The sequence below is a fragment of the Anabrus simplex genome, chromosome 1 (assembly GCF_040414725.1).
Source record: "Anabrus simplex isolate iqAnaSimp1 chromosome 1, ASM4041472v1, whole genome shotgun sequence".
In the NCBI taxonomy this organism is placed as follows: domain Eukaryota; kingdom Metazoa; phylum Arthropoda; class Insecta; order Orthoptera; family Tettigoniidae; genus Anabrus; species Anabrus simplex.
This window is the reverse complement of record NC_090265.1, coordinates 1731944572-1732088750: the sequence shown is the minus strand read 5'-3', so window position 1 is coordinate 1732088750 and position 144179 is coordinate 1731944572. Positions and strand designations below refer to the sequence as shown.

Below are 144179 nucleotides of genomic sequence, written 5' to 3'. Positions count from 1 at the left end.
AGGTTTTATAATTGTTATGGCCTTGCTACCATGACTCAGTCTGTGATTCTGAAATTGTGGAGTATTTTATGAACTGCTGTAAAAAAGTTGCAAGTTCTACTCGTATCAGAAGTGATATCGAAATGAGTACTGGTCACTATATTGATGGAAAGCCTCTAGTACGAATGGTATCAGGCACAGTATCCTGCACAGTAGTTTAGACGGCAAGCGAGCCATTAGATCTCTGATAATATGATGTAGACGTTAAAATATAGTCATAATAGCGTAATTCATATAAAATACGGTTACATATAAGGAGATAAGAGACCAGCATATATATTACTGGAGGAAAACTGGAGATAAATATTTATATAACATTAAGGTTGCCAACCTGCGGACTTTAGCAAGATCCGTTAGCATATACGTTCACTTGATATGAGAATATATTCGTATTTGACGGCTACATCTACTGCACATTAGAGCTGGGAAGTTACATTTGAAGCACTACGAATTTGGGTCTATTTAGAACTGCTTTCTTGCAAACTCACTGTTATATATTAGTACCTATTCCAAGTACCCGCGTGCCTTCCAAACTTATGCAAAAGCTATCTCCATACAGGCCATCACTTGGAGTAGCGGAAGTTAAAGGCTTCCATTATTCGTATCATACCACAAATTGGGATAAAGTTATTGGCTATACTCTAGAACACATTGATTTTCTTTCAGGAATTAACTTGCTTCTCATGTCTGGTGTAGGCTGAGTAAACTTCAGGGCTGTGCGCCTCACCAGACTTCCTGATGGAGAATCGAACTCATATGTTTCCAGATGAACAGCGCACGTCTTTTCTAACTGGTATAGGTAACCTGTATTTGAATTATTAAAGAGATAACCACTCTATTCTGTTTAATATCGAGTGGAGACCTTTACACTCACCCTTACAGGTCACACACGATGTGGGTTCACTGCTAGAAGGAATGTACATGTTTAAGAAAAATGTGAAATATCATAAAGAGAGTAATATTATTATTATTGTGCACCCCTGTGATGTGGTTGGTGTGATTAGCTGCCACCTCTGGAGATCCGGATCGATTCCCGGCTCTTTCACGTAATTTGAAACGTGGTACGAGGACTGGAAATGGGTCCACTCGGGAGGTCAGCTGAGTAGAGAGGGTTCTATTCTCACCTCAGCCATCTTCCAGGCAAATGACGGGATGGTACATACCCCAAGGCCACGGCCACTTCCTTCCCTTTTCCCTGCCTATCCCTTCCAATCTTCCCAACCCCCCCGTAAGGCTCCTCTTCAGCATAGAAGGTGAGGTCACCTGGGCGAGAAACAGGTTCTCCACCCTAAATGCATCCCCGACCCAAAGACTCACGCTCGAGGAAACTGCCCTTGAAGCGGTAGAGGTAAGAACCCTCGCTGAGTCCAAGGGAAAAACCAACCCTGGAGGGTAAATGGATTAAGAAAGTTTATTATTATTAATAATGTTATTTGTTTTACGTCCCACTAACTACTTTTTAAGGTCTTCGGAGACGCCGAGGTGCCGGAATTTAGTCCCGCAGGAGTTCTTTTACGTGTCAGTAAATCTACCGACACGAGGCTGTCGTAATTGAGCACCTTCAAATACCACCGGACTGAGCCAGGATCGAACCTGCCAAGTTGGGGTTAGAAGGCCAGCGCCTTAACCATCTGAGCCACTCACCCCGGCAGATTATTATTATTATTATTATTATTATTATTATTATTATTATTATTATTATTATTATTATTATTATTATTATTATTATTATTATTAATCGAGCTAGTTGGTCGTGCCGTTTTGAACGTGCAGATTTGAGCTTGCGTTCGGGAAATAGTGTGTTCCATCCCCACTGTCGGCAACCCTGAGGATGATTTTCCGTGGTTTCCCTTTTCCACGTTATATTTGACTTTGTTTTGTTATCAGGTTGTATACCGCCGTCGTAAGATTACTTTTTAGAGTGATAATTTTCTATAACTCTTATTAGAGTAAATGTCAGGTCAAGGTGCAGATGGACCAAGGCCACGGCCACTTCCTTCCGATTTCCCTGCCTATCCCTTCCAAACTTCGAAACCCCCCGTAAGGCTCCTCTTCAGCATGGATAACCATTTCGATGATGGCTGAAGTGGGAATCGAAACCCCTTCTACTCAGTGGACCTCCTGAAGCAGAGTGGACCCCGTTACAGTCCTCGTACAACTTTTCAAATTTGGAATCGAACCCGGGCCTCCGTGAGTGGCTGTTAATTACTCTAACCACTATATCACAGAGGAGAAGGTTAAGTTAAATCATATTTTATACTCTCAAAAGCGAAGTGTGAAAGTGTTATTTTTAAAATAATATTTTAAGATAAGAACTGAAATCATGTTGACCTCCGCACTAGTGGCTTATTCACTCTCTGGCTCTTAGATGTATTGGCTGTCTGATCGAAGCGGTAAAGGCGAGTTCGGTTCATACGGAAGGTAGTGGGTTCAATTCCCCGTCAGGAAATCGAAAAATTTAAGAAACGAGATTTCCACTTGCGGAGGTGCACTCAGCCTGCGGTAGAAATGAGTATCAGGTTAATTCATGGGGGCTAAGGCGGCCGGCCGTAGAGCTAACAACTCGTCACCACCAAACGCTGAGGTTACGGATAGTGGAAGCCTTTTTATTTCTTTTTTAGCGATAAAGTAGAACACTGTCTTTGGAAATATAGGGTGTTGCTTAAATAAGTGTATTGAAAAATATGTTATATACTCTGCGATTGTAAATAAGTGTATCATTGATATTTGATAGACGCAATCGAATGTCAAGTTGTGACTCTGCTAAAGGGTGGTGATACCACATGAGTTACATCCCACTAAGACTATTGAAATCAAAGTGTCGTAGGCCAAATGAAGATATATTGCGGATCTGGTGTAATTACTTTTATATATTTTCGGAAAAGTGAAAGATGTACTGCATCTTCAATATTTGCTCGATTTCATTTAACTTTTACAATCGTACTTCGGTGTTTTGTGACCATTTAGCCAGCCTCCATTTGTATTTTTCTTATGTTTGATATATGATATTTTACTACTATATGTAAATTTCTATTATTAATAGGGACATGACGTGATGGGATTAACTACTTATACAAATGAGACGAGCACAAATACCTAGTCCGCAAGTCGGAGAAATTAACCATAAACAGTTGAAAACATTGGCCCGGCCGGGAATCGAACCCATGGCTGTCTGAAAGGAAGGCCAGTATGCTGACCATTCAGCATGGAACCCGAATACTTCATTTACATTCAACGATGGTCAAATTTAACAGGTAAAGAAAAAATTTTCGAGTAAGCTGAAACATTAAATATTTGGCTCATTTTTCAAATTATTTTTCTGATTATGAACCGTACACACAGGAAACTTCTCTTCCAGGCGTTTTACAAATAAGCTAGTGTCGCACATTCTGTCCACAATGGAGTTTACCTAGCTTCTTCTCTCTTATGTTACAAGGACGAAGAATTCCATACTTCTGCGGTAGTTTCAATGTACCGTTAATTGAGTTTACTCGGGGCTTCGTCTTCAATTCCATCCCCCAAGCAGCCAATACTTTCCTTTCTTATCGAGGACACTATAGAGTTCATCCACTGGATTTCTACCTATAATTTACTGTACGCTGAATTCTAACTTCCTCTACAATTAAGTTATCGTAATTTTCTCATATCCAAACCGTGGGATTGAAATTTTAATGTTGATATTTTATTACCAAGTCGAATGGCAAGATACGCAATGATCCCTTTGTAAATCAGTATATAGTAAGCGGTTCAAATGGGCGTGGTTGTCTTTCCAGGCATGCTTAAAGGCTTCCGCTAAGGAAAGTGCAAATGAAGTTGATCGATAATAAAAGCACATCCTATTTGTCTTGTCAAAGTTGTTCGATAAAATATGGTTATTGAATCGAAACCATAAATACAGCAATGGGTAGTTCGTTTCCTGATCTGACATGACGTACTAGAGCACCTTCCCTGAGAAGATAGGATATACACTGACTGACAGAGCAAATGCAACACCAAGAAGGAGTGGTCAGAACTTTATGCCAATTGCAGGGTAGACTGACGTCACTGAGGTATGCTCATGATGTGAAATGCGCCGCTGTGCTGCGCACGTAGCGAACGATAAATGGGACACGGCGATGGCGAATGGCCCACTTCGTACCGTGATTTGTCAGCCGACAGTCATTGTAGAACGTGTTGTCGTGTGCCACAGGACACGTGTATAGCTAAGAATGCCAGGCCGCCGTCAACGGAGGCATTTCCAGCAGACAGACGACTTTACGAGGGGTATGGTGATCGGGCTGAGAAGGGCAGGTTGGTCGCTTCGTCAAATCGCAGCCGATACCCATAGGGATGTGTCCACGGTGCAGCGCCTGTGGCGAAGATGGTTGGCGCAGGGACATGTGGCACGTGCGAGGGGTCCAGGCGCAGCCCGAGTGACGTCAGCACGCGAGGATCGGCGCATCCGCCGCCAAGCGGTGGCAGCCCCGCAGCCACGTCAACCGCCATTCTTCAGCATGTGCAAGACACCCTGGCTGTTCCAATATCGACCAGAACAATTTCCCGTCGATTGGTTGAAGGAGGCCTGCACTCCCGGCCGCTCAGAAAACTACCATTGACTCAACAGCATAGACGTGCACGTCTGGCATGGTGCCGGGCTACAGCGACTTGGATGAGGGAATGGCGGAACGTCGTGTTCTCCGATGAGTCATGCTTCTGTTCTGTCAGTGATAGTCACCGCAGACGCGTGTGGCGTCGGCGTGGAGAAAGGTCAAATCCGGCAGTAACTGTGGAGCGCCCTACCGCTAGACAACGCGGCATCATGGTTTGGGGCGCTATTGCGTATGATTCCACGTCACCTCTAGTGCGTATTCAAGGCACGTTAAATGCCCACCGCTACGTGCAGCATGTGCTGCGGCCGGTGGCACTCCCGTACCTTCAGGGGCTGCCCAATGCTCTGTTTCAGCAGGATAATGTTCGCCCACACACTGCTCGCATCTCCCAACAGGCTCTACGAGGTGTACAGATGCTTCCGTGGCCAGCGTACTCTCCGGATCTCTCACCAATCGAACACGTGTGGGATCTCATTGGACGCCGTTTGCAAACTCTGCCCCAGCCTCGTACGGACGACCAACTGTGGCAAATGGTTGACAGAGAATGGAGAACCATCCCTCAGGACACCATCCGCACTCTTATTGACTCTGTACCTCGACGTGTTTCTGCGTGCATCGCCGCTCGCGGTGGTCCTACATCCTACTGAGTCGATGCCGTGCGCATTGTGTAACCTGCATATCGGTTTGAAATAAACATCAATTATTCGTCCGTGCCGTCTCTGTTTTTTCCCCAACTTTCATCCCTTTAGAACCACTCCTTCTTGGTGTTGCATTTGCTCTGTCAGTCAGTGTAGATGCCTAGGAAATACTGAGCGTTTTGGGTACACGCAACTCTAAGCTTGCAGCTTTGAAAGCTGTTTGTCGTGATTTCCCAATTTCAATTACGAAAAATACTGGGTCCGATCCTTAATAAAGGTCACAAATTCTACCATCCTTTCCACAACATTGTTCTTTCCCGAAATCGTCGAAAGATTTCAGGTTACTCACAAGCAGGACTGGATATCGTGTGAGCGATGATCTAGACATAATTCCAGTTTGACTGAAATTCTGGCCATTTTAGTCCAAGAAATCGATTTTTTTCAGTTTTTGATTTGAAGAATTCATCACTTCCTTCTATTTCAAAATTTGCAATTACTTTCACTCTACCAATATTTTTGAAGCTCTAACTAAGGTTTTTAAAAGAAAGTGGTCGTGCGTTTAGAGGGCACATCCACACCTTCACCATTCCTGTTTTCTCAAGTTTTCAGCACTATGTCACGTACAAAATACACCTTGTGTAACATTTTCTCTCATATTCTGGAGAGACATTCAGGCAGTTTGCTGGTATATTTATGAATTAAAAATTGTTATGGATTTTGATGTCCATGTGAATAATACTACCTTTTATGGCTCTGAAATTGCAATGAAATCCGCGTCTACAAAGTTTTAGAGTTTTAGATAAGTCAACTGTGGATCGAACACAGGATCTCCCGAACAGTTGATTACTACATACTCTACCGGGTGAGGAATTTGAAACTTTAAAACGAAGTCTGCCCCTCAAATGGATGAACTTACAAGAATATTCAACGAAATAGCTGAGGAAAATGTCAAAAAGGCGACAAAATGGATTTCCCGTTTTTGTTTTGCGTTGTTGCTTAAGGCAGACATTTGCAGAACATATATTTCCCCTCCTTTAGCAGATCCAAGAGTACTAAAATTATAAACATTCTCTGAACATCAAGATACGATATCACGAGGGTAATTAAAAAAATAAAGTCTCCTATTTTGTTATAAATACAATGAACCGATTATTTATATAATATTTCCATTATTTTGAAGGTTGAAGATTTATCTATTTTTCTACGAAATCACCATTTCGGTCGATGCATTTTTGTAGACGCTTAGCTGTGATAGTTTTTGTATTCCCATGTCATACCAGCTCGCCACCACGCCGTTGAGGAAGCGTCGAAACCTTCTTTCACCTCGTCAGGTTTTTAAAATTTTCGCAGCTTGGGCGAAGATGAATGCTGCCACTCGCCTGATTATAGTCTGGTCTTAGGTGTGAAGTGGAATGCCCAGTTTTAGTCGCCCGTGGCAATCGAGTCCAAAATTTAGTCCTCTTCGTCTGTATTACCTGAAGCAGGTTGCGAGAATGCATTACCGTAAAGGACGGTTGCACGATGAGTCAAGCCGTTTCGTGCGGGTAGGAATTAGACAGCTGATTTGCACCGCACAGGTCGGCCGTCCATTCTTCAAGATAAGATTGACATCGTGAGTGGTCTAGTTACCGTAGACATGGATAGACTGTCCGCGAATTATCCGTGGAGGTTGATCTCAGTCATCAAACGGTGTGGCAGATACTGACAAAAATTCCGTCCTCTTGAGTTTCACATCAACTCACCGAAGTACAGAAATGTCCCCGGTACGCACTGGCTGGCATGCACCTGGACATAAACCGCAAAGAAGGAAACGCATTTGTGCTAAGTATTGTCGCCATTGATGAGATGTGGACACGAGTCTACGAGCCGGAATTAAAGCGTTAGTCAATGCACTTCAGTGCCGTTTCTGTACGTCGGTGAGTTGTTGTGGAACGTTACGGGACGTAATTTTCTTCTACGGATAATTCCCAGACAGTTCATCAATGGTCTACGGAAACGAGACCACTCACGATGTCAAATTGATCTTGAGGAATGGACGACTGACCAGTGCGGTGCAAATCCACAGTTTCATTCCGATTGACACGAAATTCCTTGACCCATCGTGCAACCGTGCTATACGGTAACGAAGTGGCACCACAGGCTTCACGTAGTCCTCGGTAACATTCTGATGCATTTTTGCCACGCAACCTCGATTTTAAACAACAAACTCTGATCATCTTTTGAAAACATGCTTTAGAGTGGTAAAATCGACACTCTTTACTTCAACGCCACATAGCAATAACACTCCTAAATGGATGTCCGTCAGATGCACACTACACATCGACAACAGCGCCACCTGACCGGTCCCATACCCTATTTGCGCATATCGATCTCCAGCGAATGTCTGGACTACGTTGACCATACTTTATCTACAGGCCTCGTATGTATATATATATATATATATGTATGTATGTATGTATGTATGTATTGTACCCGATGCATTTACTGGACGTATTACAAAATGGCGCCTACGGAAGATAGAGGCCAGCCAAGGCAAAGAAATGTGTAGTAGGATATCGATACTTATATATGTCAGAAGGCCATGACTAACTTAAACCTACCACTATGAAGGCGGTGTACAATGGTGTAGAATCGATAGAATTGTTTTAAAAAATAAGAAGGGTCAATCGGATTATTATAAAAACTGACTTAAAAAATTGACCTCGTAAGGATAAGACTTCCTGAACATCGCTCTAAAAAATAAGCAAGATTTGCAGTATCTAAGGTGAATTTTAAGCTCAGAGGTCGGTAATATTGAATAAAACGAAGAGATAAACGTTGAAATACAGTAAAGAAGAAATAAAATCCAGAAATTTCGAAAAGGTCGTCAAAATACTTCGACGCAAAATCGTTCGGAAACAAGAAGTTGATTGAGTCGCGAGAGCTTGAAATTGAGCTATATTAAGTGGAAATAATAGCAACGATAGCCTAAATAAAGAGGCAATCATTATAAAAATATATATATACTTCGCAGAACCATGATGAATTCACATTTTCCAGTATCGATCTATATTGTCTACTGTGTTCCTGAACAGATAATGGCTTTCTAAATCGGCATAGGCCAACCTGGAGGGAGATGTCATCCTGGCAGTTAAAACCACCCGACCCGTGTGGAGGAGGTCACTCTACCCGAGATACCAGTGATGGAGAACCTGCCCAGTTCTCAATCCAAGGCCTGTGACCAGACCGAAGACCAACTAAGGCCCGAGATATTGAATGGCGAGCTAAGTAATAGTATTAAGTAGTATAATTTCTTATGTAGAGTATTACCAGTATATGCAATCGATCTGAATAGCCTAAACGTGAGATAATTAAGTGTGCAGTGAAAACAAGAAAGTGCAGTGTGAAATATTAAAGACGATGTCTCGTGACAGATTGGTAACGTATTAACTATATCATCTTATCCAAAGAAGTAAGAATACGATTTAAAAGTGCGACGTAGTGTAACATATGTTTTATAGAATCCCGGTTAGTAAGAAAGATCCATGAATGATGTAATACCAGTCAAACCCAGTTTACGTCACAGAGGGACGCATGTTTAAATTGGTTAAGTTAAATTACCATACTCTTTGCTGAGTTATTATAGTGAAAAAAATAGATACTGAATTTGGGGTTATATGTTAAATTGTATGACAAAATGCGTTTTGAGGAACGAATTCTGCGCTATTGGAGTGATACGTATCGTTGTGTTTAATTAATATTGGAGGTTAAACGCGATAATTATAGATGTTAAATGAATTAAATATGGGTTGAAACGAAGGTTAGTAATGAAATGAAGTACACTGACTGACAGAGCAAATGCAACACCAAGAAGGAGTGGTTCGAAAGGGATGAAAGTTGGGGAAAAAACAGAGACGGCACGGACGAATAATTGATGGTTATTTCAACCGATATGCAGGTTACACAATGCGCACGGCATCGACTCAGTAGGATGTAGGACCACCGCGAGCGGCGATGCACGCAGAAACACGTCGACGTACAGAGTCAATAAGAGTGCGGATGGTGTCCTGAGGGATGGTTCTCCATTCTCTGTCAACCATTTGCCACAGTTGGTCGTCCGTACGAGGCTGGGGCAGAGTTTGCAAACGGCGTCCAATGAGATCCCACACGTGTTCGATTGGTGAGAGATCCGGAGAGTACGCTGGCCACGGAAGCATCTGTACACTTCGTAGAGCCTGTTGGGAGATGCGAGCAGTGTGTGGGCGGGCATTATCCTGCTGAAACGGAGCATTGGGCAGCCCCTGAAGGTACGGGAGTGCCACCGGCCGCAGCACATGATGCACGTAGCGGTGGACATTTAACGTGCCTTGAATACGCACTAGAGGTGACGTGGAATCATACGCAATAGCGCCCCAAACCATGATGCCGCGTTGTCTAGCGGTAGGGCGCTCCACAGTTACTGCCGGATTTGACCTTTCTCCACGCCGACGCCACACGCGTCTGCGGTGACTATCACTGACAGAACAGAAACAGAAGCGTGACTCATCGGAGAACACGACGTTCCGCCATTCCCTCATCCAAGTCGCTCTAGCCCGGCACCATGCCAGGCGTGCACGTCTATGCTGTGGAGTCAATGGTAGTCTTCTGAGCGGACGCCGGGAGTGCAGGCCTCCTTCAACCAATCGACGGGAAATTGTTCTGGTCAATATTGGAACAGCCAGGGTGTCTTGCACATGCTGAAGAATGGCGGTTGACGTGGCGTGCGGGGCTGCCACCGCTTGGCGGCGGATGCGCCGATCCTCGCGTGCTGACGTCTCTCGGGCTGCGCCTGGACCCCTCGCACGTGCCACATGTCCCTGCGCCAACCATCTTCGCCACAGGCGCTGCACCGTTGACACATCCCTATGGGTATCGGCTGCGATTTGACGAAGCGACCAACCTGCCCTTCTCAGCCCGATCACCATACCCCTCGTAAAGTCGTCTGTCTGCTGGAAATGCCTCCGTTGACGGCGGCCTGGCATTCTTAGCTATACACGTGTCCTGTGGCACACGACAACACGTTCTACAATGACTGTCGGCTGACAAATCACGGTACGAAGTGGGCCATTCGCCAACGCCGTGTCTCATTTATCGTTCGCTACGTGCGCAGCACAGCGGCGCATTTCACATCATGAGCATACCTCAGTGACGTCAGTCTACCCTGCAATTGGCATAAAGTTCTGACCACTCCTTCTTGGTGTTGCATTTGCTCTGTCAGACAGTGTATATATGATACTTTAAATGTATTATTGCGCAGATAAACAGGAAGTAAAACGTATATATATATATATATATAAATATATATATATATATATATAATGTGCGATATAGGAGCACAAGTAAAGCGACTACGGAATATAAGTATGCCCCAGGGAGGAACTATAGCAAGGTATGGACAATAAAATTACGCATATTTTAATGAAGTGTGAAAATGGTTTGACTATTATAACAACCGGTGATGGGTATATGAATGCATGACTGTGTCGTATTCTGAATGAATGTTAATGGCGTGGAAGATCAAACTAGGATGTAACTAGTATGGTAACGTAGTGTTGAAATATCTTAATGTAGGCACTTGCACATCCATATATGAAAAATATGCTTATTGGCTACGTGCATATTGAACTGGAATACGTTACATAAGAAATTATATAGCTAGAGTAGGGAAATTATTTGAGATTTACGTAGGATATCATCGATGCTTTGTTAATCTGAAATATTATTAAAGCGAATATTTAGCTAGGAGCCATACTTGAGTGGCAATTGGACCGAGAAGCTTAGTGCGTCATTCAATATTTCATTTTCTTCACTGTACTCTGCACCAACGAACTCAGATAATTTTCAATGTAACTTAGGTCACTGATATTAGTATTCAGAACAATTTTATTCATATTCAGTTAATTTCCACGATAATTTGAACAATGTAATGATTGTATTTTTGATGAGGGTGTATAATTATCACTGTGAGTGATGGAATAATTTACTGATATACCGAATTTTTACCGTGATCAGAAAACTATGATATACTGTATACTTAAATGACCAGATGTAAATTTTAATAGGAAGATGAAACAAAGCAAACAATTCATTTCAGGAATACGCGACCCAGAATGTTAAGATATGAAAACTTAGTTTAGGAATAAGCCAGCGCTGACTTAGGATATTTGATTTAGGAATTAGAATATTTATTTAATAGGTTGACAATTGGAAGATCATGAACAATATTTGACATTAACCATTTCTTTCGCAAGTCGTGATAATTTAATAAATGTGTTTCTTGATTGTTTTTTATAGAATGGAATGAGTTTTCATTTGTAATGGTAGTCTGTAGTTATACTTAGTGAGTAAGGTTCTCGTTAAGCAGATGTGTTTGTCGAAAGGTTGACTGAAGTTTGCGTACGCAAATCCACTACTGAGCGTTGAATTACGTAATGTTGGACCGCATATGGTGTCATTATTATCTCTTTGAACGCATGTTAAACCAAAACATAGAAAAATTAACCATTTTTCTGGAGGCATGAATACCCTGAGATATGTAACTGACTAGTTGGAAAAAACACTGTGGTCACCCTGACCCGTAGGGTGCAGTATGTATGTATGTATCTATGTATGTACAGTATGTATGTATGTGTGCAGTTTTTTTGTGGCGGTACGCACCGGCACACACTACTGGCACCTAATGAATTTCTCGAAAGAAACAAATATAATAAACTCGATATTATTCGGATTATTCCTATCACATTTCCTGTGAAGTGTTGGCTTATGGTTTAAAGCAAGGCCTCTCAGGGTGCGTGCAGCGGTGCATTACGCAGCGCAAGGTGCAAAACACGACTTCGTTAATTTGACCAGAGTGCAGACCCCCCGCAATAGCGCTGACTCTCTCTTTCCCTACGCCTATCTCGCACGCTCCGCTTGTCTCCCCCTTCCTCACTTGCTCTGTAGCGCTCCCCATCTGAGTAGAGTTGAGCCGAGCTTAGCCGAGTCGCCTCGAGACAAAACGCTGGTGCGAACCGAGCCAAGACGGACCGATAAACGGTGCACGGAATCTCTGCGCTTTGGTTTGCATGCGTGAGATTTGGGGAGTTTGAGAGGCCCTGGTTTAAAATTAAGCTTGTTTATCGGCTTTCCTACGTTTCTATTCATATAACGCGTGCAAGTATATGATTGAAGTTTCTGAAATATGGTCTTCTAAAATTATCATTCTTGTTTTGTTATCCACTATGTGTCGTCAGATCGGAATTAAAGAAAGAAAAAGAGATAATATTCGCCTTGCTCTTTCTTATCCTTCCACATTTTTTGTCTGCTGGAATACAATATAGTAGGGGATTGGTTTTCTCACCCTTCAACAAACAAACTATTCTTGTCAAGGACAATCTAACGGTATTCGTATTGCACCAAATGCTGTTAATATAAAGTTGGTAAGAAATAACTAGTAAATCGCTAAATTTCATTATGAATCTCGAGTTAATGTATGTTTAAAATTAGCTGCTTTCGTTGTTTTTAAATAATCTGAAAGGCATAAAACACTTATTTTGTACTGTCGAGGCAACTGAGTTCATACTTATTGACTAGGAGCAAGGGGGCACATGCTTCAGAAGTGAAATGAATGAAATAAGTAATTATTTTGTACCGGTACATGGCACGACGAGGAGTAAGGTAGTTTGCCATTGTTTTCCTCACTGCCCCAGAAGGTGCTGTTGCAACACGATCGTCTCAATGATTAGCAACTTTCATAGCATCCGGACGCACTAGTCGTGCTCCAAGTATCATTAATCAACACCACCAATACTTCAGCAGATTTCGTACTATCAAAAACATGAATGAGAAGGTTAAACTTGTACTATTTCTTGTAACATTTTTTATCCGTGGAATTGCTTCTTGTACTCTTGTTGTTGTTCTTGCTGTTTTTGTGGTTGGGCAATTTTGTTTTTACCTTACTTTATTATCACACTACATTAAGTGTTCATCGCTACCGGGATATTTCCCAATTGCGATGTACTTGTTAATAAGAATAATAATAATAATAATAATAATAATAATAATAATAATAATAATAATAATAATTAGTTTAAAACTTTAACAAAAGTTATATTTCTTTAGAATTTCAAAAATCTACAAGTAACGACAGAACTGGTACAATTAGCAATCTTGAAACAAGACTAGGAAAATCCAAGATTAGTGATTTTTACAGATTCTGGGCTTCAAGCCCCTAGTGTTACAATTCTAGAGATACCGGATACAGTTTACAACTTCAATTCAAACAAGGAATAATAATAATAATTATTATTATTATTATTATTATTGTTATTATTATTATTTTATTTATACGTTTCTAATTTTATTATAATTATTATTATTGTTACGGGGATACCTGTGGAGCGGAAAGAGGTTAAAAAAGGTGCCGGGGTGAATGGGTCTATCTACAATATCAAAATTAGTTTAATACTTTAACAAAAGTTATATTTCTTTAGAATTTCAAAAATCAACAAGTAACGGCATAACTGGTCAAATTAGCAATCTTGAAACAAGACTAGGAAAATCCAAGATTAGTGATTTTTACAGATTCTGGGCTTCAAGCCCCTAGTGTTACAATTCTAGAGATACCGGATACAGTTTACAACTTCAATTCAAACAAGGAATCATTTACTCAAGGGCAGAAATCCCCTAATTCAAGATCACTTGCTCCCAAAATACAATATCTAGCCTTCCAGAGGCACTCATTACTCTTACAAAAGTTTGGCGAAAGAGCTAACAGGCCCTCAGCTCCTTACGGCCCACTTGAGGCAACATTACATCAAAATATATAATCTCTGGCCTCCCAAGGCACAACTTACAAATTGAAAACAATTTTACACAGGGGTATCTAGAACCCAACCTACAGGGCCTTTGCGAAAGAGAACAGGTTAAATAAACGGCCCGAACACAAACTGAATGAAGGCGTACACTGCGCTCCGAGATAATGAAAAAATTAAACTCCTACAGGGCTCTCGGCCTATGAAACAGGGGCTATTCCCAAACCACTTAGGTGGCTCGCATGGAAATGACTTTAACACATTACAGGAGAACACAGTTACAAAAACGTAGTCACCTCAAACCAAGATGAAGGGGAGCTCGAGAGGGTAACTCACTCTCTATCCCCGATTTACAGTTAAAGATTTTATGAAGTTTTTACATTAGCCAAAAGAAAAGTAAGATTTTAGAAAAGGATTGTTACATAATTAAAGATTCGGACCTCCCCCTCGAATAAACCTGCGGATGTAGGAAGAAAGGTAGATTTTACGAGGTCATTACTTTATAGATGTTCTGTTGACCGAAGAAAGAGGCAGCCCCGCCTCCTGCCTTAACATACACACAGAAGGACGATGATCAATTGACAAATCAACATCAAACGCCGCAGTTTATATACCCTCAGGGAAGGTTCGAGAGGATTCTGGGCTAATCCGTACACACCCTATCAATTTTCAATTTTCAGTAGTTACACTCAAAATGGCAAGATGTAGTGTTTACAGTGCACTATGTCTTCTGGTATGGGCTAGAGCAATTTTGTTACTTTCATTGATCTGTCTCAGCTTAATCCTTGGCTCTGACAAAATGAAAGTAACTGAGGTATGAGTGATGCTAGTAATGCCATTCCTTCTGCAGTCAGTCCCTGCTATGAATGGTGTGAAAATATTGCTCATAGGGTCGGTTGGTGCATGCATTTCAGTGGGCTTGGCAGACTGATATGTAATAGCAACTTCTGGCTCGGTGAGGAAAGTAACGGGAAACTACCTCACTCCTCATTTCCCTAGTACGCCTCTTCAGTGATGCCCAGGCCATCTATGACAGCTGATGGCGGAGCTGTTGAGGATCCAACCAGCCTTCAGGCTGAGGACTAAACATACATACACTCAAAATCGAACAAGAAGAAATTTTTGATTGGCTAGATTCAAAACTGGCGGAAAGAAAAGGAATTGTTGCCCACCCAAAAATAAATGAACATAGATTCAGTTAAGGAAAACCTAGGAATATGAAACTTCTTTAAGTTATAAGTTCTTCCACCTTGCAGCAGAGTGCATGATCAATTTTTTGGTAGTGACATCTGTGGAAAAATGTCCAAAGTTCTTGATATTTAGCAAACAAAACAAGGAGAAATTCAATCAGTTTAGAAAACTTCACAATAACACAATTTCTCAATATTTTAATAGTGACATCTTCTGATTAAATTTCCAACTTCATGTGATGTCAGTTTCACCTTTTGAGCGAGAGAGGAATTCATTAAGGTGCTTATTTTTAATGCGCGGTCTTGAGGTGTACCTCCCTGTACAATTATTATTATTATTATTATTATTATTATTATTATTATTATTATTATTATTATTATTATTATTATTATTATTATTATGAATCGAATATGCCTTCGGTGGAATCAACACTTTATTCTGACCTGTGCAAAGAGACAGATAAAGAAATAATTCACCCATCAAGAAACAGCCAGAGGCGTAATGAATATATACATTCATCACATAGTTTATTTCTCATACTTTTTTATTTAAATTTCTTGACAGGATTAGTAAGAATAAATTGAATAAGTAGGGCGATAATTGACAATTTTGTATCACTCCTCATCTGATCTAGAATTCCATTTGAATACCAGTAATATTAATAACTACCTATTGTATGCCTGTCGTCAACAGGTTAGCTGTTGTAATTGGAGCTGTTGTAATCCCATCCAGCAGAGATGAGTGACAGAGTCCGCTTCAATTAACAGCAATAGTCAGTTAGTTCCATGTTTCACTTCACAAATAAAAGAGAGGGTGAATACGATTAGGACGACCTACCACGCGACAAGACAAGAAACATATCAGCGGACGCCAAGATTAGACATTAAAGGACAACAGTGAGGCACGCGGTACTGTATGGAGCCGAGGCTATGACGCTAGGGGGGCAGGGGGAAGAAAAATTGGAGATAGAATAGAGAAAAATCCTGAAGAAGATACTGGGACCAAAAAGAGGATATAAATATGAAATTGCGTATGGCTTTTAGTGCCGGGAGTGTCCGTAGAAAATTTTGGCTCGCCAGGTGCAGGTCTTTTGATTTGACGCCGTAGGCGACCTGTGCGTCGTGAAGAGGATGCTTGTTTTTTATTGCTATGGGCTTTACGTCGCACCGACACAGATAGGTCTTTTGGCGTCGATGGGATAGGAAAGGCCTATGAGTTGGCAGGAAGCGGCCGTGGCCTTAATTAAGGTACTGAACCCTTGCGCTTACCATTCCATCGTTGGTCGGCCACAGCTGCTACAGCAGAGCAATATTGAACTGTTAAATCTTGGGTCGTTGCGAGAAGAAATTCGGTCACGATCTTAACCAAACGATGGGGTTCAGAAGAGAGCCTAACTACTTGAAATGAGGAGCAAATATGTGCTTACTAACTTTTATTAAATTCGAAATGGCACGACAACATTATTATTTTATATAAATCATGAAAATAAAAAAATTATAAATCATTCATTATTGACTGTCTCATACGCAGTCACATTGCATAGCGTTGATTTATTTCTCACAATATCGAAGAGTTGCCTCGGGGAAAGTAATAAATTAGTGGACAGCGAAACTGAAAAACTGAAAAAGGGAAAACCTGACAACCGCGCACCTATTACTCCAAACGAGAACTGAGAATTTATCCACACGATCCGTGGAAAATCTGACTTTCAACAAGTAGAACGCCCGATTTCCTCTCAATTAAGGTTATCCACCAGTCGAATACCCTTACGGATACGGAACACCCGCCGAATGAACCCTTAATTGAACCAAATTGACTATCAGTTGTTTTGGATAGGTTGCGAAATATTATGGGAAATCATGGTGTTCACTACGAGTTAACAGCAGCATTCCCAATTGAAATAAAATCCCACCATGTATTTGTCATTCATGACACCCTTAAGTGATAAAATCATCCCGATACTATACGTGCATCACCCAAACAGCTGTTCACAAGGAACCAACAACACCATGATCCGCGAGGATCTTACGTTGCGTCGTTCTGAAGGAACAAAACTGCGAAATGCCGGAAACACTTATTCATCACGCATTTAGAAGAAATGCCAAACACTGAAATTAATTAAAAAGTGGTAAATCACTTGAAAAGTCTTATTATCAAACCGATTTTCAGGTTAGAAATGGTTACGTTACGCTTAATAAAATTACCAGTCCACATTGAAAAATACAACTTAAGGAATTCTTTTATTCTTAAACAATGACTACCATTACAGATCCATCTACTTATTGTTTCTCCCAACACACTACCTACAAAGTTATCGCTAGATCGAATTCAACTACGTATAAAAATGAAAGAACGCCCAAGATTAAAAATAAAAATAATATTACTGGCTGACGAATCGAAACCACATTCGTAACTCGAGTCTCTCACTAATACATTGGGTGTCAATATGCACACTATCAAAGCGAAACGGACGTCAGAACAACAAAACAATTAAGTCCGTAAAATAAAATAAAATAAAATATCGAATTTATTTGAACTCAACACGAATTGAGAATTACAGTAAAATATTCAATCACCATTAGGTCGATATCCAAATGTTGGGCAACCCTCATTTGCCGATAACGGTCCCATATCTTAGGGAGCCCCTTCCAGCTGTTGGGAGCTGCGCACAAGATTGGCCTCATTATTACCGATCTAACCCTCTTCATATTTCGTATTTTACTGTAGATGCTACCATCACACAGGTCACTTCGCAAAACATCTAATCTGAGACTTGAGTATATACAGCTGACATCCCAGACCTATCGTCTGGCTTACTTAAAGTCTGTACAACCTAACACTAATCTCTATGTACACAATACCTTCCTAATTCAATCGTCGAGCGTGAACTAGGACGTCTCATCATCAGTATACTCCTAGGATAATATGTGACGTTCTAAATCTATTGTCGGGCGGAAACTGGGTCGTTTTATGCTTCCCCTAGCATATCAGGCGAACCAGCAATTTCAAACAAACCCTGACATTTCAGTTGTAAACCTGGTCAGACTAATAACACACAACGGAACAACGTCTCTTACTATTAAACGAACGCAAGTCGGAAAATGCAGTAAGTCTCTATCTCGTTACAAAACGTGAACTCGAAAATAACTATTGTGGTGAGCAATCCCCCACCTCAAACACGACCTCAGCATGCGCAATGTAGTTTTAGGGAATAATATTAATTCCCAATACACGTCTACCATTTAGTGGATGTTGTCAAAATAATAATCATCATCACCACATTGGAAACCCTCAAATCGCCTACCGTCATTTCCAAATATTTATATCCAAGACTATCCAGTGAAACGAAATTCAATAAATTTACACGGTCACACAACACCAACCGTGCATTCTAAATGCTCTTTTATCCTTGAGGTCACGTTATCCCAATATTCATGCTGACTTGACGTAACTGGTCGCTTGACTTTTACTACCAAGATTTTTAATTACTAGAATCGTTTTTCACTTGGGATCTTACTAGAAATCTACTGTGCATCTCACAGTAGTCGTCTCAATTTTCGGATTGTTAGCGGAATACACTACAGCCTGCCGCATAAAATCTCACATTCAATATACAGCCTGCCTCACAAATCCTTCCTCGGCAAACATAGCCTGTCTCATAACTAATTCTCCTCGCCTTATCCCGGCGGTATTACTTAAAATCCAGGCTCCCTTTCACCTTCAATATTCCTACCACTCTCATCTCCACGTATATAAATTCTTCGCTCTCAATCCATTTTTCTTATATTTCAGACCCTTTCCAAATTTCAAACCTCTTGTGAAAAACAATAACCATTATAAGATACACATCTTCATCTTACTGTTACTACAACTTTCGGACCTCGAGAATACAAGAACACACCGCGATTTTCCGTATCATCGACATACAAGATGACACAAAATTTTACTTCCCATGAATAAAACATAACCTTATCGGATTTCACTGGACATTTTCTAAATGCCTGCGATCCTTGCAAAACATACTGGTTAAATGCACTTTTAACATAGGAAAATTTTATCCCGCGGTAGAGATTATTATTATTATTATTATTATTATTAATATTAATATTAATATTAATATTAATATTAATATTATTATTAATTTCGACAAAAATTTCTGAATTCAAACGATATTTGAAATTAAGACATTCTCCACGACTACTTTACCATTATCACTTTCCTAATTTTACTCACTTCGGACAATATCTCGAAGAACAATAACACAAGATTCCAACGTCGCATTTTACAGTTTCTTGACGCGAATTTTACAAAACTAAAATTTTCACACGCTGACCAAAATTATATCACTTTTCGCCTGATAATTACAAATATCACCCGACACACGCCTTGAAAAATTGGTTGGGACAAACAACAATCAACCTACAACATAATACAAAATATAGACACAAATGCCGGGGCTGTACCTTAATTAAGGCCACGGCCGCTTCCTTCCACTTCCTAGGCCTTTCCTCTCCCATCGTCGCCATAAGACCTATCTGTGTCGGTGCGACGAAAACAAAATAGCAAAATAGCAAAATATAGACAGACCTGCATTGATGTCATCTTCAATATTCTGGCTACATTTTGCCAGCTGCCCTCGTGCTTAGCCGCACATGGATACAAGGAACATCATCTTCTTAAACATATCTATCTTACAAATACTGCCTTTTCACACGTTATTAAATGACAACACAAATCACGCACTTTCTTCGTTATGATTTTGTACAGCAAACCTCCTTCGTTCTGCAGTCGACTGCAACTGTCCCCCTTCGCCCCAGACTCGGCTTTCATTCACATTAATACAACAGGTGTTCCACAGATAACGAAATCAGAACTACTCTGACTAGCTTCCCAACTCCCTTAACACTTTCCAACACACACGAGGTGATACAATAAAATCAGCTATGTATTTAAACAGACGCCTATGCTTTCACAGTTTTGTCGGCGAAAGTTCAGAAAAATTTCTATCACCTTCCCTTTCTAACAGTAGATGTGAACCACAGCCACGAACATGTACTAAGTTATTTGTAGATCAATCTTATACACTTTTCTGCTGACGACGGGCGTAAGCTTCCGCTGCTTCAGAAACCAGACCAACACTGAGAAAAATGCAGAGGGGGGTTTCTTTTATAGTCTTATGAGGTGACGTTACTCACACCACTAAGCTTGATTATGCAATTTGCTAATTTCGAGTCCAATAGACCGATTTTCATGAAACTTGTTCCGGACAGACTTGCGATTTATTTAGATGTTAATCTCATAATTTTACCACACTTGCAACAGGTGAAATAAATTATTTCTGCCCGGGCGTTTCGCGGGTTTTCTTCATCCATTGACCTTGGAGCTAGTCCACTGATCTGACGCTGATTTGTACTTAGGCTTAACTGCATTTATATTTAACCTGGGGGTCCTGTCTTCACGTGGGGTTTAAGAATAATTTAGATTATTTATTTCTGTATTTACTGTGTTGAAAAAATCTCTCGTTACGAAGAATTCCGTGAATATAAAATATTGTTGAATATTCGTTGTCCACCGAAGTGTCACGGTATTTCACGAGCTTGCGGCTCGGTTTGCCACGGGTGAGTTCGTTCCCACGCGACAGCGAGGCTCTGGAAATGCAGCATGGCTGCTCTCAAACAAGTAAATTAGCTTGTTATTTGAAATAAATATTGAGAAAGATAAAAATTAATTTTCTCATCGTAGAATTATGGGTTCAGTACAGCCTGGTGTGAAAATGGGAAACTACGGAAAACCATCTTCAGGGCTGCCTACAGTGGGATTCGAATCCACTATCTCCCGGATGCGATAAGAGGATGAAATTATGTTAAAGACGACAAATACACCCAGTCCCCGTGCCAGCGAAATTAACCAATTATGGTAAAAATTCCCGGCCATTTTGCCATGGAGTTGGACAAAGAGGAGGTGAGAAGTAGGAACGAAGTTCAGAGGATGAATTATACTGCCGGGCTGCGTGGCTCAGACGATTGAGGCGCTAGCTTTCTGACCCCAACTTGGCTGGTCTGATCCTGGCTCAGTCCGGTGGTATTTGAAGGTGCTCAAATACGTCAGCCTCGTGTCGGTAGATTCACTGGCATGTAAACGACCTCCTGCGGGACTAGCTTTCGGCAGCTCGGCAACTCAGGAAACCGCAAAAGTAGTTAGTAGGACGTAAAGCAAATACTGTAATACCATTTATTGAATTGTACTGAAACTTGAGGGCGATCTCGAAAGAAATAAGAGTCACAGGCGACCAGCATGGAGAAAATGACCAGAAGAGTATGGGAGAGAACGGCACGCGAGGAGGGAAACGAGAACCAAGTGGAATCATGAACCCCGAAAGGACTGAACTGAGACGGGAATCAAGGTGGAAGTGACGCAGAACTGGAGAATTCAATGTACACCAATCAGTATGCCGGAGCTCAAGTACAGTGAAAGGTACGCCCTACAGCAACAGGATAGAGAAGCACCAATGGGGGAGGTAAGAGAAGAGCCAAACCGAACCAAACCAAACCCCATGGCACAACAGCCCCGAAGGGCCGTGGCCTACCAAGCGACCGCTCTTCAGCTGGAAGATCTGCAGATTACCAAGAGTCGTGAGGTCAGCACGACGAATCTTCTCGGCCATTATTATTGGTTTTCTAGACTGGGGCCGCTATCACCCCGTCAGATAGCTCCTCAATTGTAGGCTGAGTGAACCTCGAACCAACCCTCTGATACAGGTAAAAATCATTGACTCTGCCTGGAATCAAACCCGGTGCCCCAGGGTAAGAGGCAGGCACGCTACCCCTACACCCCGGGGGCCGGCGTTATGAGGAGAGCATCCTGATAATCTCAGACGAAGAACGGGAGAGAAGGAGGGAAAGGATGAACAATATCCCGGAGGAGAAGAAGGAAACACAAACCACGTCGAAGCTACCCATGGGCCTAAAGAGGCCGTACCGAAAAAAGAAGGACAATTTCCATCAGTATTGTCCGGCTACTTGGATGAATAATCACCTTAGTAGCCTTTAATTCAGAGGACCCTGGGTTCGATTTTTCCTGGGTGTATGTGTATAGTTAATTCCTCTAGCTTGGGGACTGGGTGTTTGTTGTTCTTTTTTCTTTCTTATTCTGTTTAACCTCCAGGGTTGGTTTTCCCTCGGACTCGGCAAGGAATTGCACCTCTACCGCCTCCAGGGCAAAGTCTGGAATGTGAGACTTTTTGTCGGGGATACACCGGGGGAGGAGGACCAGTACCTAATCCAAGAGACCTCATCTGCTATGCTGAACAGGAGCTTGTAGGTAGGATGTAAAGATCGAAAGGAATAGACAAGAAAGAGGGAAGGAAACGGCCATGGCCTTAAGTAGGGTACCAACCCACCATTTGTCTGGAGGGAAAGTGGGAAACCACGGAAAACCACTTCGAGGATGGCTCACGTGGGAATTGTACCCACCTCTACTCAGTTGACCTCCCGAGGCTGAGCGGACCCCGTTCAAGCCAGCGTAACACTATTAAAATTTTGTGGCAAGGACGGAAATCGAACGCGGGCCTCCGGGGGTGGCAGCTAATCACACTAACCACTACACCACAGAGGCGTACCTGAGTGTTTATGTTCGCTTTAATATGCACCTTTTAATGTACATAAATTAATCACCACGCTATGAAACACTACAAAAAGGCGTGTTTGTTAAAATTTTCCTCCACGTAGTGTTGGCATTGGGAAGGGCATCTGGTCGTAAAAATGGGACAAATTCACATCAGATGGTGACTCTCCTCTAACTATGAGGCAAATTGCAGGAAGAAGAAAGGTGAAGAAGAAGAAAAGGTGTACTTTTGTACGAAATATATGGACTACAATTAATTTCCAAGATAAATGGTCATGTAGCGATGTCGGAAGTCGATGTTATGTAATACTTGTTGCAGAGTGAGGAAGAGTGAACGTCTTGAAACTTAAAAGAGATAAGGTTCATTTATCAAGATCATCAGCTAGTTAGTGAATGTAAGCGGGTTTGTTATTTATTCTGGCCGTTAAGAATGCCAGGGACAATCCGAGTCATCGTAAGTCATCAAGCATCAGCTGTGTTGTGTTGCTCTAGTTACGCTGGGCGTGGTCCCTCTTGTGAAGGTAAAGATCGCTCGAGTTGCAATTAGCCACATTCTCCAACTCATTCAACAGTAACTACTGCATCACAGGTCTGTCTACTATTCATCTCACGTACCTAAGCAAGTCATTAATAATATTACGACCATCACAAGGCGACGGACTATCACAAAGAAAACGATACGAAAATATGAGTACGTATTATGAAACAGGTCGCAAGACGTTTCCAGAACGGTATGCTCGTGAATAGTCCAGCAGTGGAAAGTAACACGGTTAATATCCATGATATCACGGTAGCATGACGTGACCTAAGGGTATCGGGAGCACAGAATAGGGCAAAGTTGTTTCAGAATTTTAGAATTCTTCAACATTGTGATAATGATCCTCGCTTAAGTGTATGGTATTCATGTTATTTAAATACCTGAAATTCGATGTATAAAATAACCGTGTGAGCTGGCCATGTGGTAGGGCTATATAGCTGTAAGTCTGCATTAAGAAGATAGTGGTTTCCAATCCCACCATCCGTGGGCCTGTAGATGGCTTTCCCTGGTTTCTTTTGTTAACAACACGTAAATGCTGAGCTGTATGTTAATAAAGGCCACGGTCGCTTCCGTCTTAGTTCTAGCCCTTTTCTATCCCATCGTCGCGACGTTAAACCACGAGCAAAGAAAGAAAAGAAGAGAGAAAATATAGTATAGATGACAACACTATTAGTTTCCTATTTTTAGCGTTGCATTAATGCTATGAACCGCTGCGGCTTATGTGCCAGCACGCGAGCCTCTCACCGCTGGGTTCCGTGGATCAAATCCCGGTCACTCCAGGTGAGATTTGTGCTGGACAAAGTGGAGGCGGCGCAGGGTTTTCACGGGGTACACCGGTTTTCCCTGTCATCTTTCATTCCGGCAGCACTCCCCAATATCATTTCTTCTACTTAATCCGTTTAGCCCCCAGGGTTGGTTCCACCTCTCCCACCTCGAGGGCATTGTCCTGGAGCGTGAGACATTGGGTCGGGGGATGAAACTGGGCAGGAGGACCAGTACTTCGCTTAGGTGGCCTCACCTGCTATACTGAACAGTGGCTTTGTGCGGGGAATGTGAAGGTCGGAAGGGATAGACGAGGAAGATAGAAAGAAGCGGCCGTGGCCTTAAGTTAGGTCCCATCACGGCATTTGCCTGGAGGAGAAGTGAGAAACCACAGATAACCACTTCGAGGATAGCTGAGAAGGAATCGAACCTCCCTCTACTCAGTTGACCTCCCGAGGCTGAGTGGACCCTGTTTCATAACTTGTAACACTTTTAAAATTTCATGGCCGAAGCGGAAATCGAACTTGGGCCTCCGAGTGTGGCAGTTAATCACGCTAACACTACACTAAAGAGGCGGACCAATATCATTTCATGTAGGCCTAACATACATTATTCTAGTGTGATTCCTAGACATTCTGAGGAACCGGCAAGCTTAAGTAAATAAGAATCCTTATGTAGATGCTTTTTAATTTGTTTTTTGAATGCCTAACGTGGATAAATGCAACAACTTCCTAGACTAAGTCTTTGGTCATTTCGCATACTACTCTTTGTCTTAATGTTACTGGGCTACCACGAACCAACACGAATACCCGACATTCAAAAACGTAGAATACAAAACTACATGACTGACTGTGAGGCGCAGTAGATCTCATATGAGAACTTCCATATAGAGAATGCCGTTAGCGCGGGAACAAACTGATATTTCGTGTTCTCAATTAGTGTTTAAGGTTAGCAGTCAATCTGTACCTCTGACTGAACTCGAACCGATGACCTGTGACCTCGTCGGCCGAAAGTTCGGAGCCTTGCCGCTTGGAGTGGGTGGCGGCTTGGCTCGGCGGGAAGTCACAGTTCTCGGCATGTAATAACTGTAATGTATGGGTTGACCTTTGACCCTCAAGGAACCCTACTGACTCCCCGTAGGGTCGCGTGCTAGGCAGGTTCTAAGCGCTCCCAGCTACCCGCTGGACCTCCACGCTCCTTCGAGTCGCACTTCGAATGTTTTATCACATGTTTTATACTCGTATCTTATACAAAGTATAGTTAGATGGACAGACAGACAAATATATACAGATAAAAGGTTTATTTTACCTGACAGTGTTAAGGATACTAGTCATTGTCTTATACACCAAGCCAGTAAATACGTGAAAGTGCCAAAAACATTTTTTTCGAGTAAAAACCAATAAGTCCGCCTCTGTGGTGTAGTGGTTAGTGTGATTAGCTGCCACCCCCGGAGGCCCGGGTTCGATTCCCGGCTCTGCCACGAAATTTGAAAAGTGGTACGAGGGCTGGAACGGGGTCCACTCAGCCTCGGGAGGTCAACTGAGTAGAGGTGGGTTCGATTCCCACCTCAGCCATCCTGGAAGTGGTTTTCCGTGGTTTCCCACTTCTCCTCCAGGCAAATGCCGGGATGGTACCTAACTTAAGGCCACGGCCGCTTCCTTCCCTCTTCCTTGTCTATCCCTTCCAATCTTCCCATCCCTCACCAAGGCCCCTGTTCAGTATAGCAGGTGAGGCCGCCTGGGCGAGGTACTGATCATTCTCCCCAGTTGTATCCCCCGATCCGATGTCTGAAGCTCCAGGACACTGCCCTTGAGGCGGTAGAGGTGGGATCCCTCGCTAAGTCCGAGGGAAAAGCCAACCCTGGACAATAACAGATTAAGAAAGAAAGAAAAACCAATAAAATAGTTCCCGAGGTCAATGGCACTTTCACCCTTCTCTGCTGTGGGAGACTAGAAGACCTACGGCCTTAGAAGTGCTAGCATACAACAATATAATTACATAACAATATTTAGCTTAAGTCATTTCATTTATTTAATTAATTGGCTCACAAATTAGAAAATACATGAGCGATAGCACTATAACACAATGGGCAGCACAGAAGAATTGCACAACCACATTTTGTTTAAGTGTGGCCTTTATGAAGCTTCCCGCAGCCGCTTTTTATCTGAACTATCTGCTCTACAAGTGCCGTTCCCGACCAGCGCTGCATTGGTGTTGCACGGTGAAAACAATTCAGTTCTCAATGCTGTGATGAACTTTTTGAGAATCGCGGAAATAAGAATTTGACTTTGTGCTCTTCGCATTGTTGCCAGAGTTGTGTAGTGTTTTGTGTTGTGTTTTGTTTGTTCTCCCCCTCTTATTCCGGAAGAGAGATTAAGTGTCGTGTTCTCTACTTGAAGACTGTGACAATCTGATTTTCATTCTTGTATGTCCTTTCCACTGACAATTTATTATTTATATGTGTGCAGTGAGTGTTTCTTGTACATAGAGGATGACCAAATGTTGTGCCAACATAGGTCAATTAAATTAAAAAGAAAAAGAAGAATTGCAGCGCGAGACGCTGGCACATTCACCCTTCCCCACAAAACTCAGCTGGACACATTGGACTGTGATTCTACCTGTTCAACTTCCTAACAAGTAATCTAATGACCTCAAGCACATCCACAAGTTACCAACATATTATTAAAAAAAAGCTTCAGACTCTTTTCATGTAATTGCATCAGACTGTGTTCTTGAGTGCAAGACAAGAGTGTGTAGAATTGTCCAAAGAGTTTCTGCAGCCTTTGCGGAGTGACAACGATTACATTCTTTCCCCGCAGTAAAATAATGCCAAAAATCATTCAAAACATTTCCCCGGAGGGAACCTTAGATAGGACTCTTGTAAAAACATAATCGTAAATTATTACAAAAAAAAAAAAAAAAAAAAAGAAGCATGTTTCATATATAGTCACATTCACCCTCGTCCATCTTCGGTCCTCAAATGATAACTAACAATTGTTATTAATTTGACACTTGTGTTAAAATTCTTCTGTTTCAAGAACAAATTTTCAACCTTTTTTTTTTTTTTTGCTCTTTGCTTTACGTCGCACTGACACAGATAGGTCTTATGGCGACGATGGGATAGGAAAGGCCTAGCAGTTGGAAGGAAGCGGCCGTGGCCTTAATTATGGTACAGCCCCGGCATTTGTCTGGTGTGAAAATTGGAAACCACGGAAAACCATCTTCAAGGCTGCTGACAGTGGGACTCGAACCCACTATCTCCCGATTACTGGATACTGGCCGCACTTAAGCGACTGCAGCTATCGAGCTCGGTAAATTTTCAACATTTGTTTCGGAACAATTGTTAAAGACAAATTAACGCACATCCGTGAGATTTCTGAACGCATTTGACAGTGAGGGTCTTTTGTTTCTTTACGTAAAGCGCCCCCAGCCGTGTATTGATATTGTAATTAGTCGCGCATGTTTGACATTATTATAGGTTATGGTTAGCATTTATCGCTAAGACGTAAACTTGTGCAGTAAGTGGCAACAAAAACGTTATTATAATGAATACGAGACAAACATTATTATAACCGGGTGAGTTGGCCGTGTGGTTAGGGGGGTCGCAGCTATGAAGTTAGCAATGCCATTCCTTATGCAACCAGTCTCTGTTATAAATGGTGTGAAAATGTCGGTCAGAATGTCGGTTGGTGCGTGCATTTCATCGAGCTTGGCAGACTGATATGTAATATTGTAGCAACTTCTAGCTCGGTGGGGAAAGCAACGGGAAACTATCTAACTCGTTATTTCCCTTGTAACTCTCATCAGCGATGCCTAGGCCATCCATGACAGCTGATAGCAGAAAATTTGAAGATCCAGACAGCCTCGGGCTGACTACTTCTCGTGCCACTTTTCAGATTTCGTGGCAGATCCGGGAATCGAACCCGGGCCTCCGGGTGTGGCAGCTACCACTACACTACAGAGGCGGACAAGTAAAATACAGAAGAGTAATATATACGAGAGAGGAATCTCGCTGTTTGGTTCTCAAGGCAGGCAACATATATTTACATCGGAATAAAATCAATTAATATGACTTCTAAAATATCAAGTCGGTCATTCATCTAGATAGTCCTTCAGAATACGTCCTATTACTGAAACAAAAGGTATAACAGGGTACCCTATACAATATAACGTACCGGAAAGCCGGTGGAACAAAGGCCGAGTGGGATTGGCAAAGTAAGCGCTCAACGACGTCGCCTCCAGAGGAGTTAGCAGAGGTTTTAGATGAAGTTGAAGGAAGAGTTCGACCAAGGATGCCAAGGTCAGAAGTATGTAAGTAATATTACGTGAAACTACTGTACTTTATTATTCATAACTGTTCGCTAGCAGAGATTCTACGGACTTAGAAAGAGACTGCCTTTTTCATCTTATTTTTTTACGCCGCACTGACATAGTCAGGTCCTATGGCGCCGACAGTAAGCGGCCGTGGCCTTAAGTATGGTACATTCCAAATATTTACTAGGCAATCGGTGAAAAGCATGTTCAGGACTGCCGACAGTGGGGTTCGAGCCCACTATCTCGCGAATGCAAGCTCATAGCTACGTGATCAAAACCGTGTAGTGCCGGACTGAGTGGCTCAGACGTTTGAGGCGTTAGCATTCTGACTCCAACTTGTCAAGTTCGATCTTGGTTCAGTCCAGTGGTATTTGGAAGTGCTCAAATACGTTAGTCTGGTGTCGGTTGATTTACCGGCACTCAAAAGAGACAAAATTCCCGCACCTCGGTGTCTCTGAAAACTGAAAAGTAGTTACCGGGACGTAAAGCCAATAGCATTATTAAAACCGCGTTGTCAGCTCGCTCGATAAGAGTCTTTCAAAAGGGTATCTTCAGTCATTACCTGTGAATGAGTCTCCAAATAAATATCCTCAGTTTCCGAAGTTAGCACTAACGTTATGTACACTTCTTGGTTCAACACACCCTCGTGAATCTGCATTTACAAAATAATTAATTTCTTAATAATTTAGATAACGAATAATTAAACATGATTTCAGAAAAATTATTACCCCAAAAGAGTCACGTTTCATAATGAAGTATTGCTTAAATTTATAAAAAAAATATATTACTTATGTGAAATGTGTACATTGCAGATTTTTTTGCTAGTTACTTTACGTCGCACCGACACAGATAGGTCTTATGGCGACGATAGAACAGGAAAGGGCTAGGACTGTGAAGGAAGCGGCGGTGGCCTTAATTAAGGTACAGCCCCAGCATCTGCCTGGTGTGAAAATGGGAAACCACGAAAAAACATGTCCAGGGCTGCCGACAGTGGGGTTCGAACCTACTATCTCTCGAATACTGGATACTGGCCGCACGTAAACGACGGCAGCTATCGAGCTCGGTCATTGCAGTTTGTATATCTGTACTGTAACTTCTTAGTACATAAAATGCGTCTTCTTTAATCTGTGAGATTTACCCCCCAAAATGTAATTTAAACCGCCTCTGTGGTGTAGTGGTTAGCGTGATTAGTCGCCACCCCCGGAGGTCCGGGTTCGATTCCCGGCTCTGCCACGAAATTTGATAAGTGGTACGAGGGCTGGAACGGGACCCACTCAGCCTCGGGAGGTCAAGTGACTAGAGGTGGGTTCGATTCCCACCTCAGCCATCCTGGAAGTGGTTTTCCGTGATTTCCCACTTCTCCTCCAGGCGAATGCCGGGATGGTACCTAACTTCAGGCCACGGCCGCTTCCTTCCCTCTTCCTTGCCTATCCCATCCGATCTTCCCATCCCTCCACAAGGCCCCTGCTCAGCATAGCAGGTGAGGCCACCTGGGCGAGGTACTGGTCATTCTCCCCAGTTGTATCCCCCGATGAAGAGTCTGAAGCTCCAGAACACTGCCCTTGAGGCGGTAGAGGTGGGATCCCTCGCTGAGTCCGAGGGAAAAACCGAACCTGGAGGGTAACCAGATGATGATGATGATGATAATGATGATGTAATTTAAATCACATTTATATACTACGAAAACGTCCGGCTCCACGGCTAAATGGTTAGCGTGCTGGCCTCTGGTTACAGGGGTACCGGGTTCGATTCCCGGCAGGGTCGGGAATTTTAACCATCGTTGGTTAATTTCGGTGGCATGAGAGATGGGTGTCTGTGTCGTCTTCATCATCATTTCATCCTCATCATGAAGCGCAGGACGCCTTCGGGAGTCAAATCAAAATACCTGCACCTGGCGAGCCGAACATGTTCTCGGACACACCCGGCAATAAAAAATAACTCCATACGCCATTTTATTACGACGAAATGTTTCATCGTTATAACTACAGCGGAACTTTGATATCTCGAATCACCTCGGGAGGTAAATTTTATTTCGAGTTATCGAAATTTCGAGATTTAGAGAATGATTTGAGCACATAATTGAATAATAGTCCGTCTCTGTGGTGTAGTGGTTAGTGTGATTAGCTGCCACCCCCCGCAGGCCCGGGTTCCATTCCCGGATTTGCCACGAAATTTGAAAAGTGGTACGAGGGCTGGAACGGGCTCCACTCAGCCTCGGGAGGTCAACTGAGTAGAGGTGGGTTCGATTCCCACCTCAGACATCCTGGAAGTGGTTTTCCGTGGTTTCCCACTTCTCCTCCAGGCAAATGCCAGGATGGTACCTAACTTAAGGCCACAGCCGCTTTCTTCGCTCTTCCTTGTCTATCCCTTCCAATCTTCCCATCCCCCCGCAAGACCCCTGTTCAGCATAGCAGGTGTGGCCGCCTGGGCGAGGTACTGGTCTTCCTGCCCAGTTGTATCCCCGACCTAGAGTCTGAAGCTCCAGGACACTGTCCTTGAGGCGGTAGAGGTGGGATCCTTCGCTGAAAAGAAGAAGAAGAAAAGAAGAAGAATTGAATAATAATTGAATCATATATATCTACGGCCTTATATTGAATACATCAAACAGTATTAAACATATCGTCGCTGGAAAGGTAAAAGGTTGTATTCCACAAAGCTCTTCCTATCAATTATTCTCTTTAAGACTGGTCACGCCTCCCAGCCACATATGGATATGCAGTCCATCAGAACAATGTCCGTTGTGTTCGTTTTCCTATGTCGACGATTAAACGAAAATGAACCTTACATGCATTGTACACTAGGAGTGCGTAAATACGTAATGCAAACGTTAGTCTCTTCTGTTTGTTACTGTTAACCTTTCTTCCCTTCACGTTGAAACTTCTCGCAGCCGAGATTCTTAAATGGAGCTTGTCGTCCGCGACTTCGGGGGCTTGCTTTCGTACGTGACCGATAATTCATTCACACCCCAGAAACAGCGAGACTTCGACGATTTTGCAATCACTAGAATTTTTAGTTTCTCGGTCCCCATCATATTAACTCCCAGCATCACCGTAAACCTTTCTTTACTTCTTAACTGTTCCCCGCAAACCACAAATTCCGTATTGCACAGTTAATGTTGCACAAAATGCGAGGTACAGAGGATATGTTTACTTCGAGAAATCGAAAAATTCGTGAAACGAATTTCGAGTAATAGACAAATAATTACTTATGAAGAATAGGATAAATGGTCGGGAAATTTAAGTTACTTCGAGATACTGAAAATTTTAGTAAGTTAATGGAGGTTCGAGATATGGAGGTTCGACTGGATTTGTGGTGATGGTGTTAGAGCGTAGACTTAACCACGTATCTAGTAACGATCGTTCGAAATATTATTTTAGTGTGTCAAAATGCCTGACAGGTGGTGGTGGTGATTATTGTTTTAATAGGAAGTACAACTAGGCAATCATCCTCTATATAACACTAATCAGAGGGAAAAATGGAAGGGATCCGACACATCTAAGTGTTGACCAAGGAAAGTCGGATAGGAGAGATGAAGGTGAGGAGCCTGGCACAAGTAAAAGCAACGCCAGGACTCGGCTAAGGGTCCCCTGGTCGACAACCCCGCTCCAAAGTTCAGAGCCCCTGAGGCCCCTTTTAGTCGCCTCTTACGACAGGCGGGGGATACCGTGGGTGTTATTCTACCGCCCTCACCCATACGGGAAAAATGCCTGACAGCCATATATGTATTTATTCCAGTAATATATCAATATTGCAATAGTTTGCCTTCAGCTTGACACGGAATTGTTTCCTAACTCATTATTTTACATCACACCGACACTGGCAGGTCTTAAGGCGACGATGGGATGGGAAAGATCTAGGACTGGCAAGGATGCGACCGTGCCCTTAATTAAGGTACAGTCTTTCTTTGCTAGGTGTGAAAATAGGAAACCACGGATAACCATTTTCAGCGCTGCCAACAGTGCGGTTCGTACCCACTATCTCTCGAACGCAAGTTGACAGCTACATGACCTACACTCGCTCCGTTTTCTCAAACTAAGAATCGAAAGAATACTTTGAAGATATTGCTGGTAGTTTATGCACATGTAGTGAAGGACTCTGCATTTGAAATGGCTTATATATTATTACACGCCTCAAATTTCTTAATAGACAGAGGAATAATTATTCAAGAGTAGGCTAATATAAGTGTATAATGGTGACAATATTTTTTTAATGTGAAGGTACATAACCACTGTAATAATAATGTATTGTCGTAGCTGTATAATTTTATTGTACTAACAACGTTTTTCTTGTTTAGAATACTCAAAAGTAAATTGTGTAGTTCATGGTATTCTTCAGTTCGTGTCCAGATCCATGGCTAAATTTTTAGCGTGTTAGCCTTTGGTCACAGGGATCCCGGGTTTGATTCCCGGCAGGATCGAGAATTATAACCATACTTGGTTAATTCCGTTGGCACAGGGGCAGGGTGTGCGTTTTGTCTTCATCATCGCTTCATCCTCATCACGACGCACAGGTCGCCTACGGGCGTCATATCAGAAGACCTGCATCTGGCGAGACGAACTTATCCTCGGACACTCCCGCCACGAAAATCCATACACGATTTCTTTCAGTTTGTATTTTTATTTGTTTGTATTTAATAAAAGTGAAATTCTTGTCCGAAACCTTGACGTTGAGGCTTTCTGTTCAGCGGGTCCCGGGTTCTATTCCCAGCCCGTTCGAGGAATTTAATCGCGTCTGATTAAAGGCTCGGGGACAGGGTGTTTATGTTTGTCCCAACACTTTCCTCTTCATTTTCGGTCACCGCACCACACTACCAACCACCACAGAAACCAGAACTAGTGATTACATCCCTCCATATAGGGTTGGCGTCAGGAAGGGCATCCGGTCGTAAGACAGGGACGAATTCACATGTGCTACACAGTTCGCACCCGTAACCCCACACGTGTGGGAACACTGGTAGAAGAAGGAGATTCGTGAAATTCTTATTTGTATATTATGAACTTTGTAATTGGGCGAAAGTCTGTTATGATCATCTTCTTCTTTCTTGCGAAACGGCCAAACTTAGGACCACACCAATACTACTTCGCTTTCTTCTAATCATCCCTTCTTCGTTCCTCTTTCTCCACAGTGCCTTCATTCTTTCGGAATGTTGCGCTCTTCTCTCTTCAGTCCATCTTCCCCCTCTGCGCTCTTTCTTTTCTTCCACAAGAACTTTTATGTTGGAAAGTCTTTTCCTGAATTGGTCTCTATCACGACATTGTTCATCTGCAATTCCTAACCTCCTGAGTTATTTCTTCATCTGCTTGGCATATATCCCCTGGCTCTTCAAGTAGTATATTTTATTAAAAATTTGTTTATTTAACCTTGCTGGATCCATTCTGACCACGTGTCCATAGAATCGCAGCCGTCTTTTCCTTATTGTTGTTTCCAGGTCTTCTGTTCATCATCTTATGTTCATCATTCTTTCATTCAATAAATAAATAAATAAATAAATAAATAAATAAATAAATAAATAAATAAATAAATAAATAAATAAATAAATAAATAAATAAATAAGAGATATTAGTTTGAGATATTAGTTCAGAATAGATTCTGTTCGTCTGAAAAGTAAAAGTAACATAAAAGTGTACTTTGCCACAAAGTAGCCACTGCATGAGAGAAAGTATTTCACCAAATAAAGGATAGCAGTGAAAAGTTTAATACTCTCGTATATTTAGCGGTTCTTTATCTCAGCTTCATAAAGTTCTTTTTAAAGGGACCTTTGTGAAACCTAACTGGTGACCCCAGCTCAAGACTACAATGAAGAATTCTATTTTATCTCCGAGTGTTGTGCGAAATTCATCATCGATAAAGGGCACTTATAACCTTCATTACACGTTACTTGGGTCAATCTCAACAAACAATCTGACGGGGCGATATTTTATGCAGAAAGAAGAGCAAATCGTGAGTAACGTGACCTCGCGCCAAAGAATTCCAGGGCCATTTTATAAGTTACATCCTTATACATATTGAAGTAAAGAATAGCTACTCTTGTTTACCGAAGTTCGTTATGTTACAAACAGTAACGGTAAACGTGTACGTTAGTTAAAGCCTGAAGGACATTGAGAGCAATACAGTCCTTACCGCTCCTTTGTGAGATATTTTCTCATCATTGTCATGAACGTATGTGTCGAGTGAGTGAATTAACCTGTGTTACTGTGCGGTCTGCAGTAATGGAACTAACAATGCAGTTGATTTAAAGTTCAGGTACATTTTTGTGAGCTCGTTGAGATTAAGGAATATTCTACACCGCATGGTTATGTAAAAAGAAAATTTCGCACTATTGGAGCCTCTTGAGTATTACCGATTTTTTTTACCAATATATACACTGACTGACAGAGCAAATGCATCACCAAGGAGGAGTGGTTGAAAGGGATGAAAGTTGGGGAAAAAACAGAGTCGGCACGGGAGAATAATTGATGTTTATTTCAAACCGATATGCAGGTTACACAATGCGCACGGCATCGACTCAGTAGGATGTAGGACCACCGCGAGCGGCGATGCACGCAGAAACACGTCGAGGTACAGAGTCAATAAGAGTGCGGATGGTGTCATGAAGGATGGTTCTCCATTCTCTGTCAACCATTTGCCACAGTTGGTCGTCCCTACGAGGCTGGGGCAGAGTTTGCAAACGGCGTCCAATGAGATCCCACACGTGTTCGATTGGTGAGAGATCCGGAGAGTACGCTGGCCACGGAAGCATCTGTAAACCTCGTAGAGCCTGTTGGGAGATGCGAGCAGTGTGTGGGCGGGCATTATCCTGCTGAAACAGAGCATTGGGCAGCCCCTGAAGGTACGGGAGTGCCACCGGCCGCAGCACATGCTGCACGTAGCGGTGGGTAGTTATCGTGCCTTGAATACGCACTAGAGGTGACGTGGAATCATACGCAATAGCGCCCCAAACCATGATGCAGCGTTGTCTAGCGGTAGGGCGCTCCACAGTTACTGCCGGATTTGACCTTTCTCCACGCCGACGCCACACTCGTCTGCGGTGACTATCACTGACAGAACAGAAGCGTGACTCATCGGAGAACACGACGTTCCGCCATTCCCTCATCCAAGTCGCTCTAGCACGGCACCATGCCAGGCGTGCACGTCTATGCTGTGGAGTCAATGGTAGTCTTCTGAGCGGACGCCGGGAGTGCAGGCCTCCTTCAACCAATCGACGGGAAATTGTTCTGGTCGATATTGGAACAGCCAGGGTGTCTTGCACATGCTGAAGAATGGCGGTTGACGTGGCGTGCGGGGCTGCCACCGCTTGGCGGCGGATGCGCCGATCCTCGCGTGCTGACGTCACTCGGGCTGCGCCTGGACCCCTCGCACGTGCCACATGCCCCTGCGTCAACCATCTTCGCCACAGGCGCTGCACCGTGGACACATCCCTATGGGTATCGGCTGCGATTTGACGAAGCGACCAACCTGCCCTTCTCAGCCCGATCACCATACCCCTCGTAAAGTCGTCTGTCTGCTGGAAATGCCTCCGTTGACGGCGGCCTGGCATTCTTAGCTATACACGTGTCCTGTGGCACACGACAACACGTTCTACAATGACTGTCGGCTGAGAAATCACGGTACGAAGTGGGCCATTCGCCAACGCCGTGTCCCATTTATCGTTCGCTACGTGCGCAGCACAGCGGCGCATTTCACATCATGAGCATACCTCAGTGACGTCAGTCTACCCTGCAATTGGCATAAAGTTCTGACCACTCCTTCTTGGTGTTGCATTTGCTCTGTCAGTCAGTGTATAAATCACGTTTTAGGAGATCCTCTGTCTGTAATTTCCTTTGTTTTTCCATTTTTTCGCATATTTTTCTCATTTAGTTCAACTCAGTAGCGTATCAGTGACTTTTAGCTTTCCTATCGGTTTGTCCACCATCACGGCGAAACCGCTGGAGAGATCTCGACCAAACTTCATATTTTGAGTGTACACATTGAGGGTAAGTTTTAGATATGTGGTCTAAAATCACTGAATAGACCAGGGGTTTATAGGAAAACCAAATCTTTTCTTCTATTTTTTCGTATACTATTGATTTTCTGTAAAATCCGTTGACTATATGTGAAATGCCCCTTAATTTTCAACAACCGGTATCTCACCGTCAGATAGCTTCTCAATCCTAATCAATTAGGCTGAGTGGACCTCGAACCAGCACTCAGATTCAGGTAAAAATCCCTGAATTGGCCGTGAATCGAACCCGGGTTCTCCGGCTAAGAGGCAGGCACGCCACCCCTATACCACGGGGCCGGCTGTATTAAGATATATTAAGTTAAAAAGTGCGTCCAGTCACTATCTATTAATAAAACTGTATAAACCATCAGTCTGCAGTGATAAGAATCGAGGGCTATGAAAAAGGAGCAGTAATCCAGAAAGGACTTAGGCAGGGCTGCAGTTTTCTCCCTCTCCTTTTACATGTTTATACCGGTAAAGAACAGGCAGTAAAGGAAATTAAAGAGTTATTTGGAGATAGAAATCCAAGATTAGGAGATCTAAATACTGAGATTTGCCGGTAATATTGTTATTTCATCTCCTGAGTCTGCAGAAGATCTAGAGATATCCCTGAATGATATCGACACAGTCTTCAAGAAGGAGTACAAAATGAGAATATATGAATCCAAAACAAACGTAATGGAGTACAGTCGAACGAAGTCAAGTTATACAGAAAATACGAGATTAGGAAATGAAGTCTTAAGTGGAACTAGTTGAATATTGTTACTTGCGTGCAGAATCGCTAACAATGGCGGACGTAAGGAGAATATAAAATGCATGGAAGATAAATTTGCTCATTTCGAACATCGTTAAAGGAATTAGAAAGTTGTGTTTGAAGACTTTCGTCCGGAGCATGGTATGAAAGGGAACAGACGCTATTGAAATGTGGTTTTATAGATGAGAAGAGTAGATCGAATCACGAATGAAGGGGAATGAAGAGGAGGACGATTTGAAGAAATTTGACCAAAATAAGGGGTAGAATGGTAGGACATATCTTGAATTGTTTAGTTACTTTTTGAGAGAAGTGTAGGTGGTCTGAAGGTATGAATATGACAAAAAGATTAGAGTAGATGTGGGATGTAATAATTAGGTAGAAGTGAAAACGTTAGCACATGATAGGTTGGCATTGAAGCTACAACAAACTGGACTATGAAGTAATGACCCAAACAACAAGTACTTGGTACCATTAGAACATATTAATACGGCAAATATCATTGCGTGTTCGGACTGTAATATCGATGCCTACCGATCAAGTGGGTATGATGTTTGAGTCACGTAACTGTCAGCTTGTATTCCTGAGATGTAGGTTCGAACCCCATAATTGGCTGGCCTGAAGATGTTTCTCCGTTGCTTCCCATTTTCAAACCAGGCTGTATCTTATTTAAGGACATGGCCGCTTCCTTCCCGCTCTCAAGCCTTTCCTGTAAAATCGTCGCCATAAGAACTATCAGAGTCGGTGCGACGTAAACCCAGTTCCATTCCTTCCCACTCCTAGGCCTTTTCTATCCCATCGTCGCCGTAAGATCTATTTGTCTCGGTACTACATAACGCAAATTTAAAAAAATCGATGCCTTCCCTCTTCAAACATATATACACCGGGTCAGTTGGCCGTGCAGTTAGTGTCCGGCTGCATGGCTGAATGGTTAGCGTGCTTGCCTTTGGTTTAAGGAGCTCCGCGTTCGATTCCCGGCCGGGTCGGGGATTTTAACCTAAATTGGTTACTTCCTCAGGCTCGGGGACTGGGTGTGTGTTTCGTCCATGAGATGAAAATGAAACGAAAACAAGGAAAGAATGAGAAAAATAAGAAAATATTGGTAAAATAAGAATGTTTTAGAAGAATATTTTAAAAAGGTAGGAATGCGCAGCTGTGAGCTTGCATCCGGGAGACAGTGGGTTCGAACCCCACTGTCGGCAGCCTTGGAGATTCCTATTTTCACACCAGGCAAATGCTGGGGTTGTACCTTAATTAAGGCCACGGCCGCTACCTTCCCCCTCAAAGGCCTTTCCTATCCCATCGTCGCCACAAGAATTATCTGTGTCGGTTCCACGTAAAACAAATTGTAAAAATACATATATTACAAAAAGTTATACTCACTCTCCACATATATCCAAGCTCCGCTGGTTTCTAATCAAAGCGACCGTCGTTTGAGTCCCAGCCAGTGCGTATGGGATTATTATACCAAAATCCACCTTTCTTTGTTCCGGATTGTACGTAATATAGAATATCTCGTGGCTGTATTCACGACGGCAGTACTCACTTAAACTAGAAGTCTGACTTTCATATCTATATATGGTACACTAACCATAGTTTGTGAAATACTTCGACCTATAATGTAAGGCAGGAAAATTATATTCCCACACAATTGAAGTTAAGCAGTCCAGAGGAACATGGAGAAACTTTTAACATACTTTCTGAGGAATGCGCCATTTAAAAAGCTCTTCAATTATACAGCTGTCCGGGTTTTGGAATGTTGTTTATGAAATACGGTTTCATAAGTTATCCTCAGGTAGAAGAAGAACACTCTGCTGTGAATGTTCACTGTTTGAAGTTCATTAGCAGAGAGCAGGTAACTCAGTGGGCTGATCAGGTGCATGGACAGGAACATAAATAAATCGTAGAGAGAGAACACTCGATACGGCATACACTATTTTAGGATTCTCTGATTTATAACGTCCACAACCTGGCAGTAGAATGCAGACAGGACTGTATCGCCAACGGATAACAAATGTTGCGAATGGCAGAATGGAAAATGTCAGCGCCGACTTCGGGACTATAATTTCCATAGGTTGATTATTTAATTACTGTTAAGTATTGCCATTGCAACTACATCAGAAACAGAAGGATTCTGGTGCACAGTGTGACATTATAGATACCATTTAGAGTCTGACCGACATCAACTAAAATATAATCGAAGATATACTTGATAAATATGACAGGATAGTACGTGGCTTCTCATTTCTCTAGCACGAAATTTCAGCGGCAACCTATGACAATTGATCGTAGACCTTCTGAGGATCCAGTCAGCATCAGAGTTAAGGAAACAAACGAAAAAACAAACAAACAAACAAACAAACAAACAAACAAACAAACAAACAAACAATGAGTGAAACGTCTACATATGCTTTATAGTGCAGAAATTTGGTCGACCACAAAAGCCGAAGAGAGAAAGATGGAAGTGGCAGAAATCAGAATATTAAAATGGATGAGTAGTTTTACAAGAAGGGATAGAGTACGGAATGATTACATCAGAGGATAAGTGAAAGTGGGTCCCATAGGAAAGAAGGTTCAAGAAAGTAAGCTAAGATGGTATGGGTTATGCAGAGAAGAGGGGAGGACTACGTGAGAAAAGACTGAGATAAAGAAGAAGAAGATGAAGAAGAAGATGATATTTCTGCATGGGTCGTATCTACAGTAAGAAGGAAATATAATTTTTAATTTTCCATAATGTCTGTCTGTCTGTCTGTCTGTCTGTCTGTCTGTCTGTCTGTCTGTCTGTCTGTCTGTCTGTCTGTCTGTCTGTCTGTCTGTCTGTCTGTCTGTCTGTCTGTCTGTCTGTACCCGTATCACGAAACAATGGCTGAAAATATATTAATGTAAATCGATACCCATGTAAAGTTGGGAAATAAAGCGACACAGTCTAGGCTATAAAATAACTTTATTTACGCCGGATGAAATGGTAGTTCAGGGGAAGGCTTAACATAACCAACTGGATGGACTGTAAAGAGAGTTGACATGCAGATCGTTCCGGCAATATTTTAAAGGATTTGTAAATCTGTCAGTATGTTTTGAATATTAACTCGATACTTGGCTTCCCTTTATACCGGAAGGAAGAAAGCAATTCAAGATCAGCAGGAATACAAGACATTGTGAAACTGCAGCGGACCACAGAGAGCAAGTAAGCGAGTACGTCACGACAAGCCACTGACAGGAAGAGTAATGCCTACTCATACGCCTCAGAATATGGGGAACAATATGAAGGGTGGACAAACGTACATGCATACGGTATGTAATTGCCCCCTCAATGACGGGAACTACAACTAGTGCATGGCTTAAAGGAACATTTTTTAAACACTGGCTGGTGGAACGGAAAGACCAAGATTTGTATATCCCTGATAGTATAAACATGGTAGTGGATCAGTTTATGTATTAGAGGTCAAGACTCCACATCAGACAGCAGTGAGAGGGATGTGAGCACTTGAATATTCCAATCTCATTAGGCAATTATGCAGTTGAGTTTTATGGAGCTGAGGTAAAAACTAAAACAGATGGTACGCAAATGGATAGTTGTGAGCATTTTTCTGATTGGTGCAGATGGCTACTGATTAACTGAACGAAAATAATCTTGAATACAAGTTGTAGAGTAGGATATATCACGGAGGAGTCTACGCATTATATGTACTGAAAAAGTTAGGAATGAAATTATCAGGGGGAAAAAATATATGAAACAAAATGTGATAGACAAATTGAAGAAGAGATTACACATTACAAGGACATGAGCATGTTCAGGGATGATACTGGAAACTTGAACCACATTGGCGACCGATTGATCGTCACTTACGTATAGGAAGAGATGTCCGTTTCTTATGTGGAGAGAAAGCATAATGGAAGTGATTCGTCGAAAGAATTACCTGGACATTTCTTGAAGTATTGTTGATAAACGACGAACATGAAGTAAGGAAGTCTCGAAAAATAAAGGTGCCGAGCTCGATAGCTGCGGTCGCTTAAGTGCGGCCAGTTTCGAGTATTCGGGAGATAGTGGGTTCGAGCCCCACTCTCGGCAGCCCTGAAGATGGTTTTCCGTGGTTTTGCATTTTCCCACCAGGCAAATGCTGGGGTTGTACCTTAATTAAGGCCACGGCCGCTTCCTTCCTACTCCTAGCCCTTTCCTGTCCCATCGTCGCCGTATGACCTATCTGTGTCGGTGCGACGTAAAGCAAGTTGTAAGAAAAAAGGTGGGTGCTGTACATGCATCAAAGTTACGACCAAGGACGAGATTATAGAATCCAACTATTAAATTCCTGTCGAGAATGTCATCAAAGTCCAGGTAGACAGATAATAATTTATCTATTTACCTGCACGGAGAAATTCTGGGATATACGGCCTCAAGGACAAGACATTTTGAAAGATCGTAACTAGACTGCAACTGTAAATTCTGTTAATAATTATGGAGACATTTATGTAAGGAATGCAAAAAGAATTCAGTTCTATAAAAGAAAAATAAATGTGTATGATATGGTCCTAAAGTATGCCATGGTTCCCAACCCATCACAGGAATTTGCAGTTGGTAAGTACAATTATTTTAATATTTAAACATATGATATTGTCCGTCTCTGCGATGTAGTGGTTAGTGTGATTAGGTGCAACCCCCGGAGGCCTGGGTTCAATTCTCGGTTCCGCCACGAAATTTGAAAAGTGGTACATGGGCTCGGGAGGTCAACTGACTGGAGGGATATTCCACTCCCTCCTCAGCCATCCTAGAAGTTGTTTTTGTGGTTTTCCGACATCACATCCAGGAAAATGCTGGGATGGTGCCTAAGTTAAGCCCACGGTCGTTTCCTTCCCTCTAGCCCTCATGATATTCCGATTCTCTCCATCCACCTCCCACCAGGCCCCTGTTCAGCATAGCAGGTGAGTCCGCCAGGGCGAGGTGTTGGTCTTCCTCCTCATTTGTATTCCGGGACCCAAGGTCTCACGCTCCAGGACACTGCCCTTGAGGTGGTAGAGGTGGCATCACTCACTGAGTCCGAGGGAAAAAGCCACCTTGGAGGGTAAACGGATTAAGAAAGAAAGAATTATGGTATGTATCCTTAGAGATTAGCAACATATCCATCGAATGTTGTGCTATGGCTATGGCGAAGGTAAATTGTTTCCGTTGTTACACCATGGGACTCTCAACTAGCTACCGAGGGATGCGACCCGGGTACACTATCTGATTTACTGCTTCCACTCACAGGTGCCAGGGTCCCCACTTTCAGCTTTCCTATCCGACTTCCGCTGTTCATCTATTGCGTAATGCAATATATAACTTTTTTTTTTCTTTTCATTTTTACGCTACTCATAGTTGGGGTGAAAATCACATTCTTTTACTTATTGAAACAACAATCAACACAACTGCCACCTTTATGGTCATTCCCTTTCTTTAGTTAAAACTATCATATTTCTCTGGGCTGAGTGGCTCAGACGGCTGAGGCGCTGGCCTTCTGACCCCAACTGGGCAGATTCGATCCTGGCTCGGTATGGTTTTATTCTCAGGTGCTCAAATACGTCATATTCCTTTCGGTAGGTTTACTGGCACGTAAAAGGACTCCTGCAAAATTCAGACACCTAGGCGTCTCCGAAAAACCGACACAAGTAACTAACGGGACGTAAAAACAATAACATTATTATTATTATTATTATTATTATTATTATTATTATTATTATTATTATTATTATTATTATTATTATTATTATTATTATTGATTACTATCATACTTCGAAATGTGGTAACACTTATTTTTTGAATGAGTGATTTGAACTGCTTAGGAAGAATATGGTAAAAGGGCTGGACCGTCAAACAAACATCAGTATCTTCGAATAGGCCAGCGAGTGCCATAATTAATAATTCAGTCTAGCCATCACCGTCTTAGTCTCACTCTGTTTATTTTATTAACAATGACAGCGTCTATTACTCTCCTTGGTAATAGATCATCCTCCATTCATCTCCCACACATACACACACGGCTTCACCTATAGAATTCATTCCTAACTTAACCTAAATTTCCTCACTGCGAGTATTGTTGGGAGATCAAAAGAATGCACATGCCAGGTGAGGCACGGGGCGAAGGGATTTTCACCAATAGAGCCAGTGACGCAATGGTTACCATAGCAACTTCGCTACTACCCAAGCGAGTTTATAGTATCTTCTACTGGCACCTCTTCGCTCTAGTCAGTTGTAATCCAGCAAACTGCAAAGTGTGAGTCAATGTTTTCGTGCAGCAGATAAGAACAGATAAGAGCCGATCTGTCTGAGCAGAACAGGAAGTTCGTGCTTGCAGGCCACATTCCTCATTCTTGCATTCTTTTCATCTCTACACAGTACCCTCCTGCTCAGTGGCGTAGGTGAAACAGGATAAGCGGTATACGCGTATATTACCTCATAAGAGGCACTTGCACTCGTTATTATAACTACATACATTTATTACTTTTACGAAAGTAAACATAATAAAATAAAATAAAATAAATACATTTGACAAACGTCCATTTGAATGTGTATTATTATTATTATTATTATTATTATTATTATTATTATTATTATTATTATTATTATTATTATTATTATTATTATTTTTTATCTGCTTCATCTTCATCTGCTCACTATGCTTCCTTTTCATCTCCTCAGACCATTTTAAGCCTATTTTCCTTGCCTCGAGACCATGGAATCCTTTTTACACTTTCTGTCCAAAAACCTCTCCCTCTGTTTCTTCTTCTTCTTTTTCCCTTATGTTGTTTCTTTCCAAATCTTTCCTGACTTCATGTATCCAGGTTATTGTTAACTTCTTGTTCCAAAGATATTTGAAGATCTGTTTGGTTAACCTGTTGTCATCCATTCTGTATAATTGTCCAAAAAATATTAATGACCTCTTCCACATTGCATCTGTTAAGTTTTCTATGTTTCGGTATATAATCAGTACTTCTTGATTTCCGAGTTCTTTAGTTCTTAGCGGGTCGAGTATTTTCTGCGTAATTTTTCTTTTTATTCTAATTCGTCTTTTAATTAAGTGCTAGAGATTCACTCGCGTATAAGCATTCCAGTTTGACTACTGTGTTGTTGTGTTGTTTTTAGAGGTTTACAGATAAACACTTTCTGTTACAGATATTCCTAGTTATACCGTACGATCTTTCAATCTTGTGTATCCTTTCTTCTACAGCGGATATTTCCAAACCATTTTCTTGAATATTTTCTCCCAAATATTTGAATTTCCTTACCTTCCTTATTCGACCAATTACTAGAAATTCTGGAGATTTTTAAATATTTTGATATTTTTATATTTTCCATAAATTTGTTTTATCCTACAGAAATTCTTAACCCGTTCTGCTGGCTATTACTATTATTATATTATTATTATTATTATTATTGCTTAGTTAAAACTAACTAAGGGGCACATCTGAATTTATCAAACATTTTTTTCCCTCTTCTGTTCCCAACATCTCTTCATCTTCTCGCTGTGTTCCTTTCTACGCTTTTAGTCCATCCTGTACTTAGTCAGTTGGGCTTTACAGAAAATTTGCGTCTGTGAATTAAGGTTATCAATTTTATTCTATCTTGAATGATTTCTTCATCAATGCCAAGTTCATTCTGCTCTTTACTGATTTCCTTTTGTCAACTTTTGTGATTTTTCGGTGATAAGGATTAGTTCACTTTTTGTGAGCCTGTTGTTATCCATTCTATATAAGTGTCCAAAAAATTGTAAATACAGTTTCCTCATTGTATCTGGGGGGTTTTATGTAACTTGACGGACTTCATGTGATTTCATTTTCATCCAAATTCCATTTCCGTATCTTTGGTCCTAAGAATTTCCCGAGGATTGTTCTTTGTTGTTCTCCGATCATCTTTATTCGAACAATTGTAATAGTTTCAGATGCATGAAGTGCTTCTGTGTTACAATGTCGTAATTTTGTATTTTTTGATATAGTTCTTTTAATGTATCCGTTGCAAGCAATTTTGTATGGTCTTTGGAGTTTTGTAATTTTTATAGCTTGCTAAATTACGATAAAAATAGTATTATCATTGTAACTATTCATATCCCAAATTTTATCTACGCCACTGCTCCTGCTATTGCTTCCACCTGTTTGTACCTACAATTTTCCTGCCTGCCACTTCCAGCTTAAGAATAAGGTATCCAGTTTTCATCCCGTTTTACAAATGCGACCTAAACTTCACTTCTGGTTTGCAGAATACCGTTGATTGCTACTGACAGTTCACTGCACGGAATTGTTGGAGGGATACTGGAGAGGAAAGGTGAAAAAAAAGAAGTAAGTTCAAATGGTGCTACATTCAGTTTAGTGTATCGGTACTGCCACAAAAGACTCACTCGCTGTAAGACTCTCTAAGATTTTGTCATGGAGGTATTATTGGCAACGACTTTAATAAAAATATTGGAAATATATCGATTTATGTATCTTTCATCCCATTTATCCTCAATTTACTTTCCCCTTTCGTTCTGTAACGTCTTATAGAGACTCCTATTGAGAGCGTCAACCCAGCTGAAGAGTCAGTGATTAATGTCAAATATGAAATCCTGACCCCAAATAACTCCATTTTGATTTTTCATTTAACTCTATGACATGACATAACGAATTCTTAAGTGATGGATAATTAACGAATTCTGATTTAAAATGTCAATATGTGTCTACAACATAATGTTGCACTGATCACAAGCAGCCTTATTAGCTTTGAAATGTGACCAATTTTGTTACGGAGAATCCAAATAATATTCTCAGAAGTGAAACTGGCTCTGTGTCATTCTTCTTCTTGGCGTGAAAAATCTATGAAAGAATTCTTTCTATGGGAGATATAATACATTTCTTTGAATTAATCGCACAGCAATATTCATTTTCAGGTATTAAAACGTATCTTCTAATAGGAATACATTCGCTCTCCTTACATTTGTTATTTACATTGCTATTCTCCCCCTCTAAAACGATTGTTATTTCCATGCCGAAGAAAAGAGCTTCCGCTACACATACCACAAAATGAGGTCATGGAATCTGTTGTACTGCCTTCTCACAGGGGTAGACCAGCTGTTTCTCCAGAAATGAGGTTCTCCTTACAGCTTTTGTTGTTCAGCACGTGTTTCCTCATCCGAAAGAGGAACTGAATAAATAACTCTCTTCCTGATGCATTGGAATCCACGATAGGTTCCGACGTATTTATGAATAGTTTATTATCATATATCCATCAAAATACGACAGAAGTAGGTCAACGAAATTATTAAGTCATCCTAGACTTATATCGTATCAGACATAAATGATGTCACAAGAGATAATATGCAGTAATTCTAAGAAGAGGAAATGGCATATGATGATAAGGCAAAGAAAGATAATACCGAGCACATTTAAGGAAGTTGATGAAAAATAGTCCGCCTCTGTGATGTAGTGTTTGGTGTAATTATCTGCCACCCCCGGAGGCTCGGGTTCGATTCACGGCTCTGCCACGAAATTTGAAACGTGGTACGAAGACTTGAACGGGGTCCACTCAGCCTCGCGAGGTCAACTGAGTAGATGCGGTTCCATTCCCACCTCACCCATCCTCGAAGTGTTTTCCCACTTCTCCTCCAGGCAAATACCGGGATGGTACCTAACTTAAGGCCACGACCTGTTCCTTCCCTCTTCCCTTCCAATCTTCCCATCCTCCCACAAAGCCCCTGTTCAGCATTGTAGGTGAGGCTTGGGCGAGGTATTAGTCCTCCTACCCATTTGTATACCCCAACCCAAATTACCACGCTCCAGGACACTGCCCTAGAGGTGGTAGAAATGTGGTCCCTCGCTGAGCCCGAGGGAGAAACCAACCCTGGACGATAAACTTGTTAAGAAAGAAGAAAGAAAGAAACAATGCATAGTTACAATTTTATGATAATTAAATTGAAATAATGTTGTATAAAGAAACACAAAAGGAGTGAATTGCACTGTTTTAATACAGAAGGTTATGAAAAGCCATGTCTCCCCCCAACGATCGTGCCAATTGGAAAGCCAGCTCATCTAGGTATAGCCCGACAACGTAATTTCCTTGCAGCAGAATTTTCGCAGAGCTAGCTTATCCTACTGCTCCTGACAGGCTTGCCAGAGACCACTGATAGTGCGTGGACGTCTCTGTCCTAAGGACCCGTGCATTTGGATTCCGAAATGTGGCGAGGCAACAGCTTGTGAACTACGCGCCTATGCCGCTTTTCTAATTGCAGGTGCTTGTTGATTATGATGTTGAAACAGACATCCTCGAATTACGTGCAATAGTCCTCCGTGGGGCAGGGTTACCACCTGAGACAAGGGCCTTCACTTTCCTCACCACTTCTGGTGTACGGCTGATGGTCGGTCATGGAGTTGCCGTTTTTTTCCCCCTCTGGAATCAGCCTAGCCCTCCACTGCCCTTTCTTTGTTCAATACATTACGGATCCCGTTCTCTGATATCAAGAAATCACACTTCTTACGCATTCTTTGGATTGCAGAATAGCTACATTTAGCATCGGAGGGGCTGTTATATATCCCTCGAAGTAAAGGTCATTCCGCATCGGCATCGTTGCAGCTAATGTCACGAAACTCTACACACATGTTCTTAGTACTGACGTGAATCATCACTCTCCGTTTCCACGTGTTCAAATTGATAACTGCGCCACCAGCAGCCATCAAACTCGTCGCCAGAGATTCCGAACGACCTTCCGAAATCCTGTAGCCCAGAAATGTTGCTGTTCATTCGGGACCTTACTCTACTGATAAGGTAATGTTAAGAGCAATTGATTACGTATTATCTTCCTAGTGTCCAGCTCAGTTGCTAAATGTTTTAATGTGCTGGCATTTGGTCAAAGGATGCCCAGGTTCAATTCCCGGCTGGGTCGGGGATTTTAACCTTCATTGGTTCTTCGCGCTGGTTCTGGGACGGGGCATTTATGCGGTTTTGAACGATAGATTTTATCCTAGGTAAGATTACATCCTCACAGATGCGCAGGTCAATTTGATAAACCTGAACAGGGCCTTTCCCGATACTGCACACTATTATTATTTGTTTTCTTCATAGTATTTAACTAACACACATGAATTTGAGGTGATTTTATCTTAAATTATTTTCAACATAACTGAGTGTTCTCCGTCTTACAGACTCCTCTGCAGTAGATGTCCTTGTCCTTCCAATGCGGATAACTAACGATAATAGCAATCGTATGGCTCCAGTAACAAGTTGCAGATGTTCTCATGGTGTGTCTAGACAGCCTCCCTACCAGTTTCGACTCTGTTGCTGTCTAACAACGAAAACGGAATTCTGCTGGACTGTTCCTACGACTGAGTACGTGTTTCATCATCCGAAACTGAATCCAGCACCGGAACTCTTTAAGATGTGAACAACAATTATTCCAGTGCCAAGATATTTTACTGCCCTCCAAACATAGACTACCACAGTCCCGACCGAACCCACGAAGTTGGGATACACGGGTCAGACACTCCAACCCACCAAGACAGCTTAAAGACGATGTAATTAACTCAAAGGTGGACCTATGTTTATTAGTTGTTTTATTATTTATTATTAAAAATGGCGGAACATCCCCGAAGAGCCAATGACTACCAAGCGACCGCTGCTCATTCCGAAGGCCTACAGGTTACGAGGTGCCGTGTGGTCTGCAAGACGAATCTTCCATGCCTTCTTGGCTTTCTCACCGGGGCCGCTATCTCACCGTCAGACAGCTCCTCAACTGTAATCGCGTAGGCTGAGTGGACCTCGAATCAGCCCTCAGATGCAGGTACAAATCCCTGACCTGGCGGAGAATTGAAACCGGGGCCTCCGGATAAGAGGCTAGCACGCTACCCCTACACCCCGCGGCCGGCTATGTTTATTAGGCATAGCCAAATGATGCCGTGAATTAGTCTGACAGAAAGTAAAGTCCACGTACTGTAATATCTATATTTATTTTTCTATTCCTCGCTGACATAATAATAATAATAATAATAATAATAATAATAATAATAATAATAATAATAATAATATAATAATAATAATAATAATAATAATAATAATAATAATAATAATAATAATAATAATAATAATAATAATTAAAAAAACGAATAAGTCAGTTCACATTCCTAGGGAGCACCATAACACACAATCTGTACCCTGAAAACGTGATCAGACGCCGTACTGAGATTTCCAGATCATCTTTCCAAAAGATGAGGTCATTCCTTTGTGATGATAATCCAAACCTCAAACTAGGCAAAACCTGGCAAGTTGGCCGTGCGGTTAGGGGCGCGCGGCTATGAGATTGCATCCGGGAGATAGTGGGTTCGAATCGGGGGCTCTACCTTAATTAAGGCCACGGCCGCTTCCTTCCAATTCCTAGGCCTTTCCTATCCTTATCGTCGCCATAAGAACTATCTGTGACGGTGCGACGTAAAACCACCAGCAATAAATAAATAAATAAATAAATAAATAAATAAATAAATAAATAAATAAATAAATAAATAAATAAATAAATACTAAAGCAAAAGCTGTTGAGAAGTTACGTCTGGTCAACGTTGCATTATGACCTGCATTTTCAAAGCTTCCTCCATGTGCGGTTTAGAGGCCTTTGAAATGTGGTTAAAAAGGAGAATGCTCAGAATATCCTGAACAGTTTTTGTAATCATTAATGAAGTATTGAGGAGAGTTTAGCTGAGCGTGAGGTTGGAAACATCAACAAACCCAGGAAAACAACTTATTTAGGCCATGTTCTATGAGCTAGAAAGTACAGGGTTCTACGACTCATATTACAAGGAAGCATAGAAGTCAAGCGAGAAGCTGGTAGACCACGGATGTCTTGGCTCCAAAACTTCAAAGACTGGACATGCATCAACAATACCGAACAACTCTTCAAGTTAGCTAAAGAAAAGGGTGCTTTCTCCAGGGTGATCGCCAAAGTCTGTGAGACTGGATATGGCACTTGAATAATAATAATAATAATAATAATAATAATAATAATAATAATAATAATAATAATACGGGTCTGAATCAGTAGACTAAATCAAGGTAGTACTTGGAGGAAATAATACAGCTAAACGAGTTTGGTGAAGAGACAACGAAAAGGAGCTCAGAAAATGGAAATGGCTTATCAATTAATGAAAAGCATTTACAATTAAAATCCTTTCTTGTAAAGACAAAAATCCAAATCTACAAACCGTCATAAAACTGGAATGCTTTCGTGCATCGGAAGGTTTAATTCGAGGATTCGATAAAAAAAAGGAAAGTAGCCTAATAAGGAAGATACGTTGACCAAGAAAAGTTCGGAATACTTGGATGAGAAGGAGCAATATAGAAATGTAAAGTCGAACTAAAACATGATCACATGCCCTGGGGAAAAGAAGAATATTTTGTTGTGGTCACTTGATCAGAACCAATCCAGAAAGAAAAACTTTAAAAAATATTTTGAAAAAATCCTTATGTACGTATTAGATGGTTCATTGAAGTGAAAACAGGATTATAGACAGGCCTGCTGACCACACGACACCCCATAATCTACAGGCCTTTGGGCTGAGCAGGTCGCATGGGGTTTGGTATGTTTTATTAGAAAGATCAGGGGTTTTCAAGAAAAAGACACAAATCTTGTAACTGTCTGGACGGATTAAATAAGAAAACTGCGAAAAGACAAAGAAATGCTGGAGAGGCAAACAATCGAGAAAAGAGGCATTGACTTGAGAAAATCGAACAAAGGAGACGAACACAAATTTCTAACATCCCCAATAACTTATTGTTCTCTTGCAACATGACGTCTAATTCAGTATCCCAATAAGAAACTGTGAAAACTGCATTATATTTTATTGAATACTTTAGGAGCTATCAGTTTTCGCTTCTCCTAAAAAAATTAGTGTTAATGGACATTACACGTTTTGATTGGTTGCTCCTCATATACCGTCTTAAAATGGCCATTACCTAAAGTGAAGGAACTGAAACTGGATCTTCCGCGTGAATGTAGACTCAATATTCTTATTCCCTGAACTGATGCATAGCCGACCTTCACATGAGGGAATCACATTCTCTTCTTTGATGTTGAAGATTTACCTGTGTGAATCAATTCCGTGGGCGATGTGAGGTCGAATACTCATGGCTGTGACCTTTCCTTTTCACCTCTGTAGATAATGTCTGTTAAAACTTTCTCGTAAAAATTGTTTTTCATTAAAATATGGACTTCATAAATGATCACGGTGCAAAGTAGCATACTTATGCCAACATATGAATGTTATTTATGGTGAAGATAATGACACTTATAAATGCATTGGTGTGTGTACAGCTTACACTCGGCCTGAACAGATTGCAGAAATGTCAGAGAACACATAGAAAAGAAACCCTTTCTCTTTGGTTTATTAATTACAATTAAAACAGGTGATGACATGAAGGTCATAAATTAAAGGTAACAGTAGCCAGCTGGTGAGAGTATGCACCCTCTAGACCCTCTTTATGCCTCACAACCTTGTTGATTGCCTTGGGAGGGCAGGTTAAAAACATTCCTGCGAAGTAACTAACGCATACGTAGTTTATGATTAATCGCCTGCTATTTCGCGCAGGTTGAACGCACTTATCAAGCAACTTGTTGTAGTGGTGGTAGTGTGAGCTGTTGTTCCTTCGCTAACGGTTTGTTCTTCAGATCAAGGTTATTTTCGGAGTTGCTCGCCAGCTGAAAGGGAATACATCGCTCCAAATAAGGATACACGTGACGATCAAACAGTTTTCTAATATACAATGACAGCTCCACTTTATACTACCAAGGTTACACTAAGGTAATTTATTTAATTTTTAGCGTGCAGTTCAATAGATCATAACATTTGACCTAGCAAAACATTGTTTCATCCAGACGTTGCAGATCATTAGCGATGGTTTTCTTATTTGATAAAAGATGTTTTCCTTCAGAGCCGCCGTACATATTTAAGAGAGAGTCCAGTTTATAGTAATAACTAGAATCACGTAGTAAATCGCTGGTATGCCACGGGGATGACTGGGTAGCACAAGGACAGCGCACATTAACACTTTCTCTAACAGTAGTAAGTGAGAACATTAAATTCTCACGATTCCTATTACGCACCATGTGAAGAATTACTTCCTTCATCTCTGCAGTTGGTGATATGCATTGTGGTTTTATAAATAGGGTCAGGAGGGGTAACTCTGACCACGTAGTATTTCTAGCCCTTATCAACCTTGCAATGCAAATGTGAAATTATTTTAAGTAGGCTTATTTTTATTTTTTTTTGCTAGGGGCTTTACGTCGCACCGACACAGATAGGTCTTATGGCGACGATGGGATAGGAAAGGCCTAGGAGTTGGAAGGAAGCGGCCGTGGCCTTAATTAAGGTACAGCCCCAGCATTTGCCTGGTGTGAAAAAGGGAAACCACGGAAAACCATCTTCAGGGCTGCCGATAGTGGGATTCGAACCTACTATCTCCCGGATGCAAGCTCAAAGCCGCGCGCCTCTACGCGCACAGCCAACTCGCCCGGAAAGTAGGCTTATTTATGGACCGTTAAATCTGTTATAGGTAGGCCCAGATTTGTAGTTTTTACCCAATATATTCCTCGCTATTTATTTAAACATTTCAAAATATGTATTCGTTTCAGACTTCCTCAAGCAGAATATTTTAATTTCATTGTACCTAAAAATATCTAAAAGAGGGATCATGAAGAAGATTCTTGGTCCAAAAATAGCTGGAGATGAATACAGACTGAAATTCCGCAAAGGAACAGGGAAATCTTGCAGCAGATATTAGTAAACGAAGATTGAAATTTTATGAACACGTTCAAGGACTCCCAACAACAAGGTTTTACGTAAAAAATCAAGACATACAGCAGAAAATTGAAGAGTCTATCATGTATCGAAGAAGTCAAAATGGATGTGGAGAGAGCCCAGGTAGATATATCAGACATGTTAGACAGGAATCGGTTCCATAAAAAAAGTAAACAAATGGGTAGTACAGCCAGAGAATGAAGTTCCACGGAGGCAGGAACCTAATGGACTGAAGAAGGGACGAGAGCCCACGGAGAATAAGTGAAAGCCATAGGGATGATGAGAAAGACGAATCATGAAGGCACTGCGTGATTCAACAGGGTCCATAAGTAAATGATGATGATAATAATAATAATAATAAAAACGGAGAGAGAATTGGTTGTAAAGCTACCGGAATTACAGTTGATTGCCTGGCCTTTGTTGATGACTTTGTGCTCTTTGCAGACGATCTTCAAACGGCAGCAAAGCAGAGTAAAATACTCCAAGAAGTAGGTGCTAAGACTGGTCTAAATATCTAGTTCGAGAAAACTAAATACATGGACACCGAGAAGGAAAAATAAAGGTTAATATTCATTCGATTGTTAAATATGCTACAATTGTGGTTGACAAATGCTGCACATATCCCAGTACCGGCATGCTTCCTGGCAACCAGAAACAACTTCAATAATGTCAGAATTTTAATAATTTTTATATTTTAAAGTAAAGTGTTCAAAATTTTCCGCCTTTTTAACAATATATCACTGTTTCCCTTATAAATTCCAAGTTTATAAGAATTTTCTTACTTTTCCTTTTTTAAAGTCTGAATCAAACATCCAGTTACAAAATGAACCTCAATCATTAACATAGACCGTGACTTGGATTTTTTGTCGTGTTTTTATTCCGAGCACCAGAAAATATTAATAGTTTTTAAAATAAAAATGTTGTATAAAATCTAATTTAAATCCTATTGATATGAATGAGGTATAGACCGTAGTACACCACTAATGAAGGATACTCTGAGAAAATCATAATTATCCGTGAAACAGTAAGAGAGTTGTGAAGGAAACCGTGATATATTGTTAAAAAGGCGGGAAATTTTGAATTAGAATTTTGACATTATTGAAGTTGCTTCTGATTGCTAGGAAGCATGTCAATACTGGGATATGTGCAGCATTTGTCAACAACGTTTGTACCATATATAACAATCGAATGAATATTGGCCTATTTTCCCCGTGTTAAGCTGGGTCTCTTCCTTTAAGATAGTGACACTATATAGAGATGTCGAGAGAATTGTGAAATTCAAGTACCTTGGTGAACTTCTAAACCCCAACGGTAATGAGAAGGAACCACTGAAGGAAAGAGATAGAAATATGAATTGGCTATTAAACAGAGTTAGGATACTTACAAATCCAAATCCCTCTTTTTCGAGGCAAAACTGAGACACCACAGCACAGCAGTTACACCAGTATGTCTCTATGCAGCAGAGACACTTTCTAAGATAGAAGACCCCTTAATTGATAAAAAGGAAAGTTCCTCAGGAAAATCTTAGGACCAAAGAAAGTCGCTGGAGAACTTACCTTCCATCTGAGGTCCTGCAAGGAAGTGTATGAGAGGATTGAGAAGAAAACCACCAAAATGAGGAGGAAGATTTTGACATTTTATGGACATTTAAAGAGAATGAGCAAAGACAGACTGGCATATAAATTAATCATTCTTCACGAAAAATGGAAAACTCATCCCCGCTGGTTGAACGAAGTGCATAAAGATCTCAACGAAGGAGGTATCACGCCCACAGTGATTCAAAATAGAAATATCTTCATACAGAAAGTTGCGGTACTAAGGGATAATCCAGAGAAACGATCTGCTAAACCACGGAACATTTCGGTGGATGAACGGCAAAGAAGGAGCCAAAGGTTAAAAAACAATTGGAGAGAATGTAAAGAGAAGGGTATTACTTATAGGAAGAAACGTGCCAGGTAGATGGTGTATTCGTAGCCCAAAGTTGGCTGTATCGAAAGAAAGAAATAATAATAATAATAATAATAATAATAATAATAATAATAATAATAATAATAATAATAAAGAAGGGTTGACACCTAACATAACCTTAAAAATAATAATGTTATTTTACCACTGAAACCTCCTGCAAAACTATTTCCACAACTACTCCAGTCGTCCACAGCGAGTGTATAGTGAAACAATGCCTAAAATGAAAAGTGGACTTCTACAGATCGAAACGTCACTACGGATGGTCCAATAGTCTTATCTCAGGCATTCTCCAAGCAAGTCAATTTCCCGTAACTAAACTAACAACTGCACTGCAACTATCGTGGCACGCTTACTGAAATGTACTTAAGACTTCTCGTTAAATCTGGGTAGGAATCCCATCTTGAGTAGCCTAAATCTGCAGCTGCACTCATTGCTAGTGTAGCTAGGAGAAATAGGTCGAGCAGCTACAGTCAGCAAACGCTTACTTCTTCCATAGTTGGCAATCGTGAAGATAACTCTAACTTTCGCCAATACCATTTTATTTAAATTTGTTATTCATCGCACCGACACAGATAGGTCTTATGGGGAGGATAGAGAAGAAAGGGGTAACAATGGGAAGGAATCGGCCGTGACCTTAATTAAGGTATATGACACAAACCCCTCGTCCACTCGCTCGGTCAATCGTTGGCTAAAAATTGTGTGTTTATTCTTGTAATGAAATGAAATGGCGTATGGCTTTTAGTGCCGGGAGTGTCGGAGTACAAGTTCGGCTCGCCACGTGCAGATCTTTTTACATGACTCCCGTAGGCGACCTGCGCGTCGTGATGAGGATGAAATGATGGTAAAGACGACACATACACTCAGCCCCAGTGGCAGCGAAATTGTTAAAATTCCCGACGCTGCCGGGAATCGAACCCGGGACCCCTGTGACCGAAGGCCAGCACGCTAACCATTTAGCCATGGAGCCGGATGTTTATTCCTGTCTTTCTCATTTACACCAACCTGTTAGGTGGGGTAGCGTGTCTACCTCTTAACCATAGGAAGAAGTCCCACCCCTGGCAGAATGAGCGTATCGCCTAATGAAGAAGGAAGTGGAAGATGCGAAAAGAGGAATTCACACCTGTCGAGGAACAATGGTATCGGTTAGTTAAGGAAAAGATGAAGGAAGTGGAATTTCGATCCATCGGAATACTGTATGAGGTTATCGGCTAAATGGAGGAATAGATAGGAAGGATGGAAAGACGAATTCCCACACTTTGATTTAAGGAGGAAGGGATATAAAAAGGAAAAGTCTCTCGAAGTATGGCATTATTATTATTATTATTATTATTATTATTATTATTATTATTACGTACATACATCATCAATATAGACCGTTATGCGTTTCAGCGCTCAGTCTGCAAGCCTCTGTGAATTTACCAAATGTCGTCACAGTCCTCGTTTTATTATTATTATTATTATTATTATTATTATTATTATTATTATTATTATTATTATTATTATTATTATTATTATTATTATTATTATTATTATTATTATTATTATTTGGCTCCATGATCAGCGTACCACCATTCGGTTCAGAGGGTCCCGGCTTCGATTCCTATACGAGTCGGAGATATTCATCAGTTCTGATTAATGCTTCTGGCTCGGAGACTGAGGGGGTGTGTGTGTGTGTGTGTGTGTGTGTGTGTGTGTGTGTGTGTGAGAGAGAGAGAGAGAGCGAGAGAGAGAGAGAGAGAGAGAGAGAGAGCGTGTGTTGGCGATGGGCTATTCGATTCACTTTACTTAATCGATTCATTTGATTCCATTCACGTTAATGAATCGATACAGTGATCCGATTCACGGCACATTAGAGTCACCCTTACTATTACATCTGTGTAGTGTGTACTGATAATACAGCAGCAACGATATTCAAAGCTTGCTTCTGCCATCCGGTCTTCATTCTATGAACTGCTCTCCTACGCGTCATCTAGCTTTCCAATTCAGGTTACTCCTGGAAGCCACCTCTTCGCATCAAATTTTGATGTTACATAAGCTTTCACCCACAGTGACAAATCCGTTCAGTAAGTATATAGAATCGGATGAAAGGTATCTGTACGCACGATCATCAGTGATATACATTTAAGTCTGTCGCCCAGGTGGAAGATTCCCTATCAATCGTTTGCCTAGTCTTTTCTTAAATGATATCAAAGAACATGGACATTTCATTGTATTCACGGAAATGAAATGCAGGAAAAAATAGGCACTTCTGCGGTACAATACATGTTCGTTATATTACTGTACTGAACTTACGTAGATAATCATAATAATAATAAAAAGAAGTAGAACTGACATAACGCAAATTGTATACACTAACTTATGGTTTTCCCTCAGTTATCTGAAAGTCACAACTCTTTTATATATACAGAATTAGATGTAAAAATACCTCTGTTCGCAATAAGTAGCCTACATATTAAATATAAATCAAGTAAGTTGCTTTACCTCGCACCAACACAGACAAGCCTTATGGCGACGATGGTCTTGGCGTGGAAAGGAAGCGGCCGTTTCCTTAATTAAGGTACAACACCAGCATTTGCCAGGTGTGAAAATAAGAAACCACGGAATACCATCTTAACGGCTGCGACGGTAAGATTCGAACCCACCATCCGCCGAATGTAAGCCCATAGCTACGCGATCGTAACCGCATGGTCAACTCGTTCGGTCATCTTTGAAAATATGTCTTTTTCTATCAGTGGAGAATTTTTTAATCGTCATATTTTGTATAGGTTACCCGAGATGCAAGCGTAGCCCTGCGGTTCTTGATTCGACATTCTTTTATTTAAGTTACTGCGTCAGTCGGCTCATTTTCGCATTGTCCACGTACAACGGTGATCTCGTGATTAAATTATTGAAGTCTTGTGGAGTGATGTGACGTACGAACTGAAAAAATACTGAGCGGTTCTTCCCAATATAAAACAGACTATTTCGAGTGGTCACAAACGTGACTTATAGTCATAAGTATACCTCGGATTTTTAGGTGGTAATAGGTTAGAATGCAAAGTAATTTGGTTTGTAGGAAGTCTGATGCAACCCGTTGTACTACAATGTAGGAATAGTAGCATAAATTCAAGTAGTTCTATAGGCTGTATCCCTAATATCTATGCAAATCTCATAGCATAATCGTTGTACAGTGTAGGGTATACTTGTTACTGGATTAAGTAAGTTTGCATTCTAACCTATCAGTACCTAATAATCCGGACTCTAGTCATAAGGTAGGCTAGAGAGTTGAGTTGAATTAATTGTCGAATGTCAGCTAAGTTATAATACTGATTCATTCAACTAATAAATAGAAGAACCTAATAGCCTACCTATTTACTAGCTACTTAATTTGGAATTATGTTTTGACTACCTCTTCAACACTGCAAATAAATTCATATATTATTCAGAAGTAGTAGAGCCAGGGGGTTCTGAGCCACCTCGTCAGCATTTTTTGTGTTAGTCAGCACCCGAGATCATTCACCCCTAGTAAAGTAGTAATGTAATGCCGATTCGCGGATCTTGCATAAGAGAGCGAGCCTAACCGCATAGACGCCATCTTAACCTCACTTTTACGGCTAGTTGCCCTCACCGACGTGGAGTTTGCCTAAGAGGGCAAGCCTAACCCCACAGTCGCCATCTTGGAGGGGCCTAACCTAACTTTTACGGCCAGTTGCCCTTTCCGACGCGGATGTTGTATAAGAGGCCGAGCCTAACCTCACAGACGCCATCTTGGAGGGACAAACCTCACTTTTACGGCCAGTTGCCCTTCCCGAAGTCGTCTTGAGTAGTAGAGCAGTGTGGCTTCTTACGACGCCATCATGAGTAGCATGGCAATGTGGATTCGCGCAAGAGAGCAAGCCTAACCTCATGGAGGGATCTAACCTCACTTTTACAGCTAGATGCTCTTCCCAACACCATGTTGTGTAGTAGGGCAATGGGGGATTCGCATAAGAGATCATGCCAAACCTCATGGATGTGACCTAACTACACAGGACCTAGTTTTACGGCCAGATGCCCTTCCCGACATCATCCTGGGTAGTAGGGCAATGAGGATTCTCGCGACGACATCTTGAACAGTTGGGAAATGTGGATTCGTACAAGAGAACAAGTCTAACCTCATGGAGGGGCCTAACCCCACTTTTACGGCTAGATACCCTTCCCGACCACATCTTGTGTAGTAGGAGAATGAACATTCTTGCAACGCCATCTTGAGTAGTAGAGCAATTGGGGGTTCGAATAAGGGAGCATGCCTAACCGCATGGATGGGGTCTAACAACACATTCCGTCGCCATTTTGATGCTCACACCAGAGGGGTCACATATAGCCTAACCTAGTTTTATGGGCAGATGCCGTTTCCGACGTCATTTTGGAGGGTCCTAACTACACAGGGCCCGTTTTCATGGACAGGTGCCCCTCCCGACGCCATCCTGAACGGGCCTAACTACATAGGGCTTAAAGGCACAGTTTTACGGTTAGATATCCTTCCCGCCCGCCATTTCGTAGGGGCCTAACTACACAGTTACTAACTTGGGGACAGTTTTACGATCAGATGCCCTTTCGGTTGCTATTTTGGAGGGTCTAACTACACAGTCACTATCTGTGATTTTGAAAGAGGTCAGCTTAAAGCGTTATGTCTCCATCCGACAGACTACTTAGTTGTGCACCTGTGTTATCGAGTGTTCTGCTTATGGCTTTACATCTCCATCCGACGGACAAATATCGTGACGTTACAGCGTAAGTGATTTTAAAAGAGGTCAGCTTATGGCTTTATGTGTCCATCCGACTGTGACGAACAAGTCCGAACATGCGTAACCATGGCGACGTGATCTTTTGCATAAGGCTTCACGTCCCCATCCGACAGAGTGTCTCCGACGGGACTGAGCACGTGCAAAAACTAAGATCATTCCGCTTTAACATGCAGCGATGACGTAGACATGGTTATTTATGTTTAGACTTGTTCGTTCTCAAGGTTACTCTCTAGTAAACTCAAGCCTTTATAGATTGTATGAGTATGAATTTTTCGTTTAGTTTTTGAGATACTGTGATAGAGAGTTGAGCTCTTTATTCCATCATGACAAGAACATCAATAGTTGATGTACAAGGCTTTAAAGTAAGCGGCAACAAATTTTTGTACAAAGAGATGGCTGTGTTGGTTCGCACTGTGTTGTGGACGCCAAAAGTCGTCAGTTTAGTATTTAGCCCACCTTTCCCTTACTGTTTGCAAACAGATGAAGACAAAAAGCAGAATCAATACATTGAAAAAATATTTAGATCTGCAGTGGGAAGGAAAAGGAATACCTTATCGCTCTCTATCTTTGATCATGAACGCTCATTTGTCAAGAGCAGATCTTGTTTTTTTTAGGGTTGTAAAAAGAAGAAATGGTTGCGTGAGTATCTACCATCAACGTGTGGAATTATCGACATGCATGAATTAGAAACAAAATTTGTAGTAGACCGGGCAATGAAGTAGAATTACAGTTTTTTTCAGTGGTGTACCTAGTTGCGTTTTCAAAAATAAATCACTGTCTCCTTAAATACGTTTAAGCTCTTTAAATTCCCGTCGAATATAGTTTCGTGCACGGATTTTATGTTCTGAATTGTCTTTGCTGGATGTTGACATGATGGTGGTTTTTGATCAAGTGGTGGCTGAAACGCTGTGTTAATGCATATAAAAGGATCAGAACCCATGCAATATCGTCCTTATTGAACATCACTTTCTTTATCAATAACTAAAAAGCCGTAACGATGTGATGAACAATATGTAGCACACATACGTTTAAAGTCATTAAATGCTATATCAGTGTTAACATGATCATCATACACATGCCGCATGTTGCGTTAATATTCCCGAGAAAGCACAATAATATTTGCATTGTCGCGTATCAACTGCTTAGGCACATGAGAATAGGTTTGACATAAATAGATGCAATCTACATATTTATGTCGCCCCATATTATAGTATGCACGAATAACGTTTTACTGTTCTGTTGCGACATCCACGAAGATCTTAAGAGAATTGGGAAACATATCATTCGGTAATAGTACTTGCTCATGTGAATTAAATTGAAAATATTTCAATCCATCTTTAACCAGATCCTGCAGTACAATTTGTAGAATAGTATATAGAGATTGATATGGTGACTTGGCGAAAACATAAAGATTCTCGAAGCGTATGCCATTATATAGGTAATGAGTGTAAGTAAAAGATTTGTGAATATTGAATTTTCACGACCGCATTGTAATCGAAACCGACTCTCAAAATATTAGGTCGTATTATGTACATTTAGTACGTGTTGAAGGGATGTTAAGTACAGAAGAAAAATGGCCACTGGTGTCTGGTTGGCCATTTTTGTTCTGTACTTAACATCCCTTCAACACGTACTAAATGTACATAACACGATCTAATAGGTTGAAAGTCGGTTTCGATTAAAAGATTTGTCTTTCCACATCCCGGTAGGCCAGATATAATACATTCAATTTTAAAAAGGAAACGACGTTCCATGACGTCTTCTTGTAGTTGTACTGGAACTAGGTAAGAGATGTCGCACCACGTCACTAACAGGTAGTGTGTCTTGTTGCTTTATAATCTTTATGGTAACTGAATAATAAAGTAGGCAATAGTAATATATATATAAAACGAACAACAAGTAAATGTCAGTTCATAATTTACTCTTCACGAGTAATGTCATGCACACAATGGCTAAACAACGATATCCAAACGAAACGAAGAAAACTAAAACTGTTGGATGGAAAGATGTTGTAAAGGCTGCACGAAAAGCTATTCGTGGGGAATACAATCCGCGTATAGCTATTACTAAGGCACTTCACGCAGCAAGAGCGAAAATTTCTCCAAAGTGCAGAGCAATGTTGTGTAAACGTGCAGGAATTATTCCTGTACCAAATCGAGGAGGATTTCTTCCTGAGCTGTTTTCTGGACTAGCAGCTTTAGAGTCTTTGCTAGGTGGTGCCAGTGCTGTAGCTAGAACTGTTAAGGCAGTAGAAGAAGCGAAACAACAGTTCAAAGAGAGTGAACGTCATAACAAGACTATGGAGGCAATTGCATTACGAGGCAAAGGTGTACAGATGAAGCTTGCGCCATACATATCTCCAAAAAACGACTACTGAATGCACTGCCACATCGAGCTCTAATCCAAGTAGAAGTGTTTACGTATGCTAAACAACATGGAATTCATTATTTTCGAGGTGTGTATATGCGCGATCAACTAGCAGAACGCCCACGTGAACGTGAGAGTGCTGTAATTAACTTAGACAGCAGTCGCGAACCTGTAACTCATTACGTTGCCTACCTAAAACGCAAATCTAAATTATGGTATTTCGATAACTAATGAGAGACATCTATCGGTAGTGTTTCAGTACTTCCCTATTAAATTTTATATCAAAACGAGAAAAATAACACATTTTAATTGTCATTTATAATATATATTCTACAACTTATTGCGGGATAGTGTTTGAATTTCAGTAGGAAAAATTAATCTACACCAAACGCCAGTCCCATTATTGGCATACGGTGTTAAATTAATGAAATATTACTTATTAATTAAGGGCGAAATACTTAGGTGGTGAAATCCGATCATCTGAGTATATATACGTGGCAATGAGATCGCAGTTTCGGGGGAGTCCGATGCCTTAGTGTCCGAGAGCATAGCTCTCAGTACCACAGCGACAGACCACAGTCAGTATGAGCACAGACGCAAAATCCACCAACATAACACCCTTGACACATAAGGCGACGTTGACTCCTCTTTTTCGCTTTCTAATGAAGTGTAGCTTCGGAGAGTTATTCCTAAACGCTTACTGTTTTAGAGACAATTTGCATTTAAGCCCCAAATTTTATGAATCGAACCGTTGTTCCTAGCACGTTATGACCATTGCCATCGCAAGAACAGATCAAGTTAGGAAAGTTGTTCCAGGACACAATGTAACAGGCTAAAGCAGACCAAATGTCAAAGGGCCTAAGTAGGACCCGAACCGTTGATGCCATCATTAAGTCACTTTTTTCTTATGCTATCATGTTCCAGACAAATGGCTCTCGGCTAGTAGGGGGCTAAAATTTTGTCCGTTTTGCTCTACGCTGCACCGTTTTCGAGATATTGGACATCTTGCATTTAGCCCCAAATCTGATGAATCGAATCGTTATACCTAGCACGTTATGATTATGCCATGGCAAGAACAGATCAAGTTACGAAATTTATTCCAGGACACAACATAACAGGCTAAAGCAGACCAAATGTCAATGGGCCTAAGTAGGAACCGAATCGTTGATCCCATTATTAGGTCACTTTTTCTTATGCTATCATGTTCCAGATAGACGTCGCGTCGTGTTAGAGGACTATAATTTTGCCCATTTTGCTCTACAATGCACGTTTTTCGAGATATTTACATTTTGCATTTAAGCCACAAATTTGCTTTTTTAAACGGTTTTTCTTAACTTATCGTGTTCTAGACGGTAACCGTGTCTACGACATCGAAAATATCAGGCTGTTTAAAACTAACAGGTCATAAATTGCAAGTTGTGAGGCCCTGAGGCAGCTCTGTAGAGTTATAGCTATAAGAACAATGTATCGCCATTAGCTTCTGGTCCATCTTCTTGAAGTTAGTCTCATATAACCAATGTTTAGCAACAATCTTCCCTCGAGTGCCCGGCACTAGGAAGTTGTACGCGGCCGCCATATTGCGCAATCATCTCCAGGGAGTCTCCTTAAGTTCTATATCTTCCTTGGGCCAGCTTTCTCCATAAGAGCCTGTGTATACCCGCCATCTTGTCTCAGGGACCCTAGCAGTAGGAAGTTGCACATGGTCGCCATCTTACGCATTCGCCTCTAGGCCATCCTATGTCCTATGTGTCCCCTGGACTGGCTTTCTCCATAATAGCCTATGTATTATCCGCACACTTTATGTTGGTGCATTTACACTCTAGTGCTGAATCGGTCGACCTCGGCGATCTTCGAGATTCGTACTGGCAACCTTTGAAACACAAACTATGAATCGCTTAAGCATCGTTGTGCGACATCTGGCGTACACTTTACGTACTAGTACTGTTGTTGTTTACACAACAAATCCAAAGTATAGAATTCATGCTAGGAACAAGATTCGCATCGAGAAATGTTTTATAATGTTATATAATGTGTATGTGACATAGTTGTTGGCTTAAGATGATAACGGTTTAGAAACTTCGTATCGATCGATCATATTCTCGATTCAATTCAGATTTCATTTTCCTTCGGTTGGCAGCAGTATCGATACCGGGACACCTCCCTCCTTACTCCTCACCCCCGTCCACAAATGCACCAACATAAAGTGTGCGGACTATATAGCCACCATCTTGCGCAGTAGCCTTTGAGCCAGCCCCCCAAACTTAGTCCCATAAGAGCTTGTGTATAGCTGCCATTTCTCGCATTAGCCCCTGCACCAGCTCTGGCTTTTTCCCCTACTTTTTAACCTCTCTGTAAAAGAGGACAGTTAATGAAAATGGGTATTACTTTCAAATGAGCTGAGAGCGAGAGCCCGTCATGGCGTACGATTCTTTCAGTGTGCTATGGCTCTGTAAGTCTCACTGCAGCGGAAGTTTGGCTCCCCGCCAATGTCCACTGTGCCTATAATGAAATGTGTGTGATGGGTTTCACTGAGCCGTGATTGCATACGATTCCTTTAGTGTGCCATGGCTCTGTATGTCTCACCCGCAGTGGAAGTTCAGCTCCCCGCCAATGTCCAGTGTGCCGATAATGAACTGTGTGTGTGTTTTGTGGCTCACTGACCCGCGAATGAGCATCTCAGCACTGCCTGCTGCGAGCCAACTGAATCGTGTGCCGTGAGCTGGCCGTTCCTGTTAATCGATTTACTCGGACACTTGAATGAATCGATGAACTGCTTCGAATCATACACTAAGTAGCCAACACTAGTGTGTGTTTCTGTCGTAACACTCTCCTCTTCGTATTCAGACAACGCACCACACTACCAACCAACACAAAAACATGCAATAGTGATTACATCACACCATATGGGGTTGCTTCAGGAAGGGCATCCAGTCGTGAAACACGGCACCCATGACCCTAAACGTGTGGGAAAAGCGATAGAAGAAGAGCATATTATTATTATTATTATTATTATTATTATTATTATTATTATTATTATTATTATTATTATTATCATCCACATGCAAGTGTAGGTCTATTGGCTATGATCGTAATATCATTCTGTGTTAGAAAGATCCTCGTGGTGGCATTTAATATGACTATTTTCTAGAGGAATATACCGAATTTCTTCGACATTAATCTGCCATCTGGTGGAGCAAACAGGAATGTCCAAATTGACGAGTAGGCAACGCAGATCTCTCATTTCAGACAAAGTCGTGATTGACCTTATACAACGAGGATAGGAAGGTGGAACCATCTAATTGTACTCTTCTCCCAACATTAGGGTGCAAAGTTAAACATATTTCATACACTTAAGTATCACAAATCACTGTCTTATTTTCAACAGGTTCGTCTGTTCCCGAAAACAATCCTTGGAATTCCGGTGTCATAGTGTACTTCCTTGGCTCACACATTACCATCCTGAAGAGAGGTTACATTCCTCGACTATACATTGCAACCTGTAATTTGACACCGTTGACTCACTGTAAACTTTGGTACAGCAATTATGGCTGGTTGGCCCGACTACTTCAGAAAGCTATTGGATTACATACCGCAAGAGAGCTTTAATGAAGGTTCACAGTGGTTACAGACCTCGCACATCTTCTCGAGAAAATAACTCGGTGTTGCCAAGTGTGTTCAGAAATTACAATCTTTTATTAAAGAATGTCTTGAAGATATTGGGATGAAATTAAATCTGAACAAAACGGAATACTTGGAATGCGGTCACCAAACTGATGGATTCAATCAAAGAGAAATTTGGAAAGGGAATCACAGTCCAAGGAGAGGAAATCAAAACCTTGAAATTTGTCGATGATATTGTTATTTTATCTGAGACTGCAGAAGATCTCGAGAAGTTGCTGAATGGTATGGATGAAGTCTTGGGTAAGGAGTACAAGATGAAAATAAATAAGTCCAAAACAAAAGTAATGGAGTGCAGTCGAAGGAAGGCAGGTGATGTAGGAAATATTAGATTAGGAAATGAAGTCTTAAAGGAAGTAGATGAATATTGTTACTTGGGTAGTAAAATAACTAACGATGGCAGAAGTAAGGAGGACATAAAATGCAGACTAGCACAAGCAAGGAAGAGCTTTCTTAAGAAAAGAAATTTGCTCACTTCAAACATTGATATCGGAATTAGAAAGATGTTTTTGAAGACTTTCGTGTGGAGTGTGGCATTGTATGGAAGTGAAACATGGACGATAACTAGTTCAGAAAGAAAGAGAATACAAGCTTTTGAAATGTGGTGCTACAGAAGAATGCTGAAGGTGAGATGGATAGATCGAATCACGAATGAAGAGATACTGAATCGAATTAGTGAGGGGAAATCGATTTGGCTAAATTTGACGAGAAGGAGAGATAGAATGATAGGACACATCTTAAGACACCCAGGACTTGTTCAGTTGGTTTTTGAAGGAAGTGTAGGTGGTAAGAACGGTAGGGGTAGACCAAGGTATGAATATGACAAGCAGATTAGAGCAGATGTAGGATGCAATAGTTACGTAGAAATGAAAAGGTTAGCACAGGATAGGGTGGCATGGAGTGCTGCATCAAACCAGTCTATGGACTGATGGCTCAAACAACAACAGCAACGTGGGATTCAACTTGACCCAGTTCAAACACCTAGGATCATGCATCACCTCGGACTGCAGTACGATTCCCGATGTCAAGACAAGAGTCATTGCCGCATGCATGAAATATCGCCAAGTTACTGGAGTCCCGTGCGATAAGAAAATTACACTGCATTTAAAAACTAAAGTATACCGCACAGTGATGTGACCTTTGGCCGTTTAAGGATGTGAATGCTGTTCTACATCATCACAGCATGAACAGGCACTTCATACAATGGAAATGAAGATGTTGTGGTGGTCCAATGGTTTGACTAGACTGGACCATATGAGGAACGATGATGTGCAGAAGAAATTCAAGCTTGGCCTAACCACAGAGAAAATGCGTGAATCACGCCCGTGATGATATATGCATGTACTCTTAAATGGGATTGTAATAAAGCGTACAGATCTCTGCACATTATTATGAGAGTATTTACGGGTTGCAGTAAGGATGTAAAAGAGAGGGCATCTACTTCTCCGGTAAGACCCCAACTAGAGTATCGTTCCAGCGTATGAGACACTAACCAGGATTACTTGATTCAAGAATTGCAAAATAGCCAAAGAAAATTTCCGACAAATATCAGCGTTACAAAAATATTCCAAATTTTGAGCTGGGAAGACTTGGGAGAAGGGGGATGAGCTGCTCGACTAAGTGGTATTTCCGAGCTATCGGTGGAGAGATGGCGTGGAATGACATTAGTAGACGAACGAGTGTTGCCTTTCAAAGTAGGAAAGATCACAATATGAAGATAAAGTTGGAATTCAAGAGGACAAATCGGGGCAAATATTCGTTTATAGGAAAGGGAGTTAGAGATGGGAATAACTTACCAAGGGAGATGTTCAATACATTTCCAATTTCTTTGAAATCATTTAAGAAAAGTCTAGGTAAACAACAGCCAGGGAATCTGCCACCTGGAAGACGGCCCTAAATGCAGATCAGTATTGATTGATTGATTGATTGATTGATTGATTGATTGATTGATTGATTGATTGATTGATTGATTGATTGATTGATTGATTGATTGATTGATTGATTGATTGATTGATTGATTGATTGATTGATTGATTGATTGATTGATTGATTGATTGATTGATTGATTGATTGGAGCAGTGAAACCTCAGTTGCAAAGACTGCCCTTCAACTGAACGTGGAGGGCCACCGACTTCGCGGCTGACCTCAAGCACGCTGGCTGGACAGGGTGAGAGATGCGGCACACCAAACTCAGCTCTCGGGACGCAATGGATCGATTGAAGTGGAGGAAACATGGCAGGAAGGCAGACCCCACATAAAAGGTAAAATGCAAACAAGATGGAAAATTTAAGAAACAGAATTCTCGCAGATGTCAGATCAGATCCTTCATATTTAAACCTCACACTTTCCATCTCTAAATAAAGGTTAGCATTGGCCTGGAAGTAGCGAAGTCTCACTTGTCAATCAGGCAATGTACTTGAAATTTACAAGAATGGTAATTGTTTTCAAGGCAGAATCGTTAAGATTATCAATTATGTTTTTATTTTAAAAACCTAGAGCGCAATCAGTAGTGGAAAATATGTTGGATGAAAACAAAAGCAGATTTAGGTCACAAATGTTTTCAGTATGCATGAAGTACTGTATCAATGTAGTGAGCAAAATGAATGCATAGCTATGTTAATGGTTTTTGGGTCGAGAAGTGATTCATACTGAGAGCTTATGTAGTCAAAGGAAGGTATGTGAAGTAATGAAATACATTTACGTTGAGATCCGAGTTTTAAAGAAAGTTAGTGACGAAAATAATAATAATAATAATAATAATAATAATAATAATAATAATAATAATAATTATTATTATTATTATTATTATTAATAATTTTGCACTCTTTCATACCAAACTAAATAAGTCGGGGACGATAAAAAGAATTGTTTTCCTTCATCATCGTTTATGGCCTCGTTCGGACCACCCCAAAGAAATTAATGATGGCATTTTTGTAGAATTCTTTATCTAACAGCTTCTGTCCATTTCTCCGGCTGTTTCTTCTTGAAGAGTGACGTAGCCACTGGCTTCTCACGTAAGAGTCCTCTGTTCGAATACCGGCTAATGTACTCTATGTGAGATTTCTGAAAATAAAAGTTATGTACACGAAATCAATAGACATATAAAACTACAAGCTTTCTTGATTTGCTTATTCTTTTTTATGTTAGAATTGTCTGGGAAATCCTTGAACTTGATTATTGATTTTCTGAGGAAACTGCTATTTATTTTTGAACTTCGGTAGAGTTGATCTTTAGGAATGCCATTTGGTCATAAAATTAGACCAAATCTACAACACCTCAACAATTTTTGAAAATCCAGGGGAAAGAAGAAGAGTGACGATATTGAAGATATTCCGGGATTCTTCATTTATCATAATATGGAGAATCTTGCGACTATCAGAGACCTCTGTAGCATCCCCATTTCCATTGAATGGAACATCTACTCATGTCGTTTTGATTCTGTATTCCAATTGAAATATTAAAAGTAGTAAGTTTTGGCAACAATGGCTGACTGACCTGGCCTGAACAAGAACGAAATCATATTACACTTATCGGGGATTGGTTATTTGGTAGAACGTATTTACGTGATCATCTTTAGAAGTAGGTACACATTTTCGTATTAAAGGAATAAACTCTGACTAAATTGAGACCGAAAAAAAGAATTGTTCGTCTGTTTTGATTGTAACTTCATGGTAAATCTATTATAATCATCCAATCTACTGCTTGTTAAATTTCTATCCTTATAGTAAGTGAGCAATTTTTCAAAGTCTTTCAAATGGAAAAGATAACTTGTTCCAGTCGACTTCAGCAATTGACCCCGTTTAAAGGTAGCTTGCAATTAGCGAAATGCGGATGAGAATCCAATGTGAGCGAAGAATTACACATAATATATATAGAGGTCGGAATTTTAATAATACGGTGTAAAAAACACAAATATACTAGATTCACATTTATCAAAAAGGAGAAAATTTTATAACGGTATAAATAAATGGAGGATAATGTTAACACTTAATTTAGGACTAGGAGCTGATAATATAAGATGTGTACTTACAGTGTACAAAACCTGAAGAAGAATACAAACTCAGACGAAATAAAGAGAAATAATAATAATAATAATAATAATAATAATAATAATAATAATAATAATAATAATAATAATAAATTTATGAAATTCTTTAGAAAAACAAATTTATGACAAATATTAAAAAAAATGCTGCAGGATTTCTATTAACAGAAGTTGGTCGAATAAGGGAGGTTGCAGTCGCTTAAATGCGGCCAGTGTCCAGTATTCGGGAGATAGTAGGTTCGAACCCCACTATCGCCAGCCCTGAAAATGGTTTTCCGTGGTTTCCCATTTTCACACCAGGCAAATGCTGGGGCTGTACCTTAATTAAGGCCACGGCCGATTCCTTCCCACTCCTAGCCATTTTCCTGTCCCATCGTCGCCATAAGACCTATCTGAGTCGGTGCGACGTAAAGCAACTAGCAAAAAAAAGGAAAGAAAATTAGGAAGGTAAAGAAATTCAAATATATGTGAGAGACAGTTCAAGAAAATGGTTTGGAAAAATCCACTGTAGAAAGAGCATACAACAAAAAGTATTGATCTGAAAACCTCAAAATACAACACAGTAGTCAAACTGGATTGCCTATAAGCGAGTGAATGTCTAGTACTTAATTACAGGCTGAATAAATTAGAAGTAGGCCCTACTGCAATGAAAACTTATACGGAAAATACTCGGTCCGCTAGGAGCTACAGAACTCTGAAAAATCAAGAAGTAATGATGAAATATACCGGAACATATAAAACATGACAGATAGAATGCAGAGAAGGCGTTGATAATTTTTGGACATTTATAGAGAACGGATGACGATAGGTTAACCAAACAGAACTTCAAATATTTTTGGAACGAGAAGTCAACAACAACCTGGATTCATGAGGTCAAGAAAGATATGGAAAGAAACAACATAAGGGATGAACGTAGAGACAGAGAGACTTTTAGAAAGAAAGTGTTTACAATAGAAGGACTCCAAGGTCGGGAAGGAACGAAAACAGGGTCAAAATGGTTCTAGGAGAGGAAAAGGAGGCATAGTGAACAGATGCAGGAGTATTGGAGGAAGAAGAAGGAACAACAAATGATGGAACACCCTAACGGGGAAATAATAATAATAATAATAATAATAATAATAATAATAATAATAATAATAATAATCGCATGGCCTCATTGCCATGTGTAAGCACTTGAATTTGACGCCATCTACAAGCTTGCACGTCAACTTCGACGCTCCATTTTCTTCTGCGCCTACTAGATGGCAGAGTAAGCCGAACCACTCTTGGGCGTCTATGGCTGAAATTTAACGAATTTTGTCGATAAACACCAAATGTTTTACCAGAGATCTCTTACATGCCCACATCGTACGACATGGAGTGTCGAATGGACTTTTTTCCTCCCTTCAAATTCCGACTATCTCTGCCGGGTTTGAACCCGCTATCTTGAGATTCCGAGGCTGATGCTCTCCTACTGATCGATTTGGTTTGGAAAATTAATGTTAATTTGATGTTATTTTCTTTTTAATCCGATCGATTGCTCTCTCTGTGGATAAATGGTAGACTATTGGACTCAGAATTCGAAGATCGTGGGTTTTAACGCTCATGAGCGATGTTTACACGGTGCTTGGTTCATATTTGGTATATAAATAGCTCGAAAAGTCTGTTTTTATTTTCTAGACATTCATGTTTATGTAATACAGGCTGAACTGTTTCGTTTGCTAGTGTACAGACTCGTCTCCCTTTTACTCTTAAGAGTGTCTGTTGTTAGACGGTATATTGCTAACAAAAGACTATGATGTTGAGTGCTGAACGGAAGAACCCAGACTATATTACGTATTCTGCATCTAATTGAAGGATTTAATTTCACCAGTAAATCACAAGAGTACTAAGATAATAATTCTTACTGACAAGACAATCATGGGTCGCATGGTATGTCAAGAGGTATCTTACGACTGTAATAAAAGAGGTATCCGTGACAGCAGTTTAGCATAATGACGGAGCTAGTATCACAATAAGCCCGAGTAAAACTAGATATAATAATATAGAAGAAAGCTGCCCTGGTGTTGACATATTCACAAAAAGATTGATGATCGATGCCAATTTATAACTTTAGCCTACATTCATCCGCTATCCTCACGGTCTAGGGGTAGCGAATCTGCCTCATACATGGAGGCCCTATGTCCGATTCCCGATCAGTCAAGGATGTTTAACTGGACCTAACGTGACAATTGAGTAGCTATCTGATGGTAAACTAGTGTCCCCGGTCTGGAAAACAAGTATAACTACCGAGAGGATTTCTCATGTTGATCATACGTCACCTGATAATCTGCAGGCTTCAGAATGAGCAGCGGTCGTTTGCTAGGCCAAGGCCCATCTGGACTGTATGAAGTTTTGATTTTCGTTCATTATTTCGTGAAAAGTGTTGGAAATATCGATCGAAATTAGGTCATAAATGTATCCTCAGTTCTGGGGACAGGTATAATTTGTGTATTTCTATTTTCCATTGACTTAAAAATTGCACGTGATATTGTAGTAATAATTATATTTTCTAATTCAAAAGTCACAATAAAGGGGATGGCTGCGTTTTTAATTAAGTGCCCGTCTTCCGCTACCTTGGATATCATCTCATAGCTATTTGTTTCACATCGCACCAACAGGCACGGGTCTTATAGAAACGGTAGGGTCGAAAAGAGCTAGGAGTGGGAAGCGACCGTATCTCAATTCTTTCTTTCTCTCTTTCGTAATCCGTTTGCCGTCCACTGTTGGTTTTTCCCTCGAACTCAGAGAGGCTACCGCCTCATGGGCAATGACCTGGAGCGTGAGACTTTGGGTCGGGGGGATAAAACTGGGGTAGAGGGCCAGTACCTCGCCCAGGTGTCCTCACCTACTATGCTGAACAGGGGCCCTGTGGGAGGGATAGGAAGATCGGAATTGATAATTAGGAGAAGGGAAGGAAACGGCTGCGGCCTCAATTTAAGTACCATGCCGGTATTTGCCTGGAGGAGGAGTTGGAAATCACGGAGAACTATTTTGAGGATGGCTGAGGTGGGAATCGAAACCTCTCTACTCTGTTGACCTCCCAAGGCTGACTGGAATCCGCTCCAGCCCTCGTGCCACTTTTCAAATTTCGTGGCAGAGCCTGGAATCGAACACGGGCCTCCATGTGTGGCAGCTAATCACACCAACCACAGATGCGGACCTGTATCTTTTTTGTTCTTGCTATTTGCTTTACCTCGTACAAACACAAATAGGTCTTATGATGACGATGGGATAGGAAAAGGCTTGGATTTGGAAGGAATTGGCCGTGGCCTTAAGGTACAGCGCCAGTATTTTCATGGTGTAAAAATGGGAAAGCAATATAAACCATCTTCAGAACTGCCAATAATGGGGCTCGAACCCACTATCTCCCGCATGCAAGCTCACAGCTGCGTGACCTTAACCGCACTGGTAACTTAATTAAGGCACATAATAATTGTATTGGTTTTACCTCCCACTAATTACTGTTAATGTTCTTAGGAAAGGCCGGGGTGCCGGAATTTCGTCCCGCAGGTGTTCTTTATTTGCCTGTAAATCTACCATCACGAGGCTGACGTATCTTAACAACTTGGGATCAGAAGGCCAGAAGAAGCTTCTAACGTCTGAAACACTAAGCACGGCAAATAAGGTACAGCCCCAGCATTTGTCTGATGTGCAAATGGAAAACCACGCAAGACCATTCTCATGGCTGCCGGCAGTGGAGCTCGAACCTACTTGGACTTGGATCGAATGCTTTCGGAAGATGGATAGTTAGCGGTGGCCCGATTACTTGGTCTGCAGGCTCACCTGATCTGAACCCTCTCATTTTCTACTTGTGGGCCATTTAGAATTATCGGTGTATTCGTCTCCGGTGCCTGATGTGGAAACCCTTCGGAATCGAATTGTGGCATCGTGTGAGGACATACGCAATACTCCTGGAGTTTGGGATCGTGTTCACAGGTCAATGAGACATCGATGTGAGGTCTGTATTCGAGCAGGGGGTGGACATTTCGAACTTCTTCTGTAATGGCAATGACCTGCGGAAGAAAAATCTTCCGGTGAAGTTCAGTGTTGTGAACTCCATAACTCGGAAATGAAACATTTCCAGACGCATGTTGTAATGCACTATTTTTATTGTCTACATGCAACCAATACATATCTGAAATTATGCCCCCTATTTTTGAAACACCCTGTATTTGTGAGGCGTAGAGAGTCCTTCATTTTCGAGCCCTTCGAGGACCTTTGCTTTCTTTGTCAAAATTATCATCTTCGAGAAGTTGGATCTCTACCCTTTTTACCTCTGATAAGTGTTAGTAGTGTATTGATTTCCAGTTGTACTTCCTCTTAAATTAATAATCATCTGCACCACCAACTTTGGTGAGTAAATACTGACCTCAGCTAATAATTAGCCCTCATTCACCAAAGCGAGTAAAAGCTTTTAACTTCGACGAAAGCTAAGAAAACCTAGATAACAATTTAATTTGTATTCACTAACAACATTATCTAGGATAATGGGTATTATCTCGGTTTAAAATTTGACCGGAGAAAGTTAGCTGGTAAAATCTGCAAGCCTTTTTCTGTGGTAGTTCGTAAACGGCTGTAATATTTGACTGAAAGGAGAAATCACGACGGCGAGGAATATGACGAAAATTATGCAATAAACATCCTAGTTGAATGAAAAGAAAGCGCTACATATTTTGAGGAATACGGTAACACTGACTTTTTAACACATTTTGGGTTATCTGAAGCTTCGATACTATCAGTGTTATCCATCATCGAATATAACCTGGAATTCCCAAGACATAGGTCGGCGTAGTATGAATTCTCAATTTAAGTTTTGTATGATAAATGATTGGATGTTTCTTTAATGAAAAGCTGAAGGAATATTGCCTATTTTTTGAGTGAAATACTCAATGAGTTGCCTATAATTTTCCTATGCTCGATTGTGTTAATACTTTCTGTCACGAAATTCGATAACAATTTTTTTCTTGGAACATCATATTAGGCTTCCCACTTCGTTTCTGATCAATAGCGGAGATAGTTGATCAAACATTCTTTTCAAACACCGAACATTAAAAAAAAAATTGTTCACATTTAGATAATTGCAGCAGCATATACTCGTTTTTTTTCCGTGAGTCAGTATGAAAAATGTAAGGTTCAAATTCAGATTGAAACGAAAACTTGGTTTTGATAAACCGAGATAATAAATTCGGTGGTGAATACAGAAGTGAACGTTATCTAAGATGACATTATCCGAGTTTTGAACATCTAAGATAACAAGAAAAGTAACTGAAATTGGTCAATACGGGCTTTACACAAAAATAAATAACAGATTTAAGGACGGTCCCAGCGAAAGCGACTTAGTGACAGCTCGACAACGCGACAAACAATAAGGTGATGGAGGGAACATATTGAAGATGAAGCCGGAACCAGGCGCCGGCCTGGTGGAGGGATCAATACACCAAAGCTGAATCAGAACTTTTCCATAGTCAGTCTCTAAAAATAATGTTACTGGTTAAATCCCACTACCAAATTTTACGGTTCCCGTTCCCACCGAGGTGTCAGAATTTTTCCCGCAGGATTTCCTTTACATGCCACCGAACTGAGTGAATTCGCCAATTTTGGTCCAGAACACTCAATCTCTGAGGTCACCGCGTAGGAGAGTGTTGTTATTGAAATGAAACGGCGTGTGGCTTTTAGTGCTGGGAGTGTCCGAGGACATGTTCGGCCCGCCAGGTGCAGGTCTTTTGATATGACTCCCGTAGGCGACCTGCGCGTCGTGATGAGGATGACATGATTATGAAGACGACACTTACACCCAGCCCCCGTGCCAGCGAAATTAACCAATTAAGGTTAAAATTCCCGACCTTGCAGGGAATCGAACCCGGAACCCCTGTGACCAAAGGCCAGAACGCTAGCCATTTAGCCATGGAGCCGGACAGTGTTGTTATTATCCAGTGTAAATGATTTAAAAAAACTAATAATGAGGCGTACAAGGCGTGATGGAGAGTAAAGAAGTTTACTTTCCTCAATGGACCAGAAAGTGTAACTCCAGCACTATTGGCCGTATGAATAACAACGTTCGTAATACCCATACGCACTACAACCTGTTTCTAATGCGTAGATGTTTCCCTTGCGGCATTTTTAATGAAGTAAAAAGATTTTGGCCTGGCGCAAGTGATATTTAATCCAGTTGAATGGTCTACGGACTGCAAAAACTTGAACTGGTGGGAGAACACAGCATTTGCTTGGTTGGAAAATACCAATAATAATATTGAATATCACTTGTAATTGTGTGGGAAACTTAGAGATCCTCTGTCTAACGTCGCCCAAAGGCACGTTAACTCGTTAATCGCTGTGGAGTCGAAAGGATGCCTGTCCATCACGTAACCTTGGGCAGTTCCCAGTCACTGTTGATGCTCACTGAGTAATAAAGTCATCGAAGATTCTGTGCTGAGAGTGATTGTTATTTAAGGAGGCAAAACAAGAGGACTGTCTTCCCAAACAGAAATGTCCTGTGTCTTGAGAATTCAAACGAGACGAAAGTAGCCTACCGGTATTGTTCTGACAGTGCGTCTGTATTCAATGTTCCATACAGAGGTCATACTCAGTTATAATGATGTAGCCTAACCCTTAAATACACAGCATTGCATATGTACAAAGGAGAATTTTCTTGCTTTGTATATCTGCATTACGATTTTACAAGCTTGCATTTACTTCTGCCTTCCAGACAAACTCGCTAGAGGTCATTAGCATATTAAAATTATTATTATTATTTCATTCTTAATTTATTTTGCTAATCAGCTGGAGTGAAGCGTAAACTTTAAACAGCTGAACTAAAACAAATTAAACATGCTTACCTCAGAAAATTCGTGAGCCAAGACATCCCTAAGATTGATGCGTGGCAGAAGCTAAAGTAATCGTACACCTTTGCATATACTGGCAGGTGAAACACTCAAAATCCAAAGCATTTTGACTAATCCAAATAAATAAAAAATGCTTGTTTTGACAAATATTTTTTAAATAATTTTCTGGCAATGATGTATTACTTTCTGGGTTATAAACCATCATATTTCAAATAAATAATTGCTCATAAGTGTTAAAGACATTGAATGAATCATATTCTACTCTCCGGATTAAACGGAGAGAAAAAGTATTTAATTTGTGTAACCACTGCTAAAAAATAAGTTTTGTCATTTTATGTGAAATATTAAGGATGTTTTTGAAAATACAAAAAAAAAATAACTTGAATATAATTTCTGTATACCTTATGTCCACTAAATCCTTCTTGGACCTATGTTTAATGACTAATCAAACTTACACTTTTTAATTATATATTGAACTTGACTAATTATAAGTCATAGAGCGTAGGATACATGCCCCATGCATATCCTTAATATTAACTACAAGTATCTTCCCTGCATTCACTTTCCTTAGATTTTCTTTCCTACATTCCTAGGACAATACCACATACGCCATGCTGTTTTCCTTGGCTTACTCAATTCTCTGTTTAATAACTTAACAAGAGTTTAAAGTTCAAATTCATTTTCAGTCGTACTTATATCTTTATCATCCAGATCATTGCCTGTTCCTTTACAGTTTGGGGGAGGTGTGCTACCACTCCCGGAGGCTCTGGTTCGATTCCCGGCTCTGTCACGAAATGGTAAGTAATACGAGGACTGGGTTGGGGTCTACTCAGCATCGTAAGGTCAACTGAATAGAGGGCAATTCGACTCCCTCATCAGCCATGCTCAAAATGGTTTTCCGTGGTTTCCCACTTCTCCTCCAGACAGATGACGGGAAGTAGCTAACTTAAGGCCACGGCCGCTCCCATCCGTCATCTTTGTCTATACATTCCAGTCTTCCCATCCCACCACAAGGTCCCTGTTGAGCACACCAGATGAGACCGCCTGGGCGAGGTAATAGTCCTCCCACCCTATTGTCACACGCTCCAGAACACTGTCCTTGGGGCGGTAGAGGTGGGATCTCTCGCTGAGTCCGAAGTAAAATTAACTCTGGAAATTAAATGGGTATTGAACTGAAAAGAGGCATAGTTAATGTTTCCATTAGCAGCGGTGTGAGACTACTGTATGACAACAGTCATCAACATTTCCACATCCGGTCAGCATTTCCAAAAACCTGCAGTTTCGAAGGCCTTGTTGTTCCTTTAAAAACATCTTGTGTTGTGCATGGGTTGTCTAGGAGGGGACAGGAGGCGACAGACAAGTAGTTGGCTTGGGTCTTGTTCAGCAACACATTCACACAAGGTGTCTGCGTTTGCTGGAAGGATCCCCCATTTCTTCAGTTTGGCCTTGCATCGAGGAACGCTCACTCAGCGGTTGATTGACCTCCATACAGGGTAAGGTAGATCAGAGCCAGGAGATAGTTCTTCTATTAGTGACATGTCTGAGGGCAGTGAGCTCCTCTATCTGTTAAGATGAGTTGTCTCCAGCGGCAGTCCTAGCAACGAAACTCTTGCCCAGTCTCGGACGCGACCTTGCAACTTGGTGACATGACGGCGCAGAGCGCGGTTTCTCTTGTTATATTCCCACTGTCAATAAACATCCTTGAACGTAATAGTACAAGTTATTTTACGTCGCACCGACACAGATATGTCTTATGGCGACAATATGACAGAAGGGGTCTAAGGATGGTAAGGCTGCGGCCGTGGCTCCAGAATTTGCCTGGTGTAAAAATGAGAAACCACAGAAGACCATCTTCAGGGCTGCCGACAGTGGGGTTGGAACCCACTATCTCCCGAACACTGGATACTGGCCACACCTATGGAGCTCAATGGCTGCTGTATCGAATGGGCACAAAAATTATACTTCAAATAATATTTCCTTTCAAATGAGAAACAAAACGGCGTATTGCGTTGACTTGAAGAACATTCCTTGTTTGCGTTCAATCTACCTTCTTCTTCTTTATCTGTTTACCCTTCAGGGTCGGTTTTTCCCTCGGAATCGGCGAGGGATCCCACCTCTACCGCCTCAAGGGCAGTGTCATGGAGCTTCAGACTCTGAGTCGGGGATACAACTGGGGAGGATGACCAGTACCTCGTCCAGGCGGCCTCACCTGCTATGCTGAACAGGGGCCTTGCGGCGGGATGGGAAGATTGGAAGGGATAGACAAGGAAGAGGAAAGGAAACGGCCGTGGCCTTAAGTTAGGTACTATTCGGGCATTCGCCTGGAAGAGAAGTGGGAAACCACAGAACGCAACTTCTAGGATGGCAGAGGTGGGAATCGAACCCACCTCTACTCAGTTGACCTCCCGAGGATGAGTGGACCCCGTTGCATCCCTCGTACTACTTTTCAAATTTCGTGGTAGAGCCGGGAATCAATCTCGGGCCTCCAGGTGTGGCAGCTAATCACAGTAACCACTACACCACCGAGGTGGACTCATTCTACCTACACGTTTTTAAAACAAAATTGAAAATGTCTTCCAAAACTTTTTTAAAAATTCCGTTTACCGTCCAGGGTTGGCGAGATGGATCACCGGTCTACCGCCTGAAGTAGAGTGTCCTGGAAAGTGAGACTTTTGGTGGTGGCATAAAACTGGGCAGGAAGACCAGTACGTCACTCAGGCGGCCTCACCTGCTGTACTGAAGTGGGGCCTTGTGGGGGGTTTCGAAGACTGGAGGGAAGAGGGAATGAAGTATTGCGGCCGTAAGTTAGGTACCATCTTGGCATTTTGCCGGAAGAGAAGTGGGAAACCAAGGAAAACAACTTGGAGGATGGCTGAGGTTGGAATCAAGCCCACCCCCTCTCTATTCAGTTGACCTCCCGAGCCTGAGTTGACCCAGTTCTAACCCTCGTACCCCTTTTCAAATTTCGTGGCAGAGCCAGGAACCTAACCCTGGTCTCCAGAGGTAGCAGCTAATCACATTAACCACTACACCACATAGGCGGACGTCTTCCAAAACACCAGAGAAAGGCGCCTGACGACTCTTGGGTGAACCGAGCCAATTGGCCATGCAGTTAAGAACGCGCAGCTGTGAGCTTGCATTGAGGAGATAGTGGGTTCGAATCCAGATGTCGTCAGCCCTGAAGAAGTTTCTCTGCGGTTTCTCTCCTTCACACAGGGAAAATGCTGAGGGTGTACCTTCCTTAAGCTTTCGGCCGCTTCCTTCATGGGAAAAATGCAGTGTACAGTTTTAGGAGCTGTTGTGACCTGCGGCTTCAATTTGTTACTGCAGGATCGAGGTTTGCAACACAGTAACGTGATTCTTGCATAAAAGCTACATTGTACGCTCTAGTTCAATAAAACATCCGTACAATTCCAGGCTATCCAGTGTATACCAAATTTGTGAGATTTACGTTTTTACCACCAGCTGGAAAAGTTCTCCGTCTTGAGGCGAGTTGTGGTAGGACCAGACGAAATGCACCACGTTTTTCTTGGAAAGAGTACCCCACAAACATTGGCATAGTCCGGCTCCGTGGCTAAATGGTTAGCGTGATGGCCTTTGGTCACTGGGGTACCGGGTTCGATTCCCGGCAGGGTCGGTAATTTTAACCATCATTGGTTAATTTTACTGGCACGGCGCGCAGGTCGCCTACGGGAGTCAAATCAAAAGACCTGCACCTGGCGAGCCGAACATGTCCTCGGACACTCCCGGCACTAAAAGTAATACGCCATTTCATTTTTTTTCATTGGCATAGCTCCTGTTCTATTGGTGCATACCACATTTTAAACTCATTAATACTATTTAAGTATCACATTGTCCGCCTCTGTGGTGTAGTGGTTAGTATGATTAGCTGCCACCCCCAAAGGCCCGGGTTCGATTCCCGGCTCTGCCACGAAATTTAAAAAGTGGTACGAGGGCTGGAACGGGGTCCACTCAGTCTCTGGAGGTCAACTGAGTAGAGGTAGGTTCAATTCCCTCCTCAGCCGTCCTGGAAGTGATTTTCCGTGGTTTCCCACTTCTCCTCCAGGCAAATACCGGCATGATACCTAACTTAAGGCCACGGCCGCTTCCTTCCCACTTCCTTGTCTATCCCTTCCAAACTTACCATCCCCCCATAAGGCCCCTGTTCAGCATAGTAGGTGAGGCCGCCTGGGTGAGGTACTGGTCATCCTCCCCAGATGTATCCCCAGTCCTAGAGTCTGAAGCTCCAGGACACTGCCCTTGAGGCGGTAGAGGTGGGATTCCTCGCTGAGTACGAGGGAAAAACCGACCCTGGGGGGTAAAATGATTACGAACAAACGGAGTATCACATTCACCATGTGTAAGCCCTGAAGTGTCTATGAGCACTGATACTATCATGTTCTCATTCCTGCCGTAAATTTCCTCGACAGACAAAACTATTGCGAGGAATAGAATGAATAAATAACTCACTGGAATCTCATCTTAAAATGAATCCTTAAATGGCTACCAGTGTGTCATTTTAGGAAATGGTACATATTCAGACATGGATTTGATACATATATATCCAATGTTATCTCCAGTGAGTTAAAAAAACACACCAAGATAGACATTGCATTAATAACATTTATTGTTTATATTTTTCATATAGTGTTAAGTACCGTGTGCTGTCGTAAATCACAAAGAACGAACTCGACAGTGAAATAATATTTCAAATCTATTGCCCATTCGTATCCAATGTTTAACTTACGAACAGCAACAGCTGTTCTCCATTGCTCAATGATCTTACCTGTATTGGAAAATTACTGCTTGTATATAATTACCGTAATCCTTCCGTACATACTCATTACATTAAAATATGAAAATATATACAGATAGGAGTACCCAGTCGTGAGTATTGTGGCCAGAATTATTGTATTGAATACAAGGCCAGGTGTAACTCCCTGCCTGATCTTAAACATTAGAGGCACTAGGTTGTGTAGTGAGATTATAAAAATCTACTACAACGCCTCGCCTTCCATAAAAATACTCCTACAGTTTATTAATAAGTATATCCAATATGTAGACGAATAAAAAACAAATTCATGAATTGTCCCCCTTTAATTGAAGGATTTATTGTATTTATTATGAGATGTAAATCATACAAAATGTATTGAAAAGTTTACGCAGAAACTAAGAGCAGTCCAGAGAGGGTTCAAAAATCATCAATTTTCGAATAGGGACGTACAGTTTTGGACAAAATAACGTACACTACAATTGGCTCTGTAGAATGCGACGATGTTTACGAAGTACTGTAGCATATCATTCTGTTGAATCTCTTTACTGTCTTCATCCTTCGGCAAACCACATTACAAGTTATAGAGAATGATTGTAATTCTTCTTAACAATCTAAATAAATTAAGCTGGTTTGTTCAACAGAATGACATTGACGGCAGTAAAGCCAGACAGAAATATTGCTCAGGCAGAAATTCTGTTGGGTTCATATTCAGGAAGATCATGTTTCATTCCAAGAAAAGATTTGGAAATCCTGATATACCATTCTTTCTTAAACAGTGGCAAATTCCAATAAAGTTAACTTCTCTGTCACAATCAAAAAGCTACAGGGATAAATCTCTTCACTCCAGTTTTTAGCTACAAATATAAGTTGCTCACTCAAGATTCAGCAGATGCAAAGTCGTCGAAGTACAACTCACATCTACAACTATGGTTAACAAGGAAATTTCATAAAACCTGTTATAATTCTATAAAATGGATATGTATGTGCGTGGAACATGTAAAATTTATTCTTAAGATACAGGCTCATTTATTTTTCAAATTATTATTATTATTATTATTATTATTATTATTATTATTATTATTACCATCGTTTGCGTATGGACTCGGGTGGATGATGCAGTGCCTTTACAGTTCGCCTTTATGTTCTCCCATTTGACTTTCATTTTTTTATACTTGGGCTCTCTTTCTTTCTTTCTTTCTTTCTTCAGTTCACTAGGTTCCTGGTCCCCTTGGAACTCCATTCTCTGGCTGTACTATCCATCCGTTTACTTCTTTACGGATGAATTTTCAAATTACATTTCACTACTAATTTCGACTGACGAAGACATGATTGCATGCTAGCTGATTAACATTTCTGTTGAGAACTGTAAGACGATTAGGAAACAAGTAATCTAAGTAGAATATTAGCTTATACGTGTAACCTATTTGGGGTAGGATCTATGCATTAAAAACATTTAATAAGAGCAGCTATTTCCAGTTCGTCCGCCCGTTCTGCTGGACTGACTTGCTTCATTCTTCCTTATTTGATTCCCTTTAGAATTACCTGCCGGGTAATCATAAAGCAATGACAGGTCTCCACATTCAGTCAACTTTGAAAAAATCTTAAAGTCAATTCAGCACATGACTCCTCAAATTATTTCAGGCGATGGATTGCCCTTAGCCCGCAAAACATTCCGTACTTAGCGGCTTGTACACAGTTCAGGAGCAAAATATTTAAGTAAAGAAGTTGGCGAAGCTAAGCTGTTAAAAATGGCTGGCGACCATGTGCAAATGTGCAACTTCAACCAAATTTGGTATCTGGAGAATAATACTGTGTGGGTAAAGGCGGCCATACACGAGTGGGATTTCCTCAAGGTTCGGCCTGAACAGTCCAATCCTTGAGGAATTTCTCAACGTGTGTGGCGGCGTCCTTGAGGTCACGCTGGGTGCGGGAGATCCAAAAATCCCGAACAAAATTCAATTCTTTTCCGCCTTGAGGCCAAGCAGGCCGGATTTTCCCAGTCTCTTGCTGCGTGTATGTGTTGACGGCAGTAGGCCTTGAGGATTTGTGAAGTGATTGTCGGGAGGGTCCTATATCGTCATGCCTCGAGAACTTTTAACAGAATTTATACAAATATACCAGAATGAACCCTGCTTTACCATGATGAAAACTGTTTGCAATACCACGTGAACAACCAACCACCACCAGTCAACAGAATTGTGTTGACCTGGAGTTGAACCTTGAAAAATTCCCCAAGGCCTTTTCCTTAAGGATGTCCTGGAGGAAGTCTTCTCCGTGTGTGGGCGAGAGTTCAGTTGAGGAAATCCCCAAGGAATTCCTGTACGTGTATGGCTAGCCGAAGACACCCTCAGCCCAATTAGGGGAGGGAGTGACATAAAAACTATCGAAAACGACCAATATTAATGTCGAATTCATACATTTCGAGGTCGCTGAGATGAACTGTGACAGTCTGGATGCAGTTTATGTCCAAGTTAGGTCTCTGTCGGTACGGGGTCAGAAGGGTTGAAACAGAAAATGTCCAAAATTACCAAGGTTAGTGTTGATTCCACAGTTTTAATGTTCGTTAGGCTGATTGGTGACATTCCCAGTGAGAGTTGGGGACGTGTACATTATATCAATAGCACGACGCGTAAATACACACAGTTATCACTTATTTGAAAGTATCAGCTACTTCCCCGACAATCTGGACTGCCCCAAGATAAAGTTCCGGCGAAACACAATAATCTACGATAAGGATTTCATTTTAAACACACAGCAATAAGTCTCAAACAACCGTGCGGTTAGGGGCGCGCAGCTGTGAGCTCGCATCCTGGAGATAGTGGGTTCTAACTCAACTGTCGGCAGCCCTGAAGATGGTTTTCCGTGGTTCCCATTTTCACACGGCCACGGCCGCTTCCTTCCCATTCCTAGGCCTTTCCTGTCCCATCGTCGCCATAAGACCTATCTGTGTCGGTACGACGTAAAGCAACTAGCGAAAGAAGTCTAAAACTACAAAATACCGGTAGTTCATAAAATAACAGTCGGAGTTACAATAAGGAATGTACAAAATTTCACTCCTTCTCTTCTCCTTCTACCGCTTTTCCCACGCCTGTGGGGTCGCGGGAGCGAACTGTGTCGCTCACGTGGATTTGGCCCTGTTTTACGGCCAGATGCCCTTCCTGACGCCAACCTGATATGAAAGGATATAATCACTATCGCGTGTTTCTGTGGTGTTTGGTATTGTAGTGTGTTGTCTTAATATTAAGAGGAAAGTGTTTGAACAAACACAAACACCCAGTCATCGAAGCAGAAGAATTAATCAAACACTATTAAAATCTCCGACTCGGCCTGGAATCGAACCCGGATACTCTGAACCGAAGGCCTCAATGCTGACTATTCGGCCAATGAGTCGGACAAATGCACAAAAATTTACTTAAGACATAAAAATAATATTCAAGCAATTTCATATTATGACATGTTATCTGACCGATTTATAATGCACGATACGAATCAGTACGGGTCCTCCAGTTAAATCTTATATTTCATGCAGCGTGTAACAGAACAGTATATCTCCATTATTGCTAGCCCACTTACATAGAAATATAGTTACATTTTATAATGTTTCATGATCTTCGTAAGTGATTATGTGAACAGTCATGTCGACATTTAGAGACTAATTTCATGTGATTTTAATTATAGAATACTTGACTACGTATGTATCGATTTCCAAACAAGAGACCAAAATAAGTACGTTCTGCCAGCTCAGAACAAGGGATCGTGAATGGCTTAGTTCTCTTGATGGTGGAACTCTGATGTGCTCAATAATTCATAGTCTAATGAAAATACTCATAAATCCCATACCGTACCTTTCAAGTTGAAGAGGAACAAGAATTGAACAAGGGATGTCGGACAGGAAACCTGAAAGTGAGGAGCCTGGCACAAGTAAACTGAAGCAATTTCAGGGCCCCATGTTCACCAACCTACACTCACACTGCAGTCTCTTGTCAGTCGTTTGTTATGACAGGCAGGCGCTACCGTGGGTGTATTTTCTCTCCCTCACCAACAGGGGTATATGTATATATGTGTCTATGAATGCACCTATGTAGGTATATATGTGATTCCCTCGGTATCTTAATGGTTAAAGATTAAATTAAGGTGGAAAATGGCGCCATTAACTCATGAACAGCTATGATTTTTACTTGGAGAATTCTTTGCAACGTACATTTATAAACAGTCCTTAGGTTGGCCGGTTTGTTACTTCCACTGTGGTCCAAAACTTGTTGTTTTTGAATTGATTGACACTTGTAGGAAAATGCAGGTTTTGAAATGTATTTAACCGCCATGAATTTTAAGAAAAATCTGTATAATTCGTAAATATGTAGATAATCTGTAATTTGAGGATATTTTTAGTTTCTTATAAACTATCAATTATATCACAACAGATTTCTGTTGGGGGTCACCTTAATCCCGTAAAGCCCAGAGTGCTGTATGAATTATATTCAAAAGTTACAGGATGTTTTAATCAAGACCTTTTCTCTTACTATCCATTGACAAATATCTGTCCTAGAATCAAATACATCCTTTGGTACAATTCGTCATAAACTTTATTGATATATAAAAGTATTTTTGTGCTACACAACAGGAACATATTCCGGAATATTTCATATTTAAAACTGAAAATTTCTAACACAGATAAGTGAACTATCACACTATATTGCTAATGATAATCAAGTATTATTTTAATAAACGTGTCATGGCTTCACCAGTACGTTCATTTTAATACTGTTTATGGAAACATACCTTCAAGCTGATTTTCAACAATGGAAATTACGTTAATAAGTTATGAATGAATGTTACGTTTAAATAGATACATTTTCATGTCATTATTTCTCGTACTTACAAGTATGTCGCATAAACACTAAAGGGATTAGGCAATAGAAATAGTATACATTTGGACATAAGAGAATACATCGAATTTATAGAAAGATTGCATATGAGGAAAGGCGGCCACGAATATACACAATTCACCTGATGACTTCATAATCTGGAATAATACGACTTTGATTTGTTTAGGGTGCTCCTAAATGTACAATCTGGACTTCTTTGAAATAGTAATGTTATGGGTGCGTTTAGTTCTCAGATTGAAGGCTGGTTATATTACCAACAGTTACATCATCGGTTGTGGAGATACCGGATGATAAAGAAATAAAATATATAACAGGTGTGCAAGCATTTCGTTTTGCAGTCTCTTATTATGTCAAGTACTTCACGAATTTATTGGGATTCAAACAACGATAAACTCCTTCGATCTTGTCAGTGTTTTCAGAGTAACTAAAGAAACTGAAGATGAACGAGTATCCTGAACGAGATTAATGTTACATTTTACAATTCTCATGAATGCAGCTCTAATTTCACAACTTCTAAAATATCATAAATATAACACTGACACACTTTTGAAACAAAAGTATTACCCTACCTCATTAGCACCATGAGCGTCGTGCATTGCTGGAATTTCATAAGAAGCAGTTCAAGGCTTCTGTTTCGTGCTGTCTCTTCCCCCTCCTGACTATCTCCTTCTGTATCTCTCTCTCGTAACACCCTTCTCAATTTCTCTTTTTTGTTCCTCCGTGATTACATGATGCAGCATCAATCTTTCTTCTCTTCTCTGGACCAGAAGTTCACGAATCATCTTCCTTCCTATGAGTATCTTGACCTCGGCCTGCTTATCTTCTCTCCCAGATTACACCCCATTCTCGGCAATCAAACAAGCTTCCTCTTGCAAAGTTTCCACCTTGAGCACGATTCCAATCTTGAATCAGTCTTGTAATATATGATTTGTAGATCACTTTGCAGTATTATTGTTTCGTCAAGCAACGCAAATTGTGAACAATGATATAAACAATAAGGAAATGGAATGACAGCAATGTGGTTGACCGCAGACTTCAATAGCTGACTAGGAGGTACATGCTTAGTGATTAGGATGAGCACATTGATCTGTAAGATGGATATCTAATGGTTTAGGGTACTATTGCAACTGCATCATCTGACGATGTTGGGGTCAAGAAAATTCTCCAAAGTAAGACTTCAAATTCTTTAATCCTCTAGTGCACAAAAACGTTACATGAAGTCCCTAATAGATTCATTGCACCCTTGGGTACTTCTCTTTAAGAATGCCTGCATAAGAATTAAATTTTTATTTAGAATATCGGCGGTGCGCGAGCAATACCTCATATCCCGTAATGTTCTTCCGATATATTGCCCTCCTTAGGACTGGTCACACCTCCCAGCCACACATGGATATGCAGTCCATCAGAACAATGTTCGTTGTATTCATTTTTCTGTGCTAATAAAATAAAGCAAAGTCTTCTCCGCACAGGCCATGAAGGCCCTTGGAGGGGTGGAAGGTAAAGGCTTCCACTATCCGTAACCTCGGCACTTGATGGGGTAGAGTGGTTAGCTCTACGCCCGGCCACCTTTGCCCCCAGGAATTAACCTGGTTCTCATTTTTTGTGTAGGCTGAGTGAACCTCAAGGCCATATGCACCTCCGGAAATGTAAATCTCATTTTTTAAATTTTACGACTTCCTGACGGGGATTCGAACCCACGTCCTTCCGGGCGAACCGAGCATGCCTTTACCACCTCGGCCAGACAGCCCCTTTTTCTGTGCTAATGTCTCAAGTAAAATGACCGTTAAATGCATTATACTGCATGAGTGTGTAAATTCTTCATGAAATTGTAATTCTTACAGTACGGTGTCCGGCTCGTTGGCTGAATGGTCAGCGTACTGGCCTTCGGTTCAGAGGGTCCCGGGTTCGATTCCCGGCCGGGTCGGGGATTTTAACCTTAATTGGTTAATTCCAGTGGTCCGGGGGCTGGGTATTTGTGCTGTCCCCAACATCCCTGCAAGTCACACACCACACATAACACTATCCTCCACCACAATAACACGCAGTTACCTACAAATGGCAGATGCCGCCCACCCTCATCGGAGGGTCTGCCTTAAAAGGGCTGCACTCGGCTAGAAATAGCCACACGAAAAAAAAAAAAAAAAAACAGTACGGTACAGTACATCGCTGCATAGGAAAATGAACGCAATGAATATTCAAAATAGTTAGACTAAACGCATTTTCGTGCAGATCGTTTAGGCTCCTTGAAGACTGGAAGGCTAAGGCTAACTTAAGTATTAATGGCAATGTGCCACTCCGGAATTGGAAGTCACGCTTCTGAATAATATTTGATTCTTTTACAGGAACCCATTTCCTTACGCTGAACTATACTTCCATCACCTGGGATGAGCAGCCCAAGTGAAATATAATTATATTCTGTATTAATGATCAGCGTTGCGGCCTCCGGTTCAGAGGGTCCGAACTTTTGAGTGGACTGGAGGTTTTAGCTCAACTGGTTCGAGAACTGGGCGGTTGTGTTCTTCAAAATACACATTCCTTCATACACACACACACACACACACACACACACACACACACCACTACCAATCACCACAGAAAGACACAATAGAGAGTACATCGCTCACCGAGCTCGATAGCTGCAGTCGCTTAAGTGCGGCCAGTATCCAGTATTCGGGAGACAGTGGGTTCGAACCCCACTTCCTTCCCATTCCTATACCTTTCCTGTCCCATCGTCGCCATAAGATCTATCCTTGTCGGTGAGACGTAAAGCAAATAGCAAAAAAAAAAGAAAAAATGCATCGCTCCACACAGAGTTGGCGTTAGGAAGGGTAACAAGCTGAGTGCGACCAGATCGCGCCAGGATCGCACTAGGGTATGGGAAAGAACAGCTGATGAAGGAGATTATGTACTAGTTGCTGACGGGTTAGTCAGAAGCGTCTTACATATCCGGTGCGCGAGCAATTCAGCGTATCCGACAATGCTCTTCCGATGTACTATCCTCCGTAAGACTGGCCACACCTTCCAGTTACACATGGATATGCAGTCCATCCGAACAACGTTCGTTGTGTTCAATTTCCTGTGGTGGTGTGTAAAGAAAAATGAACCTTAAGTACATTATACTGTAGGAGTGCATAAATACTTCACGAAAATATACAATCCTACAGTACGGTACTATAAGGTTCATTTACATTTACATTTTGGCATAGAAAAATTAACGCAGCGGACATTGTTCTGATGTACTGTATATCCATGCGTGGCTAAGAGGCGTTACCAATCTTAAGGAAAATAATGGATATGAAGAGCATTGTGGGTACGGGGTATTGCTTACGCGCCGTTGATATGTGTAAGAGTAAGATTTTTCAAAATGCTATTTCTTCGGGGCGTCGACCCATGTAGATCTTTTGCCCCTACAAGCACCTTATTGCATGAACCCGCGTGTAATTGGAATGGCGGTAGTGTGGAATGTTGTTTGTGAGGAAAGGAAGATTAAGAACGTCACAAACACCAAGTCTCCAGGCCAGGGATATTAATTATTATAATTAAAAATGCCTGACCCGGCCGGTAATCCAATCCGGGGCCGCAGCGTGACAGGCGGACTCGTTGCCCCCTACACCGCGGGGCCGGACTACGAGTAAGTTAAGAAAACATTTAACTGCAGCTCTAAACATTCAAAAATTTGTGGTCAAACATTCTTCGCTCAGAAGCGGTCCAGTCCCACAGCACAAACATGACCATCCATCAATTGTTTTGTTGTAAGCCTACAACACATCTGCACAAGGGTGGCATTGTTTCGTTAGTTCTGCAAAAATAGGGAATGCGGTGAAAGTGGGGAATACATAATTCCTTCCATACAGAGTTTGTCTTTAAACTCAGACCGAACGCACGGTGCTTGTACTCTGCACTACGGCAGCTGCCTCTGCCGAACTTATATCGCGTGCGGCCGCCCTGCTTCAAGCGTGTATGAGATCTCATATGACATCTTACCTTGTAAAAGATATTGGAAGTGCCCTCCTTCCTGCGTTATACAGACATTGTATATGGTAACCACATTCTGGCTGACGCGCTTAAGTTCTGCCAACCTAATGTTTCAGATTTCATTCGTAATGTTTTCTTTCAGTTCCCCCAATGTGTGATGATTTGTTCGCTACACCTTTTTTAAAAAAATTTTAACCCACAAGTAAAAATCACACACCGTTAGATCTGGAGAACGAGGGGAAATTGAGAAATTGGCCAGCTCTGATCAATCTGTCTGCAAACACTTTCGGGATTGTAAGAAGGAAATTTTCTGCTGTATGACCAGGGGCTGAATCTTGTTGAAACCACCCACACGATTTTTCAAAATCCCACCCTTGTACCTCTCTGCATTTACTGTCGTCTCGAAAACAATAGGCCCTATTATTCGTCTTGCACTAACAGCACACCTAACACCAATCTTCCTCTCATAATGAGGGACTTTATAAACACCATTAGGATTTTCTGCACACCAATAACGAGAGTAATGACTGTTCACACGGCCATTAAATGAAACCAGAAGTTTTACATACGAAAATACGGTGCTGCAATGATAATTGTCGCACCATGTTAACAGCTGAGATTCAGACCGGCGACTGGTGCTTGCCAGGTCGAACACGTACAAGCTTCTTGCAAGGTCAAAAACAAAGCGCGCGCCACCCATACTGTAGCTTACGTATTCCAGAGTAATATCGCCACTGCAATGGTCTTGGTTTACATGACAGGCATCTTCAAATACAACTGTACTGGCCAGGTTCGAACCTGTCAACTTGAGCTCAGAAGACCAGAGCTCTACCACCTGAGCTACTCAGTCCGGCTTAAAAGTAATTAATGTAATGTTATCCTTGATTGCCAACGGCCGTAGCCGTGTTGAAACACCGGATCTCGTGAGATCTCCGAAGTTAAGCAACATTGGGCGTGGTCAGGAGTTGGTTGGGTTGCCACGCGTTGTTGGTGGGGGGCAAGGGAATGGAGGAGCGGAAAAGAACTGGCCACCATACCGCACGTAACCTCCAGCTCAGGAACACCTCTGCGAAGGTTCGGACCTTCCTTCGGGCAGAACAACCCTTACCTTATCCTTGATTAATTTCAAAAGCGTGGGACACTCTTCGCCATACGAAACTGAAGTCAAGCAGTTGATCAGACATCACGACGAGGTGGTGTTCGGTATGCTAAGGCGGACAAGTGTAGAACTGGGTAACCACTACATAATGGTATCTTGTACTGAAATGCTTTCGTGTTTGGTTTCCCTTTTTTAGAAGAAATTAGTGCAAATTACACTATACTTATATGAGTTATTATCATCATAGAGTAATATCAAAGTCATTATATTAAGACAATGCTGGTGGTTATATTATTATGATTTATTTATTTATTTATTTATTTATTTATTTATTTATTTATTTATTTATTTATTTATTTATTTATATTTATTTTCAACACTTTCTTGGTAATGATATTCAAGGAACTGTACAGATTACAGGGAATAAAAGCACAATAAACCCTAATTTCCTCTCTAAAGAACCAGAGAAACAACGAAATGCCATTTGGTCCTTGTTTCAATGACGGCGAAATCCTGACATTCACCTCCCCGCGGTAGAGAGGGAGCAACGACTGCATATAAAAATATTATTTTATATGCAGGCGGCTAACGAATGAAGGGACCGATTATCTCCCGGTATAAGGAGATCCCCTATACCAAGTGCCAACAGTCTCTTTGTGAGTGGATGAGCGGGTATGGATAAGGGCACTCTATTGTCCTGGGGACAAGAAATTGGTCCCAAAGGCGGAGGAACCAGTTCGGACAACGGCATTAGGATGCAAAAGGCAACGGGAAACCACTGCATTAATGATCCTGAGAGATATTCCAATTAATCCGCGAGGCATGGCTGCAACGTGAAGATCGGAGCTGGTCGTGTGGATCGTCTACCTCCGTTTGGAGATGGCGTTTTAAGAAGAAGATACCCTAATATACACTATATTTATACGCAGAATTTGAACCCATACCATTTCTGAACAATTCCAGTCTTGGCAATGTCCACCGCATTCTGCATGATCTTGTACATGTTGGAGTTAACATCCAGCTTCTTCAGGCCTTCCACAAGAGATTTGGAAATATCAGCTGTACGAAAGGATGATTGGTACAATTATCACCTTTTCACAGTGCCATAGTCTTTGAATATGCTCCACCAGTGGAGTATACTTATATAATTTATCGGTATAATTTTCATGGAGGTTCCCGATGTTTGGGACAGCTATGTCGATCAGAGCGACACGTTTTGTTTCCTTCTCTAACACCACTATATCCGGTCTGTTGTCGGTAGTCGTCTAATGTGATAATTGTTCGGTCCCAGTGGATTTTGCATTTTCGAGTACAGTTTGAGAGCTGTACTTGAAATAGGGAAGTTTTCACTAAGGAGTCTGTATTTTATAGCAAGTTCTAGATGAAAAGTTCTGGAAACAGAGTCGTGGCATTACTTATACTGACTTCCTGATAAGTGAAAGCATCCGGAAGTAACATGATGGATGGTTTCTTGAGTTTTGCAGCCATATCGGCACGACTACCTCATGACTGTTGGGTTACTCACCAATTTCTTCAAATAGCTTCTGTTTGGAATGATTTAGTCTTGCATCGCCAACATAAAATCTGCAGTTTCGATGAACATTTGCCCTGCAGTCAGTCAATCGTTCGATTCTTCTAAATCGACATTAACTTGTCTAAGTAGGGATGATTCCATGCAGTGGTTTTGCTAGACTGCGTCCAACGTTTGCAAATCTGTTCTTTACTTCTCGCTCTAGGTCTTGGTGGTTAAGAAGTAACGGAATTATAACATCCACTTCACACATCATTCGGTGCAGGTGTGAGTTTTCAGCTGATGTATGAAAATATTTTTATTCAAATTTGAAAGTCCTATCAGCACTCATTTGTTTGGTTCAGAACCGGTTTTCAGACTATAAGGTCCATCATCAGTGATTGGAAATTACTTACAACATGTTAATCCTCACACAGGTACCTGCCCAACAGCTTAAACGCCATGTCCAGGCATACACTCAAATGTTTATATCATCCAGGCTTCATGTTTTCTCGACGACTCACCTATGTGGATTAACATGATTAAAATGATTTTTTATTAATGCTGATGGACGTTAGAGTGTTAAAATCGGTTTTGAGCGGAAAATTATAAGCTGATATGATTGTCTAATTGTAATAATAATAATACATTAAGAAGAAAAAGAAACATAAATCAGGCCCAGTTTTGTGTAAAGCGTCATGAACTGCACGTACTTCATAGGTGAAGCAAAACTTCTGTTGATGTGTCTGTGTATGTAATTTTCAAGACCACACAACAGCTCTTTCTCCTACGGGCTGAGACTCTCTGCTGTGGGTCTTACACTCCCTAAAACTCTCCAGCCGAGCAGTCTCTTTCATTACGTCGAAAGTTGTATAAGATGAAGACACTGGTTCTCGCTTCTGTAATACTTCATAATGAAGACAAGTCATGAGTTACCTTTCAATGCCTCATCACGTCATCTTCACGCTCATTAAGATGTCTTCCGTCCCAACGAGTTCACACACACCTCCAACTTCTCAATGAACTCCTATACAAGCTTCATCAAATGAGCTTATTCAATATTATGAATCAAAATCAAAAAGTGAAATTGAGAAGGTGCAATAGCTTCTGCTACAAGACACATTCATAATAAGGTCTTAATTGACACAGTTCAGATATATCAATGAAGAAATACCGACTTATGTTTGTACCAGTTCGTTCGTCTGCACAGAAATATGTTTCTCACGGTAATTAAAGAAAAAAAGAAATAGTCTTGATGCTGAAAGACTTGGAAATTAGACCGATCATGGAGATCAGGATCCGCTCAGTGAGCAGGTACATCATCCGATTACCGGGACTGTCGACACATCATGAATTATTTTCATCTTCTCGGGCAAGAACTGAACTAATATGAATCAATTTGATGATATACCAGAGTCGTTTTTCAGTCATGTCCATAAATGCCTGATTTTGAGCCTTACAACATTTCGAAATGTAAGGAAATGTTCATTTTGGACCAATAATTTACCCCATCTCGACTCTCCTTCGTTATATGTTAAATGCTTAGGAGCAGAAGTAGGGTTATGCAGACTCGTAAAGTTTGATGGATTCCTTGAGGGTTTCTTTGCAAAATGTTTCGTACCTCGGAACTTCCTGCAGAACTGAGGTTCTATCATAGTTCAAATGCCAGAGTAAATTCCCCTGCTTAAAACTTGACACTTTCCTTATCATATAGACAAAAAAAGAAAGAAATAAATCGTTGCGTCAAGAAAAACCGCCATGTGATATATTTCATCTTAGATCTCTGACCAGAAAGGTTCTCTCATCTAAGGTTCATTATTGCTTGAACTGAATCAACGAATTTTCGTTCGAAGTGATCAATGTGCTGCGGGTCAGTATTTCTCCCCTTAACATTTTCAGATAACGATATTTCGAGAGGCAACGAGGAAACAAAGAAAGAAAAGGTAGGGAAGTGTAGGCCTATGTAATAAATTCGAAGTTCAAATTCTTCTGGTCAAAGAGTTGATTACTTTTGATATTAGTATTGTTTATCTGCTACAATTCTGGCAATAGAAGTATAGAAATTCAAGTAGAAAGTCGGGCGCGTTCTGCGTACTTTAAAATGTTTCCTAGGTAAGTGCTTAGAATTGGAATTATATAATTTACATTATTTACATAAAAAACCAAACCCCATGGCGCAAGAGCCCCGAAGGGCCCTTGGCCTACCAAGTGACCGCTGCTCAGCCCGAAGGCCTGCAGATTACGAGATGTCGTGTGGTCAGCAAGACGAATCCTCACGGCCGTTATTCTTGGCTTTCTATACCAGGGCCGCCATCTCACCGTCAAATAGCCCCTCAATTGTTGTCACGTAGGCTGATTGGACCTCGTACCAGCCATCATATCCAGGTAAAAATCCCTGACCTTGCCGGGAATCAAACCCGGGGCTTCCGAGTAAGAGGCAGGCACGCTACCCCTACACCACGGGGCCGGCACATAATTTACATGGTTTACTAAAATAAATAAACAAATAAAGTATAAATTGCCGTATACAGTACATGTACATGCTGTAGTTTCTCACTCCCCATTCTTTCTCTCAATTAACCTACTCACTAATCAATGCCAACTATCCCGATCCATCCTTGTTTTCTCTGAGCTGAACAGTATACTAGTGATACACAGTGGAAGGAATCGTTATTTACTGAGGCAGAGAACGATTTCCACTGAATAACTAGGTCAGTTGGTTTAGATATCGTCTCGGTGGAAGGGAGTAATTTTGTATGGGAGGTGACATGACAGTTAATTAGCTTTACCATGCGGAACAGTACACTCTGAAAATTGACTTCTCATGTTCCTCGCTGTCGCGGCGTATTAAAACATCTTCGACTGAATCTACACCAACGACTGCATAACTTGGAAATGATATAAAAATCTCTCACAGCTTAGTAAACTTAGTAAACTCCTCTTAGATCTTAATCACGTTTCTTGGTGCGAGCCAGCTAGTTCAAAATTCGTTTTACGGAGTCTCCTGTTTTTCCGACCTTTCATAATCACTTTCTCAATAATTACTACTTCTTAGCAAGTTTTAATTCTTTACCCTGAAGGGGTAGGGCGTTACTTTTGGACGGTGACGGGATCTCACATGCCAGAAGATTTGGGATGGTGCAGGTGATGTACGGTTAAGGTTCGCCGCTGTGGCCTATAATAGGAAATGTCGCGGAATTCGCTTTAGTTAAGGGGATCGGTGTAGTAGACGTGTGTTAAAATTTGGGCATCGTGAATATTTCTTATCTCGGCTCCTATTGAACGTTCGTAAAGAAAAACCTGTGTAAATAAAGCATAATACATTTTCACTATGCCAACGCATATCTCAGAATTTATTTCGGCACAATCAAACTCGCTAATTTATTATTTATTCAAAATAGTGGATTTCTTCATGTCGGTGCACACCGTTTCCTTCATAGCTAAGCCATTTATCAATATATCGTTCCTTAAAAATTAATACCGCGTGTCTGACAATGCTCTTCTTATCCATTATGTTCCTTAGGACTGGTCACGCCTCCCAGCTACTTGTGGATACGCAGAGCATCAGAGCAATTTACGTTGACTTCATTTTTCTTATAGTGTACTATAAAGGAAACTGAGCCTTCAATACATTATACTGTAGGAATGTGCACATACGTCATGCAAACATACGGTGCGGCGAGGTTCATTTTCCTTTATACGACGGAATATGAAAATGAACATAAATGGACTGCATATCCGTATGTGACTGGGACGCGTGACCATTCTTAAGGAGAGTATTAGAAAGGAAGAGCCTTGTCAGATATGCGGCATTGGTCCTTAAGGGAAGATATTATTTTCTGCTCATTCATAGTTACTGTTTTTAAAAAACTTATCTCTTCTAGAATTACATTTGAAAAATTACAATTTTCAATTTTGTGTTACTTAAATATTTCACATTTTGGTTGCATTTTTGAACTGTTTCCCGACAATTATCAATCCTAGGCACATGACTTTGGACAGTATTTCACACTGTATCACTAAGTACAAGAGAGTAAAGAATTATTGTAAGACACCGTATAATTTAGGAGTTACGAGGGAAACGGATTTCAAAAATACATTTTAGAGAAAATGAGCCGCACGTGCCGCAGAGTTCTTTACACAGCCTGTGCAATATCTAGCTCATTAAATCATAACTCCTGAACTAGTCGAGATATTTAAATAATTTATTTCATCAAAATTAACTTGAAGAACGGAGTAATTTGATGAAAATAAATTGCTGAAGGTGTTATGTTGTACCGATTCAGTTAAAGATAATGGAAAACCACCGAAAACCATTATCAGGATAGCCAATGGAGCTGACCAGCGCCTCTTCCTCTCCCGAATCCCCCTGTATGTGGGGCGGTAGAACTCCAGCCATGGTAACCCGTGTATTCGTAAGAGGCCACTAAAAGGGGACCCAGGGCCTCTCAACTTGGGAGCGTGGGTTGGCGAACATGGAGCCCTTAGCTGAGTCCTGTCATGCATTGCTTCCACTTACTTTTGCCAGACTCCTCACTTTCATCTATCCTCTCCGATCTCCCCTGGTCAACACCTGTTCTTTTCCGACCCCGACAGTATTAGCTATCGAGGCTTAGGAAGTCTTCCATTTTTCCCGCCGTCCGTGGCCCTTGTCTTTCTTTGACCGATATGTTCATTTTTCAAAGTGTCGGATCCCTACATTTTTTCTCTGATTAGTGTTATATAGAGGGTGGTTGCATTGTTGTACTTTTTTAAAAATGCTGTTCATTCGGGGTGTCGACCTAAGAAGATATTTTGCCCCTACTTTTCACCATATGTTGTGAACCTGCGTGTATTGGGAAATGGCGGAAGTGTAAAGTGTTGAACATTAAGGACGACACAAACACCCAGTCCCCAGGCCAGGGATATTAATCTTTGACAATTTAAAACCTCTGACCGAGCCGGGAATCGAACCCGGGACCGTCGGGTGACAGACGGACGCGTTGCCCCCTGCACCGCGTGCATAGCTGTCGAGCCACGGTCTAGCCGTGGCCACTTGTAGGCCAAAGCGTACTAGCCATCAATCTTCACATTCTTTCTTCGTAAGATACTCTCATATTATTTCCCTCTTCGGTTAATGTCAAGAAAAGATGATTATCGTGTTGTTCTCACATCTGTAATAATAACCAAGCGTGTGGCTATGCGGTTTGGGCCATGTAGGTATCAGCTTGCATTTGGCGGTTTGTGGGTTCACACCCCACTACCAGGCGAGTTGGCCGTGCGGGTAGAGTCGCGCGTCTGTGAGCTTGCATCCGGGAGATACTGGGTTCGAATCCCACTATCAGCAGCCCTGAAGATGGTTTTTCGTCTTTTCCCATTTTCTCACCAGGCAAATGCTGGTGCTGTACCTTAATTAAGGCCACGGCCGCTTCCTTCCAACTCCTAGGCCTTTCCTATCCCATCGTCGCCATAAGACCTATCTGTGTCGGTGCGACGCAAAGCCACTAGCAAAAGAAGAAAGCGAACCCCACTGTCGGCAGCCCTGAAGATGGTTTTCCTTGGTTTCCCATGTTCTACACCAGATAAATGATTTGGCTGAACCACAGTCACTTCCTAACCACTTCTAGCCCTTTGCTATCCCATCATCTTTGTCCTTTTCGTTTTTTCATATTTATCCTAGTCCTCATCCAGTTGCTCCCTCTATCGATGCTGAGCTATCATCATCTTCTGTATTCCTAACATTCGAAATATTAATTGGTATGCTATTCATAAGTCCGCCTCTGTGGTGTAGTGGTTAGCGTGATTAGCTGCCACCCCCGGAGGCCCGGGTTCGATTCCCGGCTCTGCCACGAAATTTGAAAAGTGGCACGAGGGCTGGAACGGGGTCCACTCAGCCTCGGGAGGTCAACTGAGTAGAGGTGGGTTCGATTCCCACCTCAGCCATCCTCGAAGTGGTTTTCCGTGATTTCCCACTTCTCCTCCAGGCGAATGCCGGGATGGTACCTCACTTAAGGCCACGGCCGCTTCCTTCCCCTCTTCCTTACCTATCCCTTCCAATCTTCCCATCCCTCCACAAGGCCCCTGTTCAGCATAGCAGGTGAGGCCGCCTGGGCGAGGTACTTGTCATACTCCCCAGTTGTATCCCCCGACCAATAGTCTGAAGCTCCAGGACACTGCCCTTGAGGCGGTAGAGGTGGGATCCCTCGCTAAGTCCGAGGGAAAAACCGAACCTGGAGGGTAAACAGATAATGATGATGATGATGCTATTCATAAACAGCGTCTGATTCTTATAGATTTATTGAACATTCGTATTATATCAATACAAGTGTCCTGTTCCCAAAGACATAGTTACAATGCACCTCATACCTTTGGGGAAAAACTATTTCCCACTGTTTAAAAAACTGCTTCCACTCGCATATTTATACTCGGTTCGACGTAAAGCAGATTTTAAAATAATAATAATAATAATAATAATAATAATAATAATAATAATAATAATCCTACTGTCCTAAGTTACTCCTTTGAAGACCTTCTGGCGTCCTGCTATATATGCACCTTGCATATACAGTACATTTGGGCTCTTCAATTGAACTGCCATCTATCAACGAAATTCTACTGCACCGTTTTCAAGATAGAGTTAATTTTCTCCTCTGATGACTGAGCGACATCGTTTCAATGCCTACAATAACAATGAGACCTGAATATGCCTACCGTTAACCTTTAAAGGCAAGCATTTTCTTCATTCCAAAATTGATACGTAATCATGAGAAAAATACTTTTTCAAGTCAGATTCGGTATATCGTCGGTGAGGAAGCAATACTTCGTACGTCACAATGCACTTCCTACCCATTATTTACCTTAACAATGGTCCGACTCTTTGGATGAATGGTCAGCGTACTGGCCTTCGGTTCAGAGGGTCCCGGGTTCGATTCCCGGACGGGTCGTGGATTTTAACCGCTTCTGATTAATTCTTCTGGCTCAGGGACTGCGTGTATATGTCCGTCCCAACACTGTCCTTATCATATTCAGACAACATACCACACTACCAACCACCACAGAAACACGTTGTAGTGATTACATCCCTCCATAGAGGGTTGGAGTCATGAAGCGCATCCGGCACTAAAACATGGCCAAATCCATATGCGCAACGCAGTTCGCACCCGCGACCTTACAGGTGTAGGTAAAAGCGGTAGCGAAAAAAGAAGAATATTTCCTTTAACAATGGCCACGCCTCCCAGCCAGATATGGATATGAAGTCCATCAAAACAATGTCCATTGTGTCATTATCCTATGCGGAGATGTGAAGGAAAGTTATCATTTCATACCTTATAGTGTAGCAGTGCGTAAATACGTCACATAAACATACATTCCTACAGCACGGTATGGTGAGGTTCATTTTCCTTTACACACTTGCATGTGAAAATGTACACAAAGAAAATTGTTCTGATAGACTGCTTTTCCATATGTGGCTGTGAGGCGTGAGCATTCTTAAGGATAATAACGGGAACGAAGACCATTGTGACATACAAGGTTTCACTTCTTCAACGACGACAATATATGTTTTGAATTTATTCATAGATGAAAATCTGTGCAGTTAAATTCAGTGTCTACTAACACATCGGTCTCAGAGAATATACAGTCATTCAGAAAAAATGAACGCATGGTGTTGTATATGTTTCTCGCAGGTACATATTTTCAGAAGCAATTGAACCTACATATATCATGTTTGTTGTAGGTATTCGCAGGTATCTACAAGGGAGGTGGTTATAATTTGATAATAATACAATGCAAGTAACGTAAATACCTGCACACATTGTTTCATTTATTGACTAACATATCGACGCCTAGGAAGCAAGTCCTGCAAGTCCATCAAAACTATTTTCTTTGTGTTCATTTTGGTACGCATGTGTATAAAGGAAAATGAACCTTCTACTGTGGCAGTGCATAACTTAAAACTCCACAGACTGTTTCCAGTCAATCGACCGGGTCAGGAATGGAATGAAGGAAGCTTCCATCTAGCAGCCAGGTTACGAATTGTGTCGGCTGCTGAAGGCTGTGACACTCCTCTGGGGCAATGGTTAACGATTGAGAGATGAAATAAAATGATATTGGAGAGTGTTGCTAGAATGAAAGATGACAGGGAAAACCGGAGTATTCCGAGGAAAACCTGTCCCGCCTCCGCTTTGTCCAACACAAATCTCACGTGGAGTGACCGGGGTTTATACCGCGGAACCCAGCGGTGAGTGGCCGGCGCGCTGCCGTCTGAGCCACAAAGGCTTTAGTGCGTAAGTACGTCGTGCAAATACACGATACGGCTCGGTACGGTAAGGTTCTTTTTCCTTTACATGACGGTATAGAGAAATGAACACAACATAAATTGTTCTGATGGAACGCATGACAATATCTGGCTGGAAGACGCGACCAGACTTAAGGAAAGTATTGGACAGGAAGATAATTGTCAGATACGCGGTACTGCTTCTTAAACGACGATATGCTAATAAATGCTCTTGTTGATTTTACCTATTTTTCTCTTTTTTTTTTTTTTTTGCTTTAAGTCGCACCGACACAGATAGGTCTTATGGCGACGATGGGACAGGGAAGGACTAGGAGTGGGAAGGAAGCGGCCGTGGCCTTAATTAAGGTACATCCCCAGCATTTGCCTGGTGTGAAAATGGGATACCATGGAAAACCATCTTCAGGGCTGTCGACGGTAGAGTTCGAACCTACTATCTCCCGAATACTGGATACTGGCCGCGCTTTGATTATACCTTGGTAATTATCATGAGAAGTCTCGAAACAAAAGATAATCCGTTATTGTTACTCTAGTAGCATCTAGCTAGTTCATCTGTAAGGTAAATGCACGCTTTTGCCGAACTAGTGAAGTGGAAGTATTGATTAATATATCAACTTCCTAGGTTGAAATGGAATCCACAAACTGTGGATAGCGAGTGGTACTCTTTCTCTTTCCTTGACCCACGAAAGCAGGAAACAACTACAACAGTAAATCTGAACATATGTGGAGAAAGGAGGGTAAATGTGTTGATTATATCCCGAAGGTAGAAAAGAATAATTCTGTTTACCAGCAGCCTTTGTGGTAGCAAACTTCATGTGGTACATGTCGAATGACGTAATAAATCGTCCGAAAAATTACTCTTGCGGCTGAAAAATATATACTTCATCGAATATAATACATGCCTAGGATTCTAAAGCCACCTTGAATAGCTGCAATGCGTAAGAGCTAGCGATTAGCAACCAAATATGAACAGACGAGGAGTCACACCTGTGTTCTAAAACGCAGTCTCTCTACGTGAGAGTTCGAGAAGGCGCATTGTGTCTTCAATGGAGAGTGAAATCACGTTGTAATTCTCAGGGAGTAACATGTTCATAAGACCTTTAAAGGAGTGAAATGTTCGACAGGTAATTCGGTGACGTCCACTTCTGAATTGAAAGACAATCCTTGTTGACCGTATCAATGTGTCTTACCACATTCTCTAAGCTTTCCAATGACCGAGCTCGATAGCTGCAGTTGCTTAAGTGCGGCCAGTATCCAGTATTCGGGAGATAGTAGGTACGAATCACACTGTCGGCAGCCCTGAAAATGGTTTTCCGTGGTTTCCCATTTTCACACCAGGCAAATGCTGGAGCTGTACTTTAATTAAGGCCACGGCCGCTTCCTTCCCACTCCCAGCCCTTCCCTGTCCCATCGTCGCCATAAGACCTATCTGTGTCGGCGCGACGTAAAGCAACTAGCAAAAAAACAAAACTTTCCAATGTTTTACTTAGTGATAAACTTCTTTGCAGTTATTATAAGTCATATATATGAATACCAAATTTCTGTTTACTTTCAGTACATAATTATGTTGTCGCTGCTGTGTCTCAACCGCACATGTGACAAAGATATTCCTACCCATTATTTCCCTTAAGACAGATCACGCCTCCCAGCCACATATTGATATGCAATTCATCAGAATGGTTTACGTTCAATTAACTTTCGTATTCGCGTGTGTAAAGGAAAATGAACCTTACTGTAACGTACTTTAAAAATTAGTGTACTCTTGCATGACATATGTACCCACTCCTAGAGTATGATGTATTTAAGGTTCACTTAACGGAAATAATGGATAGGAAGAAGAATTGATGTCAGTCAATCTTCGTTTGAAGAATCAAGAAGAAGTGTATGTCGGATTATAATAAAAGGCTAGTTGTAATTCTCAGTAACGTTAGTCATCACTCCATGAGTCAAAGCTGAAAAACGAAATATCATAACTTGGTTCCTTGCAAATCAAAATATGTTATAATTTACCACATATTTTCATTTTATATCCATACAAATATGAACGTTGAAGATACAATCATATAACAAGTAAATAAGTTGAACTACCGGAATTTTGAAACAAATTTAGATGGGGAAACTGAGTTAGAAAAGAAATTGAAAATATTAAGGCCCAGTTTCCTGAACTCTGTGTGAAAGTTTACTTAACAAATGTTAACTAACAATTGTTATCAAATTCAAAGCTTCGGTTAAAAATGCTCTGTTTTAATATCACATTTCCAATGCATATTACGAAATAACTGTTAAAGACAAATTAATACGTTTCCGTGAGATTCCTGAACGCGTTTGCCTGTGAGCGCCTTTTATTTCTTATAAAGTGCTCCTAGCATTGGAATAGCATTTTGTCATTTTTTGTCATTTTGACATTATTATAGGTTATAGGTAGTGGAGACCGCTAAGACATAAACATGTCAAGTAAGGGGTAACAAAAGGGTTATTATGGTGAATGCGAGACAAATGCTGTTATAATTTCAAATTTCGTGAGCGTGCTTTAAATATGAAGAACAGACGGTTATATCAGAACTTGTTAAATAACAATAATTGTTATCAAATACAACAATAAAACTTCAAATTTGCGTCTTCTACATGCTAACATTTTGAAATTTGAACAGCTGTTAAGAGGTTTAACACAGGGCTGCTGCCCTGCTAATTTAACACAAGCATTCGCAATTTGTTAGAGTTAACTATTCTTTATAACACGGCTATTTTGTTAAATTGTGTGTTAAGTCTACTTAACAGCAATGTTAACACTTAAAATTTCTTGAAGAAACCGGACCTAAAGGCAATGTGTGTTTGAGTCATCAGTCCATAGACTGGTTTGATGCAGCCTTCCATGCCACCCTATCCTGTGCTAACCTTTTCATTTCTACGTAACTATTGCATCCTACATCTGCTCTAATCTGCTTGTCATATTCATACCTTGGTCTACCCCTACCGTTCTTACCACCTACACTTCCTTCAAAAACCAACTGAACATGTCCTGGGTGTCTTAAGATGTGTCCTCTCATTCTATCATTTCTTCTCGTCAAATTTAGCTAAATCGATCTCCTCTCACCAATTCGATTCAGTATATCTTCTTTCGTGATTCGATATATCCATCTCACCTTCAGCATTCTTCTGTAACACCACATTCAAAAGCTTCTGTTCTCTTTCTTTCTGAGCTAGTTATCGTTACACTTCCATACAATGCCACGCTCCACACGAAAGTCTTCAAAAACATATTTCTAATGTATCCCACAGTAATGAGACACTTAAAAACAAGAAACCACTTTTCACCTTGCGAAGATCAAATGTCTCTCGGTCATGGCCACACATCAACGGCTGCCAGGTGACCCCCAGTCATAAGACATATTTATGTCAGAACCGATCGGAAGGAAACTCAGGTAAGAATTTATAAAGTGACAGTTGCAATAAACTTGTTTTACGGAAGTGAAATCTGGGTGGCAACAAAACGGGATTGAAGTAGAATTGAAGCAATATAAATTAGCTTTCTGAGAGTTGTGGAAGGTTCCTCATTCTAGACAACATATGAAGTTACGAAATTTACACCCAAAGAAAATGGTATGATGATTAACGGGATTAAAAGTCAGATTCTGAGTTTCACTAATAGAAAAGAACAAATTGGGGCAAATATTCTTTTATATGTAGGGAGTTAGTGATTGGAACAATTGACTAAGGAAGTTGTTCAATAAATTTCCAAATTCTTTTCATTCATTTAAGTCAAGGCTAGGAAATCAAATAGGGAATCTGCCACCTGAGCGACTGCCCCAAATGCTGATCACTGTTAATTGAGAGGCAATTTACCGTCTCCGTAACATATAGGAAAGAAAGAAATGTGGATTTTCCAGTAAACTGAACCTAAATAAGATATCGGAACAGAGGAACAGACTGAATGACCTTATCCATGGAAGAAGATTGTGATGACATTTCCTACTGTCTGTCGTTATTTATATCCATGGAATAACGAGACGTTAATATCCTTGCACTTCACAGGCTGTAACACCATGGAATTTTATTTAAAGCATAACATAAGCTCGTTGAGTCCGATTATCTTACGGCAGCTGTTACGGCATCTAAATGTATAGTTTATGAGGGTTTCGTACCACTATAATTCATACAGTGATTAAGGTTCCGAAAATGATTACAGATAATTAACCACTCGAGGTTAAGCTCGCATGTTCTCTTCATTTTTTTTGTCCTTGTGAAGCAGCATTCTCGACGCTCTCTCGATTCGAATTATGTTTTTCACTAGAGCCTTACAGTGTAATTCGTGAAGAAGATTGTCAAAGTGAGCTAAATGAGTGACGAAAATGTATTATTTATTGGATGAACTCAGGGAGATTGAAGGTTACATATTTTTAAACACCGGTTAATCCTCAGCTTTTTTTCGCTTAATTCTAAATAGTTAGTGGAATGATATACTTGGTGGTTAGAACGCAACTGTACACATCCTAAAACATCCATAAATCAAGAGTTCCGATGCGTAGTATCAGTTCTTCTAATTGGACACACACATTCAGAGAGAGTTTTTATTATTAAAAAGAAATATGTTTATGAGAGTTCTGAAAGCAATGGAATGGAGAACAAACAAAAGCACTGAACAGGCATTTCCTCCTTGTCGTGACCTGAATCTTCACATTTTTAAACAGCGAATATACACTGACTGTCAGAGCAAATGCAACACCAAGAAGGAGTGGTTCGAAAGTGATGAAAGTTGGGGAAAAAACAGAGACGGCATGGACGAATAATTGATGTTTATTTCAAACCGATATGCAGGTTACACAATGCGCACGGCATCGACTCAGTAGGATGTAGGACCACCGCGAGCGGCGATGCACGCAGAAACACGTCGAGGTACAGAGTCAATAAGAGTGCGGATGGTGTCCTGAGGGATGGTTCTCCATTCTCTGTCAACCATTTGCCACAGTTGGTCGTCCGTACGAGGCTGGGGCAGAGTTTGCAAACGGCGTCCAATGAGATCCCACACGTGTTCGATTGGTGAGAGATCCGGAGAGTACGCTGGCCACGGAAGCATCTGTACACCTCGTAGAGCCTGTTGGGAGATGCGAGCAGTGTGTGGGCGGGCATTATCCTGCTGAAACAGAGTATTGGGCAGCCCCTGAAGGTACGGGAGTACCACCGGCCGCAGCACATGCTGCACGTAGCGGTGGGCATTTAACGTGCCTTGAATACGCACTAGACGTGACGTGAAATCATACGCAATAGCGCCCCAAACCATGATGCCGCGTTGTCTAGCGGTAGGGCGCTCCACAGTTACTGCCAGATTTGACCTTTCTCCACGCCGACGCCACACTCGTCTGCGGTGACTATCACTGACAGAACAGAAGCGTGACTCATCGGAGAACACGACGTTCCGCCATTCCCTCATCCAAGTCGCTCTAGCCCGGCACCATGCCAGGCGTGCACGTCTATGCTGTGGAGTCAATGGTAGTCTTCTGAGCGGACGCCGGGAGTGCAGGCCTCCTTCAACCAATCGACGGGAAATTGTTCTGGTCGATATTGGAACAGCCAGGGTGTCTTGCACATGCTGAAGAATGGCGGTTGACGTGGCGTGCGGGGCTGCCACCGCTTGGCGGCGGATGCGCCGATCCTCGCGTGCTGACGTCACTCTGGCTGCGCCTGGACCCCTCGCACGTGCCACATGTCCCTGCGCCAACCATCTTCGCCATAGGCGCTGCACCGTGGACACATCCCTATGGGTATCGGCTGCGATTTGACGAAGCGACCAACCTGCCCTTCTCAGCCCGATCACCATACCCCTCGTAAAGTCGTCTGTCTGCTGGAAATGCCTCCGTTGACGGCGGCCTGGCATTCTTAGCTATACATGTGTCCTGTGGCACACGACAACACGTTGTACAATGACTGTCGGCTGAGAAATCACGGTACGAAGTGGGCCATTCGCCAACGCCGTGTCCCATTTATCGTTCGCTACGTGCGCAGCACAGCGGCCCATTTCACATCATGAGCATACCTCAGTGACGTCAGTCTACCCTGCAATTAGCATGAAGTTCTGACCACTCCTTCTTGGTGTTGCATTTGCTCTGTCAGTCAGTGTAATTTCACGTGAAAGTTTTCCTTTACGAACACACTGCATTTTTTAGGGTTGTGAATTTCCAGCTTATATAATTATGTATGAATGAAGAAACGTATACCGGGTTTGTGATGCTTCTCTTAGCTCCTTGCTTCTCTTGTGCCTACCAAAGTTAACTTGTTTAGTGGTGAATATACTTTTAGCTTCTTGATTATTTTTATCATTGTACCAGATGTATGCATGAGTCTTTTCCAGTTTCACTAAGAGATGGCGCCAGCGAACACTACGCAGCGTATGAATTTGACACATACATCAGTTTGTTCGTCTGACATTAGCCTACCAACACAAATAAGTTGAGTCCGCCAAACATCGCGTCTATGTTGTATCGTTCAGTGATCATGTCGATGTTTGTGCCTGAGAAAGAACATTTGCGGCACGCATTGCTTTTCTTACTTCATCACAAGAGAAGGCTGTGGAGAGTCCTCGTTTTCTGGTAGAACATTCGGTGAACACGCTCCATTGATTAGACTATGTGCGATATTTTCGACAATTTAAAAGTGCTGATTTCAATGTGAAAGACATTATACGCTCTCGATAATGACCCAACACAAACTCAACAGCAATCGGAGCAAGGGTTAAAATATCACAAGAAATAATCAGCAGGCGTTTACGAGCAATTGGGTAGATCAATAAACTCGCTAAATGGGTCCCAAAGGATTGAATGAACGGCAAATGGAAAATCGCAAAATCTCTTGTGAAATACTGCATCAACGCCACGAAAGAAAATCATTTCTGTACCGAATTGTGACGGGTGACGAAAAATGGATTTATTTTGTAAACCCGAAGTGGGGAAAATCGTGGCTGTCATCTGGTGAAGCCGGTCCTTCAACACCAAGGCCAAATCGCTTCGGCAAGAAGACCATGATTTGTGTCTGGTGGAATCAGAGCCGTATAGTGTATTATGAACTCTTGAAGCCTGGCTAAATCCTTAATGCACAACGCTATCTCCAACAAATGATTAATTTAAATCACGCATGGCAAAGTGATTTTGTTACACGACTACGCGCCGTCTCACACAGAGAGCAAAACCATTGAGACACACCTTGAAATCGCTCGGATGGGACAATCTTCCGCACCCGACGTACTACCACAACCTGGCGCCATGTGACTATCACCTCTTGGCATCGATGGGGCACGCGCTCACAGAACAGCCCTTCAGCAATTTCGAGGATGTTGTAAAATGGCTCGATGAATGGTTTGCCGCAAAGGACAACAGTTTTTCTGGCATGGTGTTCATAACTTACCTCACAGATTGGCGAAGTGTGTAGAAACTGATGGTCAATATTTTGAATTAAAAATGAATTTCTCTAGAAAATTATGTGTTTACTTTACCAAAAAACCGACAGAAACTTATGCATACACCTGGTATTACTCTTTAATGAAGTCTGATATCTATATTAATGTTACAAAAAAAGAGAAACATGTCAGTATGTTTGTATGTGCAGGATTACCTCGTGTAGCATTCAACTGTTGTCAATACTTCTTTCGCCATTAGAAGGCTAATTTCTTCCAAATTACACAACCCAGTATTTTCAAACTTTTTTATTGCGGCAAGAGGTGTGATAGGTGATCTTAACTAATTTTGGATCGCTGAACACGAATCCGTTGTCCGTTTATACGTATCACGTCACGTTTTCTCGCAATAGGTATATCAAAATAAGAGATAGACCTGAATATTGCATTTAAAAAGTACTGAAAAATGTAGATAATTTTGGAAATATTTATATTTCTTTGTATGAAATAGTTGAATATTGTCTTGAATTATTATATACAATGAATAATTATTGAGTATAAAATTACAATGAAATATTTAGCATTTATTGTAATATAATACTGATTTACACAAAAACACATAAACAAACAAATCTGAGGCAATGAAAGCATTTTATTTTGACAATTAAACGTGATTTACAAGCAAGCAATGTAACTTTTATTCAGTATCTTTATGAATTCATAAATGTGAACAAAATTAACAGTCCTAGATGTCCTCTTGGAATGAACGCTTGGCTCCCCAGCGTCTGACTGCATTAAGTTTGTCTTCTCTTTTCAAACACCAACAGTAGTCGGCCATCATTGGTTCCTTCCCTGGTATCTTCTTTCTGCCTCCTTGATGTCCTGATGGAACCTCTCTCCCATCTCTTCATTAACAGCCCCAAGATTTTCCAGAAATTGATCGAGATTAAAATGAAGGAAGTGCAGTTTCAGACTCATTCTGCGCAACTCTTTCATATCATCCAACATCCTTTTCACTATTGTTTCGTATTGTTCATCCTTTACATTTCCTGGGAACTACATTATGACGTCTGTTATTGAATTCCATGCATCAAGTTCCACGACATTCATCGTCCGTTCAATGTTTCTGTCTTTCAGAAGCTTTCTAATTTGTGGTCCATTAAAAATGCCTTCCTTGACTTTCGCATCAGAAAAATGTGGAAATTTGCGTGCATTGTACTTGAAACAGGGGCAAATTTTCTCCAAGGCCTTAACGAACTCCTTCATGATTCCCCAGTGTCAAAACTTGTCTCTTGGTCCAGGAAGGTGTAGACATCTAGCTCTGCTGTCCCATTCACATAAATAACAAGAGAATTTAGTGTAGCCTGCTTGTGTCCTAATACAATACCACACACCTTCAAGCCACTACACACATCCCACCGGTGCTCATGATACTTGATTTTATCTAAAGCAGTGTCCGGCTCCATGGCTAAATGGTTAGCGTGCTGGCCTTTGGTTACAGGGGTCCCGGGTTCGATTCCAGGCGGTCGGGAATTTTAACCATCATTGGTTAATTTCTCTGGCATGGGGGCTGGGTGTATGTGACGTCTTCATCATCATTTCATCTTCATCATGGCGCGCAGGTCGCCTAAGGGAGTCAAATCGAAAGACCTGCATCTGGCGAGCCGAACATGTCCTCAGACACTCCTGGCACTAAAAGCCATACGCCATTTCATTTCATTTCATTTCATTTCATTTCATTTCATTTCATTTCATTTCATTTCATCTAAAACAGTTTGCATTGTGATATATTGTAATTTTCTTTTAGTGAAACCGAATGTGCCACAGGAATCGAAGCTAGAATGTTTCGGTTATGAAGTAGTACAGCCTTTAAGCTCCTCTTATAGGAATCCACAAACAGCAGAATCGCTGTTATCACAAAGCAGCACTGTGCCGCAATGACACATTTTCAGACAGTAAATGGCAAATAACACGAAAACTAGATGTGATATAATAGAACCAATGACATTTCTGAAATCAGGAGACCTTATTTAGTTAAAATCACGTATCAGATACTTTGCCGCAAAAATCATGCTGGGTTGTGTTATTATAGGCTATAAATAAAGAAGCTAGTTTGTATGAGGAGCAAAAGCGTTTGAAGGAGATAGAGCAAGTTAGAAATACTATGCATCTGGGACCCTTAAAAGTGAATAAATACCTGAAGTGCTGTGTTGTTTGGGTCATCAGTCCATAGATTGGTTTGATGCAAGCCTCCAAACCACCCTACCCTGTGCTAACCTTTTCATTTCTACTTAACTGCTACATCCTACATCTAATCTAATGTGTTTGTTATATTTATACCATGGTCTACCCCTGCAGTTTTTACCACCAACGCTTCACTCAAAATCTAGCAGAACAAGACCTGGGTGTCTTAAGATGTGCCCTAAAATTTCATCAAATCATTGCCCTCTCACCAATTCGATTTAGTACCTCTTCATTTTTTATTCGATCTATCCATCTCAACTTCAGGATTATTCAGTAATACCACATTTCAAAGGCTTCTATTCTCTTTCTTTCTGAGCTAGTGATTGTCCGTGTTTCGCTTCCTTACAATGTCACGCCGTTGCTACTCCAACCACTACTCTTATACCTACATCTCCCACACAATATAAATAACATTTGTTTGAGCGCCAGTTGCTTTTTTAAGAAAAACAAAAAAATTCGGTAGAGCATACCTCTTATATCAATTATATCAAGGCGTGAGGTGATAAACTCACATATCTGGCAATATACAGGGATATGGATCAGGAAAATATTAAATTACTGTTGCATTTCCACAATTGAGGATTGTACATGGAACTGGAATCACTTATTATAATTAAAATAAAACTGAGTTTATGACTATAATTTACGTCACAATGAACAATCATTGACGTCTTTTAATTTAACAAAAAAAAATATATCGTGAGATTTGTGGTACTAATAAAAGGAAAATTTAATTTAAACAAAAAAAGCTATTGGCATGAACTTGAAGTGAGATGTGATATCGCCGCTGATTACATTCTTCTTCATGTTATGAATGCATAACATGTCTGATGCTTTAATTACCTGATGTCGGCATACACCGCTGTTGAACTTGAAATTCTTGGGAAAACCTCTGAGCTGAAGTCGGGAGCCGTCTGCTGTTATCTTCTTATATAACAAGGAGTTGGCCTACATACCATGTACGCGTGTAGGGAGCTCCAATGTAATTAAGTCCACTCAATATATAATAAGAAATTTGAAAATATTATTGAAACATCTTGTGAAGTCCATCCTCACAAGAAGATGACGTTTCTTTATCAGCATAGTACCCGTCTCTGCTCGGATACAACCACCACTTGTAGACCTCCTCGATGATTACAAGACCTCTTGAAAACACAACTCTTAGCTCTGACAATCACACTAAGACCACTTCTTCCATTTGATACCTCTGACTGTTTCATATGATCTGCACAATATGATCTGAACGATATGATCTGAATAATATGAACTGAATACCTCTCCCCACTGTTGCATCAACTTATATAACCTCGCGATGACGACTCACCTCCCTACTCACTGTTCATCCCTTCCACTTCCACTTACAGTAGCTGGCGAATACTGACACTTGGTCGCAATCACGTGCTCACGCACTGATGTCATCAGTCATGTGTCGTCTAAGCGTACCCAAGCGGATTGAGAATGACTAAGCTGAATGCGTCACCGGAAAATCTACTTGCACAGTTAAACATAGCCTCGATTGCAAAATACTATGCCAGCTCATCTAGCCAGAGTTACAAGCCACAGCATGACAATATGAAACCAACAAATCTCACTTACTACAATACAGAATAATTACAAACAAATTTCACTTAACTTATGATTAAATACAATAATATACGTGATACCTAATTATTACAGTCTAAATGATGAGAAATAGAATATATAAAATCTAATGAATCGGGTTAATAATAATAATAATAATAATAATAATAATAATAATAATAATAATAATAATAATAATAATAATAATAATAATAATAATAATAAATACTGAATGGAATCTGTAACCCTGTTGTACGGTTACAACGCTCCAGACGAACATCTTCCATTTTCCAAGTCAGCAAATTGCTTTTCCAAAGAAAAGCCTATCTTGCTTGTGCTAGTCTGCATTTTATGTCCCCCTTTCTTCTGGAATCATTAGTTATTATACAACCCAAGTAATAATATTCATCTACTTTAAGTGCTAGTCCTATAAAAGTAAAGCACACCAAGTATATAGTGAATGCATTTCTTCAAGAAAGGATTACTGTATATGCATTTCCATTATAAGACTTGCAGTTAGTTTTCCGGAGAAAATATTTTCCAGTCTTTCAGCGCATGCTCTAGCTGACAACTACCCGAAATATATCAATATATCAAAGGTGGATCATACATGCAACATTCGGAAACAAATTTCCTGTTAAATTATATTCTGGTGCATTTTCTTCGTAAGCCAGGAAATTTCGCTTTTACGTGTCAAATGAGCATTTCGAACATGCGTCCTAGGGCACTCGCACGTCGAACACGATATAACTTGATATAAGGTGAAATTGGTGTAATTAAACTATCGTTATGCTTTTTGAGAGAAATGAAATGGGGAAATGAAAGAGAATATACAAGCCAAAGAAAGGTTACGTCTGGTACCCTTAATCTATAGGAGCTAGAAGTAATGTTCCCTGGCTACGAGAACTGACACTTCAATTGATGTAAAGGCTGAGGATATAGATGAAACCTCTACCTTCAGGCTGATCCACGAAGTTATTATTGGGCTTTTCTCCATCTTCGTAGTGTAACTATTAGCATTATTAGCTGCCATTTTCGGGTGATCGCGTTTGATTCCAGGTACCGATAGAAAAATTTAAATTGGTAGGAGGGCTGGTATGTGGTTAAAGTGGTATATGAAGCTCACTTCTATTGGAGGAGAGGTGGGGGGGTTCTGAAGAAAAGCTACACCACCGCAGAAGAAGGACATGAATTTACTATTGGGCCGTTCACTATTGTTACCAGCAGTGACTCTGTCTACTACTAAATGTTTTCATTCCTCCCCTGAAGGGGGAGGCGGGCCTCATAGATGGTGACGCCGTCTCTCAGGTCGGGAAATTTGTATCGGGAAGGATATGTGCGGTGAAGGTGAAAGGGTAGATGGCCGTGGCCTATTCTAGGAACTGTCCCGGTATTCGCCTTAGTGCAAGAGAATGAAGAACCACGAAAAACAATTCTCAGGAGAACCGACTGTGGGGACTATCCCCTCTCTGTCCCCCGAATACAGAGGTGTAGAGCCGTGGACACAACTCCTCTGCTCGGTTGGGCTCACTCTGCACTAATTCTGAATTCACTGTGGACAGAGCCGCTGATTCTATTACTATCAACGCAGGTTTTCTAGAACGTTCGACCCCTTTGTCCTTACTCAGTAATATTCGATTAACATCGTATACGGAGCTTGAAACACTGAAGAGTAAAAAAGGTTTTGACCTCCTCGACTTCTCATGATTTTACTACAAAGATTTTACTCTTGTCGTGATTTCCATTTCAGTTCAATATATTTCGGTGTTAACAGCTTGTTTTCTGTAGTTCATTTAAAAATGAAGAGAAATTGATGATCACCACAGCTGATATAACACAAGCCGCATGACAATTGTCCCAAGTGCTACGAATATCTCCTTGGAAGTGCACTCGTACAAACGTGTATTGCGAAAGCAAAAAAATAATAGCAAAACTGACGAAATGCTGCGGCTCTGAGAAAAGGAACTGCCGGTTCTTACTCTCGCTCAACAAGTCTACAGAACGAGCTGCTGCTTATACGGGAAAAAATACTAACACTGTCAGGAGAATACAATCATTTTGTGTGTCTCGTCTTAACTAATCTCCAAATTCCTGGAAGTACTGCGATAATGATTGAACAATGCTATTGCCTAGTGTTAAGTACTTATTTACCACGACTGACTAATAAAAGCCGTTTCAGCATCTTAGATTCAGATAAGCAGCATGCCTGTTAAAATCAACAAAGATTTGTAGCCGAGGGAAATATGAGATTGCCATGTTGACACAAGCACTTCATTTCGTAAACACGGAATCTAATCCGTCATCATGCAGCGGGAGTTTCTCCATAATTAATACGCCTTGTACCTGCACATGTCTAATATCTTGATCTGTTAGCACTTTAGTGACCTTATATTTAACATGAGAAATAAAATATTCCCTGCGTGCATTTACGCCAGGTCACCACAAATGTTTCTCGGAACCGCAAAGTACATGAAATACAGACACAAATATCTACAGCCCTGTACTTCTCTCAGTTTGCATGTATTTCTTTTAAGCCGAGCAAGTGACCGTGCGCTTTGAGTTATCACCTTGCATTCGAGAGGTAGTGGGTTCGAACCCCACTGTCCGCATCCCCGAAGATGGTGTTCCGTAGTTTCTCATTTTCACACGATGAAAATGCTGGGGCTATACCTTACTTAAGGCCACGGTCGCTTCCTTCCCACTCCTAGCCTCTTTCCTATCCGATCGTCGCCATAAGACCTATCTGACCGAGCTCGATAGCTGCAGTCGCTTATCCAGTATTTGGGAGATAGTGGATTCGAACCGCAATGTCGGCAGCCCTGAAGATGGTTTTCAGTGGTTTCCAATGTTTACACCGGGAAATGCGGCCGCTTCCTTTCCACTCCTAGCCCTCTCCTGTCGCATCGTCGCCATAAGACTTATCTGTCTCGGTGCGACGTAAAGAAAATTGTAAAAAAAGAAGACCTATATTTGTCGGTGCGACGTAAAGAAAATTGTAAAAAAAAAGGACCTAATTTTGTCGGTGCGACGTAAAGAAAATTGTAAAAAAGACCTATTTTTGTCGGTGCGACGTAAAGAAAATTGTAAGAAAAGACCTATTTTTGTCGGTACGACGTAAAGAAAATTGTAAAAAAGGAGACCTTTTTTGTCGGTGCGACGTAAAGAAAATTGTAAAAAAGACCTCTCTTTGTCGGTGCGACGTAAAGAAAATTGTAAAAAAGACCTATTTTTGTCGGTGCGACGTAAATAAAATTGTAAAAAAGAAGACCTATTTTTGTCGGTGCGACGTAAAGAAAATTGCAAAAAAAGACCTATTTTTGCCGGTGCGACGTAAAGAAAATTGTAAAAAAACAAAGAAGACCTCTTTTGTCGGTGCGACGTAAAGAAAATTGTAAAAAAAGAAGACCTATTTTTGTCGGTGCGACGTAAAGAAAATTGCAAAAAAATACCTATTTTTGTCGGTGCGACGTAAAGAAAATTGTAAAAACAATAAGACCTATCTTTGTCGGTGCGTCATAAAGAAAACTGTAAAAAAGAAGACCTATTTTTGTCGGTGCGACGTAAAGAAAATTGTAATAAATAAAAAGTATTTTAATTTCTATTTCTTTCCCTCTTAATTTGAATGGTTAAAGTGAACAGGTCCAAATGAAGTAAATATTGTTCAGGCTGAACTCAATTTCACTCGTTATGGTTAGCAGTACTGTGGAAATGAATTCTGAAGCGTCACTCTTTCTCTCCCCTCTGTTCCCACTTCCCCATAAATTTAGCGCTCAAGAAAACTCGCGTGCCCAGAATTTGGGTAAAATTTGTAATCAGTGGTCAGTAGTATTTCATAGGCCCGATCTTAAGCACCCTCTGTCTCTCATATGACTTGTAGGTGTAGAACGTTTTACTATAAATTTCCGATACTATTTACCTTCCAGTAACATTACTCAGTTATTCAGTCAAAAATACAAGTAAATGTATATAGTATAATCAAAACTAACAAGTCTAAAAATATTCTATTTCTACAATAACCACTAAATATTGTTATATATATAAATATGCGTAACTTGGCTTTAATTCCTAGGTGGAAAATCTGGCTTCGACGAAATTTCTACTGCCAATTCGTTCACCGCTCTCCATGCACTGTTGACTTCAGCCATCTCCCTATCTATGGTTCACTTCCAGGTGATCCTCGTCTGTCGTACGTGCGATTACCTTGCAGATTCCCTCGGTTGCGATACTTTTCTTGTTGTCTTTTCCGGGTGTTGCCCGAACCACCTTTATTCTCTTCTCATTATCTGTTGATGTACAGGAATTTGACTTGTGGCCTCCCAAAGGTCTTTGTTTGAGATGGTCTTTCGCCACCATATTCTCATCATCTACCTGAAGCAACGGTTTACAGTACAAGTCTGTAGTCCTGTGCGAATGAAATGAAATAGCGTGTGGTTTTTAGTGCCGGGACTGTCCGAGGATATGTTCAGCTCACCAGGTGATTTGACACCCGTAGGCGACCTGCGCTACATGATGAGGATGAACTGATGATGAAGATGACACATACGCCGACACCCCTGTCATTGGAATTAACCAATGATGGTTAAAATTCCCGACCCTGCAGGGAATCGAACCCGAGACCCCTGTGACCAAAGGCCAGCACTCCAACCATTTAGCCACGGGGCCGGCCGCTTTGCGGTAATGACTTCGATCACTTTCCACATCTCGCTTTCACACAGTAATATAGATTTAACATTGGATTTGAATATCCTTTATATGCGAATGTGTGGGAGGTATCCATATTGGTCGTTTGTATTCTGTTGTGTTTATAAATATGCTTCTTGATAGAAATGTTTTCCAAATCAGAGCAGTTGATGTGAATGAGAGACCGAGCTCGATAGCTGAAGTCGCTTAAGTGTGGCCAGTATGTAGTATTCGGGAGATAGTAGGTTCGAACCCCACTGTCGGCAGCCCTGAAAATGGTTTTCCGTAGTTTCCCATTTTCACACCAGGCAAATGCTGGGGCTGTACCTTAATTACGGCCACGGCCGCTTCCTTCCCACTCCCAGCCCTTTCCTGTCCCATCGTCGCCATAAGACCTATCTGTGTCGGTGCTACGTAAAGCAACTAGCAAAAAGTGAATGAGAGATGATGTTAGCAGCTTTTCGTTTACCATTGATGCCTTCATATCGATCCCTAATTTAATTAATTTTAATTTCGTGTGGCTATTTCTAGCCAAGTGCAGCCCTTGTAAGGCAGACCCTCCGATGACGGTAGGTGGCATCTGCCATGTGCAGGTAACTTCGTGTTATTGTGGTGGAGGATAGTGTTACATATAGTTTGTGAGTTGCAGGGATGTTGGGGCCAGCACTAACACCCAGCCCCCGGGCCTTTGGAATTAACCAATAAAGGTTAAAATCCCCGACCCGGCCGGGAATCGAACCCGGGACCCTCTGAAGCGGAGGCCAGTACACTGACTATTCAGCCAACGAGTCGGACATATCGATCCCTAATAATGTCACAATGCTCTTCCTGTCCATTATTTCCCTTAAGACTGGTAGCGCCTCCCACCCCTGTATGGATATGCAGTCCACTAGAACAATTCCCGTTGTGTTCATTTTGGTATGTCTGTGCTTAAAGGGAATGAACCATATACTCAGTATAGTGTAGGAGTGCGAAAATACGTCTTACAATCTTACATTACTACAGTAATGTTTGGCAAGGTTCATTTCCCTTCACCACAGGAAATTGAAAACAAAGAAAACTATTCTATTGTACTGCATATCCACAAGTGACTGGGAGGCGTGACCTGTCGTAAGGAACATAATGGATATGAAGAGTAGTGTGGGGTACGAGGTACTGCTTCTTAGGCGACGGTATACATCCTATCTTTAGTGGCCTATTTCAGTGTTGAAGAATAACTTCTTCGCAACAAACATAACATTGTTATTTAAGATACATAACGCTTTCTACGTACAGCGTTTTGTTTCAAGTTATCATTGCGAAGTAACCGATGTGAATCAAGGAAATATAAATTTGACCTTTGAAGTGTAAGATTTTTATCATACGTAGGCAACCCTTGCGTGACTCGTCCTGTATATTTACACACACATTTACTTAGTTGAGGAAGTCATTGCTTCATATTTTAATAATTTTACAGTCTTTTTCATTTCAAACAGTGAAACCTCGGAATGCGAGTAACTTGGTCTACGAGTGTTTTGCAAGACGAGAAAACATTTTAAATAAATTGTAACTTGATAAGCGAGTGAGGTTCCGCAATACGAGCGTCCCGTGGGCCTACGTTTTCCCTCCCCTGTTCGTGTGTTGAATGGATGAACGAGGTCTTTCGTCCTGTAGTGAAGTAATACCTTTCAGAATATAATATGCCGGTGAAAGTCTTGCTGGTTATGGACAATGATCCTGCTCATCCTCCAGGCCTTGAGGACGACTTAATGGAGGAATTCAAGTTCTTTAAGGTTAAGTTCCTTCCTCCCAACACTACTCCACTACTCCAGCCTATGAATCAGCAAGTCATTTCGAACTTGAAGATGCTATACACTAAAGCACTATTTCAGCGATGCTTCGAAGTGACCTAAGGAACAAACCTTACACTCCGAGAGTTTTGGAGAAATAATTTCTCCATCCAGAATTGCCCGAAGATCATCGATAAAGCCTGGGATGGGGTCACCAAGAGAAGACTCACTTCCGCTTAGGGAAAGCTGTGGTCTGACTGTGTTCTTGGATTAGACTTTGAGGGGATTGTTGTTGATATTCAAGAGCTGGTGGAAGAACATCGCGAGGAAGTCACCACCAACGAACTGATGGACCTGCATCGCGAACAGGAGGAGGTTATAGAGATCTCGTCCGAAGAAGAGGAGGAGAAAAAGTCAATGGAATCTCTCACTTCAACTGAGATTAGGGAGAAGTGCAAAATGTGGGAAACGGTGCAAAATTTTGTAAAGAAACACCACCCGAATAAGGCTGTAGCAGTGCGAGCGATGAATCAGTTCAGTGACAATGCGATGTCACATTTTCGTGAAATCCTCAAAAAGAGGCAAAAGCAACAGTCATTGGACAGGTCCTCGTTAAAATTGCACGAAAAGAAAACAATTCCGGTGAACCAACAGATGGCAGTTATTCCGTCAGCGAAATTCATGCTACACAGTAACTATTCTCATGTCATCTCTCGTCTCCCTCACACCAACAATGATTCTATTGTAATTTAATTTGTTTTACGTAATATTATGTTTTAGAAGTCCGACTCGTTGGCTGAATGGTCAGCGTACTGGCCTTCGGTTCAGAGGGTCCCGGGTTCGATTCCCGGCCGGGTCGGGGATTTTAATCGCCTCTGATTAATTCTTCTGGCTCGGGGACTGGGTGTATATGTCCGTCCCAACACTCTCCTCATCATATTCAGACAACATACTACACTACCAACCACCACATAAACACGCAATAGTGCTTACATCCCTCCATAGGGTTGGCGTCAGGAAGGGCATCCGGCCGTAAAAACAGGGCCAAATCCACATGTGCGACGCAGTTCGCACCCGCGACCCCACAGGTGTGGGAAAAAGCGGCAGGAAAAGAAGAAGAAGAATATTATGTTTTAGAAATGGTATGCGAATAAATATTTTTGAGTTTCGGACGAATCATCCGCCTTTCAATTGTTTCTTATGGGAAAACTTGCTTTGATATACGAGCGCTTTGGATTACAAGCTTGTTGCCGTAACGAATTATGCTTGCAATCCAAGGTTCCACTGTAAATAGATCAAATATTACAAAATAATATAAATTTCGGCAGGATCCCCCCTTACATTTTATAGACAATGTGAGCTATATTTCTGGAATAAGTAAATATTGATTGTTCAAATTGTAGGTTTAATATAACATTTCAATCAATTACAACGAACTGAAAATCAATTGGATTCCATTTTTGAGCATGATATTATACTGCCTGCAGTAATAAAATTACAAGATTGTGCACAACTGCAAAAAGACCTCGAAAATGTTGTGAGATGGACAGCAGGCGATCATATGATGATAAACAAGGATAAAAGTCAGGTTGTAAGTTTCATAAATAGAAAAAAAGTTCCCTCAGGTTTAATTACTGTGTTGATGGAGTGAAAGTTCCGTATAGGGATCACTGTAAGCCCCTAGGTGTTAATATGAGGAAAGATCTTCATTGGGGTAATCATATAAAGTGGATTGTAAGTAAAGGGTACAGATCTCCACACATGGTCTTGAAGGTTCTTAGGGGTTGTAGTAAAGGAGAGGGCATATAAATCCCTGATAAGAGCCCAAATAGAGTATGGTTCCAGTGTATGGAACCGTAACCAGGATTACTTGATTCGGTAACTGTAGAAAATTCAAGAAAAGCGGCTCGATTTGTTCAGGGTGATTTCCGATAAAAGAGTAGCGTTAAATGTTGCAAAGTTTGGGCTGTGAAGACTTGAGAAAAAGGAGACCAGCTGCTCGACTAAGTGGTATGTTGTGAGCTGTCAGTGGAGAGATGGCGTGGAATGACATTGACAGAGCAATAAGTTTGAGTGGTGTGGTGTTTTTAAAAGTAGGAAAGATATGAGGATACAGTTGGAATTCAAAATAATATTCGTTTATAGGAAAGGGAGTTGTCCGCCTCTGTGGTGTAGTGGTTAATGTGATTAACTGCCACCCTCGGAGGGCCGGGTTCGATTCCCGGCTCTGCCACTAAATTTGAAAAGTGGTACGAAGGCTGGAATGGGGTCCACTCAACCTCGGGAGGTCAACTGAGTAGAGGGGGTTTCGATTCCATCATCAGACATCCTGGAAGTGATTTTCCGTGGTTTACCACTTCTCCTCCAGGCAAATGCCGGGATGGTACCTAACTTAAGGCCATGGCCGCTTTCTTCCCTCTTCCTCGTCTATCACTTCCAAACTCCCCATCCCCCCACAAGGCCCCTGTTCAGCATAGCAGGTGAGGCCACTGGGCGAGGTACTGGTCACCCTCCCTCGCTGTATCCCCCGACCCGTAGTCTGAAGCTCCAGGACACCGCCCTTGAGGCGGTAGAGGTGAGATCTTTCGCTGAGTCTGACGGATAAACCAACCCTGGAGGGTAAACTGATGAAGTAGAAGAAGAAGGAAAGGGAGTTAGGGATTGGAATAACACACTAAGGGAGATGTTCAACAAATTTCAAAATTCTTTACAATTATTTAAGGAAATACTAGGTAAACAACAGATACGGACTGATAAAGGAGAGCAGTGATAGGTTTTCACATTTAGTACTCTATTTTGCAAGCCTGTGTTAGCAAATCTGAAATGTGCACGCACTCTTGTCTCATTAGGGGCGAACATGGTTCTCGTGCGGTCCGCGGGATCAATCACCAGGCCTTTTGTGATGGCCTGATTGATGAGTATTTTTGTAAGCGCCATTGTTCCGAACTGAATACGTGGCATTCTTTGAACAAGACTTTCAAAGCACGACTTCTGATCAATGCTCTGTAATTCCAAGTCACTAAACAGGTGAATCATCTCAGCATCCATATTACTGCTCTACCTCTCTCTCTCTCTCTCTCTCTCTCTCTTTCTAGCTCATCCTTTATTCCTTTCTTTCTCTTTACTACAGAATCAAAACGACCAAAGGAACAGTCTAGCAATCATCTTCGTTCTGATACGTTTTCCTTTTGTTTGTTTTCTTCCATTTGGTCTGGCGGTATGACGAAAGCTAGTTCTGGAGTGACCTAGGTACACTTCGCGAAGGCAAAATTGAATTAGAGTAACAATCTAACATCATTACGAAACATTTTAAATTTAACTATCAGACAGGTTGTTAGATATACTAAATAACGATAATATTTCACAGACATGCAATATTTTTAATGTACAGGCGATCCAAATGTCTTGTCACACCCTTAAATCTGCAGCACTGGCGCTCTACGTTGTGACTTGAGTGCTGGCGCCTAGTCTCACAGACACATGAATATTTTTTAAAATATTATTCTAAATTATTATGTTTTATGTTAAGAAGGAAGCCATACTTTCTAATGTCGACTTCGTATAATGTATAATAAGAACTTTCCAGTGTTTCAAACATGTAACGATTTCAATATAAATTATAACACTATAAACATACCTGTAGAAAATACATACTGTTATACAAGGAATGACATGTTTCGTTCTACAAGGACATCCTAAGATTCTGTCAAGTACCTTAAAAGATGCATAAGATATGTACAGTATTGTTTACGTTGCGTAAACTTGTCAATAATAGAGAGTTAAGTGATAATAAAAACAAGTATTGACAAACAATGATTTACAAAAACACAGGAACGTCCACATACTGGTAGTCAACACTCCTATCCCATCATGTTAAGCGAGTGATTTGTTCCAGAGTTCCAGAGAATTATTATTATTATTATTATTATTATTATTATTATTATTATTAATTTTTTTTTTTTTTTTTTTTTTTTTTTGCTTATAGTTGGTTTCAAGAGGATGGAGCAGCACCCCACTAAGCAATCACTGTCAGGGAAAAATGACATATTTGGCGATGGGTGGGTAGGAAGAAGAACGGCTCCTCTGGATTTGCCTCATTGGAGTCCTGATCTCTCGACTTGTGACAATGCTCCACTGAATGCTATTAAGGAGCGGGTATCCAAGCAACGATACCAAATAGCCAAACAGGTGAAGGAAGCTGTTGCGGCTGCTTTTACGAAAAGAGACAGAGCTATGCAGAGGTGTTCCTGAGCCGGAGTTTACATGCGGTAGGGTGGCCAGTTCCTTTCCGCTCCTCCATTCCCTTACCCCCCACCAACAGCGCGTGGCAACCCATCCAACTCCTGACCACGCCCAATGTTGCTTAACTTCGGAGATCTCACGGGATCCTGTGTTTCAACACGGCTACGGCCGTTGGCTTTAATTATAAAACGTAATACATTTAACATTATAAAGAAACATTTTTTGTGAGTTGGTGCATGGAGACTAATCTCGGGAAGCACTCGACAGATTTCGGTAATTCTCTTACCAGTTAAAAGCTTACTTGTTCTATGTTATAGTAAGTTATATATCACTACGTTACCTTATCAAAGGAAAATGTAGATTTAAATAAAATAGAAAAATTTGGAAAAAATGAGCACTCGGGATGTTTTGTTAATATGCTGCTTGAACGGTTAGTTCTATTAACATACGGAGCCTACCAGGTCGTTTTAGAATTCAGTTTTATACCGAAAAGGAAAACTTCCCATGAAAATAACAGGAAAAGGGCATGCATACAGGAATTAGAATAATATTTCCTATAAAACATTCATATATATTTTCATTTTAACTCTCTAGATTTGCCAAATAATTACGCTTTTGAAAGCATATAGCCCAGACGGCTAATGCGTCCGGCGCTGTACAGTTGGGTGGATTACAGGGAAAATCGTTTTTAGTATCCGTCCATTAGTGATTCAAGTCTAACAAATGTTATAATTTTAACATGGAGATGTTTGTGGGATGGGGGTCCAACTGCACCCACGGTATCTCCTGTATGTCGTAAGAGGTGACTAAAAAGGGGTTAAGGAGAACATGACTTGCGACCATGGGGCCCTTACCTGAGTGCTGGCATTGCTTCACTTACTTGTACCAGACTCCTGACATTCGTCTATCCTATTCTCCCTTGACCAACTCTTGTTCCTTTCCGACCCCGGTGGTATTAGAGCATTCGAGGCCTAGAGAGTGTTTCATTTTCACGCCCTTCGTGGCCTTGTCTTCCTTTGGCGGATACCTTCATTTCTCGAAGTGCCGGATCCCTTCCATTTTTTCCTCTGATTAGAGGATGATTGCCGAGTTGTATTTCTCCTTAAAACAATAATCACCACCACCTACTGGAGGTCTATCGGGAATTAGCATCAACAATTTTCCCACACCATTGTAGACACGGCATCAGTGTTTTTCTATATATACAAGGTCAGTAGGGCAATAGTTAAAGAGTACGCTTTCTTTTTTTTTTTTTTTTTTGCTTGTGGCAGGTCTTATGGCGACGATGCGATAGGTAAGGCCTAGGAATTGGAAGGAAGCGACCGTGGCGTTAATTAAGGTACAGCCTGAGCATTTTCCTGGTGTGAAAATGGGAAACCACGGAAAACTGACTATCTCCCGGATGCAAGCTCACAGCCGCACGCCCCTTACCACACGGCCAACTGCGCTTTCTTAATGTAACGAAAAGCTTGAGAACAGCTCGTATCATATGAACCCCGTTCTACTCGTCAGTCCAGAATTAAAACCCTTGAACTGGCTAGAAAACGAACTCGGGGCCTTAAAATAAGAGTCAGGCACACTAGCTCTACACCACACCGCTGGCTAATAATAATAATAATAATAAGATTCTTCGTTTTCTTCTACCGCTTTTTCTACACGTGTAGGGTCGCGGGTGTGATCTGGGTCGCACATGAGCATTTGTCCCTATTTGACAGCCGGATGCCTTTCATGACGGCAACCTTATATGGAGGGTTTAATAACATTAAGAGTTTGAGGGTTTAGAGGAAGTTACACACTTATAATCGCTCATGGATTATGTTCTTCTGGTCTATTTGCATTAGCTAATATTACGCATGAGCGTCTAGGAAGACGAAGAATGCTAGTAAGTAAGGGTTTAATGAATTTTATGCCTTCAATGGCTATGTGATGATTTCTCCTTAGTTCTTCTAATATGGCTGCGCCCCCTTCTTTAAACTTAATGGGTGAGATTAGTTTATTTAATAGATTGGTTGCTTGATCATGAGTGTCTATGGTTATATTAATATTATTATCATATTTAGAGCAGTGTATACTTTACATTTATATGCTTATAGTCAACATGGTATAATATATTCTGGAATTTACTCTTGTTCAAGCGGATATAATCGTGAATTTATTACTTCTGCTTCATTGATTACCATTAAATATTTTAGTGTTAAAGGGAGATTTATGTATGTTGTGATTGTGTTTAAATAGTTTAAAGTAAAATGTTGGTTTGTGATACCAGTGATGTAGGTGACTACTTTAAACCATTTTATGGTCATTGTCTATTTGTTTTTTAAGTTTTTTATTTTTGTTTATCGTAGCAATAATTTTGATAATTATGGTATTCTATTTTATTAGATACGATTTAGTGATTTTTATTGAGTGAGAAGTGTTAAATTTAAATAGAAGTTCAATTGTTATAACCTTTTTGTTTGATTGGATATCACTTTTATTTATAGGGTTTGTATTATTTATTTCAGCTTTAGTAATTTTTATAGAGATGAATATATACATGGTGATTTGACTATCAATCGATTTATTACTTTGGTATTAATATTTGTACTATCAATAATATTCTTGATTATTAGACCAAATTTAATTAGAATCTTATTAGGATGGGATGGATTAGGGCTTGTTTCTTATTGTTTAGTTATTTATTACCAAAATGTTAAATCTTATAATGCAGGTTTATTAACAGCATTATCTAATCGAATTGGGGATGTAGCACTATTAATAGCTATTGCGTGAATAATAGCATATGGGAGTTGAAATTATGTATATTACTTGGATTTTGGTAAGGATTCTTTTATAACTAAGCTGCTAAGAGCTCAAATTCCTTTTTCTTCTTGATTACCAGCAGCTATAGCAGCCCCAACATCTGTATCAGCTTTAGTAGATTCATCAACATTGGTTACGGCAAGGGTTTACCTGTTCATTCGATTTAATAGAGCATTTGTGGATACTTGATTATCTAAGTTTTTATTACTTATAGCTGGTCTTACTATATTTATGGCGGGCTTAGGGGTTAACTTCGAATTTGACTTGAAGAAGATTATTGCTTTATCAACTTTGAGACAGTTAGGTTTGATGATAAGAATCTTAGCTATAGGGTTTCCTAAATTAGCATTTTTTCATCTTTTAACACACGCATTATTTAAAGCCCTTTTATTTATATGTGCTGGTTCATTAATTCTTAATATGAAGGATTCCCAAGATATTCGGTTTATATGAAATATTTGTAGTAAAATACCATTAACGGCTGTTTGTTTTAATATTTCTAATCTTGCAATTTGTGGTATACCTTTTTTAGCTGGATTTTATTCCAATTTTAGAAATTGTTAGATTATCTTATATTAATATATTTAGTTTTTTTAATATTTTTTCTCTACGGGTTTGACTGTATGTTATTCTTTACGATTAGTATATTATTCAATAACAGGTGAATTTAATTCCACATCATTCCACCCATTAAATGATGAAGGGTGAATTATACTAAAGAGAATATTAGTGTTGGTTATGATAGCAATTTTAGGGGGGTGTATATTAAGTTGAGTTATATTTCCATCACCTTCTATGATTTGTTTACCAACCACTTTAAAATTGTTTGCTTTGATTGTAAGAGTATTGGGGGGGGGGTTGATTTGGATATGAGGTATCTAAGTTTTCTTTGTCTTATAACTTATTATCACTAAAGACATTTATGATATCTAATTTTTTAGGATCAATATGGTTTATGCCTTTTATTAGAACATATGGAGTAAGTTATCTACCTTTATTTTTAGGGAAACAAATTTTTAAAACTGTGGATCAAGATTGAAGTGAGGATTGAGGTGGTCAGATAATCTATAAACAATCTATTCAATATTCTCAGATAATTCAGAATTGACAGAATAATAGAATTAAGATTTATTTAATTAGTTTTGTCTTATGGATGATTATGTTGATTATGTTAATTTTATACTTAAATAGCTTATGTAGCGCACGACACTGAAGATGTTGGGGGAAGTTTATTAACTTTTAAGTATTTATAAATATAGTGCTATATTATTTATACAATGAAAATGTATTGTTTTATTTTAAACTATATAAATGGAGAAATGTTAATGAAATTAAACCATTAAAATGAAAAGTTAGCAGCCTTAATTTGATCAACACATTTCTTTAATTGGAAATGAATTTCAATAATATTATTAACAGTAATATACCTCTACTTTGGTTTCAATTAAGATAAATAAGGATGTAAACATCTAATGTCAGGTCGAAACTGATTGCAATTTATCGCTTCTTATTTAAGGTAGATTGAGAAATCAATACTTTTTGAGTGCAAATCAAATGTTATAATTAACTACAACCCTAATGTGCTCATTCTAGGTCCCCTTGATTTCATTCGTGGTATAACCCTAATAATAGGATTAGTAGAAATATTGTACTAATAATTGATCATGATAAAATATTTGATCAATTTATAATAATGATAACAGGAAGAAGTAAAGCAATTTCTACATCAAAAATGAGGAAAATTACAGCAATTAAGAAGAATCGTAATCCCTATTGCGTTTTTCTGTGATCGTTGGTAATGTGGTGAGTTGCCTGATTATGAAGAGGAGAGTGTTGCAACAGGCATAAACACCCAGAGGAATTAATCAGAAGCGATTAAAATCCCAGATCCATCCGGGAATCGAACCCGGGACCTTCTGAACCGAAGGGCAGTACGCTGACCATTCAGCCAACGAGGCGAAAACTAATAATTAGATTAGTATTACATTTACGAGGTCTATGCCATTTTCTCACAATTCATATGCCTCAGTACTTTTTGTTGTTGTTGTTTGTTGATTAAGTCATTCTCATTCCGATTTCGCGGACTTCTTTGTCTCCTCTGTGGGTGGAATCGAAGTATAATGTCCGACTCGTTGGCTGAACGGTCAGCGTACTGGCCTTCGGTTCAGAGGGTCCCGGGTTCGATTCCCGGCCGGGTCAGGGATTTTAACCTTGATTGGTTAATTCCAGTGGCACGGGGGCTGGGTGTATGTGCTGTCTTCAACATCATTTCATCTCATCACGACGCGCAGGTCGCCTGCAGGTGTCAAATAGAAAGACGTGCACCTGGCGAGCCGAACCCTTCCTGGGATATCCCGGCACTAAAAGCCATACGACATTTCATTTCATTATCGAAGTATACATTATCTGTACTCCCAGCAATTCGTAGGAGTGTACTAGGAGGGAAACAACAATAATCCACCCGTCCTCTCATCAAAACATAATTACCCAACAACTACAACAAGAGTACAAAAAACAACTCGATGGAAAGAAACTATTACAAGAAACACTACTAGTTTATCATTCTAAATCCAGCATTATCATATACAAAATCGCACACAACTTAAAAATGTCCAGTGCTTAACACTACGGCTTACAATACTATAGGTTGAGAGTGTTGGGACAGACATAAACACCCAGAAGAATTAATCAGAAGCGATTAAAATCCCAGATCCATCCGGGAATCGAACCCGGGATCTTCTGAACCGAAGGGCAGTACGCTGACCATTCAGCCAAGGAGGCGAAAACTAAATATTAGATTAGTATAACATTTGCATTACAAGCGATACTAAAGTAAAGTTAAAACGCAATTACCCAGCAACAACAACAAGAGTACAAAAAGCAATTCCATAGAAATAAAATATAACAAGAAATACTACTAGTTTAACATTCTAAATCCAGCATCAACATATCATTTCTTACTTTACAATGCTCTTCCTATCCACTATGTACTTTAGGACTGGTCACGCCTCCCAGTCACTTGTGGATATGCAGACCATCAGCGCATTTTACGTTGTGTTTATTTTCCTATACTGTAGTATAAAGGAAACTGAGTCTTGAATACATTACACTGTAGGAGTGCGCATATACGCCATGCAAACATACGGTACGGTAATGTTCATTTTCTTTTACACGGTGGAATACGGAAATGAACATAACATAAATTATTCTGATGGACCGCACGTCTGTATGTGACTGGGAGGCGTGACCATTCTTAAGGAAAGTGTTAGAAACGAAGAGCATTGTCAGATACGCGATATTGCTTCTTAAGGGACGATATACAAATTCAAAATGTCCACCATTATATGTATTCTCCGTCCTCTTCTCTTACTCCTGTGCACCATCATTCAACCAGCGCTCAGTTCATTTCCTCCCCATTCTTCTTACGGCTTACAGGAGTCGTATAATTTCCCCTACTATTTCCATACCCATATGATTTATTCCTATGTCTAGCACGTTCGTACATCAATCAAGGAATGTCATTCTCATCTATGAAGTAAGAATGTCACGTTATAAATTCATCTATCACTATTAATTCTCTGCACAATGAGAAAGACTACTGTAGAAAAGTCCTGTTTTTTCAATTCAAATGGATAATTATCACTTATTTGTCATCTTCAAACAGGCACTGTACACATGTCTGCAGTTTTATGCACCCGCTTTCTAAATTATGACCATAGTTATGATCTAAAAAAAAAGCTGTCGAAGTAACACATTTCAAAGCACCAATCCTACATATCATTTTAATTTGTCTGGTAGCAGTCTGCTTGATTAGATCATATCTCGCTTTTTGTGCACGATCAAAGAATGTAACATCTCAATATATCAAGCACGAATTATAGTTCTACATGGAGCACTAATTAGTTGAGTTTGTTAATTAATAGATTTACTTTCTACTCAGTATGAGGGCAGAATAAGTTATGAGTGGATACTGCAGGGAACCGCTTCTTCTCTCTCTCTTCCGTACTTTGTAATATTTTCTTGCTCACAAGGCAGCCATACTGCAGATGTTGCCCAAACCAGACTTTAAATTTCGTACTAATGTTTCTTCTTAAATAAAGGAATTGAAGTACAAAGAAGTAGCCACAATTTCAAACAATAGACCTCTGCAATACACGCTCCACGATTGCCGATGAAATATCTGAAGTAGCAAAATTAATGAATGATGTTCTTGCGTCCGGTTCCTTGGTTTAACGACCAGCGTTATTACATGACATTACATCACATTGTATCACTTCACATCATGTCACATCGCATCACAAGTTAATATCGTAAAATTGGGAAAATTTTTACGGATTTTTTTTTACATAGTAAACGATATATTACGACAATAATAATAATAATAATAATAATAATAATAATAATAATAATAATAATAATAATAATAATAATAATAATAATAGCATAAACCATGAAAACTATTTGTTCATAATCAAGAAATTATCAACTCTCAATCGTCTGCGAAATCACAACCTGAAAAAGTAACAAAAGGTTAAGTCTTTATAAGTTCGTAATAGGGTATTTGATTACTACAAGTTCTTTGAAGATATTTTCTTATGCAGACATGCTTATCACAAAGTATCGAAACTACAAACATATAAAGTCCATTAATACATCCATACGGGTTGAGTTTTGTAGAAGTCCAAGAGAGTTTCGGTTTACTCTGCTATCTAGTAGGCCTAAAGTAAAACGGAGCGTCGAAATTGACGTGCAAGCAGCCAGATGACGACAAATGAAAATGCTGGAACATGGTAACTGAGGCCATTTGATTATTATTATTATTATTATTATTATTATTATTATTATTATTATTATTATTATTATTATTATTATTATTATTATTATTTCCTTATGTTATGCAATTAGTATTACTAGGCCAAAATATCGAAATGAAGTCTTATCATATTTAAGAAATCGAGTTTTAAAATTTGTATTCGGTGCAAGCAATGCTATTATTAAACTTTGTGCCCTTTGTAGGCGCTATGTAATGAATGAGGACATCTATCTTGTAAAATTGTATCAAATTTGAAACTTTCGATTTAGAATTCATAAGAACCGTAACATACACATCGTTATACCATTACAAAGTGTTCCAATGCTTCTCTACTTTTATTTATTAGACTATTTTTTTTTTGCAAGGTGCTTTAATGTTCGTCCACAGCAAGATTTTTTCGTTAACTTTGTTAATAAACGTTGTTAACGAGCAATGTTCATGAACACCTCTGTCTGTTAATAAACAAAACAGCGTGGTCATTAACTTTTCGAGCATGTTGATAAACAAAACATTAACTTATGTGAATGAAACTTTTCATTAACATTTCGTGTTTTCCTTAGGCTAACATTTCGGTTCACACAAGACGCAATTAGGGCACGCAGAATCACAGCGCAGAATACGATGCCTTTTTATGTTTCGAAATCGACTATTGATGGCAAGCAACTCGTATACACCATTCACATACATAAGTGAAGTATAGGAGTCACCAGTTGCTACGAATCTTCAAGTAATACTTAGCCTAACATTAATGGAGATGGCATTCCAATCATTCGTATCATTTCTTGCAATTTCAGGCCCAATTACTGTCAATAAGAACTGAAAGTCTTTGGGGGACATTCTCAGAATGCATCATGAATTAAAATTTGTGACACAGGTCTAAGTGTCCTCTCCAAACTTAATTCTAAACGCTTTTCCAATATTTTTCTTTGCCACACTTTGCGTTTGCGCTTTTCTCTAACTGCACTCATTAAAATAATGAAAGCTGCAACTGTAAGTATTTTCTTCTTCCTGGCCCTATCTATTCTAACCTCACAAGCAGATATTTTGGTGGGGAAACAATGTTAAAGAAGTTTGTTGACAAAAGTTTATTAACATTTTGAGAAATATTTTCGTCAACATTTTTAATTAACTTTGTTTCGTTAACATTGTTTAGTAACTTTGGTGTGGACTAACCATTACGTCGCACCGACACACATAGGTCTTATGGCGACGATGGGACAGGAAAGGGCTAGGAGTGGGAAGGAAGCGGTCGTGGCTTTAATAAAGGGACAGCCCCAGCATTTCCCTGATGTGAAAGTGGAAAACCACGAAAAGCCATTTTCAAGGCTGCCGACAGTGGAGTTCGAACCCATTATCTTCCGGATGCAAACTCACAGCTGCACGCCCCTAATAGCACGGCCAACTCGCCCGGTTATTATGCTAATGTGGTTGCACAATGAACTCTAAACACGAATTAGTTTTTGAACAGCAATTCCAATAGGTGACTATTATACGTGTTGTATAGTCTATACTTAACGATATTCAATATTTAGAAAAACCTAGCTAATGTTACTCTTACTTTCATCAGTATGTTGGACGCTTGTAACAGAGTATAGCAGGTTTCTTGTACAAATGAATGACATCCCGTTAGTGATATGGGGTGATAATGAACACTGACTGCTTCTGGAAGTCTTAAACAGTGATGTGGTACGTTGAAGGTCTGATCAAACAAGTCATAAACAGGTCGAATATCAGTAATATTGAATTAGCATAAAAGGGGCCATTTAGATTATGAGTGCCTATGTGTACAGTGTGAACAAAATGGTCTTGTTTGTTGGTGATTTAGAGTGGACAGTCCGGATTATGTACAGGCTGGCCCCAAAATCATGTCATCCCTAGGAGAAAACTTACATGACGATATTTTGTAGCTAGGCAAATATGTACCGTACTTTTACAGAAAGCAATACAACCATATTTTACTGTAACATTCGATATGTTTCCCACCATTTTCAATACATTTCAAGCAACAATCATTCACAGACTAGCTCATTTTTGGTAACGTTTAGTTCATCAAGAGCAGTTTAAATGTACAAATATTGACAGAACTCAATAAAATCTTGTGGTTTTCTGCTTAGACGACATTTTTAAGAATGTCCCATAAATTTAAATCGTACTATGTGAGATATCAGGAGCGAGGTGGTCAGTCGAATGTCCCGCAGCGCCTATCTATTTAGGGAAGTATTCATTTAAAAATCTGCGAACGGTTATCGCGTTGTACGGCAGGGCACCTTGTTGCGAGGTAATGGACGGAACATTGCAGTATATCGGAATGTTTACAAATTCTGGCGTCATACTATTCCGTAACATCTCCGGATTGGATTCTCTCGTTACAGTTCCTGCCAAAAATTGCGGACCAATCAAACCATCCTCACTGAGCTTACACCAGATATGGAGCCCAGGCACATTCAGTTCTTTCTGGTTCACATGCTCATTCAATTTAAAACATGCTCCATCCGTACACAACACTGAAATACCAAAACTCACAAACAATTCAAAAAAATCCAGTGGTCTGTCCTAGTTATCTCCATGCAGAGCATGCAGCAGTTGTGATTTGAAGTGTAATGTTGAACTGTATATTTGTTTAAAGTATTTCCAGTTCACCCGACACTTTTCGCTTTGATTTCTCTGGCTTCTTCACAACAGCTTGTGCAACAATTCCCGCATTCTCTTCAGTCACTGCAGAACGGTCCTTTTATGAACTCTTGGAATAATTTGGAACCCCACAGACTGTAACTCTTAATGTGTCGGTGTATGTACATTGATGTTATATATACCTCGTCCGACTCGTTGGCTGTACGGTCAGCGTCCTGGCCTTCGGTTCAGAGGGTCCCGGGTTCGATTCCCTGACGGATCGGGGATTTAAACCTTAATTGGTTAATTCCAATGGCACGGGGGCTGGGTGTATGTGTTGTCTTCATCATCATTTCATCCTCATCACGACGCGCAGGTCGCCTGCACCTGGCGAGCCGAACCCGTCCTGGGATATCCCGGCACTAAAAGCCATACGACATTTCATTTCATATATACCTCTATAACCTCCCAGAGACCGTAACAAACAGTCTATACACCGTTATTTAAACCTGGAACGGTGTCTTATCTATTATATAAAACTCTAAGGGCTGGAAAATCTGTGCTAAAAAGACCATCTATTTACCAGGTAGATGTGGTGAAAAAGATCCTCATTGTATTTCATGAAATGCTCTAATTTTTTCAATTTGTTTACAATTTGTTGCGAATTTTAGAGATCATTTCAGATCTTGGGCAACAGATGGGTTGAACGCAGGTTCTAATCCAATAAAGAACTATACAGCAAGGTGGAACAGATAACAACAACAAATAGGAAGAGAAGATTGCCGTTTTATGGGCACATCTTCCGTATGAATAATGACCGGCTCAGAAAAAATATCTGGAATTTTCTGGAACCAAAGGCATCTAAACTGAGATGGTTCCAAGAGTGTGAGAAATATCTGAGAGGGGTGGGCATTAAGTTGGATAAAATCAATGTCAGGATTAGTTTCGGAAGGATGGTGAAAACCTATCAGGGTTTTTTGGTGGAAAGAGAATCCAGAAGACGGAAAAACCCCTTACCAGAGAAGCGGAAGAAAGCGCCGGTCGATGGGCTCAAGAGATACTGGCAGGATGTCCAAGCCGGAAGATGAACAAGACATAGACACTGAAAATGAGATTGGTTGTTAACATGCAGTTCATAGAAGCTTAAATCGAAAAAAAAAGGAACTAAAAATTACTCTGAAAACAATTCTAGGTTTATTTCATCGAAGAAATATCGCCAGCTAATCTATTTAATTAATGAATCCATTGGCGATATATCGTCAATCTGTCACTTTTGCAAGAGCGGGCATTCACGATATATTGTTAGCTGGTTCGGCAGGAAATGTAAGAGGGAAGTGAACTCTATAAGGGAACTGGTGTAACTTTGTCTTCCAGAAGGTGCCGTTACAATGACGTGGCTGAGTCTACTTGGAAACAGTTTGTTACCGACAAACTATTGAATATGTATAATGTTCCCTCAGTTCACTGATCACTTAATTACAGTTCAGTTGTGTTGTGGAATACGATACAAGATGAAGGAGATAGGGCATGCCTCTCTGCCTCTGACCTCTCTCCAATCGCAAAGCAATCAAAGCACTTTAATTGATTTTACGTTCAGCAAACAAATAAAACCAGACTCGATTCACCGGAGCTGCCTGCATCTGATCGATGCGTCCAAAACAAAGCATAGGCCTAATTACCCTTAGCCGACCTATTGCTACAGCGTGTTCAGTAAGACCATTTGTTGTAAACTGCTATCAATTACGAATATCTTTTGGCGTATAGTAAATGAACTCATTGCATAAAGCGTTAATACACAGTCCAAGATTTGTTAACTGATAACTTTACTTGTGTATTAAGTCTCCAAAAACATACATCATTAACGGACTGTAGACGAATGTTCTGATACATCACAGATATTTGTAGTTAACAAGCTAGACTAAAGGAAAAGTTCCCTGGCTCAGGTGGCAGTGAGCCGACCTCTCACAACTGGGTTCTGTGGTTCCATTTTCCGGTCACGCAATGTAAGATTTATACCCAACAAAGCGAAGGCTAGGTAAGTGTTCTCTGAGTACTTCGGTTTTCCCTGTCATCTTTCATTCCAGCAAAACTCTCCAATATCTTTTCATTTCATCTGTAGGCCATCGACAGCCAGTACAGTTCCTTTCCTCGCGGCTAGATGGGGCTTCATTCATTACATTCCTGGCCCGGGTGAATGACTGGAAACCAGCTGGGGATTTTTATTTTCAGTAAAGGCAAAAGTAAGGCATTTTATGTCAAATGATTTAAAAAGAACACACACAAATGAAATGGAATTCAAAATTGAGTTCACATGAAGAAACCAACATCTCAAAGATTGAGAATAAGATGTGTGGTGTCTGGCTCCCTCTCTCGTTGTCAGCATAGTGACCTTCGGTTCAGAGGGGGGTGGGTTCGATTCCGACCTTTCCGATGAGTTTAACTACATCTGGATATCTCCTTTAGTTTCGGAGCTGAGTGTTTGTATTCGTCTTGACACCTGTCTTCATTTACATCCAATATATAACTTTACAAACCACCAAAGAAACACGCAGTAGTAAATACATTCCTCCATATAGGTTTGCAGTCAGGAAACGCATCTGGCAGTAAAGTGCCAACTCCATGCAATTGGCAACAGACCTTGAATAAGAAGAAGACAGGATATTCGTGGTATATTGGCCAGCGTGTGGCAAGAAGTAATGTTATTGTTTTTACGTCCCATGGGTAACTACTTTTTGACGGTTTTTCGGAGACGCCAAGGAGCCAGAATTTTGTCCCGCAGGAGATTCTTTACGAGCCAGTAAATCTTCCGATAAGCGACCGATGTATCTGAGCACCGTCAAATACCACCGGAATGAGCCAGGATCGAGCCTGCCAAGTTGGGGCCAGAAGGACAGCTCCTCAACCGACTGAATCACTCAGCCCGGTGGCAAGGAATAGATGCGATAGATGGCGTCAGAATTCCGGTGAGGCCGGGTGAAAGTCTTTCTAGTTGACGAACAAGGGCAACCTGCACGTTTAGTTGTGTGGTGGTAGTGATGATAATGAGTTAGGGAGAGACTAAAATCCCGTGTCCGCACGTAGCCTACTCCTGTCGAACAAAACGAAGAGGTCAACTCATGGGGTCAACGAATCACCATCAAAAGTGCCATACCGTCAATCCTTCATGTGAACACCGAGGAGAGGTACGAAATTTAACCCAGAAATTTGGCTGGCAATGTAGTGATTATAAATTGAACACCACCTCTTCTCCTACTTTAACGGCCAACATTCTGATGTGCGATTTTTTCCCACCAATGGGATTCGAGCCGGCTAACCACAATTTCATTAATTCGTTCATTGCATTCTACAGGGTCCACTAGCTCACTGGGGCAATATGCTTAGGTTGAGAGGCTTTTATTAATTGAAAATGGAACTACTGGTAAATTATTTTGGAAAAAGTAAAGTAATATACGGCCTTACCCGTTCAAGCTATGGAGATCCTTGGAGCAGTTGAAGTTAAATGGTTCTATTGTTCGTAACCTAAGCACTATCTCCATAAATAAAGTAGTAGGGGGTCCGCTGTCTGTAATATCGTTTATTTTGCCTATTTTTCAGATATTTATCCGGTTTAGGTCAACTAAAGACCGTATGAGTCGTTTTTAGCTTTCGTGTTTTTTGTTTGTTTGTTTGTTTGTTTGTTTGTTTGTTTGTTTGTTTGTTTGTTTGTTTGTTTGTTTGTTTGTTTGTTTGTTTGTTTGTTTGTTTGTTTGTTTGTTTGTTTGTTTGTTTGTTTGTTTGTTTGTCCGTCTGTCACACAATTATGGTGAAACGGCTAGGGAGATCTCGACCAAACTTCATATATAGAGTATAATCATCCAAGTGAAGGATTAGATATGTATATGATTTAAAAATCACTGGATATAATGGGAATTTATACAAGAGTTTTCTTCCACTTTCTCTTATACTATTGATTCCTTCTAAAATCCGTGGACATGTGAAATTTGCGTTCATTCTAAACAATTTTTATTGTGAGCATTATTTCTTCAAATGACGAAGAAAATTACTTTCTGCGGGTTTCATGCTCTGCATTCAGTGGTCGACAGAGCAACGACGAACCTACCGGTTACCATGGCAACGTCTCTGGTTGCTTGCCAGCAGGAAAGTAACATAGGTTAATGCCATTTTCGTCAACATTCCTGTAAACTGGTGGTTGTTCCTTGCGTGGAAGGCGAGAGAGATGTCATGCTCGTCAGGCCTCGGAAAATATCAATATATGGAGGCAATTTTAATGACAGTGCAGACCTCCGTTTCGTGGTACCTGCTTTCTAAACATTAAGTCATTTCACAAAGCAGATTACACAATCGCTGCTCAATATGGAGGGATCTTCAACGTTGGTCCTTTGTCTTATTATCGTATATCGATTCGTTCTACTTTGGATAGCGCAGCATTTATTGATTATAATCAAACCTCTCCAACTCGATTTTGACTGACATTAGGAGAGAGGGGCTGTCATTATAATTACAACTATACGTATCTATTTCGAATGGCAGTTGACAAGTTAGCCTCCCAAACTCGATTGTGAATGGCAGTAGGAAATGTGGCCTGACATTATCATCTACATTTCCCGAACGTGCACTTTACAAAGGAAACAACGTATAGTGTCCTCCCCGCTTCTTTTCTCAGATAACGCTAAGAGACATCCAATTTAATATAATCTTACTCACTGCGTGTGCAGTAACTTACGTAATACTCCATATACAAGGTAGAATACCGTAGGGGAGCACGGGTACATTTGCTAGTTTGGAACAGTGTTGTTAGCTCTCTTGAAATAAACAATTTGTACCGAGAATCAAATAATTAATTTCATCCATATTGAACAGTATCTTTCATGGTGTGAAATATTGTTATTTAACGCAATGATAGTATTGCATCATAGGACTTAATTCACAATTGGCCCGAAGCCGTGTTGGAAGCTGTTGTTGGTTTGTAGTCTACTGAGAAGGGCGTGGTACCAAGTGTGAGTGAGAAGGAATGTGTCAGAAAGGGACAGAGGTACTTGGATTTTGTTTGGGGAACCACCACGCCACCTTGATAAAAATTAAAGCGGCAAGAAGCAGGCTTGTCTCCTCGAGGAAATCTGGATATATCTACCCTTCCAGAGGGTTATTAGAGAAAATAAAACCATAGCAATAATCCTCGTAATTTCCCGAACGTTATGATGTGTCTTGAGGCGTTAATAATTAATAAATTCAATAATACAGCATTCGCGTGTGCACCGTGGGAACGTGATGACTAGCCACAAACCAATCTCAAGTGTGTTTCCTAGTGAACCCCCTGGTGTGGCGTGCCTTGCTGCTCCCTATAAGAACTGAGAGATTTGGAGGGAGGCATCTCATTCTGTTCCAAGATTTGCTTCAGTGCGGTCGTATGTCGGATTGATAAAGAAATTGCCCCAAAAACTTTGTATAGATCAAAGACTCAACTTTTTTCAGTGCGGTTGTGAATGTGCTATTTCGGCCGGTAATTGAGCAATGAACACTTTCTAAGAACAGGTTTTGATTAAACAATTCCGTTCTAGCATTTCACAGTGCGATCGCGAGTGAGTAACTGTATGACCGATGATAACGCCATATACAAAGACTTCGTCATAGGAGCTGTATGGGAAAACTACGTAAATATGAAAATGTGGGGTGTAGCTAGAAATTTAGACTTGGATAGCTAATATTATTACCGCCAGATTAATATGCGTGTGCAGTTGAGTATGAGACAATAACAAATTATGGTTCAACTAACTAGGCTATTATTTTGCCCTCAGTTGAAGTCGTTTCACAAATAAGTTCGCGTGCGGTTTAGCAGTAGTCAGATAGCAATTATACTTGAATTTACATACCGCCAATTCCTGCTTTAATGTCAATGGGAGTGAATAAGAGCATCCCTTGCGCAACGCATTCAACTAATTAGACGTTTATTTGCAGTTAGGATTTGGATTCCACGGCAAGAGCTGATAGAGCACGAGACCTTCGTACATTTACCTCAAGTAGACAACATCACCATGAAGCCATCCGAGGAGCTGAAACCAGGACTATCAACTCAGGACGACGGCAGCCTGATGATGGGCTAAATAGTATAGCCGTGTCCACAATGGAGGCGCCATGAGGTCACCAGCAATGAGATAAGTCAACAGGTGTTTTGGCATGTGTTAGGGATAGTAATGTTTCGCAGATAGTTTTCATTTAATGTAAATAAGAGATTGATTAAGCCCTTCTGGCTACTAGTTAATTTTCACAGGACTATTGCATGTATAGACAGTATTTGTAGCTTTACTTTATGGGTAATGAGGGAGATAGGTATAACTTAGGTTTGTTACCATATAAATATTTCATTATATTCTTTATGCATGTTAATGTAGTTTGTCGTACAGTTAGTGTCTTCAAAATGGAAAGTTCTGCCACCTTAAAATGTCGAATGGGAATTTATTACGAAGTGGCATGATTATATGTGCGTGCATGAATTTCAGAGAAAGAGGCTAAGCAGTGTGCATGCATTTACAACGTCGAATCAGAAAGGATTTTCTAAATTTACTGGCAGAATTTACCACAACTGTGCACTCGATCTGAACCGGGGACTTGGGACAAAGCGTTACATTGCACGGATGATACTCCGAAGATTTTGTGAAGAATTGACACATGAAAGTGCCTTTATTTTATGAAGTAGACCCTAGAAGAGGTCAGGCACATAAGACTTCATGTGAATGAGAAAATAATGATCGCTAGTGTATTATGGAGAGACCCCATGAACCAAAAGTATACCTTCTTTTAGAGAAGCAGGAGATTAAACATCCCATTTTGTCGAGACAGTGTCAGCTGTGTGGAGCTATGCCGTGTAGAAGGGCAAGTTTATTTTTTGTTCGAGTCGAGATGACCTTGCCCATCCCAGTCTGCCAGCGGTGAGGTCGAGATCCATTCTATAAGAAGACTACGAATGATATGTGTTTCTTTCCATTTAGCATATTTTAACTTTCAGGTGCGGCAGAATCTATTGTCTTACTGTGTGTTGTCATACTGCGTTCTTAGTTGTGTTGTTCATATTTTGTTGTATTGTCATTTGTGCTGTTGATTAGAAGGTGATGTAGCGCGCAAGCTTCCTAGTGGTTATGGGTTCAACCCTATTCTTAGTTCAGTGAGATTTAACTTCTGTGATTTTGGAGGGAATAATGAGAGGGAATTTCTCATAGTGATCATTTATAGATCTGCGAAATATTACTGCTCCTAACATCATGAATCATTAACATCGTACCAAAGCGTTCTGTATAAGAGGCCTGTTCAAATTTGTCGCAATTCCTGAAGGCAAAAGCAATTATCACGTGGTCTCCATGAATTTGTTGTTTTAGTGCCACTTCATGGCCTATAATTTTACTTGTATTATATTGCAATCGCCAACGGCCGTAGCCGTGTTGAGACACCGGATCCCGTGATATCTCCGAAGTTAAGCAACATTGGGCGTCGTCAGGAGTTGGATGGGTTGCCACGCGCTGCTGGTGGGCGTAAGGGAATGGAGGAGCGGAAAGGAACTGGCCACCCTACCGCACGTAAACTCCGGCTCAGGAACACCTCTGCGGAGGTTCGGACCTGCCTTCGGGCAGAATAACCCTTACCTTACCTTATTGCAATCAATTTATGTAATTTTGAGTTTAATTTTATTGTTTCATTTTGTGCTTTCGCTCATTAAAATTGGTTCATCTTACTTTGCTCCTCATTTACTCACACAACGACGTTTTCTGTCCAAGTAGATCTCTAGGGCCCATTCAGTTATATTTATGAAGGCCACAGGACCGTACTCTCGCTCTCCGATGACTAGCCAGGTGAGGAAGGGACAAGATCGCCAAGTAAGTTGTATAACCTCGTACCCACTCAACTTATCTCATTACGTATGTGTCAGTAGGGTATAACATGGAGAAACACTTTTAGAGACAAAATGACTCAGAATAAGCCGTAAGAAGACGGATGTTCTGTAACTTCGCCAAGCCAGAAGTTCAAGATCCACCCAATACAATTTTCTGAGCGGGTGAACCACTGGCAATGACGAATACATTCAAGTAACTGGCCTCAGTTATTGCCACTGATACAACGATTGATGACGTGAAGGACCCCATGAAGGTGGGATGGACCAAATGGCGTTTGCTGACAGGAGTCTTATGTGACAGGAGGATGCGTATAAAGCTCAAAGGCAAGATATACAAGACTATTGTTAAGCCTGCCTTGACTTACGTCGACGAGTGTTGGACAAGGCAAAAGAAGCATGACCAGCAAATGCATGTGACGCAAATTCTGATGCTGTGGCGGTCAGCGGGAAAGCTCTCGGATCGAGTGCGCACTGAGTATATACGACGATCATTTAATACGGTCCCTATCTGTGAGAAATTGTAGGACCAGCAATTGCGCTAGTACGAACACGTAGAACGTCGAGAGGAAGATCATCGCGTTACGAGAGCTCTCGCATTCGAAAAACCAAGGAGAGGACGCGGGCGTCCGAGAGTAATACGGTGGTGTACAACCGAAAAGGCCTTGAGTATAAATGACATTCCAGGGGTGGAGATCCAACCGCAGGGAGTACGTTCTAAGGATCAGTAGAGCCTACCCTGAGTGATACTTGGGAGTGTCCATTGAGGGCACACATACTGCCAGGAAAGAAGAAAAAGAAGATTAAAATCCAGTATCTATATAAAAATAAAACAACCTATCCTGACTCAGTATTGATTATGAGATTACTTTTCTTTGCCGATCCCTTGGTCTGGGGGTAGTGACTTTCACTTTGAGTCCCGGCTTCGATTCCTGACTAATTCCGGGATTTCTACTTGGACCTCACGGGTGGTTCGAGGTCCACACATCCTATGTGATTACAACTGATAGTGGCCCCGGTGTATAAAGAAAAGAATAACGGCCGAGAGGATACTTCGTGCCGGCCACACGACACCTCCTAATTTGTAGGTCTTCGACTTGAGCAGCGGTTGTTGCTAGGCCAAGGCCCGTCAGTGTTTTAGCTCCATGGGATTTGATTTGGTTTAGACTTTTACTTCCACTTGCATATGCCAATCAATATGAAATTATGTCAAATCAATCGATCAATACTGATCTGCATTTAGGGCAGTTGCTCGGGTGGCAGATTCCCTATCTATTGTTTGCCTAGTCTTTTCTTAAATGATTTCAAAAGTATCTGGATGTTTATTGAACATCTCCCTTGGCAAGTTATTCCAATCCCTAACTCCCCTTCCTATAAACGAATATTCGCCTCAATTTGTCCTCTTGAATTCCAAATTTATCTTCATATTGTGATCTTTCCTGCTTTTAAAGACACCATTCAAACTTATTCGTCTGTTAATGTAATTCCACGCCATCTCTCCACTGACAGCTCAGAACATACCACTTAGATGTACAGCTCGTCATCTTTCTCCCAAGTCTTCCCAGCCCAAACTTTGCAACATTTTTGTAACGCCCAGAACAAATGCTACCAAATTTTTCTGTCCTCTTTTTTCATCTTACAAACCCCGACAAATGTTCTGTATCGTCATGATGGTACTAAGAAATGTTCTATTGGATTTATGTCTCACCGTCTCAGGCAGATCCTAAGGTGACGATAGATAATAATATAGGAAGGTGGAGGGAGGTTTTCATTACCACTTCTTTCATGGAACTCACATTTCCTTACTCGAATTCTTCATTCGAACCTCATCTTTTCCTCTGATTTGCGTGTAGTGGAGTTGATAATTCAATTAATTTAGCCCGTAAACTAACATCTACGACCACAATTCGTAATAGGCATCCACAGACCCAAACTTAGCATAACAAAGCGCAATTTCTTGTACTTCATTCCAAAATTCTTTAATGCCCTTTCCGGTTCTTTACAAACTACTTCATTAGGTCAGAAAATGAGTCTGAAGTGTCTTAAATCCTTTGTCAGGGATAATAAAACTGTTATGGAAGAAATAACTAAATGAGAATATCACGTCACCATATCCAATTTCTATTCAATGCTCCACCATGTGCTGTTGATCATATCCGTAATTCACTCATACCCATACTCGTATTTCAGGCATTATTTAAAATATATTTCTCTCTATGTAATTAATATTCTAAATTACCACACACAAGGTTTCACCTTACGTGGTATTTTACTGATATCTACTCGACTCTGTTGAGGTTGGTGTAATTTTGTATAATAATAATAATAATAATAATAATAATAATAATAATAATAATAATTTATTTAATGTGTGCAAGAGATAGTTACAAGTTGAATTTATTTTAAGTAAGAATATGTTAATAATAATACTACTACTTCTGTAATATATGTGGTGTAGTTACAAGATTAATATTTCTCAAGTAATAATGTTATTAGAAAAGTTATGTATATATAAAACAGAGTCCTGTAAATATGTAAACGACATGATGAATGAATAAATACTACTACTACTACTACTACTACTACTACTACTACTATAATACCATTTCATTTTTACTTTCTTCTTTACGTCGCACCGACACAGATAGGTCTTACGACGTCGATTGGATAGTGCTAGCAGTGCGAAGGAAGCGGCCGGTCTTAATTAATGTACAGAACCAGGATTTGCCTGGTTTGGAAAAACCATTCTCCGAGCTGTCGACAGTTGGGTTCGAACCCGCTATCATCCGAATGCAAGCTGATACTGTAACCTTGAAGATATTATTCTTCATCTTTCTCTAGTGCTTTTACTCATGGAAGACTGGTGTACTTATATCATCGCTGAACCGGCAAAACCTTGTATCGCACAATATCCTTGCTATCAATTATTCTCCTTAAGGGGCTCCGGTAGGGTGTATTTTTC

The 144179-nt window shown here is 40.8% G+C and overlaps 1 pseudogene; it reads left to right on the top strand.

Annotated features, from left to right (window-relative positions):
* The first annotated feature begins 64526 nt into the window (after positions 1–64526).
* LOC137498903 (NADH-ubiquinone oxidoreductase chain 5-like) lies at positions 64527–127128 on the top strand (annotated as a pseudogene).
* Positions 127129–144179: the final 17051 nt, after the last annotated feature.